At 39.3% G+C, this 144179-nt stretch overlaps 6 protein-coding genes across 23 annotated transcripts in view; 4 read left to right on the plus strand and 2 right to left on the minus strand.

The window, feature by feature from the left end:
• Window positions 1-2862: 2862 nt before the first annotated feature.
• Window positions 2863-17866, minus strand: LOC128691855 (uncharacterized). The gene is made up of 10 exons (XM_070100845.1): window positions 17682-17866; window positions 13353-13557; window positions 11872-11964; window positions 11494-11553; window positions 10578-10711; window positions 10238-10364; window positions 7734-7867; window positions 7363-7501; window positions 3767-3944; window positions 2863-3617 (listed from the first exon to the last, which is right to left on the minus strand). Exons 1-10 carry the CDS (start codon window positions 17728-17730, stop codon window positions 3453-3455), a joined length of 1284 nt encoding a protein of 427 aa, XP_069956946.1. The 5' UTR covers window positions 17731-17866; the 3' UTR covers window positions 2863-3452.
• A 2684-nt stretch (window positions 17867-20550) lies between these two features.
• Window positions 20551-34894, plus strand: LOC128691856 (RNA transcription, translation and transport factor protein). Its single transcript, XM_053780784.2, has 5 exons — window positions 20551-20752; window positions 22771-22995; window positions 30187-30303; window positions 32678-32817; window positions 34007-34894. Exons 1-5 carry the CDS (start codon window positions 20692-20694, stop codon window positions 34208-34210), a joined length of 747 nt encoding a protein of 248 aa, XP_053636759.2. The 5' UTR covers window positions 20551-20691; the 3' UTR covers window positions 34211-34894.
• Window positions 34890-42157, minus strand: LOC128705589 (uncharacterized). 10 transcript variants are annotated; one of them, XR_011394099.1, is made up of 3 exons: window positions 41942-41960; window positions 36951-37157; window positions 34890-35048 (listed from the first exon to the last, which is right to left on the minus strand). XR_011394099.1 is itself a non-coding variant. In XM_070100846.1 (3 exons), exons 1-3 carry the CDS (start codon window positions 42152-42154, stop codon window positions 34972-34974), a joined length of 306 nt encoding a protein of 101 aa, XP_069956947.1. In that variant the 5' UTR covers window positions 42155-42157; the 3' UTR covers window positions 34890-34971. The 10 variants fall into 10 exon arrangements, 1 of the variants encoding a protein (XP_069956947.1); XR_011394100.1 differs by lacking the exon at window positions 41942-41960 and adding an exon at window positions 41240-41258; XR_008409735.2 differs by lacking the exon at window positions 41942-41960 and adding an exon at window positions 40971-40989.
• A 1119-nt stretch (window positions 42158-43276) lies between these two features.
• bai (Transmembrane emp24 domain-containing protein bai) lies at window positions 43277-68042 on the plus strand. Its single transcript, XM_053780785.2, has 5 exons — window positions 43277-43578; window positions 48307-48427; window positions 53072-53142; window positions 63111-63237; window positions 65973-68042. The coding sequence occupies exons 1-5, from the start codon at window positions 43381-43383 to the stop codon at window positions 66092-66094; spliced, it is 639 nt and encodes a 212-aa protein (XP_053636760.1). The 5' UTR covers window positions 43277-43380; the 3' UTR covers window positions 66095-68042.
• Window positions 68043-71336: 3294 nt separating this feature from the next.
• LOC128691859 (guanine deaminase) lies at window positions 71337-122493 on the plus strand. Of its 4 annotated transcripts, XM_070100848.1 has the most exons (17): window positions 77202-77386; window positions 80977-81259; window positions 82049-82327; window positions 82850-83110; window positions 83678-83767; window positions 85888-86039; window positions 86672-86975; window positions 88318-88425; window positions 90053-90141; window positions 94218-94389; window positions 96091-96312; window positions 99158-99373; window positions 109790-109955; window positions 111201-111350; window positions 111893-111999; window positions 114500-114643; window positions 122021-122493. In XM_070100848.1, the coding sequence occupies exons 2-16, from the start codon at window positions 80984-80986 to the stop codon at window positions 114614-114616; spliced, it is 2709 nt and encodes a 902-aa protein (XP_069956949.1). In that variant the 5' UTR covers window positions 77202-77386; window positions 80977-80983; the 3' UTR covers window positions 114617-114643; window positions 122021-122493. The 4 variants fall into 4 exon arrangements, with proteins under 4 accessions (XP_053636761.1, XP_053636762.1, XP_069956949.1 ...); XM_053780786.2 differs by lacking the exons at window positions 77202-77386; window positions 122021-122493 and adding an exon at window positions 71337-71529 and having other exon boundaries at window positions 114500-115594; XM_053780788.2 differs by lacking the exon at window positions 122021-122493 and having other exon boundaries at window positions 77203-77386; window positions 114500-115594.
• Window positions 122494-128416: 5923 nt separating this feature from the next.
• LOC128691860 (monocarboxylate transporter 13-like) overlaps window positions 128417-144179 on the plus strand; it is a 52358-nt gene continuing 36595 nt past the window's right edge. For 2 of the 6 annotated variants that reach the window (XM_070100850.1, XM_070100854.1), the window contains exon 1: window positions 128417-128806. The gene's annotated coding sequence lies outside the window, so the exon portion shown is untranslated. Of the gene's footprint in view, window positions 128807-142646; window positions 142777-144179 lie in introns of those variants that run through there. The other 4 variants (XM_070100851.1, XM_053780789.2, XM_070100853.1 and 1 more) reach the window with 3 other exon arrangements.

Genomic DNA, 144179 nt, shown 5'->3' on the forward strand with positions numbered 1-144179 from the left:
ACCTGATAGGATTACCAGATGACACACTTACCTGTCCACCCCACACATGGTCCACCTTCATGGTACACTCACATGGTTCACCTTCATGGTACACTCACATGGTCCACCCTCACGGTATTCACATGGTACACCCTCCCAGTACACTCATGGTCCACCTTCCCGGTTCATTCACATGGTCCACTTATATGTGTCACACACATGGACCAACATCAGAGATCTCAGCGTACATAAGGAATATAAAATAAACGCAAATACAAAAGTAATTATATTGATATGCTTCATTAGTCTTTTGTTGGTATTTTTGGTTGTTAATGGTTTTTACAGCTTTTCACCTATACCAGGCTCAATAATACTTCATGTAACCCCCTCACCTACACCAGGCTCAATAATACTCCATGTAACCCCCTCACCTACACCAGGCTCAATTATACTCCATGTAACCCCCTCACCTACACCAGGCTCAATTATACTCCATGTAACCCCCTCACCTACACCAGGCTCAATTATACTCCATGTAACCCCCTCACCTACACCAGGCTCAATTATACTCCATGTAACCCCCTCACCTACATGAGGCTCAATAATACTCCATGTAACCCTCTCACCTACACCAGGCTCAATAATACTCCATGCAACTCTCTCACCTACATGAGGCTCAATAATACTCCATGTAACCCTCTCACCTACACCAGGCTCAATTATACTCCATGTAACCCCCTCACCTACACGAGGCTCAATTATACTCCATGTAACCCCCTCACCTACACCAGGCTCAATTATACTCCATGTAACCCCCTCACCTACACGAGGCTCAATTATACTCCATGTAACCCCCTCACCTACACCAGGCTCAATTATACTCCATGTAACTCCCTCACCTACACCAGGCTCAATTATACTCCATGTAACCCCCTCACCTACACCAGGCTCAATTATACTCCATGTAACCCCCTCACCTACACCAGGCTCAATAATACTCCACGTAACCACCTCACCTACACCAGGCTCAATTATACTCCATGTAACCCTCTCACCTACACAAGGCTCAATAATACTCCATGTAACTCTCTCACCTACACCAGGCTCAATTATACTCCATGTAACCCTCTCACCTACACCAGGCTCAATTATACTCCATGTAACCCCCTCACCTACACCAGGCTCAATTATACTCCATGTAACCCCCTCACCTACACCAGGCTCAATATACTCAATGTAACTCCCTCACCTACACCAGGCTCAATTATACTCCATGTAACCCCCTCACCTACACCAGGCTCAATTATACTCCATGTAACCCCCTCACCTACACCAGGCTCAATTATACTCCATGTAACCCCCTCACCTACACCAGGCTCAATTATACTCCATGTAACCCCCTCACCTACACCAGGCTCAATTATACTCCATGTAACCCCCTCACCTACACCAGGCTCAATTATACTCCATGTAACCCCCTCACCTACACCAGGCTCAATTATACTCCATGTAACCCCCTCACCTACACCAGGCTCAATTATACTCCATGTAACCCCCTCACCTACACCAGGCTCAATTATACTCCATGTAACCCCCTCACCTACACCAGGCTCAATTATACTCCATGTAACCCCCTCACCTACACCAGGCTCAATTATACTCCATGTAACCCCCTCACCTACACCAGGCTCAATTATACTCCATGTAACCCCCTCACCTACACCAGGCTCAATTATACTCCATGTAACCCCCTCACCTACACCAGGCTCAATTATACTCCATGTAACCCCCTCACCTACACCAGGCTCAATAATACTCAATGTAACACGCTCACCTACACCAGGCTCAATTATACTCCATGTAACCCCCTCACCTACACCAGGCACAATGATACTCCATGTAACCCCCTCACCTACACCAGGCTCAATTATACTCCATGTAACCCCCTCACCTACACCAGGCTCAATTATACTCCATGTAACCCCCTCACCTACACCAGGCTCAATTATACTCCATGTAACCCCCTCACCTACACCAGGCTCAATTATACTCCATGTAACCCCCTCACCTACACCAGGCTCAATATACTCAATGTAACTCTCTATCACAAAACAGTACATTTTTCATCCAAAAAACAGGAATTAAAGTCAACTCTTAGTGTATGTGTGGGCAAGACAGGTCACAGGGGCTGGAAATCTTTAGCTCAAGCACTTTCACACTTTTCCGTGCATCATCAGGAGCTGTGCAAAGTAGCAACTGTAGGTATCACTCACGCTATCATACTCTGAGAAAACTTCCCCTCATTTCTCCTCTTGCTACCTTTGCAACATTGCACAGCTACTGATGACGCATTGAGAAGTGTGAAAGTATTTGAGCTAAAGATTTCCACTCCTCGTGCCTTGTCTTGCATTATTAAGATCGCCTGGCTGCGACTGCTTCCACATTTATATATATACGTTGGGAGACACACCTCTCGGTGTATATATCCTGTGCATTTTATTTATTACACAAAAAATTGCTCTTAAAATACATTACAAAATGTAGTGAAAATAATGATACAACATAATGAGGATGTATTCTATAACCACGACTCCATATTAATACTAATTTTGTGAGAATGTACGTTTAATACTTAAATATATATATATATATTATATATATATATATATATATATATATATATAGATAGATAGATAGATATATAGATAGATAGACAGATAGATAGTACAATGTATACTTGTCATTAACGGCAACAGAGAAGCCCACTTGCAGACATAAACCTGAAAGGAAAACATGGAACGTTGTGTATTTTGACCTCTATTTCAACTCCTTCAGTAGATCTGCCGAAAGGGACCTCAATTAGGGGTCAAAATATACATCCTCTTTTCATCTACTGTTTCATTATGTCTACAATGAGGTTATTTTGTTCCTATATCGTTTTTACAGTGTTCAGATAAACGTAAAGCCTAACAAGCCTCTAACTTACTGCCTATGTTATTATCAAAGCCGAATACGGATGAACTTAATATAAACTGGACAGGTTACTGCATTTTTTATCCTATTTTTTAACAGGTAACCCCAAATTTGCATGTATTTGAAACTTAGAAGTAACCTCTTCTAACCCTAGCTGTTTCCTAAGCTCTTCTAACCCTGGCTGTCTCCTAACCTTTTCCAACCCTGCTTGTCTCATCTCTTCTAACCATGGCTGTCTCCCCACTTCTTCTAACTGGCCGTCTCCTCACCTCTCCTAACCCTGGCTGTCTCCTAACGTCTTCTAACTCTGGCTGTCTCCTCACCTCTTGTAACCCTGGCTGTCTCTTCTTCACCCGACCTGACTTCTGCCTTACTTCCCTTTTCTCTTTCACTCGCAGTTTGATAATGACTCAGAAATAATCGAAACCTCATGTAAGTTTCCACTTCAAGTTGCGGATTAGCTGTAAATGTTGTAGCCAAGGTATTGTGGTTGTTATTGTTCATAATGTACTGTGCTGCTGGCTGTCAGCGGCACCCCGGCGATCCCCTGAACAACAGTTCAAGCCTTCTTTACTGAAGGATGGTTTGCTTGGGTGGCATACTGAGTAGTACACTATTTGAAGAACTATTCCCATCATAAGTATGACCAACAAGAACCATGATGCCTGAGGACATAAAGAAGAGATGTATTAGAGAAGCAATATGCTTGATGCATGTTGAAAATGGTTTATATTATCGACAAGGTGAAAAGAAAGACACGTTTGCAACATCTGGAAAGTTTTATTATTGAGTGTGTGTGTAATGGTTGATTTACCTTATAAGCGAAGAAGTCCCCGGAGCCAGCCATGGCTGTGTTCCAGAGATAGCCACACACAACAGTCTCGAAGAATGCCATCATATAGTAGAGTATGAACCTGCCTAGCTGCCGTCCACCTTGCTCGTTAGTGAGGGCGATCAGCCACACACCACCAACCACCAATGATGACAATGACCTGTCGGTGAAGATTATTTTTAATGCACTAGTCTACCGCTGAGGTAAGGCGATTCACAAAAAGGAAATACAATCACCGTCATTCAGTCAATTGCTTTCTTGCTAGAAGCTTATTGACATGACAGTTCAGGTGGCCCTCACCCTTGATCAGTCAATAGGCTTTAAACCTAATCAACTAACCAAGCACCCCTATTATTGTACATAACTGGTAAGAAGGTTGTAACTGAAGGTCCAGTAATAGTGTAACTCAAGTCTTGATAACAGTGTGTAATTAAAGTCCGAGTAAATCCTGATAATAGTAATTAGTCCATTACCTTTTTTATTCGTCGGAGACAGAACAAGTAAGTAAGTTTATTCAGGTATACACAAATGCAGTTACACATATTATCATGCATAGCAGCATATGTGTAAAGTACCTAGGATAACTCAAAAAAGTCAGAGTAACTTATTCCCATTGGGGTGCCTCAGTCAGATAACCTGTCGTTAAAAATGTAGATATTAGTCCTAGCAACAGTGTGTAACTTAAGACTTAGTATGTAACTAAAGTCCTAATATTATGTAATGATATCCCAGTAATAGTGTGAAACTACTTACATCACAGTAATATTCTTCCTTTACCCAAATTTGTTTCTGTATACCTGGAGAATGGAGAATACCTGGTCACAGATCTGGCCCCCGCGGCCAGATCTGTGACTAGGCCTCATGGTGGATCAGGGCCTGATCAACCAGGCTGTTACTACTGGCCGCACACAACCCGACGTACGAACCACAGCCCGGCTGGTCAGGTACTGACTTTAGCAAATAATAGAGCCTACTAGACTGGAGAATACACTAGACCTCATCTTCACTAACAATGATGATCTGATAAGAAATGTCACCATATCAAAAACAATATACTCAGATCACAACATAATTGAGGTTCAGACATGTATGCGTGGAGCCCCAGACCGACAAAATGAGACTAGTCACGAGGGAGCATTCACCAAATTCAACTTCAATAGCAAAAACATAAAGTGGGACCAAGTAAACCAAGTCCTAACCGATATAAGCTGGGAAGATATACTAAGCAACACAGACCCCAACTTACGCCTAGAACTCGGTGGCACTCGATGTATGCACAAGGCTTATTCCTCTAAGAAAAAGGAGGAGTAGATGTAAAATAGAAAGAGACAGGCGCTCCCTTTACAGGCGACGGAAAAGAATAACAGAGCGGCTAAAAGAGGTCAATATATCTGAAATGAGTAGGGAGACACTGGTCAGAGAAATAGCAAGCATCGAACTTAAGCTAAAGGAATCTTATAGGAGTCAGGAATCGCGGGAAGAACTAAAAGCCATAAACGAAATCGAAAGAAACCCAAAGTATTTCTTCTCCTATGCCAAATCAAAGTCGAGAACAACGTCCAGTATTGGGCCCCTACTTAAACAAGATGGGTCCTACACAGATGACAGCAAGGAAATGAGTGAGCTACTCAAGTCCCAATATGACTCAGTTTTAAGCAAGCCGCTAACCAGACTGAGAGTCGAAGATCAAAATTATTTTTTTATGAGAGAGCCACAGAATTTGGTTAACACAAGCCTATCCGATGTTATCCTGACGCCAAATGACTTCGAACAGGCGATAAACGACATGCCCCAGGGCCAGACTCATGGAACTCCGTGTTCATCAAGAACTGCAAGAAGCCCCTATCACGAGCCTTTTCCATCCTATGGAGAGGGAGCATGGACACAGGGGTCGTCCCACAGTTACTAAAAACAACAGACATAGCCCCACTCCACAAAGGGGGCAGTAAAGCAACACCAAAGAACTACAGACCGATAGCACTAACATCCCATATAAAAATCTTTGAAAGGGTCCTAAGAAGCAAGATCACCACCCATCTAGAAACCCATCAGTTACACAACCCAGGGCAACATGGGTTTAGAACAGGTCGCTCCTGTCTGTCTCAACTATTAGATCACTACGACAAGGTCCTAGATGCACTAGAAGACAAAAAGAATGCAGATGTAATATATACAGACTTTGCAAAAGCCTTCGACAAGTGTGGCCATGGCGTAATAGCGCACAAAATGCGTGCTAAAGGAATAACAGGAAAAGTCGGTCGATGGATCTATAATTTCCTCACTAACAGAACACAGAGAGTAGTCGTCAACAGAGTAAAGTCCGAGGCAGCTACGGTGAAAAGCTCTGTTCCACAAGGCACAGTACTCGCTCCCATCTTGTTCCTCATCCTCATATCCGACATAGACAAGGATGTCAGCCACAGCACCGTGTCTTCCTTTGCAGATGACACCCGAATCTGCATGACAGTGTCTTCCATTACAGACACTGCAAGGCTCCAGGCGGACATCAACCAAATCTTTCAGTGGGCTGCAGAAAACAATATGAAGTTCAACGATGAGAAATTTCAATTACTCAGATATGGTAAACACGAGGAAATTAAATCTTCATCAGAGTACAAAACAAATTCTGGCCACAAAATAGAGCGAAACACCAACGTCAAAGACCTGGGAGTGATCATGTCGGAGGATCTCACCTTCAAGGACCATAACATTGTATCAATCGCATCTGCTAGAAAAATGACAGGATGGATAATGAGAACCTTCAAAACTAGGGAGGCCAAGCCCATGATGACACTCTTCAGGTCACTTGTTCTATCTAGGCTGGAATATTGCTGCACACTAACAGCACCTTTCAAGGCAGGTGAAATTGCTGACCTAGAAAATGTACAGAGAACATTCACGCCGCGCATAACGGAGATAAAACACCTCAATTACTGGGAGCGCTTGAGGTTCCTAAACCTGTATTCCCTGGAATGCAGGCAGGAGAGATACATGATTATATACACCTGGAAAATCCTAGAGGGACTAGTACCGAACTTGCACACGAAAATCACTCACTACGAAAGCAAAAGACTTGGCAGACGATGCAACATCCCCCCAATGAAAAGCAGGGGTGTCACTAGCACGTTAAGAGACCATACAATAAGTGTCAGGGGCCCCGAGACTGTTCAACTGCCTTCCAGCATACATAAGGGGGATTACCAATAGACCCCTGGCAGTCTTCAAGCTGGCACTGGACAAGCACCTAAAGTCGGTTCCTGACCAGCCGGGCTGTGGCTCGTACGTTGGTTTGCGTGCAGCCAGCAGTAACAGCCTGGTTGATCAGGCTCTGATCCACCGGGAGGCCTGGTCACAGACCGGGCCGCGGGGGCGTTGACCCCCGGAACTCTCTCCAGGTAAACTCCAGGTGCCTGTCCAGTGCCTTCTTGAAGACAGCCAGGGGTCTATTGGTAATCCCCCATATGTATGCTGGTAGGCAATTGAACAGTCTTGGGCCCCTGACACTTATTGTGTTGTCTCTTATCTTGCTAGTTACGAGTATATATGTCTTTTGTAGTAGTCATAATGGTGAGACATACCTGGCAGGAGTAAGGCCATTGCTACTGACTACGGAGACGAGGTGCCAACATGTGTTGACAAGCCAGTGAGCACCAATAATAAAATACACCCAAGCTCCACATGCTGTCCCCACCATGCTGTATCCAGTCACACGCGAACCTGCAGAACTTATTAACCTGTATTTTGCATTTTATTTGTGAGAAGAAATATCAAAGTCTCATGACGCGAGTTTTAGTCACAAAATGGCTCGTTCAGACTTATCAATAGTGAGGCAGATACAAAGATTTACTGATAAAGAGGTTTGCTTGCTATTTAGACTAATTATGAAGAAATGACCCTGACACAAAGATTTACCGATAACAAATAAATGAGCCAGATAAAACAAACTTACCGATAAAGAAGAAGTGAGCAGCGTAGAGTATGAGAGTAGCGAAGAAATTGAGTCTGCCCTGCCGGGAGTTACTATTGCTGAGGTGGTGAAAGTACTCAGGCTGCTGTAGGTGTTGCAATCGCTTCACTATCACCCTGCAGGAGTTACCACTGTCACTTTCCTCATTCTCAGGGAAAGGTTTAATTACCTATGTACCTATCTGCGAGAGTACTAGTCATTAACTGCTGACCCAGCGTGTATGAGGCGAGTACAACACCCCTCAAACAATTATAAAAAATTTAACCAGAACTCTTTGCGCACCATGGGTTTGTAATAGGCCTTAATGTTGTCCCAGATAGCTTCCTGCAAATCTGTGTTTGTTCATAATACTTCATTACGACTGTGACCAGATATAAACATGTAAATAGTTAATTACCACTGTACCTTGTTCAGCTCTCAAAATTTTGCGGCCCAATCCCAGGACCCATTATGTACCTCTGTAATGTTCGAGTTACAGTCCCTGGACCCATTATGTGCCTCTGTAATGTTCGAGATACAGTCCCTGGACCCATTATGTGCCTCTGTAATGTTCGAGATACAGTCCCTAGACCCATTATGTGCCCCTGTAATCTTTTGGCTACCACCCACAGGATGGGTGTGGGATGCATAATAAAATATATTAAACTAACTGTTCATAAGACCCTACTGTTTTTTTAGTCATGTAGAATCATATCAGTTGGGCATATCACAATTCTAAGACTCGGAGTTCTGATTAGATTTGTGTTAACATAAGTGGTGAAGGAGTGACACGTTACCAGTCAGTGGGAAGGGTTCTCCTTAGGTATTATTTTACCATGGACGGTAGAGAGGCGCTGTTTGACACATGCCAGAGGTGTTAGTAGTTCATGGCTTATTAAATTCTTCATTGATCAGTTTCTTATCTTAATGATATATTTCAGTAGTGTAGGTTTGTGATCAGTGAAGTTACAATGTAGTCTACTGTCATTACTAACTGGATCAAAATGGTGTACTGGGAACAACAAAGAAGAAATGACAGGTTTCAGAACAGGTTGTTACCGGAACAATGGTCCACTCTGTGTACACCCCCCTCAAGGAAGGTTCCTTGATGTTGGTGAGGGGCTCTTGATTTAGGGAATTGGATCTGTGCTCCAGTTCCCCGAATTAAGCCTGAATGCCTTCCACATCCCCCCCAGGCGTTGTATAATCCTCCGGGTTTAGCGCTTCCCCTTGATTATAATAATAATAATAATAATAATAATCTGTGTACACCTTTCTCAAGTCATTACTTATAAAGTTCGCTCAATATGGAAAATAGTTGCTCAGTGGAACTCGGGCATTACTTTCTTGTACATTACGTACAACCTATGTACACCACAGTATACTTTTGTGTGTGTAAATTATTACTTTGGAAGATATTAACAAAAATAATACATTTATTTTGGTACATGCAACACGTCACGGCCAATCAGTGGCTGATCACAACTAACGTTAACAAAGACGCAGGAGATACAAAGATGCGCCAGTTGTATATCATCAATATGAGTAAGGTGAAGTTGCAACCTCCGACTAGGTTATATTAGGCAAGTTACGTCAGGTTATTTTGGATTAGGTTTCTTTAGGTCAGATTACATTTCTTATCATTTCCACAAAATAAAATTATCTCTCTCACAAAAGAAACTTAATATTGTACACTTTAAACCATAAATTAACACTAAGTCGAGCAGCTGTTCCCCACACTGACCTATAACAACACAGAGGGAAATGTCTTAATAAAAGTTTAGCTCAATATTGAGTTTAGCCGCTTGATTTCTGACCATGTAAAACATACAGCGTTAAATGGCTTGTTCAGAGGAATTAAAACTGTATTTTGCTAACCAAACGTATGCCAACCTAACTTAGAATTACTCATAGCTTTGGTTAAATTCGGTTATGATAAGTTTGATTACCAAAAAAATAACATTTTTTCCCACAGGCCTAAAATATAAATGTTTCCACTGCACAACTCACTTTATGTTGGAGAATTTACATAATAACCCACATTAAAGCGTAATGTGAGCAGCTAAATTCAGTATTGGCCAAAGTTTGATCTACACCTTTTTTTTTTATTCTTTATTTCTATCCGGTGGATGCAGCATATTCTTCTCTCGGAAGTCTGTCCACCTGGTTACACTCCAGTTTTTTGCACTTCTTTTCACCATAAAATTTATATCGTGGCCTTTTTCTCTAGTGCTGACTTCAAAATACATTTCTTACTTGGTTTCTTACTTCTTTCATAACTTATGTGGGTCATCAACTCTCTTATTTTCAAAAGAAACATTTCCAAAACTTAATTTTACAGTTCATGTTTTTGTGTACCAAATTAAAAGTCTGCTGTCTGCTTTACCCACGCACTTCTCTTTGTTCTTCTCAGGCAGAGAGCAGCACTCTCTCCTCTCTGTTTCTCTCTCCCTACTTCTTTCCCCTCCCTCCCTTTCTCCATCCCTCCCTTCCTGAGCTCTACTCACAGGTAGAAGGTGACACACTGGGCCATCTTGGAGAGAAGGAAGATCATTCTGAATATAGTCCAAAACTCAATGGGATTTTGAGGCTGCAGGTTACACTGAGGTCCACACCGGAGTATGTCTTGAGGACCTGCATATTAATGGTTGTCAGCAAACAAGTGTTTGCAGGTGTTTAAGGAGCTATCATTTACTGTGCCCCAGATAATGTACATAAAGTACATAACATATAAATTACTTTTACAATGGGTACATAAAAATTACGTTATATTGAGAATATCCCATTTAAGTGTAATATCTCAAGAGAAGGTACTATCAGTGAGTAGCATGACTTTTACATACATACCTTGGACATATTCCTTCCAGTCAACTGAGCGTCCCCACACATCATCACGCAGGAGGAGACAAATAGTAGGACCGTCGCCCAAGAACACTTCAAACAGTCTCAGCACTCCTACAGTCACCATCTCATCCACATACCTGCGTACACACTATTGTTTGTATATCATGTTTCAAGGAGCGTCGGTGTCGTGATGCAAGGGAAGGGGAGTCGTAATGTAAGTGAAGGGGTATCGTGATGCAGGTGAAGGTTTGTCGTGATACAAGTGAAGGGGTCGTGATGCAAGTGGTGTCGTGATGCAAGTGAAGGGGAACAGCGAGCTTGCTACCATCTGCAGCTCATAAGACTGCCATCCCCACGAGCCCCTTTGAGGCGGGGTAGATGGCAGACCAGAGGCCTAGCTTCTCCCTACGAGCCCCGTGAGGGCGGGGAATGTGGCTAGGCCTGGGGACACTTGGTCCCAAAGATGAGGAGGTACTGTACCTCCTCCCATGGGAGACTTAAGTCTCGAGACACTCCCCAGATAGGGAGCCAAGGCCGGGTCACCACTACTTGGAAAAGACCCGGGCCGGGAGAATACCGGCGAATAAAAAAAAAAAAAAAAGTGAAGGGGTATCGTGATGCAGGTGAAGGTTTGTCGTGATGCAAGTGAAGGGGTCGAAATATGAAGAATCTAAGGTGAGACACTAATGAACCCTGATTATAAACTTATTTTAGTAAAATATAAAATGAATAAACAAATAAAGAAATCTTTATTCTTCAAAGATACATAATGAGGTAATCAGTCTCCCAGCTGAGGGACGGACTAATTACCTCAAACTCCTGATCTTCAACCAGTCTTCTCGGTATTGGAGTACGGAAGCCACTGGTTAGCGAAACGTTTCCAACACTTGGTTTTCTGAACCATTTATCTATAGCTTACCTGATACCGTCCTCCCAGTTGTCCTTCTCTCCAATACCAAACTTCCAGGCTCGAGCAAATCTGTGGGACAAACAAGTGTTTCTCATTATCATTATTATTATTCATAGGGTAGCGCTAAACCTGTAGGGGTCATATGGCACCTGAGGAATGAGTAATCAAATTTAACCCAAGGAAAGAGAGTAGCTCCAATTCCTTGGATCATGACACCTTTACCAGCATTAAGACCTTCTTGGATCATGACACCTTTCCCAGCATTAAGACCTTCCCCATGGAATGGTCTTCAGAGCACAGCCTGTGGTCGAAGAACTTAACAAATATTCCTCATTCTTCAAAATTTCAACGTTGTTACCCAAACGGGTTTAAATGTATGTGATATACCTTATGAGGGGGCTGAAGGGGAGGAAGAGAATGGTGATGATCCATTCCTTAGCTCCATCTTCACCTTCCTCTTCTCTAGCTTCGCGGTAGTGGCTGCAGAAAGAAATGACAGCAGTGCTATTAAGTAAAATCTAATGGTTATACTAATAACAATAATTTTTAAAGGGGTTTAGGGGTAAGCCAGGGAAGGCCTCGGTTAGATAACCAGAAGCTTCAGCTGCAGGTCATAATATGATTAAGACCCTCGCCAGGAAACACTTGTCTTGTTTCATGACCAACATTACCTAACCAGTGCTATTATGGTGCTTCCCTCACCTGACTACTACACCTCACTGTTCAAGGTAGATGAGATACGGGTTACCGTGATGCTGCTGAACGGTTCTTGATCTAAGGAAGTTGTTCTACCTTTCCCTTCCTTGAATTTAGCCTATTACCTCTCATTTTCCAGACGCTGTATGGCCTCTTACCGATTTAGTGCTTCCCCGTGAATATAATCATTGCATTACACAACCCAGGACAACATGACTTTAGAACAGGAGTCTTGTCACAATTAGTAGACATTATGGTGATGTAACAGAGGCACTGGAACAAAATATACGGAGACGTGTTACATCTGGATTTTGTAAATGAATTTGACATACGACTAACGAATTATTGTCCATAAAAAGGCAAAGAACATAGCTGGAAAATGAAAGCAGTATTCAAATTTCTAACAAACCACAACACTGGTAATTCCTGTTGATTTTCTCCGAGGCGCCATAGACTTATGCTTCCTCAGTGAAAGAATGATAGCAGATGTATTGACTAGTGTTAGTTAGTGGCCAGCAGGCGGGGCAGTGTTATAATTTACTCCTTCCTTGTTGACAGATGACCTTGCATTATTATTATAATCAAGGGGAAGCGCTAAACCCGGAGGATTATACAGCGCCTAGGGGGGGATGTGGAAGGCATTCAGGCTTAATTCGGGGAACTGGAGCACAGATCCAATTCCCTAAATCAAGAGCCCCTCACCAACATCAAGGAACCTTCCTTGGGGGGAGATGACCTTGCAGCTTATCAGTTTCATCATGCCTTTGACGACCATCGTCCGAGGGTGTCCAAAGACGGTGAACGTTGATCCCATTTATTGGAAAAAAATTACTAACAAAATGTGTCAAGGTTATACACATGGATACATTCGAGGTTAAGTTGCTTAGAGAATTAATTCAATTTGAAGGTTAGAAGCTCAAGTAGGGGCCAAATTGCTGTCCTCCACAAGGACGGCACTATTATATCTGATTTAAGCTAACAGATTTCATTAATCATGTATACAACGAATTCTGTGTGATAAAGTATGACAGGAAAATAAGCTAGATGTTCGCCGAGTCCTGTGGGTCACATTCTGGAATTTATTAATAACAGTAACTATATACTTCAGACATAGGTGGACTTTGAAATGAAGTGAAATTGGGTAATAGCTTATAATATAGTAGAATACTTACTACTGAAGATTCTTGAGCCCCGCTGCAAGGTGTGGCAGGAGGAAGAAGACGAGGTAGAGGCTACAATTATCGGGAGGTTCCTCCTGAGTATACTTGTCAACTACGATGCTGATCTGGATAGCGTATCCCAGCAGGTAGGACAGAGACACCACCACCATCCACACCATCTCTAGCCATGTGAACTGTACTGAGGTCACTGACGCCCCTGTCAACACATGTATATATCTACTTAGGCCTCGTGAACACAAATAGCGACAACAAGGGTCTCAATAACGAATGGGGCAGTTACTCTAGTAGTGGAAAATTCACCTTTAATTGGAAGAAATTACCTTAGATATTAAAACAGCTGTGTATATTATACTTTGTCATAATTTTATTATGAACCAGGATGATAATAAAATTAAAATTGTAAATACTACACCGCAAAGATTAATCAAATACACTTTTACACGACAGAAAAATTAATCGTTGTGTATGCGCTTTCCCTTGATTATAATAATAATGATAATAATAATAATAATAATTTTAGTATACCTCATTATAACATTACTTCCTCAAATTTTCGCTATTGTTCCCCTCTCCATCGGTTTCATTACTATCAATGTCATTAAGTAGGGCTTTGAGATGTTCATCAGTGACATCTTATGTGCTGACATTGTAGCCTGGCACAAGTAGTTTAATATCTTAATTATGCACCCCTTACTCATCCTGTAGGCGGATAATAATAATAATAATAATCATTGCTTAGTTAATCTTAAGTTAATTTTAAGCCAGCCCGTAATGCTATGCATAGTATAAGTGGCTTTGGCATACTGCTCTTATCTGTATTTTTTTTTTGTACCTCTGTATGTGTGCACAAATTGGAAATAAATAAATAAATAAATAAATACCCATCCTGTGGGTGGTAGTCACCCCATACCCATCCTGTGGGCGGTAGTTACCCCATACTCATCCTGTGGGTGGTAGTTACCCCATACCCATCCTGTGGGTGGTAGTCACACCATACCCATCCTGTGGGCGGTAGTCACCCCATACCCATCCTGTGGATGGTAGTCACCTCATACCCATCCTGTGGGTGGTAGTTACCCAATACCCATCTTGTGGGTGGTAGTCACCTCATACCCATCCTGTGGGTGGTAGTTACGCAATACCCATCCTGTGGGCGTTAGTCACCCCATACCCATCCTGTGGGCGGTACTCACCCCATACCTATCCTGTGGGCGGTAGTCACCCCATACCCATCCTGTGGGCGGTAGTTACCCAATACCCATCCTGTGGGCGGTAGTCAGAGGATTACAGAGCAAGCTATTAACTTTTGAGAGATTTAGATATTTTAGCTGACCATCAGGTCAGAGCTATCATTCAACTCCCCCTGGGGTTATTTTGCGGGACAATGTCATGGGGTCGAATCCTGGCCTGCCGCAGTCGGGTAAATGATTCAAAACCACTTGTTTCGTGGTTCCATACATATATACATATACATATATATATATATATATATATATATATATATATATATATATATATATATATATATATATATATATATATATATATATATATATATATATATATATATATATATATATATATATATATATATATATATATATATATATATATATATATATATATATATATATATATATATATATATATATATATATATATATATATATATATATATATATATATATATATATATATATTTCTGCTCAAACACAGCCTTGTGGAAACACCAAGAATTAACTCTGTATCTTAAAAAAATATATTTTTTCCTACTGTTGTAAAATTAGGACAGATAACCCCAATACTTAGTATCTTGCTACCGTACGCGTGTACTCATCTATTTGTGGTTGCAGGGGTCGATTCATAGCTCCTGGCCCTGTGTGTGTGTGTGTGTGTGTGTGTGTGTGTGTGTGTCATTATCAGCAAGCAACCATGTGATTGATCTGGATTATTATTACTGTTATTAATATTATTATTATTTTTATGGGGAAGCGGTAAACCCGTAGTCTTCATACAGCAGCGCGTGGGGAATGGAAAGCAATCAAGTTTGATCTGAGGAAGTGTTGGGTAGATCCAGTTCCATGGATCAAGAACCCATTCACTTAACTGATCCAGACATTGTGATGCAACATTTGACTAGTATACAAAATAATAGTAACAGTTATATTGTTAATAATAACAGTTATATTGTTAATACAGATGGTAATCATTATTCCATTATGTTACTGACTAAAGTTAGGTTTATGTGCTTTGTTAGCCACTCAGTTATCCTGAGTGGCTAACACTCACGGATAAAATTCTCAACAAAATCATATCTTATCATATATAAACGTCGATAATGCAACGTTACTGATATACTGTGGAAGTGACTTCAAAAGTAACCTATAATTTGGAAATGAGTTTAGATGTTTCGGTCAGTCCTGGGCCATTATCAAGTCGCTACAGATCGAAACATCTAGTTTCACCTCTAAACTGTTGGTTAATTATTGTACTAACCACGCTGTTGCGACAACATGAAAACTAATTTCGTACCTGGACAACCCATGCTGGTATAGTGCCCCTTTATTTGTGAATACGATAACAATAATATAAAAAATTTTGGCTCAACGAGATCTTTATAATCTTGTCGTTGCTTCATTCTTATCAATATAACCTCATTTTCATGGTGACTACGTTTGGCTGCCATCATTCTCATATCTACTGACCTCAAATTTGCCCAGACTAGCATTTGTTTTAATTTTCTGTATTTGTAGAGAAATCATGGCCATTATATTCAAAGAACCAACACTGTATAACAGGTCGTAGCCTTCAAATTCATCTGTGTAAAAAAGTATATAAGAACAAAAGATTATTACAGGAATATCACACAAAGTAACGAAAAATCCATATGCTACACTGGCTAACACAGCATTCAGATACATTAGATGAAAATTGAAGTTTGCAACAGCAGTGTAGTATCTGCATATAAATAAACGTGGATAAAACGAAAAGTTCCAAAGATATGCTACAAAAAAATGTTGTCAATTATTAAATATGAATTAAGAAAGACTGGAAACTACTAACAATGCCTTCGTTAGTTGATAGGAAGGAAAGATGAAACATGATAACATGTTATTAGTAAGTTTATTTAGGTACAGGTACACATAAGTACAATTATCACACCTAGTAACGTGTCAAATTACCCACCAGGATAACCCAAGAAAGGTCATACAAAGGACACTTCTCAAATAATTAAATATTTCTTGGCACCATTAAGTGAGAACACAAGTTTTTAGTTATAAACTGAGACGAAAGGGAACAAAGAGAAGGTAGAAAGTATTACATCCATGGAAAGCTCTTAAGAAAAAAACAAAATATGATAAACACTGAAGACGTAAACTCCGATATAAATAAGAAATACCTAACCGGCCCTACCAAGATTCCTGCCTTTGAACATGATTAATGTGTTTATGATTCATTACCTTTGCAATTATTCATGAGTGTGACCAGCTCAACCTGGAGCTCATTACCTTTGTAACTTGATCATGATTATGACCAGATCTAGTTCATTACCTTTGTAACTTGCTCAGCTATCAAAACTTTGGAGTCCAGTCCCTGGACCAATTATGTACCTCTGTAATCTTTTGACTACCGCCCACAGAATGGGTATGGGGTGCATAATAAACATATTAAACTAAAACTGAACAACTAACGTCTACCCATGATCTCCCATTTGTTCCTATGACAGTGTATGCCTCCGAGGTAACATTACATTCATTAAATAAAAATTATTATAATCATAACCAATGGCCAAAAGTTCCAGCGGCGCGTTAACATATGACTGTTATGCAGAACATTTCAGGCAAATTATGTCAATTTTGTCCCGGGATGCGACCCATACCAGTCGACTAACACCCAGGTACCCGTTTTAAGACCCGCGTCAGGAAACACTTGTTCTGTTTCCTGACAAATTTTACCTCACCTAGCTCCTAGGTACTCGCCTTAGTTTCTGGGGCCGATTCACAACTGGTTCAGCCTATTCGCTTGAATATAGACTAACAATTCCTGGCTCAGCCTATTCTTCGCTTAATATACCGACTAACAACTGGTTCAGCCTATTCTTCGCTTGAGACTTGAGAGCATAATTTAATTTCAAAGCCAAGTAATATCGTAAGTATCTCAATCGCATTTCGTACTGATACGATCCACAGTACCTATTATTGCTGTCACAAGGTGATAGGAAAGTTGCCTTTACATATTGATCCGACGTGACATGAAACCAGAAGTACTTTTGGGTAAAAATCGAAGGCTTTACTACAGAGCTGCAAGCCACACACTTACCAGTCTGGGGTCTGCAGTAGATGTCATCCTTGCGTCTAAAAGGGAACATGGCTGTCCGTCTCTGCTGCTGCTGCTTCTGTTCACTTTTGTAGCTCTATGATGCTACTGTTGCTACTCGCTCTCTTGTAGCTCAGTGATGCTGCTCGCTCTCTTGTAGCTCAGTGATGCTGCTCGCTCTCTTGTAGCTCAGTGATGCTGCTCGCTCTCTTGTAGCTCAGTGATGCTACTGTTGCTACTCGCTCTCTTGTAGCTCAGTGATGCTACTGTTACTACTCGCTCTCTTGTAGTTGTCACCACGCAAGTCTGTTGATCTGTTATCCTGCTAAAGAAAATTATGCATGGGTTAGCTCCAAGGATCAAGAGACCAATGGAAATAAGTCACTTTGACTTTTCTAGGTTATTAATAAGTAATTTATACATGTTACTATGTATGAATAATTTGTGTAACTATTAATATGTACCTGTACAAGGGTACAAGATCAGTGGTAGCGAGATGGAGCCAAGACGAACATCTTCGGAATGGACACATTCAACAAGTTCCAAAACACCCAGCTAAGATGTTTTGGGATAGTTTTATTGTTAACGGCCCTGGGTAGCTTGTTACTGTTAATGGAATGATGAACAGTGACAAATACAAAGCAGTCCTCGTTTGCTTCACACTAGATAGAGACTTTCCTGATGGAGAAGGTATTTTCCAACAGGATCTTGCTTCATGCCACACCACCAGAAAAATGCTCACATTCCTCAGAGAGAGTGGGATAAGTGTTCTAAATTGGCCTAGAAACTCTCCTAACCTCAATCTAATTGAGAATCTATGGGCAATAACCAAATACAGGATCACGAACAGGACTTCAACTGTGGAGAAGCTAATTGCTGCTGTTATTAGGACCTGGAACCACGACAAAGAACTTGTAAAAATGTGTTCAACATTGGTCAATTCTATGATATATATATATATATATATATATATATATATATATATATATATATATATATATATATATATATATATATATATATATATATATATATACATATAAACTGAAAGTGTTTGAGTGAACCCGAGACAGGTTATAGATAGATGTTAAAGATATGGGAAGAAATCAAACTTCTTTCAAATTCAAATTCAAAGTTTATTCTCTATAAGGATTACAATGCTCAGTATGATTGGCTAAGTGGTGGAAGCAGAGCTCATAACTATTTTAAATGTAGTGTTGATAGGGTTCAAAAGACTAGGAATAATGTGTGGCAGTTCTTGAGTATTTGAGAAACTGGACCAGGAGCTTAGATTCGACCCCCTTCCCCTGCAGCGCAGCTACAAATGAATAAATACAGTCAGGTAAAACCATCACACAAATATAAACTCAGTCTTAATACACACCGAGCTTGAGGAGATGTACAACACATGGAAGAGGAAGGAACAGTCTTCCATTACTGAGCCAACACTGACACACAAGCTTCAGCAGAGGATAAGATAAGGCCCATCAGTGTTGGTATCAGGAATAACGTTAACAGAAGCATAAACAAGTTAATAGATCACATGAAACTAAAACTACCCGTCCACAGATGACTGTCATCACTAGAACAGTCCCAAGTTATTTAATTTATGAAAAAAGAATTCCCCATAATAAACAGTAATGTTATATATGGTAACATCCTGGCTGTGGAATTTATTTTAAGGTATAAGAGCAAGGTTCCTCCCTATAACTCTTCCTTCCACTCGTATCCATAAAGCCAGAAGTGTGACATAAATAAGCTGATTTAGGTACAACTGTAAATTAACCACCAGGATAACCCAAAAAAAAGCCAGAGAAAGTTGCTTATTTACATTGGGGTCCTTCTAATATCTTTATATATAACCTAAAAAGAAAACCAAAAGTTTTCATATTCAGATTTAGTAATTTATACAGAAGGGGTTACTAGCCCCTTGTTCCCGGCATTTTAGTCGCCTCTTAAGACACGCATGGCTTACGGAGGAAGAATTCTTTTCCACTTCCCCATGGAGATAAGAGGAAATAAACAACAAGAACTATTAAGAATAGAGAATACACTCCAGATGAGTGTGTATATATATATATATATATATATATATATATATATATATATATATATATATATATATATATATATATATATATATATATATATATATATATATATATAATATATATATATGTATATATATATATATATATATATATATATATATATATATATATATATATATATATATATATATATATATATATACGTGTACATGTATGTGTAATGTGACCTAAGTGTAAGTAGAAGTAGCAAGATATAACTCTCATCCCACGTGTTAATGAGACAAAAAGTCACCAGCAATCCTACCATTATGAAAAAAAATTACAGGTTTCTCTTTCACAGTCACTTGGCAGGACGGTAGTACCTCCCTGGGTGGTAAATATTATTGCACAAAAGCAGTATATTATCTTATTGTTCTCAGAATTGTTTTGTGTGAGTAAATAGGTGTCCAGGTGAAGTGATAAATAGGTGGAACTAAAAATATGTTACAGAATATAAATAGTATTATTAATTTGTACAATGGTTGTGACAGCACATAGGTGTTTCAGACATGTAATAACGATACATTATGTATATATAAGGTAGTGATTATATTTAATTACAGGTACACATAAGCACAAGTACTCTAGGATAACCCGAAAAAGGCAGATAAAATGACTTATTTCGACTGGGGTCCTTTATTTGACCTTTTTTTAGGTTATCCTATGCTATTTACACAATGTATGATAATTGTACTTATGTGTGCCTGTACCTAAATCAAGTTACTTATGAGTATTATGGTAATAATAAAGTTAATAATGTAGGCGTGACAGATAAGTGAGTATTCCGGCTGCTGCTGCTGCTGCTGCTGCTGTTGCTGGTGGTGGGGACTGACGCTGCACACAGCTGCTGTTGCTGCTGCTGCCATCATTATAATCTCTCGTATATTATAATCTCACCAATATTATAGTCTCCTACACACATCATGTTCCGCAGGAAGCTGACAGCACTGGATTACATGAACCCTGAGAGCTTTAGTGTTAATGGTAAGCTGTGACTGTGAGGTGAACAACATACTTGAAACATTACATGTGGCTCAACGCACATATAACTCACACAGTCGTAACTACGTATCTTAACTCACTGCTTGAATGTCTACCTTTGTTCCTTTGTCACTATAATGATTAATTGAAGTTTGATAGCTCTTCAAGGAAGTTCATTAGTTCCCAGCAGCTACGTTGTCACTGAAGAAACTTGTATATTTTCACGTCAGCAATTATTAGTGTTACACCTCATATAAGTCACTTATATTTATATATGTATCTTACTATACCATTTACATCATAGTCAAGTGTCGAAGAGAAATGCTATGATGACTTAACCTAGAATATCCAAAATTCTTCAAACGAATTTATTTTAATCTTGGATTGTATTATTGGTTTAACACCTTTATGTGGGAATGTTTAAATTCAGACTGTAAGTTAGTTTATTTAGGTACAGGTACACATAAGTACAATTATAATACTTAGTGTAAATTACCAAGGATAACCAAAAAAATGTCAGTGATTTATTTCCATTGGGGCCAGTTCAGTTGTGTCCACACTTTTTTCAAGGCAGCTGTTGAATGTAGTATTGTGGGGTTTAGTGCTGTTATTGGTTTTGCAATGTTATGAGTGAGGATATTGCACTTCATACTGTCCAGTTGAATTGTGTCCACACAATTTTTTTTTACAAGGCAGCTATTGAATGAAGTATTATGACTCCATTTGTTTCTTTGGGGTCACTCTACTTTGGTGAGAGTTAGCCACTGGGAAAAAGAAATCTACAATATGTACCATCTCATTTAAGCACACATTGTACTGTATGTAAATGTTAATCATCATGCAACATCCCCCCAATGAAAAGCAGGGGTGTCACTAGCACGTTAAGAGACCATACAATAAGTGTCAGGGGCCCAAGACTGTTCAACTGCCTCCCAGCATACATAGGGGGGATTACCAACAGACCCCTGGCAGTCTTCAAGCTGGCACTGGACAAGCACCTAAAGTCGGTTCCTGACCAGCCAGGCTGTGGCTCGTACGTTGGTTTGCGTGCAGCCTGCAGTAATAGCCTGGTTGATCAGGCTCTGATCCACCAGGAAGCCTGGTCACAGACTGGGCCGCGGGGGCGTTGACACCCCGGAACTCTCTCCAGGTAAACTCCAGATGTGCATGTTGAGAAGGATGTTTGTGCCTGGGCCTCATCTTGCCGTGGAAATTGTCATTTTCAGAGTTCTCAGTTGATTGAGGGTAGGATACACTTGACTCGCCCATAGGCCATAGTTACTTTCATGACAGAGGCTCTTTTTAGCTGATCTAATGGTTATAATCTTAATCATAATTTTTAAAGAGGTAAGCCAGTGGAAGGTCATGGTCATATGACCAAAAGCTCCAGCTGCAGGTCATTGTATAACTAAGACCAGTGGCAGGAAATGCTTGTCCTGTTTTCTGACATACCTACCTTTAACGGACTATGGTATGGGTGGGGATTGAAAAAAGCGGCAAGTAGGTCGTAAAACTCCAGGCCAGTGTGTATTTTCACGGCCGCTATTATTAGTGTTACACCTCTGGTTACAATAAGATTCATCCAGCTAGGTATTTTTTTAGGTATATTTATACCTAGTACATACATACATACAGTAGCTTGTAAAATAACATGGTAAGAATTTCATCTGTATTCCCATAATACCCTTCAGTTTTAGTTTTAAAGGTTACATAGGAAATGTTAATTTTGTTGTATATGTATTGTAAAGAATAATAGCTTGGATCACCCTAATGTCCACCCTTGCCCCCCTCCCTAAGGAAAATGGTTAATGTTATGCAAGTTTTTGATATAGGAATTTTAAATTTTCCATCAAAACTAACCTAGTAACCAAACCCTATCAATCAAAGTTTATGTAATATTAATTTGCTTAATTTCCCTGTTTTTTTAAAAATTGATTATAGTAATTAGTAAACTTGGGATGAAAGTAAACTAATTTTTTGATGATCCCATTGGTATATTAATTAATGTTAATTTCTTGCAGATGATAAGAGTTTTCGTGACCTTATAGTTTGGCTCGAAGATCAGAAAATCAGGCATTACAAGATTGAGGACCGTGGTGACCTAAAAGCTATCGATTCCAATGACTGGCCCATAGCATACAAACGTTATCTTGGAGGCCTGAACTGTCCAACCAACCCCAATGATCGACCTGCTGTAGTAGATTGGTTACTGGGACTTGCTGTACGCTTTGAGTATGGTGATAATGGTATGTCATTAATTTATTGGCCTAAATGTTATTTAAAATATGCTTCCAGGTATCATCCATTTTAAATACAGGGCACAGCTTAAGTCACTGTAATGAGAATAATTTCCTGTTCTTCCTGCAACCCTGTAACACAAAAAATGGGGTAACCACAATACAGAATGGAATTTGTACTACTACTATAAACTAAAAATATTAATCAACTTACTACTGTATCCAGCATATTAAAGTACCATTGCTGTTGTAAAATTAGTACAGTCAAATAAAAAAAATCTTAGCAAAGCAATTTATGCTGCACCTTGTACAGGAATACTTCAAATGATGTTAAGATTTGTTTGGATTTTTAACCCAAAGGGTTAGCCACCTAGGATAACTCAAAGTAGTATGTCATTGGGGACTCTGTCTTATTTTAAGTTATGCCCTCCAGGATGCAATCCACATTCATCGACTAACACCTAGGTATCTACTTTCTGCAAGGTGAACAGGGGCAGTAGGTGTAAGGAAACATGCCCAGTTTTTCCACGCACACTCAATGTGCAAGACAAGAATGTACCCAACCTTCTGATTGCAGAATGGTGATTAGATCACAGTATATTTTTTAACACCAGCTGTCTCTCACTGAGTTAAGGTGACTAAAGAAAAAAAGGAAAACTTTCACTTTTTTAACTTGCTATATATTAATAACAAAGTACATGTGTAATGTGGGTTTTATAAACGGGCATTGCCAGAAAATGTAGTTATATTGCTCTGAATATACTGTGAGGGTTCTTGAAATAGCATAACAGGAGGAATGAGGCAATCGGTGAGTGAGAAATGCTTTAGCAAATAACAGTGAATTAACAAAAAATTAAAAAAAGTTTTAGGAGGTAGGGATTCTAGGTGTGTTAAGCTGGCAGCTGTACCTTGGTGATCCAGGGGTCACCCTGGAACACCAAAGTACACAAAGGCAGTGACCTGCCTTTGTGGCCCAGTCCATGACAAGGCCTTATAATGGGCTATATTATGGATATTTAATGATTAGCAGCTCTGTCATAGTTGGTAAAAGGACCATGCAGTGAGGTTGTGGAAAATACTGTATATATTTTCCGGAAATATGGTAATTTATAGGTAAATAGATGCCCTATATTGTATTTTTAAAAGAAGTATGTTATCGAAAATGGGAAACCTGTGGCTGGGGAGGTCAGTCACCATTGTTAATTTGAATTGGATACAACGTTAGTGTAATGGGAGGGAATTTTCGTGCTCTAGAGGTTAAAATTGGGCTGACACCTCTCAAATAGGAGGCGAAATTGTTGGATGTGCATTCCTGCATAACTTGAGATATCAGGCGATTGGACAAGACAGCTCCAGGAACCTCGGATAAGTCTGTTATGTTATAACTCTGGCCAGTTGTTATTTTCATGTATAGACAGAGGTTTTCTGAGTATGATACACCTTGATTTCCAGTCAAATTGGTGAGTGATATTAAGATATTTTCCTTCTGTTATATAAATGTGTGTATATATAATCCTTTTTTTTTTAATTTTAATACACAGTCCACAAATTTATATATTTACCAGTATTCCTGGAGATGTATAATTCATTTAATTAATAGGTCCAGAGCAACTTGTGGATATGACAGTGGTAGGTATCGAAGGGGGACATTTTTTTGCGACCATGGTGTCCCAAATTCCTACTTGTCTAACTGATAAATAATAATTATCTATGTTCATTTACTGTTATGTATATAATGATACATTCAGCTAAATGCAGTTTTCCACAGAGGTCTTTAACCCTTTGACTGTCGTGGCCGTATATATATGTCGTACGAGGTACCGTATTTGACGTATATATACTCATAAATTCTAGCGGCTTCAAATCAAGCAGGAGAAAGCTGGTAGGCCCACATGAGAGAGAATGGGTCTGTGTGGTCAGTGTGCACCATATAAAAAAAATCCTGGAGCACGCAGTGCATAATGAGAAAAAAAAAACTCCGACCGTTTTTTTTTAATTAAAATGCCGACTTTGTGGTCTATTTTCGTATAGTATTTATGGTTGTATTCTCGTTTTCGTGGTCTCATTTGATAGAATGGAAAACATATTATAGAAATAGAGGTGATTTTGATTGATTTTACTATAAAAATAACCTAGAAATGGAGCTCAAAGTAGGGGAAATGTTTGATTTTTGCCAATGTTCAAAAGTGAACAAATGATGCCATTGTCCAATAAATGTCCAACTAGCCATTCTAATATGCAGTCATGAATGGGTTGATGTTATTTATACAATTATTACAGTATTGCAGTAGTCTGCATAATAGTAAATCTATTTTTTGTTTGAATAAAAATTCAAAATAGAAAGCAAGAGTAATATCAGAGGGGCCTGGAGACATAACTGATGAACAAAGAAAATGTTATTTTAGAGCCAGGAATGTCTGCATTGTTCATTCTGGACCTTATTTTGAAATTGTCGTATTTTTTAGTTTTCGTGAAATTGGCCAAATTGCAAATTTCTGACCACATTATTAGGTAGTTGAAATCGGTAAATGGGCAGTTTCTTGTACTCAATCGATAGAAAAAATGGAATTCTAAAGAAATAGCTATGAGTTTGGGCGACTGGAACAAGGGAATTAGCCGAAAATAGGACTCAAAGTGGGCGAAATCGCCGATTTGTCGAGGTCGCTAAATTTGCAAGAGCATAATTCCGTCAGTTTTCCATCAAATTTCGTTTTTTTGGTGTCATTACAATCGGGAAAAGATTCTCTATCATTTCATAAGAAAAACATTTTTTTTTTTTTTTTTTAAATTTTGCGACACCAGGAGACACCTCAGGATTGGGGGTTGCGACAGTCAAAGGGTTAATAGTACATTTCACCCACAAGTATGCTTTAGGAAAAAAAATTTATAGTAGTGTGATCCTTGACTGATTACATTTTGCCCACACAGTTAGGCTTTATCAGATCACAAATATTATTTGTGCATACTTTTCCATCATAGCCTTTATCACATACTGTACTTGGTAAAGCTCACTTGTGGTTGACTCACAAAATCGAAATAAGACAATTGCAAACAAACCACAGTATGGGTAGGGCTCAAACTCATGGCAGGTCATGATGACGACTTTGAGGGGACATGAGCTAGAGATTCTCATGGCCATGCTTGTGGGAGATCCATCTGTAAAAACTTGCATTTGTGGTCACAGTGGGGCCCCATGCTAACACCTCTATAGTGCATAAATATACCTAGTTGGATGAATCTTAACCCTTTCAGGGTCCGTCCCGTAGATCTACGGCTTTACGGTGAGTGTCCAAACCGTAGATCTACGCCATGAGCTCAGCTCACTCTGATAAACTGTGAGTGGTACATTTGGGCCTAGATATGAGAGAATACATCTATGTGGTATGTGTGCACCACATAAAACAGATCCTGCAGCACACTGTGTATAATGAGAGAAAAAAACTGAAATCATGATTTTTCGATTAAAACAGCAACTTTGCAGTGTTTTTTCGTATGTTTTTTATAGTTGTATTTGCGATTTCTTGGTCTCATTTGATAGAATGGAAGACATATTACAGAAATAGAGATGATTTTGATTGGTTTTAGCACTGGAAATGGCTTGAAACTGAGCTCAAAGTAGCGGAAATGTTAAATTTTTGCCGATATTCAAGAGTAAACAAACGACCTCACACATCTAATACACGCCAGCTGGTGGGTCTAATATACATTCACAAATATGGTGATGATATTTATACAATTATTACAGTATTGCATAACAGTAAATCTTCTATTTTTTGGTGTGAATAAAAATTCATTATGTGAATAAAAAATCAAAATGGAATTTATTTGTAAAGCCTCAAAACATAACTAATGAACAGAGGAAATGTTAGTTTAGTGCCAGGAATGCCTACATTGTTTATTCTGGACCCTATTTAGAAATTGGAATATTTTGAACTTTGTGTTAAATTGGCCAAATTAACAATTTCCGATCACTTTATTTTGTAGTTGAAACAGTTGACTTGGCGATTTCTTGTGCTCAATCGATAGAATAGAAGTAATACTAGTGAAATAGCTAAGAATTTGGTTGATTGGAATAATGTAATTGGCCTAAAATAGGAGTCAAAGTCGGCAAAATCGCCGATTCGTAAATATCGCTGACACATCAAAATTCGCGAGAGCATAATTTCGTCAATTTTCCACCAAATTTCGTACTTTTTGTTTTATTACCTTCACAAAAAGATTCTCTACAATTTCATAAGAAAAAATAACAAATTTTTTTTTTTTAAATTCTTGGACACTGGTGCGTGACTCCAGATTTGGGCCTTGGACCCTGAAAGGGTTAATGTAGGCAACTGACCCAGTGGCTTACTCACTAGCCTGGAGTTTTACAACTCCCTTACCATGAATTTGAGCCCCACCCATACAGTGTTTTTTTTAATTTTTTTTACTTGTGGGTGAAACATTAAACCATTAAAAACTTCAGTAAGTGTGTTTTTCCTTTTGAGTGTATGTATATATATATATTTTTTTTACAACAAACTGGACATGCCCCACCGAGGCAGGGTGACCTAAAAAGAAAAATGAAAATTTTTCTTATTAAATTTAGTATGTACGTATACAGGAGAAGGGGTTACTAACCCCTTGCTCCCGGCATTTTAGTCGTCTCTTACGGCACACATGGCTTACAGAGGAAGAATTCTGTTACACTTCCCCATGGAGATTGAGTATGTATATCATGATTATTTACCAGTTACCAGCTTTATCATGGTTATATAAGGGTTAAGAGCTCCTCTCGGGGGAGGGGGGTTGCCTTGATGCCAGTGAGAGGCTCTTGATCGAAGGAATTGAACATCCTTCATTTCCTTGGATTGAACCAGATTTTCTCCCATTCCCCAGGTGCTGTATGATCCCTATGGGTTTAGCACTCCCCACATTTGAAAAAAAAAAGTTATTGTCTAAATCATGGTTATTTAATGTTGTCCTGATAGAACTTAAATGTATGATATCATCTTCAATATTTTAGATCTGAGCCAAATAAATGGGCACTTACTAACCCAATTCTCATCTAACCTATCAATTTTCACCACTCCTGTCATTGCTTAAGAAACATACCTTAGGTAATCCTTTAAATTAACTGTACTTTCTTTTATTTTCTGCAGTTCAAAGTATTTCTTGTTTCTAAGATATTGGTTGATTAATAATTTGAGACTGGAGAGTTTGGCAAGGATTCATTTGGTTCACACGGAAACTAGAATTTCGGCTCCTGGAGTTTATATTCTTATGACTCTTACTGCATAGATATATTCAGTTATGAAGTGAAACATGATACTGGAATGAGATGGTGTACTTTGAATATTTTATGGTAGACATTTTCTACAAATCGCAGTACTGTACAGTACAGTGGACCCCCGGTTAACGATTTTAATCCGTGCAAGAGGGGTAATTGTTATGCGAAATAATCGCTATGTGAATGAATTTTCCCCATAAGAAATAATGGAAATCAAATTAATCCGTGCAAGACACCCAAAAGTATGAAAAAAAAAATTTTACCACATGAAATATACATTTTCCCACACACAAAGAGAAGGATACATGCACAATAGTAGAGTAGTACATGCACAGTATATATTGTGCATGTACTAGTCTTCTAAATGAAGAATAAATGACACTTACCTTTATTGAAGATGCAGCAATGACTGATGAGACACTGTGTCCTGGGAGTGCCTTTTCCTCCTGAGTACTGTAGGTCCTGTTTGGCATTTTCTTCCAGAACAGGCCTTATCACACTGTGTATGCCACTACGATTCTTAAATCTCTCAAACCAACCTTTGCTGGCTTTAAATTCACCAATATGAGCACTAGTTCCAGGCATTTTTCCCTGTTCACCTGGGTGTTAGTCGACTTGTGTGGGTTGCATCCTGGGAGACAAGATTAAGGACCCCAATGGAAATAAGTTAGACAGTCTTCGATGACACTGACTTTTTTGGGTTATCCTGGGTGGCAAATCCTCTGGGGTTAATTGTTTCTTGGTATTCTCAATAAGCCACACCAACAACGGTGCTACAGCAGCAGCAGCAGCTGACAGTGCAGCAGCAGCAGCAGCTGACAGTGCAGCAGCAGCAGCAGCTGTACCACCAATAGTAGCGATGGTTGATTGGGGTTTATTATACAACCTGGCCAGCTCGGAGACATGCACTCCACTTTCATACTTATCAATGATCTTTTTCTTCATCTCTATTGTAATTCTCACCCTTATTGCTGTAGGGTTGGCACTAGAAGCTTTCTTGGGGCCCATGGTCACTTATTTTCCAGAAAAAGCACCGAAAACACTGTAATAATACGAAATATTCCGATTGTATGCTTGGATGTTACCGCGGAGGCTGGCTGGTAAACAATGCCACCGGCGGAACATGTGAGCGCGTCTCGGACGAAAATCGGTAAGCGGGTTTTTAAGCGGTATGTGAGGCAAAATTTTTGCAATTAAAGTAAGCGGTATGCGAAATAATCGCTATGTGATGCCATCGTTATGCGGGGGTCCACTGTATATGAATACAGTGGACCCCCGCATAACGATTACCTCCGAATGCGACCAATTATGTAAGTGTATTTATGTAAGTGCGTTTGTACGTGTATGTTTTAGGGTCTGAAATGGACTAATCTACTTCTCAATATTCCTTATGGGAATAAATTCGGTCAGTACTGGCACCTGAACATACTTATGGAGTGAAAAAATATCGTTAACCGGGGGTCCACTGTACTGTAATAATAATTATCTTGAACTAATTTCAATAAGCATTGATTAGGAGAGTAAAAATTAACAAAGGGTAACCTTAGGAAGAAGAGTAAGGTGATTTGAGAAACTTTGTGAAAAAAAAGGTAAATTGGGTAGTTCTTGTTATTAATGCAGGCATTATTATTCTGGTCAAGACTGACTTATTACACGAGTTCGTTTTCCTTTTTAGCCCTTAAGTTCATTTGTCACACTACAATGTTTCACTAATAGCATCCTTCAGCCTTGGAACACTATTGACCCATATGAATTTGACACACTTTGTGGTGATAATAATAAGGATTTAGCTTGGGGATTTCTTTTTTTTTTCTCTCAAATTTTGCTTGATCACATTAGACAATTGGATAATGGTAGATGCCTGAAAAATGGATCGCAGGATAGTGAACAGATTTACAATACACTGTAACTACAAATTGTTTTCTTTGTTGCAGCGGATAAATATAAATCCGAGACTGGCGAGAATGTACGCAACCGACAACAGAGTGCCCCAAAAGTTGTCAACACCAACCCTCTGGATGCATTAGACTTTCAAAGCCCAGACTTTAGAGGTAAGTACAGCAATCATAAATATTTTTGTATATGTATGTGACTAAGTAGATAAATAACATGAGTTATTTTTTAGTAACTATTATTCATGTTTAGAATAAGGGATAATCACATGGCTCATTTATAATATCTTTATTTCTACAAGTACATGTACACGGTATACAAGCCTATCTGACATCAATGGCATACTACTCTATAGAAAGCCCCTTGTTATACAAATTAGGTCAATTTTATCCTATGATGTGACCCACACCAGTCAACTAACACTCAGGCACCTATTTTACTGATGAGTGAACTTGGACAGCAGGTGTCTTCTGGAAACACGTTCTAATATTTTCCAGCCGTACCGAGGGATCGATTCCCAGACCTCAGTGTGTGAGCTGAGTGCACTATCGATTGAGCTATGGGACACCGTACTTTCATTTTTTCTTATTGTATATTTTTACATCTTTTGTTGCAAATAATATAAGGATCAATCTTACCTGTTTTCTATAACTGATACTGTGTTCATTCTAGGAGCAAAGCCCTGTGTAAAATTTTCTTGGCAATTTAGAGTACAGTTTTATTTGTCTAGAGAATTTCAAGGTATGCTTTAAACTTGCCCATTTGGCTATTATTTAAAGGAAGTAGCTTGGGCAGCCACTTCATCACAATGGTGCTGTGGGTCATACTGACTTGGGTTATGAATACCAAAGGTGCCATGGCTGTGAAGAAATGTGGCCCTCATGCACTTACTGTGCATAAAGACCACTCCCACCCCTCCCCGGAAAGTTAGGTACGCTTTAGAGTTGCAGCCTTTTCGTGAGCATTCTGATTTGGTGGTAGAATTGGTGTAAAAGGAAAGGTTTAGTAATGTCCCTGCTAAATTATTCTTAATTATCTGAAGTTGAATATCTTTTAGTGTTGATCGTGGTTCTTCTATGGGGGCAGTTGGAGTTTTAGATGTTATTATTGTGCTTTTTGCAAATATTTGGCTGTGTGTATCTGTATTGTGATATCTTGCATTGAGTTATAGAGATCAGGATATAGTATTGTAATTTTCATGTTTATTAGACTGCTTTAAGGAAACAGTTACATTCCTGTTACAGTTAAGTTGATCCTCTGATTATTAATATAAGCTAGGTTTTATTTTGTTCCTCTACCTGTTTCTTTTCATTGTAATCCATGTCTTCCTGCAACTGTTCTTTAGCCTGGTTCATATCCTCTGAATAGTTTCTCTTTTTCATCTTGAATGTTTTAAGCTCTTTCTGTCCCACACTATTTGCAAACTGTTAAGCATATTCCATAACTTAAGAAAAAATTCTTCAGTTTTTTATGATTAACAAGCCAGTTAAATGCTTCAGGCAGACAATGGCAAAAGCCAACAATTAAAATAAAGCTACTGGTGACAGAGAATCCTTGTAATACAAAGTTTTGTCCAAAACTGGGCTTTATCAAATATACAGAAATGAGCAAATTCACAACCTTATAAAGCAAATGGGCCTTCATTCCCACATTATAGACTGAGGAAGAACACATATGTTACACCTTGAAAATGACAGGGCCAGACAGTTTTGGAAACAACAGTGAACCATCTCTCCAGTACAGTTGAGCAAAAGTGTGATGTTCATGTTGGCTGAACCTGTTGTGCACATTGTCCATAATTCATATTATAAACAACAGTCCTGTTGGACATTGAGTGATGTGAATATGCAGAGAAGTCAGAGCAAAGAAATGAAAATGCAATATGGGTGACCAGAGGCTGAGGAGGGATTGAGGTGGTTTGAGCATGTGGAGAGGGATATGGTGACAGGGTGTATAAATCTAGGGTGGAAGGTAGGAGAAGAGGGATCATCCCAGGAATGGTTGGAGGGGCTTAAGCTTCCAGCAGGCTTGTGTGAGCATGTTAAGAGGAGTGCATGGAGGCAGATGTTATTTAACGGTCTTGCTGTTGGAGTGTGAGCATGGTTTCTTCTATGAAGGTATTCAGGGGAAACCAGTTAGCCAGACTTAAGAGTCCTGGAGGTGGGAAGGGCAGTGCCTGCACTCTGGAGGTGGGGTGGGGGTGTTAAAGTCAGACGGGTAATCTGATTGTGATGTCAGCACATTTCTGGAAAGACAGCAAATGAGTGAACATGTTATCATTGGGTCACCCTGCCTTGGCTGGAGACAACTGTTAAGTTAAAATGAAAAAGTCGTCCCCCTCCTTTTACTCTCACCAGTATATGACCTCTCCTATACTTGATCTCACATTTTCCTGACCTCATAGATGACCCGTCTTTCTCAAGAGCCTGACCTCATGGTGCTTGTTTGCCTTATAAGGCAGTGTATTTCTTCATTTCTTTATTCTTAATGATGTCCATCCTTGAACATTACAAGATTTATTTTTCTTTACAGATGGAATAAACCGACTGGCAAAGCAGCTAAACATAACGCAGCACCCTGACCACCTCATAACTCTGAAGGCTCTAAGTAAACTTGTTAGCACAAGACTGTCAGCAGAAGCCATACAGAACCCTGGTGAAGTAATCCATCAAGTATGTTATCTGACTGATTTTTAACAATGTTGTATAACAAGAATTATTAATTTATTTCTAACTTGCCTTGCCAAATTTCAAAAATATTACCAAAATGAGTGCGTGCAAGAGAAAATGCCAAATGTGGGTGAGTATTTTTGAAATCTAGGTGATAATAGAATAAGATTAATCAAGTTTTTGAGACATACATTTATATGGATTCTGGTTTTTATGTAAGCAGCTTCCACAGCTGACTAAGCATTCTGAAATTTGTAAGTGCTTCAGTAAAACCTTTTTCAAATTGAGCATGGAAACTTGTTACATTTGTTTTTACTAAGGCTAAGTATTTTTTTTCATTGCATGGTGTCTTGGATTTTTTTTAACTTGCATTAAAAAAAAAAAGGTGAAATTATGCAAATGGTCATTATTATTATTAGATGTAGGGGCTACATTTAAAGATGCCATATTTTTGATGAACAGTGTCATTTTTTAAAATATTATTATAATAAAAAAGAAGCGCTAAGCCACAAGGGCTATACAGCGTCATTTTTTAAAGGATTTATTATGAAAATAAATGGTATAAAATACCGACACACTGGAAACATAAACACATATGCAGTTTAATGTGATCCTTTATTGACAACGTTTCGCCCACACAGTGGGCTTTTTCAAGTCATGTATGACTTGAAAAAGTCATGTATGACTTGAAAAAGCCCACTGCGTGGGCGAAACGTTGTCAATAAAGGATCACATTAAACTGCATATGTGTTTATGTTTCCAGGATTTATTATCTATTCAAATGGGGCCTGCATGGATTTGTATTTTTGTTAATTTCCTAGAATGCTGAAATTAACCAAGTCTGAAAATTACTAAGTTCACAAGAAGTGTGTTGACTGACTGAGCAGTTAACTTTTTTACATAGTTATTGCATTTAGTAATCCCAATTTCCTTTTACACTAATAATGTAATTAGGTTCTAATTAAGTGTAAAAAAAATTCAAGTACAGTACAACCATAGCCACACTTTGTTGTAAAATGCCATCTTTCTCATTAAATATTCAGTAAAATGTCATACACTGAACTATCAAGTTTATGGTAGTGACTCTTAAATCCAAGAATGAATTGACATGTACCATTCATATTATTCTGGTTTCTTCATCATAAACTCAGTGTTATGTATTTATTGGTAAACAAATCTTAACTCTTTACAGGGCAAATCTTACCCCATCTTTGAAGCCGACTTGGGCTTTGAAACTGGAGATTACGTCCTTAATAATGCTGGAAAAGCATTAAGGTTAATTTACATTCACGATCTTCGAGAACTTCAAACAAAAATAAATGAATGCATAGTTTCCGTACAGACCATAACTGCAAATCCGAAGACTGATACAAAGCTGGGTAAAGTGGGGCGTTAATGCTCACACTCCTAAACATTTGGCCAGACTATAACTGAATAACGTTACACTAATTGATATTCACTTCCCATGTCAGAAGAGAGTTTTTACTAAGATATATTCATAGATATAATGTAGAGAAATGGGGCACATCCCTATACAGTTTGACAAGTGACCCGATACTACGTTGAACAAGACAGAGAAACCCTTGACAGAGCAGTTATCTTAAAGGTAAAAAATATATTTGACCAGATGTGCTTGATGGCATTCCGTAGTTGTTACGTGCGCCTTGTGTTGCTACATCTAATTTATGTTTACTATTGACATAATGGTTAGTGATATAAACTCATGCCAAATATATGTAATAAACACCCTTCAGCTAATTTTGGGGTTTAACATGACAACTTCCAGTGTTAGAACATTTAATAATGTTTTAACATTAGTAAATGCTCAAATTTTGTAAATTATAGTTGTTTAAAATTGTGCGTGCACACCACCATTTTGAACAATATAACCAAGCTTAAACTTTTTCCAATATATTCTGTATACTCCTGTGATAAAAGTAGATCCTGAAAATGTGATTCAGAATTGTTCAGTGAAGTATCTCTTATGTAGTCACCCTAATGTTATGAATAAAATGTCTGTGCCTGCCTCATTGTTTATGCAGTAATTAATAAGGACTTGAAAAATAAAACATATCCAATATTGTTTCATTTATTTATACATATTTTCAACACTTGTATACAATAAGCTGTTCACTTGCTCTTTCCAATTCATCTTAGTTATGACTGATGTTTCCACTTACTCTTATCAAATGGTGGAAGTCTCAATAACCTTGTTATGCCCACTCCAGCAAGTGCTGAAATATAAGATTAGATTTGCTTATTCAAAACTTTTCAATACAGGTTCTCAAAGCAAGCCAATATTACATTGTAAACATCAATACAAATAGCCTGTTACATGAAAAAAAATTCTATCTCAAAGAGCTGATCTACATATTCAGTAAAACTTGGCTAGGAGACCCTTCAAGGGTAATTCCTTAGAGCTGGCAAGGGGTCTGGATCTATGAAACTGGGCATACCCTGTCCTTAGATCGAACCTAAATGTACCCATTCACCCAGGAGCTGTATACGAGGTGATCAGTCTTTTAGCCTTTAAAAATATAAATTGAGGTGGTGATACATGTTCATCACCATAGCCTCTATCATTGGTCCATAGCCACAACCAATGATCAAGGCTATAGAGCTGAACACTAATCAAAGCTGAGGGACTGATCACCTCATTAACCTCTTCATTATGGCTGTCTCCATTATTAGTCACTTCTGTATATGACTGAAGAAGCCTGGTGAGCAGGCAAAACATTTTGACAATATACTCGACTGTTGCACAATTGTTTTAATCTACTTGTCGGTACTACATGTATATATATATATACATGTATATTTTTTGTTTTTTAACACTGGCTGGGTGAGGCAGGGTGACCCGAAAAAAAGAAACTAAATTTTTTTTTCAACAAACCAGCCATATCCCACCAAGGCAGGGTAACTAAATTTTCTTTTTAAATTTAGTAATTTATACAGAAGGGGTTACCAGCAATTTATACAGGAAAAGGGGATACTATCCCCTTGCTACTGGCATTTAAGTCGCCTCTTATGACACGCATGGCTTAAAGAGGAAAGATTCTTTTCCACTTTCCTGTGGAGGACTATATGTACATATACCATTATTATAAAAATATTCTTGGGTTAATTGTACAGTAGTACAAAAAAAAAATTTCAAATATGAACTTGCACAAAAGCTATACCCTTCAAGGGAGGTTCCTTGATGCTGGCGAGGGGCTCTTGATCTAGTCAATTGGATCTGTGCTCCAGTTTCCTGAATTGAGCCTGAATACCTTCTATCCCCCTCCCCCCACATGCACTGTATAACCCTATGGGTTTAGTGCTCCCCCATGATTATAATTATTATAATAAAAGCTATAGGATGCTTTAGTTCTCAGGAGCAAAAGCCATGAAAACATAATAGATGGAATTTGTAGCAGGTCGTGGTAGACTGTGCTGAGCAAACCTTTATTTACAGACTATGCTTTGTTGTATTTTACAGCAAAAGTTGTTACAGTGGAAATTAATCTATAAATAGAGGCTTACTTTACAGACAACATCTTCCTGCCATACTTGTATTATGTGAACTGAATAGCCAGTAGTAACAGCCTGGTTTATCAGGCCTTGATCCACCAAGGAGCCAGGTCTGGAATAGGGGGCATTGACCCCTAACAGCACTCTTCAGGTATCCTCCAGGAATCCTTCAGGCAAGTCTTGTCTCTCAAAAGATTTTTTGTGGCAGGTTGGATGAATTATTACATTAACAAGACAACTAATATGTTCTGTGTTATTTCCACTTTTACCATCAGCCGTGTAAATCTATTTCACAATCATAATAATAAATTCTGTATACCCTTAACTATTACTGAAGTAATTTTATAAATATCTTCATTCAGCTGGTTATTTATTCTCACTTTACACATTAATCATTGAAATCTTGTACATGTACTTGTAAATTTTTCCATGCATGCCAAAGATGCCATTTCCTATGCCACTTTGCCCATCTTTCATTCAATTGTATATTACCTGGAGAGTGTTCAGTGACCAGCACCCTCATGCCCTGGTCCCAGACCAAGTACCTGGCTACAAAACAAGTTACATTAACACACTGATGCTATTGTGTTACATGAGGTTTATAGTACCAAGTGCAAAATAATCACCTGCACCAAGTAAAAAGGTGAGCGATCTCCCAATGAGATTTGTATTCCTTGATCCATGATACGCCACATAGAGAGAAGCTCCAAGGCAACCACCGCCACCAACCAGCCGACAAGCCAAACAATCTTCGGACACCTGTGACACTTCCTTGTCTGTAAATTTTCTGCCAACCGTCATACCAACAGATGTAGATCTCAAAATATTTAGATCTGAAAAAAAGTTGAATTACAAAATTATCATACTGTATTATATAATTATAACAGTACAATATCATATATGTAAAATTTCACTATAATCAGTAATGTATTCGACAGCATAGGCCATCATTGCTTTTTTTTTTTAAACAAGTTGAGAAATGCAGCCTTTTGGTACATATATGATAAGAGAAGCTTTCCAAATATAATAATTCTTGAGAATTCTTATTTAAATTAACATTATGGAGATATGGGGCCTGTTTTACTGATGGGAACAAACAAAAAGAGGAGGAAGAAAGAACAAACAAAAATGTAGAAAAATAATGAAAATGGCATAATTGGAGAAGGAAGCTAAGAGATAACATTATATAAAAATTAATAAAGGATAAAGATAGATTCCTGGGGTTACCAGAAAAAAGGTAGAGTTTGCATCAAGTGTGCTGGTACACAATATTGGTTTCTCATTATGTTAGTGGGCCCGGTGGCCTGGTGGCTAAAGCTCCCGCTTCACACACGGAGGGCCTGGGTTCGATTCCCGGCGGGTGGAAACATTTGACACGTTTCCTTACACTGGGTGTTAGTCGACTGGTGTGGGTCGCATCCTGGGGGACAAGATTAAGGACCCCAATGGAAATAAGTTAGACAGTCCTCGATGACGCACTGACTTTCTTGGGTTATCCTGGGTGGCTAACCCTCCGGGGTTAAAAATCCGAACGAAATCTTATCTTATCTTATCTCTTCAGTCTTGAGATCCCTTGCACCTCTTTTTAAGTTCATTTTCGAATATTTTGATACGTTTTAGTTCCGGGTGTTAGTATGTAATGGCTTGTTTCTTCTTTTTCAGGTCACCCTGCCTTGGTGGGAGACAGTCAATGTGCTAAAAACAAATTAATGAAGTGTCATATTAAAAATGTGATAAAGTTTAAGACTGGCATTAGTGAGGGTATACAGCGGGCACGATGGAATATAGTGGTCAGTGGTAGTCACAGGGAAAGCTAAAGCCCCCCGAGATGCCAATAGTTTATTGTTCAATTATTGGCTAATTTTCGCTGGATTACATTGACTAGTGGCCATGAAAGCATAATAGTTCAAGAAATTTCATATTCATATTGAAAATCACATTTTTAATGATGATTTCTTTGATTTTGTAGCTGTATAGCCCTTGTGGCTTAGCACTTCTTTTTGATTATAATAATTTGATTTTGTAAACAAAATAGATCTGTTTGTGACTTGAAAAAGCCCACTGTGTGGGCGAAACGTCAATAAAGGATCACATTAAACTGCATAAGTGTTTATGTTTCCATCTGATTGTTAAGTCCCCCTCTCAGATTGAAATATTACTGAGTTAGCCCTCCAGATTGAAATCCTGGTTAGCTTTAGTAGGAGAGTGTTGTTAGTGTACAGTACTTGTGTATTAATTTCTCAGATAATTTGACAGTACTGGAAGATTTGAGACTGGTTTGTAATTACATATACACATCAGTTGAATCACCACCTATGTGGGTGGGTGTTAACTGGGCTCACTGAGAGCACCTAGAAAGGTTTGTTCCTTAAATAATTTGGTGAAGAGTATTACTATGGCTGAAGATGGTGTATGACCCTCATGGGTTTAGCATATGGTTATGATTATAATAATATAGCTGGATATAATACTTATGTAGCTTTTTTCTGTTGATTTTTTGGGTATTTCATTTACAATACTACCTGTATCTGTATTTTTAAGTGATTTTATTGTTGAGTTATTTCTGCAGGGATAGTAGGTCCAAATAAAGGCAATTAGGATAAATGTCTGTTGGACAGCTACTGACGATGGCTTAATTATTATTTTTATGATCTGATCTGAGCATCAAACTCACAGAGGTGATACAGCACTGCAGGGTAGGATGATGGCTTGAGCTTCAAGAATGTTGCTTATGATCAGATTTTTGTTCAGATTTTTAACCCTAGAGGGTTAGCCAACCAAGAAAGGCAGGGCATCATCAAGGGACTGTCTTGTTTTATTTCCACTTAAGTCCTCAATCTTGTCCCCCTGGATTCGACCACACCAGTCGACTAACACTCAGGTACCTACTTGCTTGCTAGGTGAAGAGGACAACAGGTGTAAGGAAACATGCCCAATGTTTCCACCCTTGCCAGGGATCGACCCATGGACATTCAGCGTGAAGTGAGAATTTTGCCTACCAGGCCATGGGGCACCGCAAGATTAATTCCAACTGTACCAAGAAGATAAGTTTGTATACAGTTTTAATAACTGAGAGGAAGGAGAGGGTTCATTTGCCTTAAAAAGGGCTATATAGTTCATGGAATTTAAAAGTTTTTCTACTCCAGAATCTGCATTCTGATTATTATTCATCTTCCATTCCCAGTTACAGTAGAATGTTAAATGACACCACTGGATTTATTTGAAGCATCATTATGGAGCTGAAAAGCAATTTTTTTTTTTGTTTTGTCTCTGTGGAACTTGACACCATGGTAGGAGTAACTGAGGTTGTTACCATGGTAGTGGTGGCTGAGGTTACCATGGTAGTGGTGACTGAGGTTGTTACCATGGTAGTGGTGGCTGAGGTTGTTACCATGGTAGTGGTGGCTGAGGTTGTGTTCACCATGGTAGTGGTGGCTGAGGTTGTGTTCACCATGGTAGCAGTGGCTGAGGTTGTTACCATGGTAGTGGTGGCTGAGGTTGTTACCATGGTAGTGGTGGCTGAGGTTGTTACCATGGTAGTGGTGGCTGAGGTTGTGTTCACCATGGTAGTGGTGGCTGAGGTTGTGTTCACCATGGTAGCAGTGGCTGAGGTTGTTACCATGGTAGTGGTGGCTGAGGTTGTTACCATGGTAGTGGTGGCTGAGGTTACCATGGTAGTGGTGGCTGAGGTTACCATGGTAGTGGTGGCTGAGGTTGTTACCATGGTAGTGGTGGCTGAGGTTGTTACCATGGTAGTGGTGGCTGAGGTTGTTACCATGGTAGTGGTGGCTGAGGTTGTGTTCACCATAGTAGTGGTGGCTGAGGTTGTGTTTACTATGGTGGCAGCAGATGAGGTTGTTCACCATGGTAATAGTGGCTGAGGTTGTTCACCATGATAATAGTGGCTGAGGTTGTTCACCATGGTAATGGTGGCTGAGGTTGTTCACCATGGTAATGGTGACTGAGGTTGTTCACCATGGTAATGGTGACTGAGGTTGTTCACCATGGTAATAGTGGCTGAGGTTGTTCACCATGGTAATGGTGACTGAGGTTGTTCACCATGGTAATGGTGACTGAGGTTGTTCACCATGGTAATGGTGACTGAGGTTGTTCACCATGGTAATGGTGACTGAGGTTGTTCACCATGGTAATGGTGACTGAGGTTGTTCACCATGGTAATGGTGACTGAGGTTGTTCACCATGGTAATAGTGGCTGAGGTTGTTCACCATGGTAATAGTGGCTGAGGTTGTTCACCATGAAGTTGAACTCTTCTCCAGGTTTATGGACTGATTACATCAATTCTTCACTGCTACACTGACTGACTGTATTTGACTGAAGAAGCCTACTGTGTAGGCGTAAAGTTTCATCAATAAAAGCTGCTGAACATGTGTATTAATCATCAAATTTCTTACTTAACACTGCTAGTTGTTGTGGCCTGGGAAGTGTTCTAGTTATATTTGCTGGATTATGTGACTTTATTTATGACTCTACACTTATTTTATGTTATTATTGGTATCCACTTACTAGTAGTATATTTAGTCCACTGTTACACCATGGTATATCTTAAATAATATTAAAAATTGAGAAAGTAGTGTGCTGTGCCCGTCGTATGATCACTCTTATGGTAGAAAACTGTTCAGCTTACTGTAGTGAAGGCAGGAACTAGCTTATTTGTGGTTGCAGGGGTTGAGTCACAGCTCCTGGCCCCCGCCTCTTAGCAGTGTTGTATGACCCTTGTGAGTTTAGCGCCTAGTTTTGATTATAATTCCCTGGACCCATTATGTACCCCCAAGGACCCCAATGGAAATAAGTCACTTTGACTTATTTTTGTTATCCCAGTTTCTCTACACATATGTTGCTATGTATGATAATCTGTATAACCTTATTTGTGTATACCTGAATAAACTTACATACCTCTGACAGGTGTGGAGGTGTAAATGGTTCATTACCTTTATAACTTGTTTAGTTATCAGAACTCTGGTGCCCAGTACCCATTATGTACCTCTGTAATCTTTTTGACTGCCACCCACAAGATGGGTATATGGTGTGTATAATAAAAATATTAAATTTAATTCACTAGTCGCTACTAGATCAATTCTGCCCTTGGTCCAAGAGCTTTATCCTGCCTCTTCTTAATGTTATACATGGATCCTGCCTCCAAATCAGCAGTTTGTACCACAAGACACAATGTAAGTTTATTTAGGTACAGCCACACAGTTACACATGTACAGTAATATATGTGTAAATTACCCACCAGGATGATCCAGTCAGTGACTGGATCAGTACACGTCTCATTATGGCTAGGTTAGTTAGTTTAATATGTTTATTATGCACCCCATACCCATCCTGTGGGCGGTAGTCACCCCATACCCATCCTGTGGGCGGTAGTCACCCCATACCCATCCTGTGGGCGGTAGTCACCCCATACCCATCCTGTGGGCGGTAGTCACCCCATACCCATCCTGTGGGCGGTAGTCACCCCATACCCATCCTGTGGGCGGTAGTCAAAAGATTACAGAGGTACATAATTGGTCCAGGGACTGGACTCCAAAGTTTTGATAGCTGAGCAAGTTACAAAGGTAATGAACTCACAATTTACAAAGGTAATGAACTCACAATTTACAAAGGTAATGAACTCCAGGTAGGTCTGGTCACAATCATGACAAGTTACAAAGGTATTTACAGATTACAGAGGTACGTAATGGGTCCAGGGACTGGACTCCAAAGTTTTGATAGCTGAACTAGGTACAAAGGTAATGAACTCACAAGTTACAAAGGTAATGAATACTGTAAGAATGGTTACTTACGTTTATACATGGCTACAATCATGAACAAATTATAGTGTAATGAGCAATTTACACTTCCACACCTGGTCACAACTGTAGTGAGTTATTGGTGCAAATATTGATATATGGCTCGGTAATGTGAAAAAAAACACGTATACAGTTCAGGACATTAATTAAAGGAAACGTTTGGACATTAGTAGCTTCTTCAATAAGTTTATTTAGGTACAGGTACACATAAGTATAATTATCATATATAATGTAAATTACCCACCAGGATAACCAAAAAAAAAAGTCAGTGACTTATTTCCATTGGTGTCCTTTTACCTTATTATTATAATATAAAGGTGATAATATCTTATTATTATTCTATAATGGAGATAACATCTTATTATCAAACTATTAGGACTGAAGAATCCACTGGTAGCTTAACGTTACCTCTAATAAATGTCCTCAACCGTACATAAATGTCGTTTTCCAGTCATCATACCATTTTTTCATGATAGATGAGGTTTATTACAAAAAAAAGATAAGTGTTTTCTGACGTGGGTCTTAGTCTTATGATAACCACAGCTGGAGCTTTTGGTCATCTGACCGAGACCTTCCACTGGCTTATCTCTCTACCCTTTGAAAAATTATGGTTATAATTATAACCATTAGATAATGTGTAACCGGGTATGGCCACTATTATACCCAAGACCCCAATGGAAATAAGTCACTTTCTCTGACTTTTTTTTTGGGTTATCCTGCTTGGTAATTTATATTATGTATGATAATTGTAGTTATATATACCTGTGCCTAAATAAATTTATATACTAATTAACTGCATGAAATACACTATATACAGTGAGTTTCTTTTATGACTTAACAATATCTATTACATATAAACTACATTACATGTATACTGCAGAAAATAATAAATATATTATTGTTATTATTATTATTATCATTATTAGTATTATTATTATAATAATAATTAAGAAGACGCTTCTCAACACTTTCTTGTCTCCACAAAACTGGACAAACTTTAACATAAAAAAATCCTCCTATGAATCCTATTGTAATTACAAAGATTTATAATATACCAAAAAATATGTGTGGTTTATACATATTTTTATTTTATAATTTAATTTTTATTACATATGAGGTTCGAGAGTGTTACAAGTGTTACAAGTGTTACTGTAGTGGGAAGTGTTACGTGGAGGTGACGACACAACACTTGTACTCTCCTCCTCCTCTTATCTGAGGTTGTTAGGTTGTGGTGGGGTATTAATGGTGGTGAAGAGTAGTATGGCAGTGATGGTGATGATGGTGGTGGTGTTGGTGATGGTCACTAGTGGTGTTAATGGTGTTATGTTCCACTTACAACCTAACACACAGAAGTGTCTCAGGGAGGAGATACATAAAAATGTCCTCGTGTCTGGCGAGTACGAGATCCAGGAGTCTCCAGGACAGAAGGTGGATATACAGGTAACTGCTGCACCAGCTGGCACCCCCAGTCTCACCTCACAGCTGGTTCTTCAGTGGTAGAACCAGTGGTGCTTATACACCTTAAGGAAGGTTCTTTGATGCTGGTGAGAGGCTCTTGATCTAGGGAGTTGGATCTGTGCTCCAGTTCCCTGAATTAAGCCTGAATACCTTCCATTCCCCCCCACATGCGCTGTATAATCCTACGGGTTTAGCGCTCCTCAGTTATTATAATGGTGCTTATAATTATAACCATAAGTTTTAAAGTGGTAAGCCAGTGGAAGGTCTCAGTCAGATGACCAAAAGTTCCAACTGTGGGCCATCATATAACTAACACACGCATCAGGGAACGCTTGTCCTGTTTCCTGACAAACCTGACCTGACCTAATCTTACCTGACCTGACCTAACCTAACCTGACCTAATCTTACCTGACCTGACCTAATCTTACCTGACCTGACCTAATCTTACCTGACCTGACCTAATCTTACGTGACCTGACCTAACCTAACCTGACCTGACCTAACCTGACCTGACATAATCTAACCTGACCTGACCTAATCTTACCTGACCTGACCTAACCTGACCTGACCTGACCTGACCTAATCTTACCTGACCTGACCTAACCTGACCTGACCTAATCTTACCTGACCTGACCTAATCTTACCTGACCTGACCTAATCTTACCTGACCTGACCTAACCTAACCTGACCTGACATAACCTAATCTTACCTGACCTGACCTAACCTAACCTGACCTAATCTTACCTGACCTGACCTAACCTGACCTGACCTGACCTGACCTAACCTAACCTAACCTGACCTGACCTAATCTAACCTGACCTAACCTGACCTGCTTCTTCATCCAGACTCAGAGTTTATTTCCACATTATACATTGTTTATACAGTAATGGGAGACACTTGAATATATGTTGAAAGTCCGTGGATATGCAGAGCATTTTGGGCAAGATTAAGACTACGAGGGCAGTAAACGTTGCATATATGATTGAGTGTTACATGTATGTGTATAAGGATGTTAAATTTAAGTAAGATTATCTAGGTACAGGTACACATAAGTACATTTTTTTTTTTTTTTATTGAGAGCATATCTTGTACAGACAAACATAATACATGTATATGTATGTATGTATGTATGTATGTATATATATATATATATATATATATATATATATATATATATATATATATATATATATATATATATATATATATATATATATATATATATATATATATATATATATATATATATATATATATATATATATATATATATATATATATATATATATATATATATATATATATATATATATATATATATATATATATATATATATTATATATATATATATATATATATTATATATATATATATATATATATATATATATATATATATATATATATATATATATATATATATATATATATATATATATATATATATATATATATATATATATATATATATATATATATATATATATATATATATATATATATATATATATATATATATATATATATATATATATATATATATATATATATATATATATATATATATATATATATATATATATATATATATATATATATATATATATATATATATATATATATATATATAAATAGACATACTGAGAACAGTAAGTACATAAAGAAAATATCACACACACACACACACGTTGTACACAGGAGAAGAAACCCGACACAGAAAAACAATAAAATTTACAAGCACACTACACACTCGAGCAACCTGTCAGGATATATATATGAAAACCACTTAACATTGTCATGTCTCACTTCAACATAAGTGTGACGTGCAGCGAACCAAAACAACAGTATTCGTGTAGAGTTAAGTAAAGAAGACATCACACATATTTATTAATGTAACAAGAAAAACACATTCCTAATAACTACCCCTATCCTGGGGTTAAATCATACAGAAGTATCTGTATCCGCCGGAGCTACACACACCTCCGCCAGACACACTAGCCAGTTACTGAATGAATACGTCGTTGTACACATGCAATTGATATATCATATAAGATTAAATGTGCTACACATAAATACAATTATGCTGTAAATTACCCACCAGGATCCCCCCCCCACACACACACACAAAAAGAAAGTCAGTGACTTATTTCCATTGGGATCCTTGTAATATCTTATTATTTAAACCTTAAAAGTTAAAGCAGCTGTGTGAAAATCAATTACAATAAAATGAGAGATGCTAGGGAATAAGGTAACCCGAGTTATATACGTACCTGGAGAGCCATATACAATTACATGTATAGGTACATGAATATTAACTGCAAGATATCACTTTCTTTCCATTCTGTATCATTCATTGGGTACCTTTTAGTGCTCTTCCTGAACTAGCTCATGTTAATATATAATGAATGTATATGTAAGTAGATTACATACATCATTGTACGTACATGATTATCAAGAAATTATTTGGGTTGTTGTAGGATTTATCAGACTTTTTATTCTTGTATTGGATTGCTAAAACCACTTGAGTGAAACCTCTCACTAATGAATGTAGACATACACATGACCTGTACAAGTTTAGCACTACATTAACATGCACAAATTCACCCACACTGCCATTTTCCATTTTCAAAGGAAGGAAGGTGTCTTAATGCCAGTGAAAGACCCAAGCCAAGTAATTATGACTGACTGAAGGTTGCTCCTTCTGCAGAAATAGAGCATTATTTTATTTTATGATATGTACCAGCTATCTACACTATGGGATAAATAGTTACCATATGCAAATTGTTATTTTGGGAGATCCTACGATAATGCCTTTTAATTTTGTATGAATGCCACATCAGGGCCAGTCAGCTGTTAGTATGAGTCAGTCAGTGTACCTGGCCAATCACATTGAGCATAAAGATGTCTGATATTTCTGTCAATAATAGAATAAGTTAAGTTGTTGCATTAGGTTATACTAAGTTATGTTGGTCTGTTAGATTGTGCTAAGTTATTTTCCTGCTTGCACAACATAAAATTATGTCCATGGCAAAACCCACTTAACCCTTAAACGGTCCAAATGTATATATACGTTCACTCGCGTAGCGCCCCAAATTTTTTGAGGAAAAAAATTTTTTCTTTTAAAAGGAAAAAAGAGCATATGGTACCCAGGCATCCCCAGTGATTTTAATATGGAACACAGTGAGTGCACACACCCATTCTCTCATGTCTAGGTGACTCAGGCTTATTGTGGCAATGTTGAATGAATGACAAAGAAAACGTATATATACATTTGGGGCGCTACGTGCGTGAACGTATATATGTGTTTGGACCGTTTAAGGGTTAATACTGCACATCTTATCCTATATTTTATTGTCAAAAAAAATGTCAGTGACTGATATTCACTTATTACCAAAATTAAATTTAGTCTTGTGATCATCCTTCATTCGGTCCTATTTCCCAGGGACTTTTTAACTCATAGGGGTCTAGCATTTTCCCATGAATGTATAAATGTGCCTCCTTCCTCTTATTGTCTCGGTTATTGCTTACACTTGATAACCAATTGGAAATTATGTTTAAATTAAGATGATAATGTATATGATGTGACAAACATTAGAAATTAGACATTTCTACATGAAGATAATTCTGGGTCACCACTTCCATGTTACCACACTAAATTATTGTTACAGAAATTAGTGTCGACTATGTGATGCAGTTTTCCCAGTGTAATACTGTACTGCATTAATGTTTAATCTGCATTAATGTCCATCTGCAAATAAATACACTTGTATGTCCCCATTCAAATTGTCATTACACTATGTACATGGCCTAAAATTTTAATATTAAAGCTAGAGTATACAATAATATTTTCACATATATTAGCATTACTTTTCCCAATATGCTATATATTCTGCAGGACTTTGTACAAAATTCCATACCAGAGTGTAGTGATAGCAGCACTTTTTTTTATATGGGTGTGAGGGCTAGAGGCAGTGGAGATACTATGTTTTAGAGCAGTGTGTGGTGTGAATGTTATCCAGAGTAGTATTTTGAACATAGAAATTGAAAGGTTATATGGATGCTTGTGGCTCAGATGATAGTGTGCTTAGCTGACACACTGAGGGGTCGGGTAATCAATCCCTGGCATGGATGAAACGGATATGTTTCTTTACATTTGCCATCCCAGTTCACCTAACAATAAGTAGATACCTACTTGTGGTTTAGTAGACTGTTGTGGTTGGTACTCTGGGGAAGACTCAAGGACCAGCAATGGAAATAAGACTTGATAGTATCCAGTGATGTATGGATTTTGTTTGGTTACCCTGGGTGGTTAACTCTGGGTTAAAATTTTGAATAAAATGTTATCTTGTCTAATTGGAGTGTGTTCAGAGTGTCAACGCCCTCGTGACATTGACACATTCAGGCCTCCCGGTAGATCATCTAAGGCTCTAAGCTGTTGGTGCCAGCTACATGCAGCTCAGTGTATGCACCATAACCTGACTGATCAGGACCTGACTTGAGGTTATAAAGTTCCCTCTTGAAGACAGCCAGGAGTCTGTTGGTTATGCCTCGTATGCATGATGAGAGTTTGTTGAAATGTCTTTGACTTCATATACTTATTATCACTTAAGAAATATTTAATAAACACATCAACACACTTAACATTTATTTTAATATACACAGCAATGTATTATAGTAATAAGTGTAATAGTAATAATAATACATTTTGCAGGTTACAGACTCTAAAGGTCATCATTTGTATTTAAAAGAAGAAGCTGAGACTGGCAAGTTTATATTCAATACTGAAGACTATGATGTGTATGAAATCTGTTTTATCTCCAGGGTTCCTCCAAGTAAGTTTGACATTCATTTGTTTCCAATGTAACATGAAACTAAGTGGGGGTGATCCCATTTTATTTAAGAAAGGCTTACTTATTTATCCTTGTTATAATTTTTCTTTATTTGGTGACAGATTATTCTTAATCTCAATATTTCTCATATTTGTACATCCTTTGTCTAGAGCGTTTGTCTATTAATGTAACATGTATTGCACAAAGCTGAAGGGGGTAGGGGAGTTTCGGTGGGGGGGAATAAATGGGATTAAATCTGGAGTATCTGAGAGAGTTAGAGCTAAGGAAGGGGTAACAGAAATGTTGAAGGATCAGTTATGGAAGGAGAAAAGAGAATATGAATGTGTAAATTCAAGGATTATGTGGATTAAAGTAAAGGTTGGATGCAAAAAGTGGGTCATAATAAGTGTGTATGCACCTGGAGAAGAGAGGAATGTAGAGAGAGAGAGATTTTGGGAGATGTTAAGTGAATGTATAGGAACCTTTGAATCAAGTGAGAGAGTAATTGTGGTAGGGGACCTGAATGCTAAAGTAGGAGAAACTTTTAGAGAGGGTGTGGTAGGTAAGTTTGGGGTGCCAGGTGTAAATGATAATGGGAGCCCTTTGATTGAACTTTGTATAGAAAGGGGTTTAGTTATAGGTAATACATATTTTAAGAAAAAGAGGATAAATAAGTATACAAGATATGATGCAGGGCGAAATGACAGTAGTTTGTTGGATTATGTATTGGTAGATAAAAGACTGTTGAGTAGACTTCAGGATGTACATGTTTATAGAGGGGCCACAGATATATCAGATCACTTTTTAGTTGTAGCTACACTGAGTAAAAGGTAGACGGGATACAAGGAGAATAGAAGCATCAGGGAAGAGAGAGGTGAAGGTTTATAAACTAAGAGGAGGCAGTTAGGGTAAGATATAAACAGCTATTGGAGGAGAGATGGGCTAATGAGAGCATAGGCAATGGGGTCAAAGAGGTATGGGGTAGGTTTAAAAATGTAGTGTTAGTGTGTTCAGCAGAAGTTTGTGGTTACAGGAAAGTGGGTGCGGGAGGGAAGAGGAGCAATTGGTGGAATGATGATGTAAAGAGAGTAGTAAGGGAGAAAAAGTTAGCATATGAGAAAGTTTTACAAAGTAGAAGTGATGCAAGGAGGGAAGAGTATATGGAGAAAAAGAGAGAGGTTAAGAGAGTGGTGAAACAATGTAAAAAGAGAGCAAATGAGAGTGGGTGAGATGTTATCAACAAATTTTGTTGAAAATAAGAAAAAGTTTTGGAGTGAGATTAACAAGTTAAGGAAGCCTAGAGAACAAGTGGATTTGTCAGTTAAAAATAGGACAGGAGAGTTATTAAATGAAGAGTTAGAGGTATTGGGAAGATGGAGGGAATATTTTGAGGAATTGTTAAATGTTGATGAAGATAGGGAAGCTGTGATTTCGTGTATAAGGCAAGGAGGAATAACATCTTGTAGGAATGAGGAAGAGCCAGTTGTGAGTGTGGGGGAAGTTCGTGAGGCAGTAGGTAAAATGAAAAGGGGTAAGGCAGCCGGGATTGATGGGATAAAGATAGAAATGTTAAAAGCAGGTGAGGATATAGTTTTGGAGTGGTTGGTGCAATTATTTAATAAATGTTTGGAAGAGGGTAAGGTACCTAGGGATTGGCAGAGAGCATGCATAGTTCCTTTGTATAAAGGCAAAGGGAACAAAAGAGAGTGCAAAAATTATAGGGGGATAAGTCTGTTGAGTATACCTGGTAAAGTGTATGGTAGAGTTATTGTTGAAAGAATTAAGAGTAAGATGGAGAATAGGATAGCAGATGAACAAGGAGGCTTTAGGAAAGGTAGGGAGTGTGTGTGGACCAGGTGTTTACAGTGAAACATATAAGTGAACAGTATTTAGATAAGGCTAAAGAGGTTTTTGTGGTATTTATGGATTTGGAAAAGGCGTATGACAGGGTGGATAGGGGGGCAATGTGGCAGATGTTGCAGGTGTATGGTGTAGGAGGTAGGTTACTGAAAGCAGTGAAGAGTTTTTACGAGGATAGTGAGGCTCAAGTTAGAGTATGTAGGAAAGAGGGAGATTATTTCCCAGTAAAAGTAGGCCTTAGACAAGGATGTGTGATGTCACCGTAGTTGTTTAATATATTTATAGATGGGGTTGTAAGAGAAGTAAATGCGAGGGTCTTGGCAAGAGGCGTGGAGTTAAAAGATAAAGAATCACACATAAAGTGGGAGTTGTCACAGTTGCTCTTTGCTGATGACACTGTGCTCTTGGGAGATTCTGAAGAGAAGTTGCAGAGGTTGGTGGATGAATTTGGTAAGGTATGCAAAAGAAGAAAATTGAAAGTGAATACAGGAAAGAGTAAGGTTATGAGGATACCAAAAAGATTAGGTGATGAAAGATTGGATATCAGATTGGAGGGAGAGAGTATGGAGGAGGTGAATGTATTCAGATATTTGGGAGTGGACGTGTCACCGGATGGGTCTGTGAAAGATGAGGTGAATCGTAGAATTGATGAGGGGCAAAGGGTGAGCAGTGCACTTAGGAGTCTGTGGAGACAAAGAACTTTGTCCTTGGAGGCAAAGAGGGGAATGTATGAGAGTATAGTTTTACCAACGCTCTTATATGGGTGTGAAACATGGGTGATGAATGTTGCAGCAAGGAGAAGGCTGGAGGCAGTGGAGATGTCATGTCTGAGGGCAATGTGTGATGTGAATATAATGCAGAGAATTCGTAGTTTCAAAGTTAGGAGGAGGTGCGGGATTGCCAAAACTGTTGTCCAGAGGGCTGAAGAAGGGTTGTTGAGGTGGTTCGGACATGTAGAGAGAATGGAGTGAAACAGAATTACTTCAAGAGTGTATCAGTCTGTAGTGGAAGGAAGGCGGGGTAGGGGTCGGCCTAGGAAAGGTTGGAGGGAGAGGGTAAAGGAGGTTTTGTGCGCAAGGGGCTTGGACTTCCAGCAGGCATGCGTGAGCGTGTTTGATAGGAGTAAATGGAGACAAATGGTTTTTAATACTTGACGTGCTGTTGGAGTGTGAGCAAAGTAACATTTATGAAGGGGTTCAGGGAAACCGGCAGGCCGGACTTGAGTCCTGGAGATGGGAAGTACAGTGCCTACACTCTGAAGGAGGGGTGTTAATGTTGCAGTTTAAAAACTGTAATGTAAAGCACCCTTCTGGCAAGACAGTGATGGAGTGAATGATGGTGAAAGTTTTTCTTTTTCAGGCCACCCTGCCTTGGTGGGAATCAGCCAGTGTGATAATAAAAAACAAAGTATTGCACAAGACCCCGTCTGCTTGACTTTATTGGGTATCTTAGTTCAGTTCTGCAAAATTTACTGTTGTACATAAAGCCATTGTCAAAGTTTAAAATTATGAATGATGTGTAAACAGAAACTTACAATGTGCGTGTTAAGTATAACATGTGATATTTCATCTTTTGCAGATAACATAACCTTTGTTATATCTCCTCCAGATCCTGGCATTCTCAATGGCAGTAACTGTTTGGAGATTAGAAGGTGTAGAGTTACGAAAAGTATTATCCATAGGGTTGAGGAGGGGTTGTCGTAAGCTTCTCTCTTTTATGTGCGGGTTATTTGTGTATTGTCGAAGTGGTTTGGACATTTAAGAGGATGGAGAAAATAGGAAGACTTGGAGGGTGTGTAAATCTGTAATGGAGGGAAGGCAGGGTAAGGGTCATCCTAGGAAAGGTTGGAGGGGGTTAAGGAGGTTTTTTATGCGAGGGGTTTCGGCATCTTTCTAACAGGCCTGTGTATGTATGTTAGATAGTGAGTGGAGGCAAGTTGCAGTTTTATGTAACTACGTGCTGTTGGAGCTTGAGCATGGTAACAATTATTGAGGATATCAGGGAAACTGGTTATATGGGCTTGAGTCCTGGGGCTGGAAATACAGTGCATGTACTCTAAAGGAGGGGTGTGATATTGCAGCTTGGAGTGGCATATGAACTATAGTATCAGTGTGCTTCTGGCAAAACTTATAGTGAAAGTGTTTTTTTTTTTTTTTTGGGTCACCCTACCTTGGTGGGAGACAGCTGGTGTGTTAAAAAAATTGTTTGAATATTTGCAATGAATGTAATTGCAGATCAGCATGCATAAGTCACTAAATAGTTCCAAGGTACCCTGATCGTAAGTGCAGAATATTACAGATCAGAACATCTGAAGTCTGGCTCTGTTGTATAAATACAGCCTCTCCTCACTTAACTATGGAGTTCCATTCCTAGGACCATGTTGGTAAACAAATTCGTCACTAAGCAAGGAGTATACTATAGTGGTAGTGGGTTTGTGTCTACCATCTTTCATAATGTTTTAATGTTACCTTTGCACCATTTGTAACATTTATGATATATTTTTAAATGTTTATACAGTAGTGTACTGTATATTGTAATAAACAGAATAGAGGAAATCAGCTCTAATATACATTATTTAGGTATGCATACTGTTCAGAGAGCCAGTCGTAAATCCGAGTCGTCGGTAAACAAGTGTGTCACTAAGTGAGGAGAGGCTGTACTGTATTTACATTACTATTTTACCCTTCTAGCTTGCAACGATAGTTATTATACAATTGTTTCTAACATTAACTAGGTAATTATTCTAAAGCCTTTTTATTATTATTATTATTATTTTTTTTTTCTCAGCTCAACGAGGTATCCAGCAGGAGGTTACTCTCAAAACTAAGCATGGGGTGGAAGCCAAGACATATGAATCAGTAAGTTTATTTCACTTTTACTTGTATATTGGAGTCCATGGTTATTATTTATTGACGATTAAAGATCACAATTTTTTTTTTGGGGGGGGGAGGGGGAGAATGTGCATGGAATTTGTATCCAGCTATTCTAAATGCTGCTTTTGTTAAAAATCACTTCACATAGAAAAATTCTTTTTCCTATCATGCAGAGCAGAATTTTTTAATATGCATACTGTGTACGCTTGCCACACAGACCCATTCTCTCGTATCTAAGACAAAATTTACCACTCGGTTTATGAGTGAGCTGAGCGCACTTGAGGGACCCTCAAGTGAGGGTTAAGGATTTCTTGATAAATTCTAATATGAGCGTATTAGAGAGGAATGAATGGAAACGAATGGTTTTTGGGACTTAACAATCTGTTGAAGTGTGAGCAGGGTAATATTTTGTGAAGGGATTCAGGGAACCTGGTTAGCCAAACTTGAGTCCTGGAGGTGGGAAGTACAGTGCCTGCACTTAAAAGGCCGGGTTTGGGATATTGGCTGTTTGTAATAACATCTGAACTGTTGTATCTGGGTGCCTCTGCAAAGACAGTGATTGTGTGTGAATGATGGGTGAAAGTGTTCTTTTTTTTGGGGTCACCCTGCCTTGTTGGGAGACAGCCAATGTGTTAAAAAAAAAATAGTTGTTATTGGCTACCTACCAATTATCTTTGCCTCTATTGTATTTTCCTGCCCTCCCATGGTATCTTACCCCTTTTTGTACTTTCTACAGAAATTTTCCATACATTCTATAGAAATTTTCCAGTGTACACTTCTCTTCAGCCATACTTAGAGATTCACTTGTCATGTCTATGTTAAGCCATGCTTATTTTCATCCTTAACATTCTCCCAGCTGTTACTATTACTGTAACATAAATATAGGAGATGCCCAACTTGTGTATGAATTACATTCCTGGTGTTTCAACTTGCAAACAAGATGTTTGTAAATGTGAACCTGTTATCCTGTAGGTAATGATAGTACAAAGGATATTTGTGTTGCACATGCTTGTACTGCAGATTGGCATTGGGAAAGCAATTATTTTCTGAATATTACGCCTACTGAGCCTCGCTCATAAATGTGGATCATCATCTTAACTCGGTTATTCATTCGTAACCCCCTACACCTTTCATGTGGCTTATTTCAGCAGCACTGTTTCATATCTATGTTCTGTTTGTTGTGTTAGATAAGTTATAGTGTTTTTTTCTCTAAGTGTTATTGTAATTATAAACTTGAATCCACACATCTTCATTTTGCATATTTTCCTCTGTCCCCTTGAAAATGTGTAGTTCACAGCCCCTTTTAAATTCATTTCTTGTTAGTTCATTATTACATTCACTAAGAATTCTTTATAGTAGTTTTAAATTATGTAATATTTTAAGACTTTAAATACTGTACCTAATTGCAGACTCGATTCATTTTATATTTACAGGTGAATTTAACCTAACTTTTGTTTTCTTTTCCACACGTCGATATACATTTTCTACAGCAGATGTTTGTAAGTTAAAAGTTTGCATAATTGTGTGGCACATCCCAATACTAGTTGATTATTGATTCACTAACCTGTTGTTACCACTCATCATCATCACGAAGCTTCTAGCTTTGTGTTTTAATTTGCAAAAACGAGTGTGGTGTGTGCTTTTAAACTTTTATAAATAATCTAGATGAGTTTCTGGCTTACAAACAGTTTTTGTATACATTTTGTAAATTTGATGGCTGGAAAAATGTTTAAACTAATAACTTTAACAATACAAATGATTTACTTTGTTTAAGGGTGAAGCTCTTTAGATCTTTAGAATGTTTAATATTAAGGTATAGATTGTGTATAAAAATAATGTGAATTGCTGTTATTTACTGTAGGTGGGGTGAGTGCATTTCTTAAGTTTCTCCAGTTTGTTTGACTTAAAGAACTGATCAGCAAGCTGTGTAATAATAATAATTAATAATGAATAGATTAACATTCTTTTTTTTTGTTGTCAATGATTTTAATATATCTGATATAGAATAGTAAATACATGAAATATACCTTAGTTTTCCAAATTATACTGTAGCTAAGAACTGCTCAGTGAACAACATATACCTATATGGGATCAAATCTGATTGAATCTTATTTCATAGGTACTGTATGATCCTTCAGGGTTTAGTGCTCACCAGGGAATGTAATAAAAATATTAGTAGTAATAAAAGTTGTAGACATGGGGAAGAAAAAAAAAATCCTATCAAATCAGTTTATAGCATCCTTCAGCCACACTGAGCGATCAAGGATTGATCCCAGCATGGGTAAACCCTTGGGCATGTTTTCGTACACCTGTTGCCCCTATTCACCTAGCAGTAAATAGATATCTGGGTGTTAGTGGACTGTATCCTGGAAGAGAAGATTAAAGAATCCAAGTGGAAATAACACCAAAATCTCCAATAACATTCAGATTTTATTGCATTTTTCTGGGTGGTTAACTCTCTGGGTTATCTTTTATGTTCCTGGCCATCTTCTTTCCATTGTTGTCGTGTGGGGGGGAGGGGTAACTACACTTGAGCGATTATAAATTGGACACGCTCCTTGCATATGAATACCTCTGCAAGGACTCCCAGGTCACACTGTCAGGTCACCATATATTAAACTGTTCTGTCAGAGAGCACACACAATCCACTTCTGACATCTACAACATCTATACACTTACTCTGCCTTCCTTTTTTATTTAGTTATTATTAATTTGGACATGATACATAGATGTACAAAGAAATACAGTGGTTAAGTGTACATGCCAAAAGCCCCTTGTATGCAGAACATTATGGGCAGGCTTAAAATTAACTGAAGCTTAACTAAGCAATGATATATTCAGTGGTAAAAATGACAGTAAACAAGTAACAATTTAGCACAAATGTGTATTTCAAAGACAGATCTTATGATCATTTGATGAGTTACTGTGCATTCAAGAGAATGCAGTATTCTATTAGGTAATGTAATAAAAAAAACAAAGTTTGAAAGGGTCACAGGTTATAATTTATAAGATACAGTTATGCAGTATTTATTTAGTTGTGGCCTCTTCAAGGGGGGCTCCTTGGCGTGGTGAAGAGGCTCTTGGTCTGAGGAATTAGACCTATCGGTCTTCTTCCTCAGACCGAACCTAATTACCCCCCAATCTCCCCTCCCCTATCCCATCCTCCCCATCCTCCCCTTTTTCCTTTCCTCCTCCTCCTCCCCACTCCTCCCTTTTGCCCTTCCTCTTTTTGTCCTTTGGGATTTCTCCCACAGGCGCGCTAGTTCCTGGGTAGGAGAAAGGATACCGGGGTCCATCCCATTCCGTTGAGGTTCTTAGCGGTGGCGTAGTTTGCCGTGGAATCTGGATCGCCTGGGGATGTCCCGATCCCTCTCCGGTATCCCGGAGTAGCTTTGGGTGTCTTTCGGGCGACGAGTGTATCTCTGGAAGCCACCTTTCGGATTCCGGGGGTGGTGGCCGAAGGAGGTATGCTTTGTGGCGGATATCCGGCCGCCCTCTCTTTTGTCCACCGAGGTAGCTCGGCAGATGTGAGGTTGCTATCCCGGATTGTTAGTTTACTAGCATGATGGGTAGGGTATGGCACGGGTTCCATGCTGCATCTGCGCTACTTGCGGTGCTGAGGTCCTCTTGGGCGCGGAGGGTGATTTCTGGCCCTTTCATTCCTCCTAGGACCTATCCCTCCCCGGTCCCCCCTTTTTTTTTCTTTTTTTTATTTTTATTTTCTTTTCTTCTTTCTTTTTTTTTTCTTAAAAACAAAAAGAAAGAAGTAACCTAACCATGGCAGCCCTAGTCCATGAACCTGGTACCCCCGGGCCCCTTCTTGATACCGCACCCCGTTCTGACCCCGCCTCGTCTTTGGACCACTCTTCAGACATTCCTCATGCCTCTGTACCTATTGCCGGTGCTGTTTCCTCACCCGCTTCAGGTACTGAGGCCTCGACTGACTCCTTCGATTTATCAGACCTTCGCTCTCCTCTGACTATGCTTCCGGCCTCTCCCTCTACGGTGCGGCAATTTTCAAATCGCCGACCCGTTCCACGTCGGACCAACTCTGGTCCCACGCCTAAACGTCAACGACTATTACCTGCTGATGATACTTCTCCACCTTCACCTCGTTCTTCTCAGAAACGATCGACACGTCCTTCACTACCTTTCCACGCTCGGTTTCAGACTGAACAGTGGACTAAATTCTTCACTTTACGACCAACTTCCTCTACTGCCTATCTTTCTGACCATAGTATTGGCAAGGCACTCCTACGCCATGTTGGTAAAGATATTTCTTTTCATGCTCTTAAGAGCGGTACGCGCATCATTACCGTACAGAATGCTACCCAGGCTCGTGAGCTCTCTCGTCTTTCCCATATACATACTGTTCCTGTCACCCTTGAAAAACATCATTCCCTCAATTCTTGTAGTGGTACCGTCATTCTGCCCCATACCATAGTTCAACAAAATTTCCAGACATGTGGCACCGACATTCTAGAACAGCTGGAACTCCAAGATCTCCCAATCCTCAAGGTAGACACTTACGTTCTTCCTGCCCGTGGGCGGAGACGATACCCTAGCAATGTGGCTCGTTTAACTTTTGACAGCCGAGAACTCCCATCCTCAGTTTATATAGCAGGACATCGGTTACAAGTTCAAAAGGTGATCCCTACACCACAACAGTGTAGAAATTGCTGGCGATTTGGCCATCCAGCGAAATATTGCAGATCTATCGCCGAATGCCCAGTCTGTGGTGCCGATGACCATTCTAATACGTCTTGCAATCGATCTCCCTCTTGCCTTAACTGTCATGAGGCTCACCCTTCGTACTCTTGCCGTTGTCAGGTCTATTTAAACGAGCGGGAAATCCGTTACCTCAAAGAGACAGAAGGTCTCCCTTATGCCATGGCAGTTTCTCATCTCCGCCTCCAAGGGAGACTCCCACGTGTTTCTTATTCCCGTGTTTCAAAACGTCCCCCCACTTCTGGTATCCCATCTTCTACACCCACCTCTGTGGTTACCTCTCCCATAATCACTCCTGTATCTAATCCTTTTGCTGTCCTCGGCTCAGACGTCCCTACTTCAACGCCTCAGTCTAATCTCGCTTCTTCGAGTTCTCTCTTACAAGCCTCAGTATCGACGAGACCTCGTACGACACCTCTTCCCAATCGTCCCTCTACTTCTCAAAAGTCAAAAAAAGGTCCGGTAACACCTCCTACCCATCTTCCACCTCCTCATTTTACCCTCCCTGTCTCTGTCCCTAGTTCTTCCCCTCTCACTGGCTCAGTTACAAATGCAGAGGTTCACCCTCCTCCTCGTAATGTACCTTCCTCCCCTGTTCCCTCCCAAGTTTCTTCCTCTTCTGCCACCTCCCAGGTTCCTGTCTCTTCTGTCCCCTGCCACGCTTCTCCAGTTCCCTCCACCCTTTCGCCCCCCCCTACCTTGGTACAGTCCAATACAGTTCCAATCTTTACTCATCCTCCCCCTACCATTCCCAATATTGTCTCCCATACGACATCTCTGAATTCCGAAACACTTGAAGCAATCTCTGAATATATTGCAGAGACCAAACCATCAATGGACACTGATCCACCTTCCGCTCTTTCTCTCTCCTCTGCTCCATCTGCGCAACTCCTTTCTTCACAGCGCACCGTTCCTTCGCTGCTTGAACATTTTCCACTGCCTCCGCATGTGGACTTTTCTAACCCTTCTAGTCCGTAGGAACCCTTACCTGCGGATTTCAAGTATCTTTATCATTGCCAATCATGGCCTTTTTACAGTGGAATATACGCGGCCTCAGGGGTAATCGGGGTGAGCTTCAGATGTTACTCTCCCAGTTTGCCCCTGTTGGTGTTTGCTTACAGGAACCAAAATTACACTCTGCTGTTATTTCTCACATCTCAGGCTATAATTTATTGTATTCTTCAGATCCTTTTCCTGATGGGACCTTTAATGAAAGTGCCCTTCTTCTCCGCACTGATATTCCGTACCATCAGCTATTTGTTCATACTTCGCTGCATTACACAGCAGCCCGTATCCACTTACATAGGTGGTATACGCTCTGTTCTTTATATCTCTCTCCTTCTCGGGCATTATCTATTCCGGATTTTGCCTTCCTTGTTTCGTCATTACCGCCACCGATTCTGTTACTTGGTGATTTTAATGCCCACCATTTCCTCTGGGGGGGGTCTCACTGTGATTCCCGTGGAATTCAGTTAGAGGCTTTTCTTGCCACCCACCCCCTCCATGTTTTAAATACAGGTACTCACACCCATTTTGATCCTCGGACTCGTACTCTCTCTTGCATCGATCTCTCAGTTTGCTCTTCCTCCGCCGCATTAGACTTCACTTGGTCTGTTCTCCCGGACTTACATGACAGTGATCATTTCCCAATCATTCTTACTTCCCCTTCATATTCGCCACCTCTTCGCACCCCACGCTGGCAATTTAATCGGGCAAATTGGAACCTTTACTCACACCTGACTGTTTTTAAAGAGGTTCCTTCTTCGTCCTCCATCGATGAGCTTTTACACCTCTTCTCGTCCTCCGTTTTCACCGCAGCTTCTCATTCTATACCCCAAACTTCGGGCAGGCATTCTCAGAAATGCGTGCCTTGGTGGTCTCCTGCTTGTGCTCGTGCAGTACGTTTGAAACGCGCTGCATGGGGCAGGTACCGGTACAATAGAACCACAGAGCGACTCCTTGATTTTAAACAGAAGCGTGCGATCGCTCGCCGTGTCATCCGTGACGCTAAACGCACTTGCTGGCGAGATTATGTCTCCACCATCACCTCTGCTTCCTCTATGAGTGCAGTCTGGAAAAAAGTACGAAAACTGAGTGGTAAATATTCTCCTGACCCGGCTCCTGTTCTGCGGGTTGCCGGTGTTGATATAGCAAACCCACTAGATGTTGCCAATGAAATTGGCAATCATCTGGTCCGTATTTCTCAGGGACTCCATCTATGCCCCTCATTTCTTTCCTCAAAGTCTGCCAGAGAGTTAGCACCCTTGGACTTTTCTTCTCTCAGAGAAGAACAGTATAATGTGCCTTTTACACTTCAAGAACTGGAGGCAACACTCTCAGCTTGTCGATCATCGGCAGCTGGGCCCGACGACATTCATATTCGTATGCTACAACATTTACATCAGTCAGCCCTTGCAGTCCTATTACGCCTTTACAATCTTATTTGGTCACAAGGAGTTCTTCCACAGCTGTGGAAATCCGCCATTGTTCTCCCTTTCCGCAAACCAGGCACTACGGGACATGAAACCTCCCACTATCGTCCCATCGCTCTTACCAGTGCAGTTTGCAAAGTAATGGAACGTCTAGTAAATAGACGTTTAGTGTGGTATTTAGAGACACACAACAGTCTCTCCACTCGTCAATATGGCTTTCGTAAGGGACGTTCTACCATAGACCCCTTACTGCGCTTGGATACGTATGTTCGTAATGCCTTTGCGAATAACCACTCAGTTATTGCCATATTTTTTGACCTTGAGAAGGCATATGACACAACTTGGAGGTATAATATTTTAGCCCAAGCCCACTCCTTAGGCCTTCGAGGCAATCTACCATCATTCCTTAAGAACTTTTTAACTGACAGGCATTTCCGTGTTCGGGTTAATAATGTGCTCTCCCCGGACTTTATCCAAGCTGAAGGTGTCCCCCAGGGATGTGTTTTGAGCACAACACTTTTTCTCCTTGCTATTAATGATTTGGCCTCTAGTCTTCCATCAAATATTTGGTCATCACTCTATGTTGATGACTTCGCTATTGCCTGTGCAGGCGCTGACTGTCACCTCCTTACAGTTTCTCTCCAGCGTGCAGTCGACCGTGTTTCCAATTGGGCCACCACGCATGGGTTTAAATTTTCCAGCACTAAAACCCACCAAATCACTTTCACTAGACGCTCTGTCATCTCCGATCATCCTTTGTACCTCTATGGCTCCCGTATCCCTGAACGTGATACAGTCAAGTTTCTGGGCCTCCTCTTTGATCGTAGGTTATCCTGGAAACCTCACATTACCTCTCTGAAGGCAACTTGTCACAGCCGGCTGAACCTTCTTAAAACCCTTGCTCATCTTTCGTGGGGAGCTGATCGTCGAACCCTCCTTCACCTACATTCCACCCTTATTTTATCGAAACTTGATTATGGTGACCAGATCTATTCAGCGGCATCTCCTGCTACTCTCTCTAGCCTTAACCCCATTCATCACCAAGGATTACGTTTATGCCTTGGTGCTTTTCGCTCTTCCCCTGTCGAAAGCCTCTATGCAGAAGCGAACGTTCCATCCTTATCCGATCGCCGTGATGCCCATTGCCTGCGCTACTATGTACGCTCTCATGATCTCCGCAATCCTTCCATTTATAGAATGGTCACTGATATTAGTAGACATTCTTTATTTGTTCGCCGCCCCTGCTTACTCCGTCCCTTCTCTCTTCGCCTTCATTCGCTCTTGTCTTCTCTTCAACTACCACCTTTCTATGTACATGTAGCATCTCACTTTTCCCTACCCCCCTGGGAAGTTCCAGCTGTTCGAGTCTGTTCTTTCTCCCTCCCTTGTTCGAAAGCCCAACTGTCTACGGTCGCTTCCCGCTCTCTTTTTCTTGACCACTTTCACTCTCATTCTCATGCCTTTGCTGTGTACACAGATGGCTCTAAGTCTTCTGACGGCGTAGGATTCGCAGCAGTGTTTCCGGACAGCGTCGTACAAGGGCATTTACTATCTTCGGCTAGTATTTTTACTGCTGAATTATATGCCATCCTTACAGCACTTATCCGTATTGCATCTATGCCTGTGTCATCATTTGTGGTTGTCTCAGACTCCCTTAGTGCTTTACAGGCTATACAAAAATTTGATACACCTCACCCCTTAGTCCTCCGTATCCAACTTTGGCTACGCCGCATCTTTACCAAGCATAAAGATATTGTTTTTTGTTGGGTCCCTGGTCATGTTGACGTACAGGGCAATGAACAGGCAGACACTGCTGCGCGGTCAGCAGTACATGACCTACCAGTTTCTTATAGAGGTATTCCATGTACGGACTATTTTGCTGTAATATCTTCCCACCTTCACACCCGTTGGCAACAACGTTGGTCTACTATGCTCGGCAACAAACTTCAGTCTATTAAACTGAGTATAGGTTACTGACCGTCTTCTTATCACCAGTGTCGAGGTTGGGAGACTACTCTCTCCCGTCTTCGCATTGGCCATACTCGTCTTACTCATGGATATCTCATGGAGAGGCGTCTTGCTCCTCTCTGTGAGAATTGCCAAGCTCCATTATCAGTCAGCCACATTCTGTTGGACTGCCCACTTTATCAACGAGCACGCAGAATTTACCTCTGTCGTCGTCTTCGCCCCGCTGCTCTCTCTTTACCTTCCCTTCTCGCTGATGGACCCACCTTTCATCCGGACTCTCTCATTGACTTTTTGACAACAACTGACTTACTTCACAAATTCTGATACTTTCAGCCCTTTCTACTTGAATCTCTTGCTACCCTCTACCCCCGTACTATCCCCTGCCCCGCTGTTTTCTGTAACCTGCTGATCATCCCCCCTCCCTTCTGCCATCCAATTCCCTTGCTTCCTTCCCTACCCTGCAGCGCTGTATAGCCCTTGTGGCTTAGCGCTTCTTTTTGATTATAATAATAATAATATTTAGTTGTGGGTGAGTAAGTGGTTTTTAAGAAGAGACTTGAATTTATAAACAGACAGTGTTTCTTTTATGTTCCTTGCTGAACATCCAGCCTTTATGCAGACTTTTTGCTGTATGTTTCTAACAAAAACTAACCTATGGTACTAATTAGGACTGGTTTTTATATAATAGTAGTAATTTAAATTTAAAGTAGAGGGTAATTAATAAATTGTGGTGGCAGTGGTGATATAAGATTTTATGGAACTTTTTTCCATAATTTTATATGCCACTATTAATTAATTTTGACTTATTGTTTTCTCAACATACAGTTGGGCGAAGCAGCCAAGCTAAAACCTCTTGAGGTTGAACTGAAACGTCTGGAAGATCTTAGTGAGAGCATTGTACAAGACTTCTCATACATGCGTCAACGTGAAGAGGACATGAGGGACACCAACGGTAAGATGGAAACAACATAGAGTTATTTAACCAATCTTTATTTAGATGACTCCCAAGAAACCAAATTTTTGCTGCTTATCTTTGATTTAATGCCTCTGGCATTCTCAGCATAGATGTCATGCATTGTTTGGATTTATTCTGAAACTAAATTATTTTTAATGTAATAAAGAATAAAAAAACATTTGTTTGGCATTTCTGGAGGTCTCAGGAATGTAACCTATTTTTCATACATGTTCTTCAACTTGGTTAATACATTTTTCTGCAGAAGGAACCTGTTTTTAGGGACATAACTTATGTCTTGTTCAACGTCAACTGTATTCCCCAAGCTTTTCTCTGGTACTTGTAAATTAATACATTCTGTCTAATTATTGTTCTAGATTGCAGTTCCGCCTCCCTGTTAATCAGGTCATGAACAATGTATGGTGCTGTACTCAGCTGAGAGTAGTATTGTGTTTCAGTCAGGTATCTGGATATAAGTCACTTTGTCTGCTTTTTTCCCCTCCCAACATGCTGGCCATCTCCCACCATGGCAGGGTGACCCCCCCCCCCCATCCAGAAAAAAAAAAAAACACATTCACCATCATTCACACATAATCACTGTCTTTGAAGAGGTGCTCAGATATGATGGTTTAGATGTCACTCCAAACAGTCAGTATTCCAAACCCCTCCTTTACATTGCAGGCATTGTATTATTCACCTCCAGGACTTGAGTCTGGCTAACCAGTTTTCCTGAATCCCTTCACAAAATATTACCCTACTCACACTCCAACAGCTTGTCAGGTCCCCAAAACCATTAGTCTCCATTCACTCCTATCTAATACGCTCACGCACACTTGCTGGAAGTCCAAGCCCCTCACCCACATAACCTCCTTTACCCCCTCCCTCCAACCTTTTTGAGGACAACCCTTACCCCGCCTTCCTTTCCCTACAGATTTATATGCTCTCCAAGTCATTCTACTTTGTTACATTCTCACGAAATGACCAAGGCAGCTCAGAGGGACATCTAAACTGTCGTGTCTGAGCACCTCAGTAAAGACAGTGATTACCTGGAGTTTACCTGGAGAGAGTTCTGGGGATCAACGCCCCCGCGGCCCGGTCTGTGATGATGAAAGTGTTGAATGATGAAAGCTTTTTTTCTTTCTTTTTGGGTCACTCTGCCTCTGTGGGAAACAGCTGACGTGTTAAAAAAAAATGTATATAAAATACAGTGGACCCTCGACCAGCGATATTAATCCGTTCCTGAGAACTCATCGTTAATCGAAATTATCGTTAGTCGAGTTAATTTTCCCCATAAGAAATAATGGAAATCAAATTAATCCGTGCAAGACACCCAAAAGTATTGAAAAAAAAATTTTACCACATGAAATGTTAATTTTAATACACACAAACTGAAGAAGACATGCACAGTTACATGACACTTACCTTTATTGAAGATCTGGTGATGACTGATGGGATGGGAGGAGGGGAGAGTGTTGATGGTGTTAGTGTTTAGAAGGGGAATCCCCTTCCATTAAGACTTGAGGTGGCAAGTCCTTTTTCGGGGTTACTTCCCTTCTTCTTTTAATGCCACTAGGACCAGCTTGAGTCACTGGACCTCTGTTGCACAACATATCTCTCCATAGAGGCCTGTACCTCCCGTTTCTTTATGACATTCCTAAAGTGTTTCACAACATTGTCAGTGTCACAATTAAACACTTGTTCAGGTTTCAATTCTTCACTGTCTATGTACTCCTTGAATTCCTGCACATATTTTTCAGCTGCTTTTTGGTCCAAACTGGCAGCCTCACCATGCCTCTCTCAAACCAACCTTTGCTGGCCTTAAATTCACTCACATCACCACTAGTTGCTGGCATTTTTCTAATTAAATCCTCATGCAACTTCCTAGCCTTTTCACATATGATCGCTTGAGAGATGCTATCTCCTGCTATCTGTTTTTCGTTTATCCACACCAGTAACAGTCTCTCAACATCTTCTATCACTTGCGATCTCAGTTTCGAAAACATATTTGCATCTTTGGCAAAACAGCTTCCTTGATTGCTGTTTTCTTGGCCACAGTAGTAGCGATGGTTGATTGGGGTTTTGTGTACAACCTGGCCAGCTCGGAGACACGCACTCCACTTTCATACTTAGCAATGATCTCTTTCTTCATATCCATAGTAATTCTCACCCTTTTTCCTGTAGGGTTGGCACTAGAAGCTTTCTTGGGGCCCATGGTGACTTATTTTGCAGGTGCAATCACTAAAAAGGCTGTGATAATATGAATGTTCCGATTGTATGCTTGGAAGCGACCGCAGTGGCTGGCTGGCTTGTAAACACTGGCCAGAAGTGGACGCGTCTAAGACGGAACGATTAGTGTTGGTTGAGTTTTTTAGCACTAGTCGAGGCAAAATTTTTGCGTTAAAATGTATCGCTGGTCGGATTTATCGTTAATCGATGCCATCGTTGGTCGAGGGTCCACTGTATGCAATAACTTTAAAACACTTGAAATTTTGGAAAGTTTCCAGACATAATGGAGAGACGCAGATTTTGTGGAGGACGTAAACAAACAGTGACACACGAAGACTGAATTAGTGAGTCAGATTGGGGGGAAGGCTGTATAACGAATTTTGGTCATAATTTGAAATGTCTGTATTACCGAAACGCCTTAAAGCTGGGCCCTCCTGTACTTGTGCCTATATATGTACATCTTTACTACTTATATGTGAGCAGTTTCAGAATAATATTTACTTTTTCAGAGTCCACTAACTCCCGAGTGTTGTACTTGTCTCTGTTTTCACTGTGCTGCCTCATTGGTCTGGCAACCTGGCAGGTTCTCTACCTCCGCAAGTTCTTCAAAGCCAAGAAACTCATAGAGTGAAAAAAGAATCTCTGGAAAGGATATCATATATCAAGGTGTTTCAATATTGGGAAGCACCTCTTTGAATGCCATTAAAATTCAAAAAAAAAAAAACTAGATTTTTTGTCCTTTCATTTTATAATTAAAGAGTGGCATGGTTTTTAATTAAATATGGTCTATTATTTTATATAATATACCTTCTGGCAAATTTCAGATATCTTTCTTTGTTAAATAAGCAACTAATGACAATGTTTTACTCAGCTTTGAAGTAATTGAAAGGCAGTTTCGAATATTAATATAGATTACGATTTATAAATTTATCTTAGTCAGGTTTTATCATGTTAACTCGAGTGGTTAAAAAAATCTCAATTGGCAAATTATTGCTACAATTGTTTCATACTTTTTCTCCAGGGAAAAGGTGAACCAAGTATATTTTCACTTTAAAAATTCTGCAAGTGTTTTTTATTACAAAACTTGAATAGATGACTACAGAGTTCTTAATTTACCAAGAAAGGACTAATACACAATTTAAATTAACACTTTCATCTTGCATCATTTTATAATTTGGCAAAAGTATTATGGCAAGATTAAGAACAAAATAGGTAGTGCACACAAACATGGAATGGTTGAAGAGTTTCACTTAGTTTCATAAGTACAGCGGTATAAATGGTTACTTGAACCTAGGATCCAATACCACGATTATGAGGAAGGAAACGTAAAAGTTTTTACTTCCTTTTAATGCACAGTGATCATTTTTGGTAAGAAGTGCACAAGTTTTATTTAAACGTTATGTATATACGTACAGTATAATGTATGTAGACAGTATTTCATATAAAATCTGGAATATGACCTATGCTATCTTGACTGGCTATATACTGTAACACCATTACTTTATTCCAACACAAAGTATAATAAATACTGGCCAGTGGTACAAGCAGGCTCACATGGAGAAAAATGGAAGGTAAGAAATACAGTGTATATATTGGTCTCGCTCTTTTACCTTGTTTTAATTTCTTCATGTGAGTTTATCATTGCTTATGTTATTGTACAGTCATTGTCTTCAAAAGGTTAATTTGACAAGAAGATAGATGTACATTATTATTTGTTTTCTTTTTAAAATGTGTGTGTTCTTTTAACTGCAAGCTAACATAACAATATTAGAAATGAGCACATTATCCAGGAATTAATTTTTAGTTATAGAGGTCTATACAATTAGTTGTAATACCTGGTGGAAGATTAGCACATAAAGGATTCATATTTAAAACAAATTTTTAATAATGTAGCTGGTTAGATTTTCTAAGGGAAAAGGAGAATGTTTTGCAGGTATCAAATGAGGTTTAATTTTGTACAAAAAGCTTTGCTTTGCTTTTCCACTGTGATGTTTAATGGGTATGTTGTGGATTTGTTTGGCATGGGTTTTTACAGTAATACATTACATGTAAAATAGTTAACAAATTTAAATACTCTGAATAATTTTCAATGATATGACTTTTTTTGTGCTAGAGGGTTCATACAAAATATACTTCTCAAATTAAATTCTGAATTTTTTTTTATAGAAATGAATAGAACAATTAAAAATGTGTAATAATATTTGATTACAAAAGAGCATTTACCTAAAATGGTAAAATATTTGAAATTGGTGCTAAATTTTTAGATTAAAATATTTGCATGTAATCTATGTACTTCAATAAATCATAAGTTTATAAACTACTACTCGTCAACTGGTAATTAATCAAGAGGTGAAATTGTTTTGTGAAATTCAATATTTTGTACATGTACTTCATTGTATTAATGAGGGTCTAATATATTTTGTTGGCACAGTTTGTCCATATATTTATATTGAACCATGTAGATTGCTTCATTTCACATGACTTGTATAAGATTATTAGATGATCTGGTATGATTGTGGATGAATCTTGAGTGTCATTGTCCATTAAAATTTCTGATCTTGAATAAAGAATTATTTGTATTTTATGTTTTTACTTATTGTACCAACATTAATTTCCTCCTTTCGCACATGAACTCGTCCTTTACAGTTTTATCCTGATATCAGCACTCCTTTTCCACGTAGAGCATGCTAACCTATATTTAAAGATGGGGTTATAAAAGAGGTAAATGCTTGGGTATTGGGGAGTGGGGTGGGATTATGAAAAATCAAATGCAAAAATGGGAGTTGACAGTTACTTTTTGCCAATGATACTGTGCTTTTGGGAGATTCTAAAGAGAAGTTGCAAAGGTTGGTGGATGAGTTTGGGATGCTGTGTAAAGGAAGAAAGCTGAAAGTGAACAAAGATAAGAGTAAGGTGATGAGGGTATCAAATGAGTTAGGTAAAGAAAAACTGGATATCACATTAGAGGAAGGGAATATGGAAGAAGCGAGTGTTTTCACATATTTGGGAGTTGACTTGTCAGCAGATGGGTTTATGAAGGATGAGGTTAACCATAGAATTGATGAAGGAAAAAAGGCGAGTGGTGCATTGAGGTGTTTGTGGAGACAAAAAATGTTATCCATGGAGGCAAAGAAGGGAATGTACAAGAGTACAGTGGTACCAAAACACTTACGGGTGTGAAGCATGGGTTGTAAATGCTGAAGCGAGGAGGCAGCTGGAGGCAGTGGGGATGTCCTGTCTAAGGGCAGTGTGTGGTGTAAATATTATGCAGAGAATTCATAGTGTGGAAATTAGGATGAGGTGTGGAGTTACTAAAAGTATTAATCAGAGGACTGAAGAGGGGCCGTTGAGGTGGGTTGGTCATATATAGAGAATGGAACAAAGTAGAGTGACTTGGAGAGCATATAAATCTGTAGGGGAAGGAAGGAAGGGTAGGGGTCATCCCTGAAAAGGTTGGATTAAGGGGGGGCTTGGACTTCCAGCAAGCTTGTGTGAGCATGTTAAATAGGAGTGACTGGAGACAAATGGTTTTTGGGACCTGATGAGCTGTTGGAGTGTGAGCATTATTATTATTATAATCAAGGGGAAGCGCTAAACCCGGAGGATTATACAGCGCATGGGGGGGGGATGTGGAAGGCATTCAGGCTTAATTCGGGGAACGAGCACAGATCCAATTTCCTAAATCAAGAGCCCCTCACCAACATCAAGGAACCTTCCTTGAGGGGAGGTGGAGTGTGAGCAGGGTAATATTTTGTGAAGGGATTCAGGGAAACCGGTTAGCTGGACTTTAGTCCTGGAAATGGGAAGTACAATGCCTGCACTTTAAAGGAGGGATTTGGGATATTGGCAGTTTGGAGGGATGTCTAAGCTGTCATATCTGAGTGCCTCTGCAAAGACAGTGATTATGTATGAGTGATGGTGAAAGTGTTTAATGATGAAAGTTTTTTCTTTTCCTTTGGGTCACACTGCCTCGGTGGGAAACGGCTGATATGTTAAAAAAGAAAAATGTGAGGATTTATACCAGCAGTTTTTGCTATGTTAATTTTGTCTTCATTTTCTTGTTTCTATTCCTTGCCTGCCTGGGAGAGTTTGTATATAATGTATGCCAATTTGTTTATTATTGCCAAGAGGATAGAACAATATATATGGTTAAAATGCTCTTCAAATATTAAAACTACTGATTTGTGCCATTCACTGTGATAACCCCTATAGGTTTAGTACTTTCCTCCTTAATATAATAATGTATGACCTTTACAAGTTAATTGCTTCCCACTAAATACTACAACATATCCTTCAAGATGGGATGCCTTGAGAAGCTATTAAGAGTTGGAACTATCCTCCCCTCCCTTGGATCAGATAATTACCTCCCATTCCTAAGTTGCTGTGACCCTTACAGGTTTAGTGCTCAGAATTGTACAGCAATTCACACCAGTGCTGTATGACCCAGGTGGGTTTAGTGCTTAGTTTTGATTTAATAATAATACACACAGATTTAGTGCTTTTTGAATAATTTATACTACGTATATACGATTTTTATAGGTTGCTATATTATAATATTTTGATGCCAATTAAGGCTCTTGATCCAAAAGTTTGAGCTTGACCTCGCTGTATAGCCCTTGTGGCTTAGCGCTTCTTTTTAATTATAATAATAATAATTGAGCTGGACCTAAACCCGAATGAGGATCAAACTGATTGGGAACACAAGGGGATGAGGGGTAACAAGGGTTGATCAGAGGAAGAGGAGGGTACCTCCAGTTACTTTCCTCACGTGCCCTAACGCTGCAAGTGGTGGGGGTTGTCTTGATGCCAAAAGGCTCTTGATCCAAGGAGTTACTGTCATCCTTACATCGCACCTATTCCTCTGGTACTGTACGACCCCTGCAAGGTCAGTGCTTTTCTGTGAGTGTAGTAGTAATTAGTACTAGTAGTAGTATTAGCAGGTAGCAATAATACTAATAGTAATAGCTGTAGTAACACTAGTAGTGGTAGTAGCACTATTAGTGGTAGTAGCACTATTAGTGGTAGTAGTAACACTATTAGTGGTAGTAGTAGCACTATTAGTGGTAGTAGTAACACTAGAACCGGTAGTAACACTAGTAGTGGTGGTAGTAGCAGAACTGGTAGTGGTAGTAGCAATAGTAGTAGTAGTATTACTACTACTATTAATAATATCACTAACTACTACTAATAATATCAAATTAGGCGAAAAGGTTATACAGCAGCAGCAGCATAGTATAGTCTTAGCAGTAGCACTAATAGTAGTAATAGTAGTAAAATTCAACATAAAATTATTTAAACTAGGTATTTATTTTTAAGGTTTCATACTAAAGTTATTTCACTTGTGTAAATAAATAACTCCGTGAACGTGATCTTTGAATTACTTCCCATCATGAATGAACCATCATTCATTGTCATTACGATCACAACCTTATTAAAACACATGATTAAGCATAGTGAAAAAAAGTAAATCAATAATAAGGTAGAGGAAATCAGCGATATTAAGCTCCCCTTCAAGGGGGGAAGTACCTTGATGCTGGTGTAAGTTTATTTAGGCACAGCTATACAGAAGTACAATCATCATACATAATGTAAATTACTCAGGATAACCTAAAAAATCAAAGTTACTTATTTCCATTGGGGTCCTGATCCGAGTAATTGTAACTGCTCTCCCCTTCCTCATATCAAACCAGATTGCCTGCTAGTGCCCCCCCCCCCTTCCCGAGGCGCGGTATGGCCCTTACGGATTTAGCGCTTGTCCACTACTAACACTAATAGTAATAGTAATAATAGTAGTAATAAGTTAGGTGTGTTGTAGTGTTAACCAATGAGGCAGCGAGGTGGGCGTGGCCAGTGATCAGCTGTGTTGACTAGCATGTGTTTAGTGTGTATCTGACAGTTGTGGGGGATGTATGTGTTACACTCTCTCTCTCTCCTAGACTTGTTTAAGTTCCAGCATCTCCCTTCATCATTTAAAAAGGAAATAGTGATAGATGGTGTAAGAGAATCGTGTTGGAGAGGAGAGTTCCACTGTACCATCCCTCTTGTATAGTGGGATTTATGGTACACGTGAGTGTTGTTTGATTTATTGTGAGATAAACTTATAATGGTCAGTATATTAAACATAATAATAATAACCAGACTTGCTTAGCGATCCAAGAGAAGTCATATAATTCACTGTATGAAGACTAACACAAGAGGACTAGTAGCTGCATCTAAACCCTTAATTATAGTTGCAGCTCACCTCCATTAAGAGGCCTACCAGCTATAACGCAACCTTCGAAATTATATTAAACTTTTTAGGTGCAAGCTGCATAGCCTTTGTGGCTTAGCGCTTCTTTTTTATTATAATAATTTTTAGGTGCAAATTTTATTTTTTTTCAGAATGTGCCATTTTTTTTGGTACATTAATTTGCTTGTCCTGAACAGACCCCAGTGGAAATAGTAACTTAGACTCGGCCGGGCCACCACTTGGAAAAGGCCCGGGCCGGGAGAATACCGGCTAATATTTAATAATAATAAAGTAACTTAGACTCTTTGGGTTATCCTAGGTAATGTACACTATGTATGATAATTGTACTTAAGTGTACCTGTACCTAAATTATCTTATTTACCAACCTTTGCACTTTTGAGAAGTCAAGCTGAGGTACTAGACTACTTTAGTACCTCAAAAGAGTCTTGGACTTGTCGATATCCACCTCAGTGGCTGTGCCTTGAGTCAGGTGGGGAGCTCTTGATCCAAGGAAGTGAACTTATTCTTTCTTGAATCTACCCAACTTTCCTCCTGCTCCCCATGCTCTACATGATCCCTATGGGTTTAGTTCTTCCCAATAATTATTGTAATATCCTTCCAAAGTGGTCCAGGAGCTGGATATCGACAATTTCAAGAGGCCCATGAGTTTTAGATGAACATTAAAAAAAATCTAGCACCTCTAGTAATATTTCGATCGTTCCTCATCATAGAATATACCTGTGATGCAAATTTGAAGCCTTGGAGGAAGAAAAAACATGAAAGAATTCTGATTGGGGGATACTGTAATTAAATAGGGCTATTTAGTGTGTTGAGCTAAAGTTCGTAAGACTAGAAATTGCTTATCATTGGGTTATTGACCTCTCAGAAGTGTGGCAGAGCAATATCTCTAGGTGAACTTGGACCTGTGCTCCCATTCATTGAATCAAACCTATTTGCCTTCCTTTTCCCCAGGCGCTGTAACGTCCTACGGATTTAGCTCTCCCCCATGATTGTAAGAAAAGCTCTTAGGTTTCTTGAGGAAGTCAAGCTGCCGCTCTGCTTCTGGAAGATTTAAGCGCAGTGGCACAGTTAGGATTTTATTCTGAGGGAGGCTTAAGACAGGATTTCAATCTGGTAGGAACTAAAAAAAAATATGATGCTGAAAAATTAAAACCAATCGTTTTTAAAAACTTTTTCAGTATGTTTACCTGGAGAGAGTTTCGGGGGTCAACGCCCCCGCGGCCCGGTCTGTGACCAGGCCTCCTGGTGGATCAGCGCCTGATCAACCAGGCTGTTGCTGCTGGCTGCACGCAAACCAACGTACGAGCCACAGCCCGGCTGATCAGGAACTGACTTTAGGTGCTTGTCCAGTGCCAGCTTGAAGACTGCCAGGGGTCTGTTGGTAATCCCCCTTATGTGTGCTGGGAGGCAGTTGAACAGTCTCGGGCCCCTGACACTTAAATATAACTTAAAATAACTTAACCTATTTTGCTTTCGTGGTTGCTGGTCAATATAATAAAAGGAAAATTAGCCATTAACTGGAAAAAATAAAGAAAGAGTATTATCATCTGGGGGGCTTTACCCCCCCCTCCCTTGGCTGCACCAGTAAGTAAGTAAGTAAGTTATATGCCTCTTGCTTATATTGAGGTACAAGGATTATGGGATGTGGGGAATACCTTTCTGATAGCACAGCGATCAAATCTTGCCTCGTAATATTTATACTCGTCCTTACAGCAACGCTGTTTTATCGCAAATGCAAAAAATGCTAGGTTGGAAAACTAGAATTTTCAAAGATGCTACGGCGGTGACCATACTCTCAAGGTTACTCAATTTCTCTAGGCTGGAACATTGCTTGTGATTTCGTTGGTAGTCCTCGGCTCTCACTGAGGAAGCAGGATTAATCCCTAGCACAGGTGTAATGGGCATATTTCCTTACACCTGTTGCTCCTAGTCACCTAGTAGTAAATAGGTACCTGGATGTTAGCCGACTTTTGTGGGTCGCATCCTGAGGGATGAGATTAAATTACCTCCAATAGAAATAAGACATAGTCTCCGATGACTCACTGGCTTTATTGGATGGTTAACCCTCCGGGTTAAAAATCCGAACTAAATTTTATATCGTACTAATGCCCCCCTCCTCTTCAAGGCGGGCGAAGTAATATCTTTATTTCTACGGATACATGTACAAAGGTATACAGGCCTAGCTTGACGTCAATGACATACGACTATATCGAAAGTTGCTTGTTATACTGAGCATTTCCCGTTAATTAGGTTAGTTTTTTCATCAGGATGCGACCTACATCAGCCGACTGAACACTCAGGTACCTATTTTATACTGATGGGTGAACATGGACGACAGGTGTCTTAAGGAAACACGTACCGGGGATTCGATCTCCGGACCTCAGTGTGTGAGCTGAGTGCCCTAGCGGTCGAGCTACGGGAGAATGCACAGAGAGCTTTCAAGGCTCATATAAACTGAGTCAAGCACTTCAGTTACTGGAATCATTTGAAAGTCCCTCAAATTGTACTCCTTAGAACGTATACGAGAAAGATGCATCATAATCTGCACATGGAAGATTCTAAAGGAATTTGTCCCAAACCTGCTCACGAAATCACTACATTTGAAAGCAAGAGGCTTTTCCAGACGGCACGGGATACATCCTTTGAGGAGCAGAAGCTTGATAAATAATGTGAATAACTTAAGAAGTGTAAAAGAACCACAACTTTTCGATACCCTTTCTTCTTGCAGAACGGGGAATTACCAACAAACCCCTAACTGTCTTCAAGGAGGAGCTCAGTAAGTAATCTGGTGGCTTGGTGGCTAACGCTCTCACTTCATACGGCGAGGGCCTGAATTCGATTCCCAGCCAGAGTAGAAACATTGGGCGTGTTACTTTCCACCTGTTGTCTGTGTTCCCCATTAGTAAAATGGGTACCTGGGTGTTAGTGGACTGGTGTGGGTCGCATCCTGGGACACTGACCTAATTTGCCCGAAATGCTGAGCATAACAAGGGACTTTCTATATGACTTAAGAAATCGTAATGACACGATTGCAAACAAACCATACCCCCGGCTGGGATTGAACCGCGGTCATAGAGTCTCAAAACTCCAGCCCGTCGCGTTAGCCACTTATTGTGGCTAGCTGGTCTAGTGGCTAACGCGACGGGCTGGAGTTTTGAGACTATGACCGCGGGTTCAATCCCAGCCGGGGGTATGGTTTGATTTTCTATATAGTAGTATGTCACTGATGTCACCTATGGTCTGTATACATGTAGTAAATTAAGATATTATTATTATTACACGTTTAAATGAAACATGCATTCCAAATTAAATGCGGAAAAATGTGTGAGATTCTTTAAAAAAAAAATTTTTATTTCTTTGCTAAGGTTACAATGTGTGTTTACATATCATGACTGGAACAAAGAAAGCCACTATCATGCCGGAAGCTGTGCTTTGTACAGACTCAATCTTATGGCTTTTGTTTATATTTTTGTTTATATTTTTTATAAGCTCACTTATAGCTTATTGTATTTATTTGCTGCCTATTATTTATAGGCTTACTTGCTAACCTGTATTTATAGATTTGTTTTCTAGTCTGTTTATAACCTCACACACTAGCTTATATTAGAGACTTACGTCGTAGCCTTTGCGAGGCTGGTATTATATTTATCGGGGAAACGCTAAACTCTTAGGTGTCATACAACGTCTTGGGAATGGGAAACTGTCTTGATCTGAAGGGAAAAATGGCTCCAAAACTTTAAATCGAAATTCCTTTACCATCGAGACACCTTCCCTGAAAGGTGTTGGGAAGTTATTAGGTTTGTCCCAAGAGGATAGCTCCAGTTCCTCGGATCAAAAGCCTTTCACTGGGATCAAGGCACTCCCTTGAATGGTAACTTGTATTCAGCATCCTGCTACACTACAGAAGTAAGGCAATTATTTTACCACTTATATTCTAGAATAATTTTATTAGAACGAGGTTGTGGTAAAAAAGGTAAATTATTTGACAGTATATAGGAGTGCTGAGCAAAGTAAAGTATGTTGAAATTTAAAACTTTTGTGTCGTAAAACTTCAGATTGTAATAATTCATCCACTTAACAAGTAACGTATTTTCTGTAGGAGCATTAAGAACCAGAAAAGTGAATATATCCTTGATAAAAGCTATTGTAATAATACAGGTGTGGACGCGGTACATGAATGAGACAGATGTTGATGTAGTACATGTGGGAAGTACAGATGTGGGCGTGGTATAGGCTGAATGGTACAGGTGTGGGCCTGGTACAGGCTGGGTATACCTGGAGGACGTTTTGGGGATCAATGTCCCTGCGTCCTGGTCCGTGACCAGGCCTCGCGGTGGATCAGGGTCTGATCAACCAGGGTGTTAGTGCTGGCCGCACATAATCCAATGGACGAACCACAGCCCGGCTGGTCAGGTACTAACTTTAGGTCCCCGTCCAACTCCCTTTTGAAGGCAGCTAGCTAGGGATCTATTAGTAATCCTCTTTATGTATGCTGGGAGGCAGTTGAACGGTCTTGGGCCCCTGACACTTATTGTGTTATCTTTTAATATATTCATGGCACCCCTGCTTTTCATGGGGGGGGGGGATGTTGCACCACCTGCCGAATCTTTTGCTTTCGTAGGGAGTGATTTCCGTGTACAGATTTGGGACTAGTCCTACTAATGTAAATTATGATACACCTTTCTCACCTGCATTCCAAGAAGTACAAGTCAAGGGACTTCAAACGTTCCTAGTAATTAAGGTGCTTTATTGTATTTATACGTGCCGTGAAAGTTCTCTGTATATTCTTCAGATCTGCAATTTCGCCTGCCTTGAAAGAGGTCGTTATTGTATAGCAGTACTCCAGCCTAGAGAGAACTAGTGATTTAAAGAGGATCATTGGCTTGGCATCCCTTGTTTTGAAGATTCTCATTATTCATCCTATCATTTTCCTAGCAGACATGAGACATTGTTGTGATCTTTATAAGTGAGATTCTCTGATATTATCACACCAAGGTCCTACACAGTAGTTTTTCGCTCTTTTGTGTAGTTAGAATTTGTTTCATGCTCCTGTCCAGTTTATATTTCAAGTTTTCCATAGCGGAGTAATTGAAATTTGTCCTCATTGAACTTATTGTTTTCTGAAGCCCATTTGAAGACTTGGTTTATATCCGCTTGGAGATTTGCAGTGTTCTCGTTGGATGACTGGCATGCAAATTCTGGCATTGTCAGCAAAAGGAGATACGGATGGGTGGTACATGTGTGGGCGTGGTACGAGCTGGACAGGTGTGGGCGTGGTGGTATATATGGGTGGTACAAGTGTGGGCGTGGTGGTGCTTATATGTGGTAGTTGTGGGCGTTGCGGGAAAAGGTTGATACAGGCTTGAGCGTGGTAGGACAAGGGTGAGACAGATGTGGGCGTAATGTATATGGGTGGTCAGGTGTAGCCATGGAGGTACAGGTGTGGTCATAGTATATATGTGGAAATGTGGGCGTGACAACATCATGGGACTTGTGGAGGACAAGTGCGGGCGTGCGGGCGGAAGAGGGCGTAGTGGTGAGGCAGGGGCGGGCGGGAGGCAGCTAGTCTGTGCTGCTGCTGCTGCTGCTCCTCAGCTTGCCTCTACCACCACTACCATCACCACCACTACACCATCACTATCATCTCCACCATCACCACCACTACACGCAGCCGTGAGTAGTCTCCACCTCCAGCACGTGTCTCTCTCCCGCCACGCTCCCGCTCTTTTCCCGGGTATCAATACGAATGTTACATATTATAGTGAAAAATAAGTGAAAAGCAAAAGGACGTAGTGATCAGCGCGAGCCGGGCTTCACCGTCTCTTATTTTGATGTTTTTTTCTAATTTTATGAGTTACCAGGCCATAGAAAAGCCGGAATTACTTAGTGTCATTTGTAGAGATTTGGTTGGAGTCGGAACCACTATCAAATATACCGCAGAATTTGTATAATTTTAGTTTTTCTTCATTTGACATTCTCAATTCCTATCGTCCCAGTGTCTCTTAGCTTCAGTCGGCAGGGCGGCCGATCCAATATGGCTGCCGTCCGAAGCCTTGAAGAGATGGCAGCTGCTTCAAGCTTATTCTCTCTACCTCTCTCTCGCCTCTTTATCGCACAAGACGCCCAATTATTCTTACCAAAATGTACACACTTGCATCATAGAATGGTGTAATATAGCTAAGTAGTTTAAGTTTATCCCAGATTATTTCTTATATCTTCATTCCCTTTGTTTCGATCTGCTTGCTTCTGTACGAAATGAACAGATTTTACCTCCGTGTGAGTATTGATGATAACTGAAAACCTCCACTACTTCCCACTCTAGCGTAAGTTTTCATTCATACTCCTGACTACTTTTTGAAAATTGTCACATAATTTCGTCTCGTTTTAATAAATATTGTAGTTTTGCTAGAAACATTAAAATCTGTAGTATTCCTTGTAGTGTATTAGCTGGGAGAATGGGAGGGATAAGAGTGGGGGAGGAGAGGGAGAAATTAGGGAGAGGTAGAAGGGAGGGGTGTTGGAGAGGCAGCTCAGAAGGACCCCCCAAATATTCGGTGCGAGATACAGACAGACGCTGCATCCCATTCCTATACGATGACTTTAGTAAGTTTGTTTAGGTACAGGTACACGTAAGTACAGTTATCATACATGGTGTAAATTACCTAGGATAACCTGAAAATGTTAGTGACTTACTTACATTGGGCCTTTGACTTTGACCCCAATGTCACTGGCTTTTTTTTTTTTTTTTTGATATCCTAGGTAATTTACACTATGATAAATGTACTTATGTGTACCTGTGCCTAAATAAACTTACTTATTACCTTTTAAATAGTAAGAAATAGTAGGTCACTTTTGTTCATTTGTGACATATACAGGTGTAGTTAAAATACCCATAAGTAAATGTATTTTGAATTGCGTATAATCGCAGATGCACGAAAGTGACATTTTATGATTACCAAAATATTCTGTCTCATAATTGTAATTTTTTTCTGTTAAGTTTATTTAGATACACAAGTTTAGGTGATTACCGTTATCCTACAAAGTAACGTACTATATGTAAATTACCTAGGATAACCCAGAAAAGCCTTAAATATTGTTATTAATGTCAGATCTACATTATTTTATTGTCCGAAATGCCTAGGCATTTCAATATGTACATTTTAAAGTTATTATTATTATTATTATTTGTCATCGACCAACAAATTTGTTATATAGAAGCCCAGTTGAATAATGGCTAAGATTCTTGCATATAAATGTTAGATAACGAGGAAGTGAGCAAGTAAAAAAGTATTCTCATCATAGGCATGTACCTTATAAAACAACTACAATATGAAGAACAAGTCTGGGTCAGCAGCAGAACACAGTCCTTGGGACAACTGGCAGCGGGTAGACTCAGGGACAGTAGTAACCACCTCTCAAATTTTGTCCTAATATTTTTTGACTTAAAAACTAATATTCCTGCCTGTGGAATATTTTTTGTTTAATATACGTATCGTTAATATTACTCTCCTTTAATAAATAGTTTTGGATAATGTGATTCGGAGTACGGGGGAAAAATGGTAAGGTATGAGAGGTTTGCCTGGGGCTGTAGCTGCCGCCTGGGCTTCAACACAATACACACGAAGCAATAGAAAACTGCTCCACATCATATGAAAATACAACACAACTGCGTGTTCTCATACTCGCGCCTGACGCTTCATTTTTCATCTTTTATGGGATAAAACGTTATATAAATTCTTAATTAAAGCTGTGAAATAGATTATTAATTGTAAAGCAATGAGTTACATATTTCAGACTGGGGTGAGTTTTTTTTTTATACAAATTATCAGTAATAAACTTTTGGACAAACACAAGATTCTGTGATATCAGGGACGAGGCATTTACTTGCCAGAAATGCTGTTTATATAATTTTTTAATTATCAAATTAGATGCACTTTGTATGGTTACCCTGATCTGTATTATACCAGGAGAGAGTTCCGGGGTTCAACGCCCCCGCGGCCCGGTCTGTGACCAGGCCTCATGGAGGATCAGGGCCTGATCAACCAGGCTGTTACTGCTGGCTGCACGCAATCCAGCATACGAACCACGAAATGAGAATAAATGAGAACAAACATAACGAAATGAGAATAGCAAATAATAATAATAATAATTTTTATTTTAAAATCATTATACAACAATACACAATAATTTGAAAGCTCAAAGGATGTATAGAATTTCGGGCAAACATAAGAGCAAAGGTATATATTTTTTAATGGACTCTAGTATAAAATATTGGTTAAAATACATAATTAATATGATAAAAGTTAAAAGAGACAAGATTATTCATTAACAAGGTAAAAAATTGTAATTGACAAGTTATAAAAAGTTCAAGTGGTATTAGTTTTATGAAATTAAGATAGAATAATAGAACGCAATGTAATCTGACCTAAAATTATCAAGTACATTCACTATTCTAAGTAATTTGTTTTATTGAAACAACGGTGTGAAAATGAAGGGAAAAGAATATGATAGGAAGACTGGCATGGTTTCCAAGTGACGCTCTTCTCCACTCAGCTACAAATGCCACATGAACTGGGCAGCCTGGTTTAATGCAATGGTATTAAAATAAATACTGCTCACCTCTCATCCTACATTATTAAGACTACAAATATTTTAAGGTAATTAATGAATGTTCTGTTTTTTATGCGTTTAAAAGTGAAAAAAAGGGTGATTTGCTTTATGGCTCGCTTTACGGCAGTAGCCTGGAACCTCACCTGCCGTATAAGCATGGCCCTGCTACATACTCAATTTACATGTTTTACCTTACCCTGTATTGGGTTGATGAAGCTCCTAGTGAAATGTTTCCAAAATAAGTTTCCATACATTGTGCAAGTGTCTCATAGTTCATCTTTATTGAGGAGGTTATGACTGAATGCATCTGAGAACTACTTAAGTTAAAATCCCCGGTACTGTGTAAGATGACCTTTAATGATATTTGATTCTTTAAACACACCTACGAACTCACACTTTTATGTGCAATTAGTGAAAGAGGTTACATCCTATAGACTACTTATGGAATCTGTGTAGAAGTTCGATACGTGAAATTTAGCTCCAGTAGAGTTTTCTTTATGCTGTAGTACTGTACTAATACTCTATACTTTTATTATTATCATGCTAATGAATTTAAGAAATATTTAAGCAGCTAATTATAGGTAATTTGTGTAATATGTTGAGCACCACATATTTTCTGAAGCAGTTATTTTTTCAATTTTGTTTAATTTCAGGGACATAATGTCTTCAAATGGCGAGCCACCCACGTCTCAGGCATTTACACCTTTTTGGATTGCTGGGCCAGGCTCCCCATCTGCCCCAGTGGTCGGTAATCCTGTTGCCAATCCTGTTCCCAGTAGTGACCTGGGAACTCTAGGACCTGCAGGTGTGGCCAGCACAGTGCAACCCACTATGTCACAAGATATCACAACTATGGCCAATGCCGTCCCTCACGATGACTTCACAAATGGGCTGCCAGAGGCACAGCCACCACCACCACAGCCTCAACAACCAGGGGTCATTATCTCTATCCATATGGGTAATGTTTGTAAAAAAAAAAAGATGAGTTTACTGAATGGCATTTTTTCCAGCTGTTTATAAAATGGCTTTCCATCATCAAAGTTCAGAAAGTTTTGTTAGTTATTACACTGTGCTAAAGGGATGTATACATAAATAAGGTATGAACAGAAGTAATGGCTAACAATAAAAGTACTAATGTAAGACTAAATGGATAGTCAGGATACCATACTGTAATTACCAATCTTTCTAAAGTAATTTTATGTAATTTTTGTTGTATTTTATAGATGCTATGATGTAGTGAAATATGTTCGACTAAAAGCAACAATGCACTCATTGAATTATACTGTATTGTTCATCCTATACCTAATAAAAATTCACAGGTTTCACTAAAATTGGATACTCCTTTGATATACCTTTGAAAGGCTTCAAGAGATTTCCTACTTCTGCAGCTTGTCTGGGCCAGGCCCGTAGAAAAACATTCTCTACCATTTTAGCAGATTTTTTTAAATGTGCAACACTGATGGGACTTAATTTCAGGTGCTGTGACAATAAAAGGGCTAATTCATGTGTTGCAACAGTGAAAAGGTTAAGGTGAATTATTTTTCTGTAACACATTATGTCAGCTATTAGTACACTCATTTATAAACTTGCACAATTTCCTGTATTTGTGTTTGCTCCTATAACTACTCATAAACATGCAGTCAAAGGAAAATGATTAGGATATGTTTTTTAACTTGATAAACACATTTTGTTTTAACTAGTTACCTTTATTGGTGATTTTTTCAGCCTCCAGATCCTCAGCCCCTAGTTGAAGCACCTCAGTCAGAGCCCACACTAGAAGCTCCTCAGGTGCAGCCTACCCCCACTGAAGTCTCAGTTGATGGCAACCCTCCAGCTTGTTCTAGTGGTGCCCCAACCAAGTTCTTCCACACAAATGTTGAGGATGAAGAGGAGAACATCATGGACAAGAAAAAGAAGTGCAAAGTACAGCGTAGAAGACTTTCCCCATCCCATAGAGAAATGATTATTGACCTTGTATTTAATGAAAAGAAAACATCTAGAGAGGTTTGTGAATTTGGGATGTGAACCAAGTTATGTTAAGCTCATGCACTAAGAGGATTGTAATGTTCATTGGGTTCAGATTCATTATCTGTTGATGTACAGGAGGGCCCCACTCTACAGTGCTTCACTGTACAGCAGTTTTCAATTATACCTATTCTTCATTTATTCAGGACTTCCTACAGTAAATATACTCACTATAAGCTAAGAACAAAAATATTTTAAGTAATGTGTGTACTCTATGTGCATTTTTTAGGCCTAGCTCTATTGCTCGCTTAATATATGATAGTGTAAACATGTTACAGGCTTTTATGTGCATTTGAAAATGAAAAAAGGCTTATGTCTCACTTTACAGCAATTTTCACTTTACAGCAGTAGCCTGAAGCCTAACCTGTTGTATATTTTCATTTGCAATTGATCAGACAATGACCTCTTAAGCAGTGCAAAGTTATATCCTATTATATACTTTTGTATATAAAATATTGTTCATGTGAAATAAGTACAGAACAACACATTGCATGTTTCCAGGTTGCACGCTACATGGGATTGCCACAATCAACAGTTATGTCTGTAGTACAAGTTTTTAAGAAGGAGCACCGAATACACAAGAAGACAGCTACAGGCCGCAAGCGTCGCCTTACAACTGCCCAAGAATTCCATCTGTTTGAAATGTCTCAAGAAAGAGACAACATATCAGTCGATGAAATTCGCACACGCTTCTTGCAGTCTTTTCCAGAATTTGGCCACATATCAAAAACTACTATCTATCGAACATTAGAGAGAGGAAAGGTATGTTTAATTTCTCTCAAAATAATGATCTGCTCAGGATATTTCAGATATAAAATTTTAAGAAATCTAGATAAAAAAATGTAATCAAAAGTTTATTTAACTATATCACCTTTTTATTAGTAACAAACATGACATACTTTTGAGTAGCATGAAGTGTTCAACTGTCAGTCAGTTTCTGAAAAACCTGGAAATTGTAGAAAATTTAGGTTTGGTGTAATTATTTACCTAAAAAGTGGTTAGACTGTGCCAAATATTCAATTTAAATAAATTTTTGAGCCCAGTAAGCTTAATACTTCGTCAGACTGCTGGTTGGTAATTATAACAGTACAATATGTTGGAAAGGTAGATCACAAGTGACCCCATCTTTTGTGTCTAGGCTATCTGCTGAGAAAAACAAGTTACATTCTATTAACCTGGATAGCTGAAAACATGTGCACATGTTGCTTTAAGGAGGATTTCAAGGGCTCAGTGAGCATGTAAGCAGATCACTTGTTACCCAGTATTTTTTATTTTGACCTATTGCCCTGAGTACTGAAACTGTTTAACAGCTTACATTTTGAGTTTCAGAAAGGGTTAATAGGAATGGACCCCCCTCCTGAGCGGTATCTAGAACCTATTGAGCGTTACTGGGGACCCAAAAAGAGAGGAAAGGCTAGGGTAAGTGTCTTTCTAGGGTGTTATAGAACTCCTCAGGAACTCCATTATCTTGTCTGAATACAACACAGATAACCCACACAGAAGAGAGAAGATTACAATGACATTTTGCTTTGTCTTGGACTATTTGTGTTTTGTTCCAGCCAAGGTATTGTGCTTTTTGTTCATTATCTTGTCTGCAACAGCTCTCTTGTCATCTTTGTGTGAAATTATCATCTACTTGGCTCTGTCTCAGAAAAGTGTTCTCAGTTGCCTCTTCTCACTATATCCAAGGAATTGGAGCTTTTTTTTTCTTTCAACAAGTCGGCCGTCCCCCACCGAGGCAGGGCGACCCAAAGAGAAAGAAAATCCCCAAAAAGAAAATACTTTCATCATCATTCAACACTTTCACCTCACTCACACATAATCACTGTTTTTGCAGAGGTGCCCAGAATACAACAGTTTAGAAGTATATACAAATAAAAATACACAATATATCTCTCCAAACTGCCAATATCCCAAACCCCTCCTTTAGAGTGCAGGCATTGTACTTCCCATTTGCAGGACTCAAGTCCGGTTATATAAAATAACCGGTTTCCCTGAATCCCTTCACTAAATATTACCCTGCTCACACTCCAACAGATCGTCAGGTCCCAAATACCATTTGTCTCCATTCACTCCTATCTAACACGCTCACGCACGCTTGCTGGAAGTCCAAACCCCTCGCCCACAACACTTCCTTTACCCCCTCCCTACAGTACTCATTTTTCCTCAGATGAACCCTGATGACCTTCCACTCCCCAGGTGCTTCCCTGCTGCTACATTTTCAACGCTCCTGCTGTCTCCCACCAACGTAGAGTGACCTGAAAAGGAGGAAACACTTTTGCCATCATTCATGTGATCACTGTTTTACCATGAGTGTGCTGACATCACAATTCAGATGACTCTGAACTGCAACAGAGTGCAGGCACTATACTTACCACCTCCAGGACTCAAGTTTAGCTTACCAGTTTCCTTGACTCTCTTCATGTTATCTTTGCTCAAATTATCATTGCCCAAATAAGGCATCATTTTGGCTTTGCTTTCATATTTATCCTAGACTCTCTCCATAGATTAATTCACCATCTGCTGTGTACTTATACCAGATTCAGGACAGTAGAGCACCAACTGCAACTAGTAATCTGCACATTAAATGAATGTGCTTCAAAACATTACAGCAATAAAGGTGCTCAACTGTTGCACAAGAATTGCACTTACACTCCAGTGCTTCTTGTCACAACAAGTTTAGGCAAATTAAGCTTAGGGTTTGAGCTGAGTCTGGCATTTATTTTTCATTGCACCACTTCAACATGATCCTGACCCATCTTGGGTTGAATTACACATGTCTAATTTATAGGCACCTGAGAGTTGCTGTTTTGTTTTGTTATCCATATTTTGATAGCTGGTGGTAGGTTTTCTAGCCCTGGTAAATCTCTCTTGGTGTCTTCTGTTATTTTCACTCTCCATGCTCTTCTGAGTGTGTCTTCTTTTCTACCAACTGTATTACATTAACTGTCTGCTATGGTCATTTCAAATGAAATGCGAATTTGTCCTTCTTTCAGTTGCAGTCTGTTGCCTGGTGGTGGTGGGATGTGTTAGCAATGGAAATAATTTTGGAACAGTCTGGTGTCTGCAGCTATATAGTTAAACTTAATTTATTATATTGTTGCATCATGAATAGTAAATGTTGATAAAGCCATTTAAATCATTATGCTCATTGTATATTGTTGATATATTGTTTCAGTAATAGTCAAATAGACATAGGGTGTTGGCAACCTTGTAATTAGTCTGCCCTTGTTTGGTTTATTACCTCAATTGCAGTGTGAGATTGGTGAAGGAAAATGTTTTGAAGATTGGGTTTTCTTTTAGCAAATAATAACCATCCTCATTTTTACGAACATGATTTGCCTGGTAATGCTAATTGAGGTCTCCCAAATACAAATTCTTGTTCCAAAAACTTGTTTCTACTTTCAGAATAAAATCTTTTCTTTGTTCACATAGTCTGCAAACATTGTCCATCGAAGTACAGTCGTACGTATTTCTAAAATAAAGTTGCCATTAAGATTCCATGTGCTTTATGGATATTATGAGGTGCTTTCTTCCAGACAGGGACAGGGCCAGAATCAACCAATCACAGTTTACTTGAACCAAATGTCAGTATAATGGAGGAAACGGGACCCATTGAAACTACTTCGGACAAGGATATCAGCAGACAGAGACGTTCGCTCTCTATTGCAGAGAGAGAGATGATCATTAGGTGAGGTTATGGTATACAATTTGTTAGTAACTGTTACCAAGGTTTATAACATATCACTCTTGTATTATGCCATGAAAAGAAACTTGAATCACATTTGTAGATCATGATATAATTTACAGTACACTGTAGACAAGTATACTAAAAGTAGGGTAAACAGTGAGTAATTTAAATTTCAGATTATTGCTTTGTATCATATACTTAAATGATTTCCATTTGTTTCTTGGGGATTATCAGATTCACCAACTAACCACTTCAAAAATAAGTCACTAGTTACTTGTATGTAGTTCAATGATAAGAGCATATGATTCACAACCAAAAGGACTAGGTTTTAATTTCTGGACAGGAAGTTGTATGGGTATCCTTACACCTGCTGCCCAAGTTCACTTAGTAAATAGGTACAATACCTATGGATTAGCTAGTTGGGGATTGCAGGGTCAGTGAATAAATATTATAATACCTGTGGAGAAACTTACCTCCAACAAAGGAGGAGGAGTAAGGGGGCCATGACCCGTCCCTCTCCCACAGTAGAAGAGGGGCGGGGATGCCTCTGGGTATGAGCTGAAGGTGTTCTTATTTATGCAATATAGTGAGGCTTCAAGTCAATGTATAATAATATATTTTTTCTTTTTCAGTCTTTTCTTCAATGAAAATAGAACAATTAGAGAAGTAGCAGACTTCATGCACTTAGCTAAATCAACAGTATCATCAGTTGTTCAGGTTTTCAAAAAGGAGCACAGAATTCAAAGAAAGACCTCAACAGGTCGAAAAAAAAAGCTATCCGATGACCACGAACAAATGATTATGGATATCCTCTCCCAAAAAGAAGACATTACTATAGAAGAAACAAGAAATAGATTCCTTTCTCTTAATCCTGAAGTTCCTAATATCAGCAAGAGTACAATATATAGAATAATGGAAAACTGTCAGTCAAAGTTGGTAAGCACTACATAGTAATATTTTTCAGTACATTAGTCTTAAATGATACCTTCCCAATATGAAAGATTTATAAAACAATGGAGAGAATAACATTAGGCTTAATATCTCAAAAAGATTAAGGCAGTGCTAAGTTGTGTATTAAATCAAATTTACAGGAAACAAAGAAGATAAACCTAGATTTAACACTACTGTTAGTCCAAAATTTAAAAAGAAAATAAGAACATAAAGATATGCAACATTCACTGATAAAGAAAAAAATTAAATAGATTGAATTAATAAAACAGGAATACTGCATGCTCTATAAGGATGTTAAGTATTAGCATGGATTCACAGCAGAACTATACAATAATAATAGGAAGATATTGGCAGTTTGGAGGGATATGTTGTGTATCTTTATATGTGTATGCTTCTAAACTGTTGTATTCTGAGCACCTCTGCGAAAGCAGTGATAATGTGCGAGTGTGGTGAAAGTGTTGAATGATGATGAAAGTATTTTCTTTTTGGGGATTTTCTTTCTTTTTTGGGTCACCCTGCCTCGGTGGGAGACGGTCGACTTGTTAAAAAAAAAAAAAAATAGGAAGTATAGTAATAATGATACCAGTACTAATAATAATAGTTAACATATACAGTGATGAAATTTGACTGGACTTTCATTTTTATGAGATCTATTGTATGCAAAGTATTTGTGGTAGAACCACTCTTCCAGAAAAGTACCATGATGCTGATGAAGAGCTTTGATTCAATGAATTAGAGCTACCCTTCTCTTGGCTCAAGTCATATTACCTTCCATTATTCCATTGGCACTGTATGACCCTTATAAGTTTAGTGCTTTTCTATTGAGGGAGGAAGGGCAGCACCTGCACACTGAAGGAGGGGCAAGGAAGTTACACTTGGTGGGTAATCTGATGGTGATGTTAGTACACTTCTGGAAAGACTGCAGTTGAATGAACAGTGGTGAATGTGTTGTCTTCTTTGGGTCTCCCTGCCTTGGCGGGAGATGGCCATTAAGTTCAATTATTATTATTATAATCAAGGGGGAAGTGCTAAACCCATAGGATTATACAGCGCCTGTGGGGGGATGTGGAAGGTATTCAGGCTTAATTCAGGGAACTGGAGCACAGATCCAATTCCCAGAATCAAGAGCCCCTCACCAGCATCAAGGAGCCTTCCTTGAGGGGCATTGAGTTCAAAATAATAATGATAATATAGAACTAGAACTAACATGCATGTACCTGAAAATGTTTGCAAAATAGACAAAAACTTACGCTTTTAATTAATTAATTAACACCTTACCCAGATCAAAAGATATTTGTGATCTGTAATCTGGATATTGTACTTGCAGAGAGCCAGATCTGATATGGAAGTATTTGTTGGTACCTTTGTTCATTCCACTGAGGAAAGCCCCATGGTTATTCTCACTGACATGGTTATGGGTGTTCTCAATACCAAGGTAAGATTCTTTCTATTTGTTATGTTATCCTTGACTTTTCTAGATTTTTTTTTTCAATAAACCTGTCGTATCCTACCAAGGCAGGGTGGCCCCAAAAGAAAAACAAAACTCTCTTTTTACATTTAGTAATATATACAGGAGCAGGGGTTACTAGCCCCTTGCTCCTGCCATTTTAGTCACCTCTGATAACACGCATGGCTTATGGAGGAAGAATTCTGTTCCACTTCCCCATGGAGGTAAGAGGAAATAAACAAGAACAAGAACTAGTAAGAAAATAGAAGAAAACCCAGAAGGGTGTGTATATATATGCTTGTACATGTTTGGGATATTGGCAGTTTGGAGGGATACGTTGTGTATCTTTATACGTATATGCTTCTAAACTGTTGTATTCTGGGCACCTCTGCAAAAGCAGTGATAATGTGTGAGTGTGGTGAAAGTGTTGAATGATGATGAAAGTATTTTCTTTTTGGGGATTTTCTTTCTTTTTTGGGTCACCCTGCCTCGGTGGGAGACGACCGACTTGTTGAAAAAAAAAAAAAAAACATGTATGTGTACTGTGACCTAAGTGTAAGTAGAAGTAGCAAGACGTACCTGAAATCTTGCATGTTTATGAGACAGAAAAATGGACACCAGCAGTCCTACCATCATGCAAAACAATTACAGGCTTTCATTTTACACTCACTTGGCAGGACGGTAGTACCTCCCTGGGCGGTTGCTGTCTGCCAACCTACTACCTAGAACTTTTCTAAAATATTATCTTGTAAACTTTAAAAACACTGGAGATTGAGCACTAGGGGCATGTGTCTGCTGCTGTAATTACAAATACGTAATGATTGACACACAGGTAGAAAGTGGAGAGAGAGGCATTTCTTTTGCAAGATTGCTGTATTGTGAGGCATACTGGGCTAAGATATTTGGGATACATTCCTGGAGGTGGGAAGTACAGTGCCTGCACTCTGAAGGATGGGTGGAGATATGTTGCAGGTCTTGAACTGTAGTACGTATTGGTATGCCTCTGGCAAGACAGTGATGGAGTGAGTGATGAATGTCTTTCTTCTCTTTTGGGTCACCCTGCCTTAGTGAGAATCAGCTGATGTGTTTAAAAAAATTATCCTTCTCTGTTCATGTTAATATTACATTGAGTTTGTCCACGTATTTGAAACTAACTGTTTGCCCTTATGTGTTTGCTCTAAATATGTTAATTTATTTAACTAATAATTGGACTAGGATACTTAAAAAAAACTCAGCTTTGCTTTAATAATCTTTGTACAACATCCTTTTAAACTTCTTTATTGTCAGGACCCCCAAAATTAAAAGTTCTGACAATGTTGGAATTTAAGATAATCTTTTTCTGAAGGTAATAACACCAAAAATACAAATTTTGATGGAAAATGTCCAGAATTACATAGGTGCAAAGTTAACAGTCTGGCTACAATTTACACATTGGCAATTTTGCCAACTTTGAGTCCTATTTAAAGCTAAATTCATTGTTCAATTTGCCCAAATTTTTAGCTATTTCACTATTATCCCTTCCTTTCTATCAATTGAGCAGGAAAAAAACACCCTTTCCACTCTCAGAACTACCCCATAAAGTGCATAGAAAATTATTATTTGGCAAACTTTTCAGATTGAATTTATGGAAAGTTTGGAGGAATTGGACCATCTTAAGGCAGAGTATGGCTTCACAGACTCCAACATTCACTATATGACTCCAAGGTGAGTTCTTTCAACCTGTCTTCCTAAGTATGTATATGGATTTAAGCCAGTTTTTCTTCATTACATAGGTTTATGTAAATCAACTGAATTGAACTAACTATAACAACAAATGCAAAACTGCTTAAATTATTTATTATTTTATTATCACACTGGCCGATTCCCACCAAGGCAGGGTGGCCCGAAAAAGAAAAACTTTCACCATCATTCACTCCATCACTGTCTTGCCAGAAGGGTGCTTTACACTACAGTTTTTAAACTGCAACATTAACACCCCTCCTTCAGAGTGCAGGCACTGTACTTCCCATCTCCAGTATATTATGTTGATGTACAGGTATTAGAAAATGGGGGAATTAGTCGTACATGGCAAAACCAGTCTTAATGTCACTTTTTTCTAATCCTGCAGTGCTGTATGATTATAATAATAATAGTTTTTAATACACCACCAGTGTTCTTTTAGGGTCGTTTGCCATCATTATATTCATCCTTAAATACTGTTTAGCAAAGTTGAATTTCTGTATTGTCAAACTTAAAATATTTCTACACCAGGGCACTGACTTACGAAGTTTTGAACTTTTGATATTGGCATTTTTGAACCATACACTGATACACGTTAATCAGCGGGTGTGCATACACTGACACGCTGATCAATGCGTGTGCACACAGTGATACACGTTGATCAACGTGTGTGCATACAGTGACACGTTGATCAATGGGTGTGCATACACTAACAGACTGGTCAACGGGTGTGCATACAATGACACATGTTGATCAACGGGTGTGCATACACTGACACACATGTTGATCAACATTTAAATTCTAGCTCTCTCAAAATGGCCATGATCACAAATGTTAGACATACATGAGATAAAGTAGACCTGCATCTTTGGTATGCTCACTAACAAAAAATTCCTTCACCATATTGGGCAAAATTGTGTCTTGCATAATTAATTTTATTTAGATTCAAATTTAAATTGTTTTATTTCTTCTTTGTAGCTTACATGTAATAAAATATTGTTATGCACAAAAGAAAGCCACTAGTATACAATTCATTTTAGGTTCATTTGCTGTTTTAGAGGTCATATCTTCTTAAATTTTGCCCTAATCTGATTAATATTAACATTAAAAGAGAAGACTGACCAGCAAGAAAGCAATTTAAGACAGGAAAAACCCTTTGATTGAAGGTTTGAATGAAACCCCATGGTTTGTTTTCAGTTTAGGATGGAACCTCACAAATTGGGGGACTAGTAGTACTAACCTATTTTTGTTTAGGTATAAAGACACATATTTTAAGAAAAAGAGGATAAATAAGTATACAAGATATGATGTAGGGCAAAATGACAGTAGTTTGTTGGATTATGTATTGGTAGATAAAAGACTGTTGAGTAGACTTTAGGATGTACATGTTTATAGAGGGGCCACAGATATATCAGATCACTTTCTAGTTGTAGCTACACTGAGAGTAAAAGGTAGATGGGATACAAGGAGAATAGTAGCATCAGGGAAGAGAGAGGTGAAGGTTTATAAACTAAAAGAGGAGGCAGTTAGGGTAAGATATAAACAGCTATTAGAGGAGAGATGGGCTAATGAGAGCATAGGCAATGGGGTCAAAGAGGTATGGGGTAGGTTTAAAAATGTAGTGTTAGAGTGTTCAGCAGAAGTTTGTGGTTACAGGAAAGTGGGTGCGGGAGGGAAGAGGAGCGATTGGTGGAATGATGATGTAAAGAGAGTAGTAAGGGAGAAAAAGTTAGCATATGAGAAGTTTTTACAAAGTAGAAGTGATGCAAGGAGGGAAGAGTATATGGAGAAAAAGAGAGAGGTTAAGAGAGTGGTGAAGCAATGTAAAAAGAGAGCAAATGAGAGAGTGGGTGAGATGTTATCAACTAATTTTGTTGAAAATAAGAAAAAGTTTTGGAGTGAGATTAACAAGTTAAGGAAGCCTAGAGAACAAATGGATTTGTCAGTTAAAAATAGGAGAGGAGAGTTATTAAATGGAGAGTTAGAGGTATTGGGAAGATGGAGGGAATATTTTGAGGAATTGTTAAATGTTGATGAAGATAGGGAAGCTGTGATTTTGTGTATAGGGCAAGGAGGAATAACATCTTGTAGGAGTGAGGAAGAGCCAGTTGTGAGTGTGGGGGAAGTTCGTGAGGCAGTAGGTAAAATGAAAGGGGGTAAGGCAGCTGGGATTGATGGGATAAAGATAGAAATGTTAAAAGCAGGTGGGGATATAGTTTTGGAGTGGTTGGTGCAATTATTTAATTAATGTATGGAAGAGGGTAAGGTACCTAGGGATTGGCAGAGAGCATGCATAGTTCCTTTGTATAAAGGCAAAGGGGACAAAAGAGAGTGCAAAAATTATAGGGGGATAAGTCTGTTGAGTATACCTGGTAAAGTGTATGGTAGAGTTATTATTGAAAGAATTAAGAGTAAGACGGAGAATAGGATAGCAGATGAACCAAGAGGCTTTAGGAAAGGTAGGGGGTGTGTGGACCAGGTGTTTACAGTGAAACATATAAGTGAACAGTATTTAGATAAGGCTAAAGAGGTCTTTGTGGCATTTATGGATTTGGAAAAGGCGTATGACAGGATGGATAGGGGGGCAATGTGGCAGATGTTGCAGGTGTATGGTGTAGGAGGTAGGTTACTGAAAGCAGTGAAGAGTTTTTACGAGGATAGTGAGGCTCAAGTTAGAGTATGTAGGAAAGAGGGAAATTATTTCCCAGTAAAAGTAGGCCTTAGACAAGGATGTGTGATGTCACCGTGGTTGTTTAATATATTTATAGATGGGGTTGTAAGAGAAGTAAATGCGAGGGTCTTGGCAAGAGGCATGGAGTTAAAAGATAAAGAATCACACATAAAGTGGGAGTTGTCACAGTTGCTCTTTGCTGATGACACTGTGCTCTTGGGAGATTCTGAAGAGAAGTTGCAGAGATTGGTGGATGAATTTGGTAGGGTGTGCGAAAGAAGAAAATTAAAAGTGAATACAGGAAAGAGTAAGGTTATGAGGATAACAATAAGATTAGGTGATGAAAGATTGGATATCAGATTGGAGGGAGAGAGTATGGAGGAGGTGAATGTATTCAGATATTTGGGAGTGGACGTGTCAGCGGATGGGTCTATGAAAGATGAGGTGAATCATAGAATTGATGAGGGGAAAAGGGTGAGCAGTGCACTTAGGAGTCTGTGGAGACAAAGAACTTTGTCCTTGGAGGCAAAGAGGGGAATGTATGAGAGTATAGTTTTACCAACGCTCTTATATGGGTGTGAAGCATGGGTGATGAATGTTGCAGCGAGGAGAAGGCTGGAGGCAGTGGAGATGTCATGTCTGAGGGCAATGTGTGGTGTGAATATAATGCAGAGAATTCGTAGTTTCGAAGTTAGGAGGAGGTGCGGGATTACCAAAACTGTTGTCCAGAGGGCTGAGGAAGAGTTGTTGAGGTGGTTCAGACATGTAGAGAGAATGGAGCGAAACAGTGACTTCAAGAGTGTATCAGTCTGTAGTGGAAGGAAGGCGGGGTAGGGGTCGGCCTAGGAAAGGTTGGAGGGAGGGGGTAAAGGAGGTTTTGTGTGCGAGGGGCTTGGACTTCCAGCAGGCATGCGTGAGCGTGTTTGATAGGAGTGAATGGAGACAAATGGTTTTTAATACTTGACGTGCTGTTGGAGTGTGAGCAAAGTAACATTTATGAAGGGGTTCAGGGAAACCGGCAGGCCGGACTTGAGTCCTGGAGATGGGAAGTACAGTGCCTGCACTCTGAAGGAGGGGTGTTAATGTTGCAGTTTAAAAACTGTAGTGTAAAGCACCCTTCTGGCAAGACAGTGATGGAGTGAATGATGGTGAAAGTTTTTCTTTTTCGGGCCACCCTGCCTTGGTGGGAATCAGCCAGTGTGATAATAAAAAATAAAATATAAAAAAGACACAGGTTGTTGATTGTGAAGGGAAGTAAGAAATGTGTTTCTTCCTCATCACTGTGAGGGAAGAAAGTTTCTTTACTCGTGATGTACATACGTATATAGGATAATGCAACTGTTGGCAGTAATGTTAGTTTAAAGTTAATATGGCTTCTTTCCCACAACAGTCAGTTCATGATGCCAGGAATGATAGACACACACATCCATGCCTCACAGTTCCCCAACAACGGTGTAGCTATGGACCTGCCACTACTAGAGTGGCTGCAAACGTACACATTCCCAACGGAAGCTAACTTTTCCGACACTCTTTTTGCCAGAGAAGTGTATAGTAAAGTAGTGGTGAGTATTGCATGTTGTATCCTCTTACACTGATGAATGACATACTTCTGAAGAAGGATGATATAGACTGCCACTGGAACACCTGTTTATTACTATATCTTATTGAAGCATTTTTTGTTAGTAAAACTTATTGGAACACTGTTGTTAGTAGCATAACTTATTGGAACACTGTTGTTAGTAGCATAACTTATTGGAACACTGTTGTTAGTAGCATAACTTATTGGATCACTGTTGTTAGTAGCATAACTTATTGGATCACTGTTGTTAGTAGCATAACTTATTGGAACACTGTTGTTAGTAGCATAACTTATTGGAACACTGTTGTTAGTAGCATAACTTATTGGATCACTGTTGTTAGTAGCATAACTTATTGGAACACTGTTGTTAGTAGCATAACTTATTGGATCACTGTTGTTAGTAGCATAACTTATTGGATCACTGTTGTTAGTAGCATAACTTATTGGAACACTGTTGTTAGTAGCATAACTTATTGGATCACTGTTGTTAGTAGCATAACTTATTGGATCACTGTTGTTAGTAGCATAACTTATTGGAACACTGTTGTTAGTAGCATAACTTATTGGAACACTGTTGTTAGTAGCATAACTTATTGGAACACTGTTGTTAGTAGCATAACTTATTGGATCACTGTTGTTAGTAGCATAACTTATTGGATCACTGTTGTTAGTAGCAAACTTATTGGATCACTGTTGCTAGTAGCATAACTTATTGGATCACTGTTGTTAGTAGCATAACTTATTGGATCACTGTTGTTAGTAGCAAACTTATTGGATCACTGTTGTTAGTAGCATAACTTATTGGATCACTGTTGTTAGTAGCATAACTTATTGGATCACTGTTGTTAGTAGCAAACTTATTGGATCACTGTTGTTAGTAGCATAACTTATTGGATCACTGTTGTTAGTAGCAAACTTATTGGAACACTGTTGTTAGTAGCATAACTTATTGGATCACTGTTGTTAGTAGCATAACTTATTGGATCACTGTTGTTAGTAGCAAACTTATTGGATCACTGTTGTTAGTAGCATAACTTATTGGATCACTGTTGTTAGTAGCATAACTTATTGGATCACTGTTGTTAGTAGTATAACTTATTGGATCACTGTTGTTAGTAGCATAACTTATTGGATCATTGTTGTTAGTAGCATAACTTATTGGATCACTGTTGTTAGTAGCATAACTTATTGGATCACTGTTGTTAGTAGCATAACTTATTGGATCACTGTTGTTAGTAGCATAACTTATTTGAACACTGTTGTTAGTAGCATAACTTATTGGATCACTGTTGTTAGTAGCATAACTTATTGGATCACTGGCTATTATTAGTACTGTACAATTGGAAATTTGCTACTGTACAATTTATTTGAATACTGTTGCTAAAGTAAAACTCTGCGAAACACTGAAAATATGGGAAGCGGAAAATTAGAAGCGGAAAAGTGACTATGGAAAAGATTTTGAGAGAAACAGTTTGGATTATGAATACAGGAAGTACAGTATTTTTAATAATAAAGTTGTGACAGTTAATGATGATGTGAATTTCTTGTAACAAGTGAATACAGATAGTATTGAGCTGTGTAGAATGATCTGTTTCATATAACAGAGTAACATTTTGCATAGTATAACGACTAAGTTTGTGTTTTATAAGTACAAATTAATGCTAACTTGTTTTCGTTACTTAAGGAACGATTGTTGCGCAATGGGACAACAACTGCTGCATACTTTGGAACTATCCACCTTGAGGGTTCCAAAATTCTGGCTGATGTAGTACACGACAAAGGTCAGCGTGCTCTTATTGGTAAAGTGAATATGATGCGCAATTGTCCCGAATATTACCGTGAGCTGAGTGTGCAGGAGTCTATCAGAGACACAGAAGAGTTCATCCGTTATATTAGAAGTATTCAGGTAAGGTTTTCTTTGAGGATTAAATGTAGTTTAGTTTCTCAAGAAATTCACCACTTGAAGCTCCTGATATTCCACACAGTCATTGTGCATGCCACATTTGTTTACCAAATGCATGTTGGTAATGTAGTCAATGACTAAGTGGTTTCACAGTAGGTTCATCTGTTTGCTAGTCAATTCTACTTTCCTTCATCTGATGCCTGAGTACAGTTTCATCATGCCATCAAAATTTCATCATGTAACTGGTATGAAATACCTGCACTTCATTGGTATCCAAGGCTGTTTCCTCTCACTGTCCCCACACAATCTGTATTGTTCACCTTGAAGAAATCACAAAGAGTAGGGCTTGTGTGTCTGTTATCTATGAATAGGGTATGCCCCTTACCTAGATATGACTGGTATTTTCACTGGCATTGGTACTGCTTGTCATTTTCTGATACCATTGAAAACACCATCAATGTCACTATCACAATCTCCTTCAACAGTATCATGCTTCCTAGATGTCTTAACAAAGAACAGTAAAATGCATACGAGTGAGAGCCAAACATTGGACACACAGACATCACTTGTGTACTAGTACGTTGGACGTAGTTTAAGGGTTAATTAATAGATGTGATAAAATTAGGTGTTTTGAACATACCAGTCAATACAGGCAGTGTTTTCATATCCTTAGCATTGTCAGGGCTAAAATGAAAGGATACCTCGATATAATGTTTATGTAGAAACTGAGTGAGACTCCACCTAGATTTATATATCCTTTGCTTTGCATAATCAGGGTTAAAATGAGAGGAAATTGTATATAAGTTGCATACAGTACATTCTGCATATAAACTGTACATCAGTTTAGTTGATGAATTTGTATTTGTGATAAACCATTACATGTGGGAGGGTGCCCTTACTGTCAGCAGTGCTCAGTCTGCTCTTTCTCTCCTCTCTGTTCCCTCCCATACACATTCCTATCATTGAATATGTGAGGAAAAGGATACTGTTTTAATTAAATTGTTTATTTAATTTTTTTTCAACAAACTGGCCATATCCTACCAAGGCAGGGCGAGCTAAAAAAGAAAAATGAAAGTTTCTCTTTTTAAATTTAGTGATGTATACAGAAGAACGGGTTACTAGCCCTTTGCTCATGGCATTTTAGTCGCCTCTTACGACACACACGGCTTACGAAGGAAGTATTCTGTTCCACTTTCCCATGGAGATAAGAAGAAATATACAAGAGCAAGAACTAGTAATAAAATAGAAGAAACCCCAGAGGGGTGTGAATATATGTATGCTTGCACATGCATGTGTAGTGTGACCTAAGTGTAAATAGAAGTAGCAAGACGTACCTGAAATCTTACATGTTTATAAGACAGAAAAAAGGCACCAGCAATCCTACCATCATATAAAACAATTACACATCAAGTAAAAATTATTAACATTAATTAAATTGTTTATATTCACAACAGTATTCTGGTAGTTAATCTCATAGTAATGAGATAGACTTTAAGCCCTTGGGCCATCACAGCCCTTGAAACCAACAACAACAGGGCATGATGATAGCTGGGGATTTTTTTTATATTTTGTTATATTTTGAGCATATTAATTTAGTAAAAAATTTGTCGTATGGCTGGTAATATACCATATTTTTACTGATGTTGGCAGGTGATGGTGGTAGCAGGTGATAGTTGTGGTACTGCCTGTCACAAATGTTAACAGGTATTGTACTGGGTCACATCTACCTTCTCCACTCATTTCCAGATCAACAAATGACAACTATAATGTAAGGAATGGAAAACTTTTTGTCAAAGATAATAGTCATTTTTGGGGATTCGAGGAACATAACTCTGGTTTTTCTATACATGCTTCAGCTCATTTTACATTTTTTTTTATTTACACTCCATTATCATGAATATAACTTTAGCGTTAACCTTTAAACTGTCCAAACGTAGATCTACGTTCACGTGCATAGTGCTCCGACCTTTATTTTCTCCATTTGAAAGCATGTAAAAAAGAAACGTAGATCTACGTTCGGAGAGCTATGCATGTGAACGTAGATCTATGTTTGGACAGTTTAAGGATTAAATGAGAGGTCAACCATACTATAATTTCACCATGTTTATACATTCTCCCCTATTAGAAGATGTCTTGACGATGGTGAAGTGCTTTTGATTCAAGGCTTTGGAGCTACACTCCACTTCATGGATTAAACCTGATCACTTCCCATTCCCCGGATAATGTATGACCTCTTAGTGCTTCCTTCATGAAAATAAATATACCTGTTTTTCTGTACTCCTTATGAATAAACACGCATCTTGACACACCCAAAATACTGTTCATTATGGTCATATTTTTTATAATATTAATTAGGAAACCCAACTGAGTAGGGAAAAGTGATGGCTAAAGTGTAGGAGTCATACAGTGTCTGGAAAATTGGAGGTAATCAGGATTGATCCAAGAAAAAAAGGTAGCTCCAGTTTCTTGAATAAAGAACCCTTCATTGTCATCAGAGAAATTAACTAGAAAATCAAGTAGTGAAACAAGAAATACAAACTGTCTCCCACTGAGGTGGTGTCCCCCCCCTCCACCCCCCCCTCTAAAAACAAGACATGCATTAACCATGATTCAGAAGTGTGGATAAATGAAAATTCAAATGACCTCTAAACATCATCCTTACTTCCTCGTAGTGATTTTCAGAGAGATAATTAAATATTGCATAGAAATTTTAGTTTCATTAAATGCTAGTTGATGTGACAATAAAACTGATGTTTTTATCTTATTTTAAGTAAATTAATAAAGTGGGTGAAGTATTTTGATATGCTTAGTTTCAAGCTTTACTAGTGTCAGTGTCTTCTCTTTACAGTCTCCACTAGTGCAACCAATTGTCACACCTCGGTTTGCCCCCACCTGCCCAGAGGATCAACTAGCATCATTAGGTCAACTTGCAAACAAATATGGTTGTCATATTCAGAGCCACTTATGTGAGACCCAACCTGAGTGTAACTGGGTTAAAGAACTTTTTCCATGGGCCAAGTCCTACACAGATGTATATGACAGTATGAGACTTCTCAGTGAGAAGGTAAATACCACTTTGATTTACATTTTCTCTTATGTGGATTATACTATATTTCTTATCCTTACAGTTTATTACAAAAAAAGTTATTTTTAAAGATGGTAGGTTTACTCATTTTGTAATAAAGAGTTCGGTATACATAAATACAACATTAAAATCAAATAATCTTTAATATAATATAAAAACAACTATCTTTGGTCTAGAGGTATTTGAACTAATAAACATCTGATCATATATACAAGTTACAATAATAAATTATAATTAGCATTTTACTAAAATAATAAATAATTCGTAACCCTACACAAGGTACAACTTCCTTGACACTCCTGTCTCACTATATATATATCTATGCTAAAATAATAAATTATAAATAACATTTGTATAATAATAAATTATGATCAACTCCGTGTCTTACATGACACTTATAATGACGCTCTGTGTCCCACACGACACTTATTCGAGTTGTGACGCTCCTTCTCCACCGTGTCACTCGACACCCTTTTCGCCGTGTGATGACGCTCCTTCACAACCGTGTCCCTTGACACCCTTTTCTCTGTGTCACCAGACACTCCAGCTCTCCGTGTCACACGACACTTTTCTCTGTGTCATCCATACCCTTTCTCGACTGTGTTACACTTGACACCCTTGTCTCTGCGACACACTCACTATCGACGTAGCGTCTTTTGAGAGGCCAGTCACATGATACTATTCAATGTACACTACAACCAGGCCATCTTCAGTGTCACAAGACACCCTTTTCTTCCCAGTGTTCCACTACGGTCCTGTAGCATATCTCAGTGTTCCACTCCATCATACTTGCTTAAGTGTCACACTACGGTCCTAGCCCAGTTCAGTGTAACACTCCAACCTTTTCTTCATGTAATGTCCCACTAAAACAGCATCAGATGACTCCAGCCCACAGTTGACCAGGGTAGGCGGTGAGTCTGCAGACATCACCGGTAGTCCTGTAAATACTCTAAGGCCGGTAGAAGTACACCGTAAGATGGTCTGGTGAGTACTATCTACCGCCTTTAAGACCAATTGACACACCGCAAGGTGGTCCGATGAATTACTAGCAGAACACCGTGCTGCAAGCTCACTGAGTGCGGCCGTCAAGTAACTGAGGCCATCAGACTCAGTGAGCTGCGGTGAGTGGTTCTTCTAAAATCAGTAGAAGCCAGTAGAATACTCTCTACTGCCAGTAGATGTGTACCATTAGGTGTTCTGGTAACTACTGCTTAGATGTGTACCGTGAGGTGTTCAGGTACTTCTTCTAAAGCCAGTAGTTGTGTACCATGAGATGTTCAGGTACCTACTGCTTCTAAAGCCAGTAGATGTGTACCGTGAGGTGTTCAGGTACTTACTGCTTCTAAAGCCAGTACATATGTACTGTGAGGTGTTCAGGTACCTACTGCTTCTAAAGCCAGTAGATGTGTACCGTGAGGTGTTCAGGTACCTACTGCTTACATGCATACCGTGAGGTGTTCAGGTACTTGCTGCTAAGGCCGGCTCAGCAGTCCCCACATTGAGTTTGATGACGTACCCAGTGGTACTGCCGGCCGGCAGGTTAACCATTTTACCGCTAGTTTGGTAGGGGGCCGCAACACAGTTCAAATATATATTTTTTTTTTTTTTTTTTTATTATCACACTGGCCGATTCCCACCAAGGCAGGGTGGCCCGAAAAAGAAAAACTTTCACCATCATTCACTCCATCACTGTCTTGCCAGAAGGGTGCTTTACACTACAGTTTTTAAACTGCAACATTAACACCCCTCCTTCAGAGTGCAGGCACTGTACTTCCCATCTCCAGGACTCAAGTCCGGCCTGCCGGTTTCCCTGAATCCCTTCATAAATGTTACTTTGCTCACACTCCAACAGCACGTCAAGTATTAAAAACCATTTGTCTCCATTCACTCCTATCAAACACGCTCACGCATGCCTGCTGGAAGTCCAAGCCCCTCGCACACAAAACCTCCTTTACCCCCTCCCTCCAACCCTTCCTAGGCCGACCCCTACCCCGCCTTCCTTCCACTACAGACTGATACACTCTTGAAGTCATTCTGTTTCGCTCCATTCTCTCTACATGTCCGAACCACCTCAACAACCCTTCCTCAGCCCTCTGGACAACAGTTTTGGTAATCCCGCACCTCCTCCTAACTTCCAAACTACGAATTCTCTGCATTATATTCACACCACACATTGCCCTCAGACATGACATCTCCACTGCCTCCAGCCTTCTCCTCGCTGCAACATTCATCACCCACGCTTCACACCCATATAAGAGCGTTGGTAAAACTATACTCTCATACATTCCCCTCTTTGCCTCCAAGGACAAAGTTCTTTGTCTCCACAGACTCCTAAGTGCACCACTCACTCTTTTTCCCTCATCAATTCTATGATTCACCTCATCTTTCATAGACCCATCCGCTGACACGTCCACTCCCAAATATCTGAATACGTTCACCTCCTCCATACTCTCTCCCTCCAATCTGATATTCAATCTTTCATCACCTAATCTTTTTGTTATCCTCATAACCTTACTCTTTCCTGTATTCACCTTTAATTTTCTTCTTTTGCACACCCTACCAAATTCATCCACCAATCTCTGCAACTTCTCTTCAGAATCTCCCAAGAGCACAGTGTCATCAGCGAAGAGCAGCTGTGACAACTCCCACTTTGTGTGTGATTCTTTATCTTTTAACTCCACGCCTCTTGCCAAGACCCTCGCATTTACTTCTCTTACAACCCCATCTATAAATATATTAAACAACCACGGTGACATCACACATCCTTGTCTAAGGCCTACTTTTACTGGGAAAAAAATTCCCTCTTTCCTACATACTCTAACTTGAGCCTCACTATCCTCGTAAAAACTCTTCACTGCTTTCAGTAACCTACCTCCTACACCATACACTTGCAACATCTGCCACATTGCCCCCCTATCCACCCTGTCATACGCCTTTTCCAAATCCATAAATGCCACAAAGACCTCTTTAGCCTTATCTAAATACTGTTCACTTATATGTTTCACTGTAAACACCTGGTCCACACACCCCCTACCTTTCCTAAAGCCTCCTTGTTCATCTACTATCCTATTCTCCGTCTTACTCTTAATTCTTTCAATTATAACTCTACCATACACTTTACCAGGTACACTCAACGGACTTATCCCCCTATAATTTTTGCACTCTCTTTTATCCCCTTTGCCTTTATACAAAGGAACTATGCATGCTCTCTGCCAATCCCTAGGTACCTTACCCTCTTCCATACATTTATTAAATAATTGCACCAACCACTCCAAAACTATATCCCCACCTGCTTTTAACATTTCTATCTTTATCCCATCAATCCCAGCTGCCTTACCCCCTTTCATTTTACCTACTGCCTCACGAACTTCCCCCACACTCACAACTGGCTCTTCCTCACTCCTACAAGATGTTATTCCTCCTTGCCCTATACACGAAATCACAGCTTCCCTATCTTCATCAACATTTAACAATTCCTCAAAATATTCCCTCCATCTTCCCAATACCTCTAACTCTCCATTTAATAACTCTCCTCTCCTATTTTTAACTGACAAATCCATTTGTTCTCTAGGCTTTCTTAACTTGTTAATCTCACTCCAAAACTTTTTCTTATTTTCAACAAAATTTGTTGATAACATCTCACCCACTCTCTCATTTGCTCTCTTTTTACATTGCTTCACCACTCTCTTAACTTCTCTCTTTTTCTCCATATACTCTTCCCTCCTTGCATCACTTCTACTTTGTAAAAACTTCTCATATGCTAACTTTTTCTCCCTTACTACTCTCTTTACATCATCATTCCACCAATCGCTCCTCTTCCCTCCTGCACCCACTTTCCTGTAACCACAAACTTCTGCTGAACACTCTAACACTACATTTTTAAACCTACCCCATACCTCTTCGACCCCATTGCCTATGCTCTCATTAGCCCATCTATCCTCCAATAGCTGTTTATATCTTACCCTAACTGCCTCCTCTTTTAGTTTATAAACCTTCACCTCTCTCTTCCCTGATGCTTCTATTCTCCTTGTATCCCATCTACCTTTTACTCTCAGTGTAGCTACAACTAGAAAGTGATCTGATATATCTGTGGCCCCTCTATAAACATGTACATCCTGAAGTCTACTCAACAGTCTTTTATCTACCAATACATAATCCAACAAACTACTGTCATTTCGCCCTACATCATATCGTGTATACTTATTTATCCTCTTTTTCTTAAAATATGTATTACCTATAACCAAACCCCTTTTTATACAAAGTTCAATCAAAGGGCTCCCATTATCATTTACACCTGGCACCCCAAACTTACCTACCACACCCTCTCTAAAAGTTTCTCCTACTTTAGCATTCAAGTCCCCTACCACAATTACTCTCTCACTTGGTTCAAAGGCTCCTATACATTCACTTAACATCTCCCAAAATCTCTCTCTCTCCTCTGCATTCCTCTCTTCTCCAGGTGCATACACGCTTATTATGACCCACTTCTCGCATCCAACCTTTACTTTAATCCACATAATTCTTGAATTTACACATTCATATTCTCTTTTCTCCTTCCATAACTGATCATTTAACATTACTGCTACCCCTTCCTTTGCTCTAACTCTCTCAGATACTCCAGATTTAATCCCATTTATTTCCCCCCACTGAAACTCTCCTACCCCCTTCAGCTTTGTTTCGCTTAGGGCCAGGACATCCAACTTCTTTTCATTCATAACATCAGCAATCATCTGTTTCTTGTCATCCGCACTACATCCACGCACATTTAAGCAACTCAGTTTTATAAAGTTTTTCTTCTTCTCTTTTTTAGTAATTGTATACAGGAGAAGGGGTTACTAGCCCATTGCTCCCGGCATTTTAGTCGCCTCATACGACACGCATGGCTTACGGAGGAAAGATTCTTTTCCACCTCCCCATGGACAATAGAAGAAATAAAAAAGAACAAGAGCTATTTAGAAAAAGGAGAAAAACCTAGATGTATGTATATATATATATGCATGTGCGTGTCTGTGAAGTGTGACCAAAGTGTAAGTAGGAGTAGCAAGATATCCCTGTTATCTTAGCGTGTTTATGAGACAGAAAAAGAAACCAGCAATCCTACCATCATGCAAATATATATATATATATATTTTTATGGTAGTAGGTTGGTAGACAACAACCACCCAGGGAGGTACTACCGTCCTGCCAAGTGAGTGTAAAACGAAAGCCTGTAATTGTTTTACATGATGGTAGGATTGCTGGTGTCTTTTGTCTGTCTCAAATATGCAAGATTACAGGCATGTCTTGCTACTTCTACTTACACTTAGGTCACACTACACATACATGTACACGTTTATTTATACACACTCATCGGAGTTTTCTTTGATTTTATCTTAATAGTTCTTGGTCTTATTACTTTTCCTTTTATATCCATGGGGAAGTGGAATAAGAATCTTTCCTCCATAAGCCATGCGTGTTGTAAAAGTCAACTAAAATGCCGGGAACAATGGGCTAGTAACCCCTTTTCCTGTAAAGATTACTAAAAAGAATAAGAAGAAGAAAATTGTCAAAGTGGGAAGTCTGAATGTGCGTGGATGTTGTGCAAATGATAAGAAAGAGATGATTGTGGATGTTATGAATGAGAAGAAACTGGATGTCCTGGCTTTAAGTGAAACAAAGCTGAAGGGGGTGGGAGAGTTTCAATGGAGAGGAATAAATGGGATTAGGTCAGGGGTTTCAAATAGAGTTAGAGCTAAAGAAGGAGTAGCAATAATGTTGAAGGATAAGCTATGGCAGGAAAAGAGGGACTGCAAATGTATAAATTCAAGGATTATGTAGAGTAAAATAAAGATTGGATGTGAAAAGTGGGTTATAGTAAGTGTGTATGCACCTGGAGAAGAGAGAAGTGTAGAGGAGAGAGAGGGATTCTGGGAAATGTTGAGTGAATGCGTGGGGAGTTTTGAATCAAGTGTGAGAGTAATGGTGGTTGGGGATTTCAATGCTAAAGTGGGTAAAAATGTTATGCAGGGAGTAGTAGGTAAATTTGGGGTGCCAGGGGTAAATGTAAATGGGGAGCCTTTAATTGAGCTATGTGTAGAAAGAAATTTGGTAATAAGTAATACATATTTTATGAAAAAGAGGATAAATAAATATACAAGGTATGATGTAGCACGTAATGAATGTAGTTTGTTAGATTATGTATTGGTGGATAAAAGGTTGATGGGTAGGCTCCAGGATGTACATGTTTATAGAGGGGCAACTGATATATCGGATCATTATTTAGTTGTAGCTACAGTTAGAGTAAGAGGTAGATGGGAAAAGAGGAAGGTGGCAACAACAAGTAAGAGGGAGGTGAAAGTGTATAAACTAAGGGAGGAGGAAGTTCGGGTGAGATATAAGCGACTATTGGCAGAAAGGTGGGCTAGTGCAAAGATGAGTAGTGAGGGGGTTGAAGAGGGTTGGAATAGTTTTAAAAATGCAGTATTAAAATGTGGGGCAGAAGTTTGTGGTTATAGGAGGGTGGTGGCAGGAGGAAAGAGGAGTGACTGGTGGAATGATGAAGTAAAGGGTGTGATAAAAGAGAAAAAGGTAGCTTATGAGAGGTTTTTACAAAGCAGAAGTGTTATAAGAAGAGCAGAGTATATGGAGAGTAAAAGAAAGGTAAAGAGAGTGCAAAAGGAGAGCAGATGATAGAGTGGGAGAGGCACTGTCAAGAAATTTTAATGAAAATAAGAAAAAATTTTGGAGTGAGTTAAACAAGTTAAGAAAGCCTAGGGAAAGTATGGATTTGTCAGTTAAAAACAGAGTAGGGGAATTAGTAGATGGGGAAAGGGAGGTATTAGGTAGATGGCGAGAATATTTTGAGGAACTTTTAAATGTTGAGGAAGAAAGGGAGGTGGTAATTTCATGCACTGGCCAGGGAGGTATACCATCTTTTAGGAGTGAAGAAGAGCAGAATGTAAGTGTGGTGGAGGTACGTGAGGCATTACGTAGAATGAAAGGGGGTAAAGCAGCTGGAACTGATGGGATCATGACAGGAATGTTAAAAGCAGGGGGGATATAGTGTTGGAGTGGTTGCTACTTTTGTTTAATAAATGTACGAAAGAGGGGAAGGTACCTAGGGATTGGCGGAGAGCATGTATAGTCCCTTTATATAAAGGGAAAGGGGACAAAAGAGATTGTAAAAATTATAGAGGAATAAGTTTACTGAGTATGCCAGGAAAAGTATACGGTAGGGTTATAATTGAAAGAATTAAGGTAAGACAGAATGTAGGATTGCAGATGAGCAGGGAGGCTTCAGAGTGGGTAGGGGATGTGTAGATCAAGTGTTTACATTGAAGCATATATGTGAACAGTATTTAGATAAAGGTAGGGAAGTTTCTATTGCATTTATGGATGTAGAAAAGGCATATGATAGAGTGGATAGAGGAGCAATGTGGCAGATGTTGCAAGTATATGGAATAGGTGGTAAGTTACTAAATGCTGTTAAGAGTTTTTATGAGGATAGTGAGGCTCAGGTTAGGGTGTGTAGAAGAGGGAAAATACTTCCCGGTAAAAGTAGGTCTTAGACAGGGATGTGTAATGTCACCATGGTTGTTTAATATATTTATAGATGGGGTTGTAAAAGAAGTAAATGCTAGGGTGTTCGGGAGAGGGGTGGGGTTAAATTATGGGGAATCAAATTCAAAATGGGAATTGACACAGTTACTTTTTGCTGATGATACTGTGCTTATGGGAGATTCTAAAGAAAAATTGCAAAGGTTAGTGGATGAGTTTGAGAATGTGTGTAAAGGTAGAAAGTTGAAAGTGAACATAGAAAAGAGTAAGGTGATGAGGGTATCAAATGATTTAGATAAAGAAAAATTGGATATCAAATTGGGGAGGAGGAGTATGGAAGAAGTGAATGTTTTCAGATACTTGGGAGTTGACGTGTCGGCGGATGGATTTATGAAGGATGAGGTTAATCATAGAATTGATGAGGGAAAAAAGGTGAGTGGTGTGTTGAGGTATATGTGGAGTCGAAAAACGTTATCTATGGAGGCACAGAAGGGAATGTATGAAAGTATAGTAGTACCAACACTCTCATATGGATGTGAAGCTTGGGTGGTAAATGCAGCAGCGAGGAGACGGTTGGAGACAGTGGAGATGTCCTGTCTAAGGGCAATGTGTGGTGTAAATATTATGCAGAAAATTCGGAGTGTGGAAATTAGGAGAAGGTGTGGAGTTAATAAAAGCATTAGTCAGAGGGCAGAAGAGGGGTTGTTGAGGTGGTTTGGTCATTTAGAGAGAATGGATCAAAGTAGAATGACATGGAAAGCATATAAATCTATAGGGGAAGGAAGGAGGGGTAGGGGTCGTCCTCGAAAGGGTTGGAAAGAGGGGGTAAAGGAGGTTTTGTGGGCGAGGGGCTTGGACTTCCAGCAAGCGTGCATGAGCGTGTTAGATAGGAGTGAATGGAGACGAATGATACTTGGGACCTGACGATCTGTTGGAGTGTGAGCAAGGTAATATTTAGTGAAGGAATTCAGGGAAACCGGTTATTTTCATATAGTCGGACTTGAGTCCTGGAAATGGGAAGTACAATGCCTGCACTTTAAAGGAGGGGTTTGGGATATTGGCAGTTTGGAGGGATATGTTGTGTATCTTTATACGTATATGCTTCTAAACTGTTGTATTCTGAGCACCTCTGCAAAAACAGTGATAATGTGTAAGTGTGGTGAAAGTGTTCAATGATGATGAAAGTATTTTCTTTTTGGGGATTTTCTTTCTTTTTTGGGTCACCCTGCCTCGGTGGGAGACGGCCGACTTGTTGGGGGGAAAAAAAATTTTTTAACATTGGCTGTTTCCCACCGAGGCAGGGTGACCCAAAAAGAAAGAAAAAACTTTCGTTATCATTCAACACTTTCACCATCACTCACACATAATCACTGCCAATATCCCAAACCCCACCTTTAAAGTGCAGGCATTGTACTTCCCATTTCCAGGACTCAAGTCTGGCTAACCAGTTTCCCTGAATCCCTTTACAAAACATTACCCTGCTCACACTCCAACAGCTTGTCAGGTCCCAAAAACCACTCCTCTCCATTCACTCTTATCTAACACTCTTGCTGGAAGTCCAAGCCCATTGCCCACAAAATCTCCTTTACCCCCTCCTTCTAACCTTTTTGGGGACAACCCCTACCCCGCCTTCCTTGTCCTACAGATTTATACGCTCTCCAAGTCATACCTCCTATTTTCCACACTTTGAATTCTCTGCATAATATTTACACCACACATTGCCCTAAGACATAACATTTTCAATGCTTCCAGCCACCCCCTTGCTGCAGCATTTACAACCCGTGCTTCACGCCCATATAATTCTATATTCTCGTACATTCCCTTCTTTGCCTCCATGGATAACGTTCTTTATCTCCACAGATATCTCAACACACCACTCACTTTTTTTCCTTCATCAATTTTATGGTTAACCTCATCCATCATAAACCCATCTGCTGACAAGTCTACTCTCAAATATCTGAAAACATTCACTTCTTCTATACTCCCTCCCTCCAGTGTGATATCCAATTTTTCTTTATCTAAATCGTTTGATACCCTCATCACTCTACTCTTATCTATGTTCACTTTCAAATTTCTATCTTTATACATATACGGTGCTTTTATTTTTTCAACACACTGGCTGTTTCGCACCAAGGCAGGGTGACCTAAAAAGAAAAATGAAAGTTTTTTCTTATACATGTAGTAATTTATACAGAAGGGGTTACTAGCCCCTTGCTATATGGTGTTACTTTCATGTATTTAACAAGTAAACACCTATTAGCTCAGTGGTAGGTTTCTGAAACTACTGTAGATTAACTTTTAATGACTGGCCATCAGTGGCATAAGTTATATTAGTGGTAAAACCAGAGCCTTTCAAGTTGTTGCAACATCTAATTTGTCTTAATCACTATTTTACAGTATTCTATACACTGTATGTATTTTGCTTCATTATCAGTTTGTAGCATTTTAGGTGTCTTTAGTTTTATATTAATAAAAATATTTTTTTTAACATGCCACTCACTGGAATTAGGATTTCAATCCATACCATATTCCTGCTAAACCAAAATCTTAATTGATGGGTTTGATGGTGTAGTGGTAGAGGACATCATGTATTTAAGTTTTAACCTAGCTGGGATATTATGGTATGGGTTTAAGCCCATTCCAGCATGAGGTATGGTAGCGAGTTTGTAAAATTACTCTGTCGTGTTTAAGCTTATAAATTTTTTTTATGAGGCTCTTTGTAATCAGAAAGTAAGATCAGAAATACAAGATTTTTTCGGTTAAATATATTTTTACTACATTATTTTTCTGATAAAATTTGCAAATTTCTGACAGTGCCATACTTAATGTTTTCTAAAATAAAGAATTATTTGTCAACAGTCGGTAATGGCCCATTGTATATGGTTAGCTGATGAAGAGATCTACACTCTTCGTGAACGAGGAGTTGGTATTGCCCATTGTCCAAATTCAAATATATCTATCCGTTCTGGCCTTTGTGACATACGTCGCCTGTTAAATCATGGGCTTAAGGTTGGCCTTGGTACAGGTAAGTTTTCAGTTCCATATAGCTGAGTGTTCAGTAAACCACACTACATGGACAATACTTTTGAAATAATTTAGAAGCAAAAAAGGCAGCTGGACATGTTAAATAATTCACATAATTAGAAATTCAACATAGAGAAAAGATGAAGAAAGGGCTTCTTAAAGAGTACTGTTGAGGTAAAAAAAAAATAAAAAAGTTTAACTTTTTCTTTATAATGATGACCATTTCTAACCGGGTCACCATCTGGAAAAGACCTGGGCTAGGACAAGACCAGTGAACCTACTACAGTACAGTACACGTAAAGCAACTTAATGAATGAAACACTCGCCCACACTCATTCTCTAGTTACAGGATATCAGCTATAATGTAAAGAAATAAAATGTAAATTAAATAGAAAAATGCTGGCTGAGAAAATTATGAATATTTGTGATTTGATAATCCATGAATATTAGCTTAACCCTTTACCCCGTGTCTCGCATACTAGTACGGGAGGGCCCCACTGCATGGAGCTACGCTTTACGGTGATTCACTAATGTGGACATTTCAAATTACAACCAAAAATTTGCTTATATGGCTTCCTGATTCACTATTACAGCATCCGTGCGCTACTCTGTTTACATCCTCCATGAGCTCTGCGCCTATTGATTATGTCTGGAAAATGAGAAACAGAAAATCACATATTAGTGCAATAATTGTAAAATGCAAACATCGGTTTTGTTTAAATGTCGCTGTTGCTGATTAGTGAATAATTTTTCAAACACGCTATAAAATCTTAAGTTTTTATCAGTTTTCACTCGTTTTAGTCTTATTAGATTCAGAAAAATGAACTCTTATCGATTTGTCAGGAAAAAAAAAAATCAAACTCTTCCCACACACGCAGGAATTCTTTTACCAGGGTCTCCCTCAGTTAAAAAGTTTAAAAGTGAAGTGTAGAAATCTTGTAAAGGGAAGTAATCAAGTTTGACCCAAGGAAGGGAAGGGAAGCTTCATTTCCATGGCTCGAGAGCTCTTCACCGGTATTTAGGACACAGCATAAGAGCACACACACGTGCATTTAAGTAAAAGTAATTCTGGTATATAGTGGGTGATACACTGGTCGTTAGTTGATGAATCTAAACAAATAAACTTAGTAATGCTAGAAGCCCATCTTAAAATTATTTTTATTCATAATTATACTTTCCTGTATTAATGTTCAGAAATTTCCTGTATTTTATTATTCTAAAACCCTGCAAAAATTATTGTCCACAGACTGTTCTGGTGGGTACAGTTCCTCTGTGTTAGATGCTCTTCGTCAAGCACTGCAAGTTTCCAATGTGCTCGCACTAGAGCGTGATCAAGATTACCAGAGACTCACCTTTAAGGAGGCATTCCGTATGGCAACGTTGGGAGGTGCCAAAGGTATTGCTGTTTTTTTTTTAATTCACAGGGAAGTGCTAAACCCATGAGGGTCATACAGTGTCTGGGAATGGAAAGTTCCAATTCCTTGGAATAAGTCCTTCAATATCAAGACATCCCCCCCCCCTCTCCCTTTCCTCCATCTGAGGTGGTTTCTTTTTATGGCTAAGGTTTAAGTATCAGATCTTGTATATTCAGTATGTCATAAGCAGGAATGAGGAAAGTTAAGCATTCACTAGTAAATTCTCATATTAGAATCGTATTTTACCTTGGACATTATATGATTTTACCAAATCTCAGAATAATAATGCTCATAGGCATCCATTGTAAAAGTTGAGATATAATCCATGGAAATTTTTTACTTAAAACTCAAGAGCAAAAAGAAAAAAATATTAGTTTAAATACTGTATGTACCAAGAGTCCACAATAACGTAAAATTTTAGGAGAACTCTAGCTCTTTGTCCTTCCTCTGAAGTATTGTTTGTGATGAGCTTAAACATGAGTTTGAAACACTATTTTATCTAATTCTTGTTTAATTTTTTTAGTGCTAAACATGGAGGACCGTATTGGGAACTTTGAAATTGACAAGGAGTTTGATGCTTTACTAATTGACGTATCTGCACCTGGGTCAGCAGTTGATATTTTTAGTAAGGTAATACATAATTGTTGGTTGTGTTTTCACTTTGTCTTCACATAGTTAAATTTGTATTGTTGGTAGAATAACCAATGTTAACAAAGAACCAGTTAACAGAAAGGGCAGAATTTGAGTTTATGGTAAGCTAGTCCTAAATCTAGTAGGCCAGTGCTTTAGATTGGTATATATTCAAATCCTGCCTGTTCTGTAAGTTATTGACAATTGTATTACATGTAATACAAATTTGTGAATCAAAAAGACTGATGCAGTATCATTTATGCCACTTTACATGGCCTCTTCAAGCCATTCCAGCTGAAGACATTGAGTAACCTAGCATAATAATGGTTCTGTCAGTAATTTTTTACAAATTATTTTCATTTTTTTTTTTTTTTTATTATCACACCGGCCGATTCCCACCAAGGCAGGGTGGCCCGAAAAAGAAAAACTTTCACCATCATTCACTCCATCACTGTCTTGCCAGAAGGGTGCTTTACACTACAGTTTTTAAACTGCAACATTAACACCCCTCCTTCAGAGTGCAGGCACTGTACTTCCCATCTCCAGGACTCAAGTCCGGCCTGCCGGTTTCCCTGAATCCCTTCATAAATGTTACTTTGCTCACACTCCAACAGCACGTCAAGTATTAAAAACCATTTGTCTCCATTCACTCCTATCAAACACGCTCACGCATGTCATTGTGAAATTATCAGGTTGTACACTGTTGTTACATGTTATGTTTTCTAGTATCTCTTCAAACAGAGAAGTTGGTGTGTATGTTCTAAAATATTGTAGGAGGTTCATGGCTGACAGGTCTGAGTTATTAATTGGTTCCATCAGTTAAATTTTTTTTTATTTGAAAAGGAATTTTGACATTTCATTTAACACACACGAGAGGTTTAGAAAGGCAATACACTTCTGTACCTTACTTTGAGAAACAATAGGGCACATACATTTGTTTTATTTCTACAATTACTAGTTTATAATTTTATGGAGTGAAAATAAAATATGACACATTTAGTTACTGCCAGGTATGGTGGTTGAACATTTATCCATAAGTCAATTCCTTAGTTGAATTTTCTAGTTTTTAATTGACACTGCAGTGGAATTTAGAATAGTATTGGAAGGTTTAGGGATTATCCTAGGTTAATCAACTATATTTTTTTTAATGTGGATGTGTTAGAGTAATACCATACTATGTATAAACATTAATGAATCATGATTCAATTAGATTGTCTGCAGCATGTTCGTAGTGCACTCCAAATTGACAAGTACAGTACTGTGCTAGTACTGAAAACTCAAGACACATGTTAAGATAAAAAAACAGATCAAATAATGTGTGCATTATGTTCAGTAACTGTACATAGCAGTGAGGACATTATTTTTTATTTTATTTATTATCACACCGGCCGATTCCCACCAAGGCAGGATGGCCCGAAAAAGAAAAACTTTCACCATCATTCACTCCATCACTGTCTTGCCAGAAGGGTGCTTTACACTACAGTATTTAAACTGCAACATTAACACCCCTCCTTCAGAGTGCAGGCACTGTACTTCCCATCTCCAGGACTCAAGTCCGGCCTTCCGGTTTCCCTGAACCCCTTCATAAATGTTACTTTGCTCACACTCCAACAGCACGTCAAGTATTAAAAACCATTTGTCTCCATTCACTCCTATCAAACACGCTCATGCATGCCTGCTGGAAGTCCAAGCCCCTTGCACACAAAACCTCCTTTACCCCCTTCCTCCAACCTTTCCTAGGCCGACCCCTACCCCGCCTTCCTTCCACTACAGACTGATACACTCTTGAAGTCATTCTGTTTCGCTCCATTCTCTACATGTCTGAACCACCTCAACAACTCTTCCTCAGCCCTCTGGACAACAGTTTTGGTAATCCCGCACCTCCTCCTAACTTCGAAACTACGAATTCTCTGCATTATATTCACACCACACATTGCCCTCAGACATGACATCTCCACTGCCTCCAGCCTTCTCCTCGCAGCAACATTCATCACCGCTTCACACCCATATAAGAGCGTTGGTAAAACTATACTCTCATACATTCCCCTCTTTGCCTCCAAGGACAAAGTTCTTTGTCTCCACAGACTCCTAAGTGCACCACTCACCCTTTTCCCCCTCATCAATTCTATGATTCACCTCATCTTTCATAGACCCATCCGCTGACACGTCCACTCCCAAATATCTTAATACATTCACCTCCTCCATACTCTCTCCCTCCAATCTGATATCCAGTCTTTCATCACCTAATCTTTTTGTTATCCTGTTGTGTATAGTTTCCAAATATAAAGCCATTATACTCAGTAACTATACATAACAGTGAAGGCATCATATTTATCCATGAAGAGGCAGAAAATATAAATTTTTTTTTATTCCTAATGGGTAAATTACAAATTTGAGAAAAAATTTAAATGGAAATTTTGAATTCAAGAGAATTTGACTGTGAGAGAAATTACTTTATTAGTTTTATTCATATACTGTAGTTCGCTGTACACTTTTTCAGGATACAATAGAAGATAAAATTCAGAAGTTCCTGTACACTGGTGACGATCGTAACATTGCTCGTGTCTATGTGGCGGGCCACAGAATTTTGGATCTACACAACAAGAACCTTCACTAATTCCTTCAAAAGTCTTTAAGTATGATGGTAATATTTACATGTTCATGCATTGAAGAAATCATATTTATTCGGTATGCCTTATATATGTGGATCTATTGAGTAGAACCAGTCATTCTGCCTCATCCCAGGTTCCTAATGCAAAAACCTTAAAAAGAACACTATTTAAGTGTTCTGATATACTGTCCAGCAAGTATGCTCTTAGGTGCCATATCTATATAAATGAAAGTTAATACTATTTTACATTATAATAATTATTGAAAAGTATTGTATATAGCTCAGACAGTTTTCTGGAAATAGCTTTTACAAAAATACATTACTATAGGACTTTTTAAAAATATAAGACATCCTACTACTTAACGAGGATTAATGTGTACCGGTATTGTATGGTATGTGGTATGAAAAGCTATTTTAGAAAATATTTATTTTTAAACAAACATTTAAATTAATAAATGTTAATGAAATTGTCAGAAAATTACATTTCAAAATACCCTCCAAAAAATAAAAATATTGGCAAAAGCTTTTTTTCATTCACTAAGGATGTTTTATTAGTTCTATGGGGTAATAACAGGAAAACTATGCAATAATCAACCTTAAACCAAAGTTGGAGGTTTTACACATTCAGCGTTGGCCTATGTTAAGTGTAATTCTTCCATATATTTCCATGCCACTGGTGAAGTATTCTTAGTGATTGAAAGAAGCTTTTTTTTTTTCCACCAGTTTTCCAATTTCTATAGGGTGTTATGATGTACGTACGTACGTGTGTGTGTGTGTGTGTGTGTGTGCAAAAAGCACTTTTCATCAAGAGGTCAATACCCATATTTAGACAGAAATGAAGTGATTGGTTGTCTGTATATTTTGACCTTGAACTGAGATCCTCTTTAGCAGATATGAATGTGAGAGAGAATATATAAGGGGTGATAAAAAAAAAAAAAAAAGTGGGATAGATCAAGTGTACAATCTGTCTTAGAGAAAGTTGAAGGGACATGGAGCAGGTCATTAAGAGCTACTTGTAGTAAAGAATCAGTCTGGTATCTTCAAGAAGAGATGCTAACTTGGTAGTAGTAATAACTTGCATGTTGGCATTACATTTTATACTTTGTGCTAAAAAGAATAAAAAGGCACAATACTGTGAATGGAATACACAATGGTTCAAGTCAATCAGAAACATCATCATAAGTTTTTCTCATATGTGCGGGTTATTTCTATATTGTGCTAGACTTTTTTAAGTAAATTTTGAGGTCACATCTGTTTCCGTTGCCCTTTTACAATATTATTAACGTTTAGTAAAATGTTAGTGGAGGCCTGCTTCTTTTGTTTTTTGCGTGATGACTTTTTTTTTATCCTTCATGTTGATGTGACTTGAAATTTTTACTTGTTTAAACAGTAGTATTTTCCTGGCTATAGCTGGTGACTGCTATTCCATTACATTAGTTTCCAAACCATGGCCTGTCTACCCTACAAAAAAAGTTTTCATAGAGGATTGACACACACCAGATGTTTCTCACTTAATTGATTGCTTGTGGTAATTTGAGAAATAGATCTCAAGTTTGTTCGGATAAGAATACACATCAGTGACATTTTTCTTTTCTCAGAATTGTCTTGATATGATGAGATGACTAGTTTAGCTACCCTTAAAGAATTTACTACAACTAGCTAGTCATTCCATCTTATCAAGGCATCATGAGAAGTACAAGAATGTCACTGAAGTTGTGTTTTCTTACTCCAATAAACTTGGAACTGCTTTTCTAAGACCCATATGGTGGTGTATACCAACTCCCATGTAACAGCTTTAAGTTATATACATAGGGCAGACAGGCTGCACCTTGGAAACTTGTGTAACAAAAAAAATAAAAGCTATTATTTATGGCCAAAACTGCTGCTTTTCAACATGTAAAAACTTTGAGCTACATCAACATGGAAAGAAGCCATCACACACAAAATGGAATTACCACTTGCTGACACCCAATTTAATTACATGAAAACAACAATGGAAAGCAGATGCAACATTAAAATTTGCCTTGCAGAAACATTTTAGCAGTGTCAACAACAACAAAAACAGGCAAGTCATTTCTACTACCGAGATATCCAACTGACTCTGCTACAAGTAGCTCATGATAGCCCTGCCCCCAAAATTTAAAGCTTGCCAAAATACACAGCTCAAAATATAGACAAACCTATCATTCTTATCTCTGTCTTAATGAGCACTGACCTCTATATACATTCATGGGCTTGCTCTCTCTCTCTCTCTCTCACTGCATTTAGATATCTGGGAGTGAACCTGTCAGCAGTTGAATCAGTGAAAGACCAGGTGAATCATATAATAGATGAGGGTAAAAAGGTGGGTGATGTAGTAAGGCATCTATGGAAAGAAGTAAATCTGTAGATGCAAAAAAAGGAAATGTACTACCCACCTTTTTCACTTTATTCATTCATTTTATCATAGACCCATGTGCTGACATGTCCACTCTTAAATACTTAAATATATCCACCTCTTCCATACTCCTACTTTGTATCAGATCTGGTATCCTTTAATCCCATACCCCTTCACAACACCCTGAGCATTCACTTTACAACCCCACCTATGCACATGTTAAACAACCACTGTGACATCCCATATCCCTGTAAGTTCTACTTTCACTGGGAAAGTGCCCCCCTCTCTCCTACATGCCATAACCTGAGCCTCACTGTGCATAAAAACTCAATCTTATTGATCCCACTCTAAAACAGTTTCATACTCTAAGCAAAATTTTCTGATACACACTTTCATTCTCCCATTGTTTCTTGTTTTGCACCCTACCCTCCACCTCCTCTACTTCCTCTTTATTTCCTGCACTTAGCTCACCTTTTCCTCAATAGTTGCTGATGTAAGTAATGTGAGGGAGATGGGAGAACTACACAGATTATGAAAAGATAGCAAAGTTAGATCACACACCTTGCCTTGAAGACAGCAACCTGCTGAAGAGGGTTTCTGATGTAAATCAAAATATAGAGTTTTTTTTTTTTTTTTTTTAATCTTTTTTTTTCTGTCCAAGTTGTTTCTCACCTCTAATGGGAAATAAAATAATTGTAGTATAGTTTAGCACTAAAACATGCTAATAATCTACAGGTGTGTGTGTCATCTGTAAATGGCTGAAATGTATGAGATGTTGCCATTTACTCTCACTCAGCTTGGGGCCATAAATTTTAACTGGAAATGTTCCCTATGGTGAATATCAGTGTAGTATACAACAGTGATACTATATACTGTTCAGTATACTGTATTTTTTAATATTAATCATCATTTATAATAAATGAATGCAGATAGACTTGAAACAATAATCAAAGAATGTTAAAGATGTAAATAATTTTTTCAGGGATGATACTAATAATAAATACAGCCTGGTTATCCAGGCTAGCACCATACGAGCCTGGCCTATGGCTGGGCTTCTGGGAGTAGAATGACTCTCAAAACTCATCAAATGTATTGTGCACGGACACTGCAACATGATACAGTGGTGTGTAGGTACATATGTATCTGGTACACTGTAGTGATGTGTAGTACACTACAGTACAGTGCATTGGTGTGTGTGGTACACTTAATGGTACGTTGGAACATGATGCACTGGTGTGTGAGGTGTACATGTAATAAACAACAACACTGGTGTGTTTGGTATACAAGTATGTGTTACACTGGAGTACCTGTGTGAGGCACATTCATGTGGTACACTGCAACACTTTAGTGAGGTACACATGGATGTAGTACATTGAATTTTTAGACCAGGTTGTTCATGTTAGATAATTATATATACAATGGTTTAAGTATCAGTAATGAGGCATAAAGTGTTCCAGTATGAAACTATTTTAAAAAAAAGTAATTGGTATCAAAACTCAGTTTGACAGTCTTGAGATTACCAGTTCAGTATGCTATCTGTTAGGCTTCAGAAGAGCATAAAGGATAAGGGGTAATCTTGCTGGTAGTCTCTGGATGGTCAGACTGAGTTTGAATCCTGATCACTTAAAGAGTATTTTACATTGATTCATGATGCATTTCTCAGTACATGCAAATCTATACAGGGCAGCTATCCCACGGCCACTGTGGACAAACATTATGATGCCAAATAAATAAACAAGGTTGAGTTTCCTGATACCAGCTTGCAGCTGTCATATTTATACACGGCCTTGGTACCAAATTTAAGATTTTTATTTTATGCACTGAGTACTGCCAATGATATAGTTTAAAGACCTTGAAACACATTGTTACAAAATACATTTTTGTTCTTTTTTTTTATCAGTCAGGCACTGCCACCCATTAATGTACTTGCCTATTTGTGGTTGCAGGGGTCAAGTCTCAGATCCTGGCCCTACCTCATAACTTGCCACTCTTTAGATTCACTCCCTCTTAGCCTCATGGGACCTATCTTATCTGCTCTAAAACTATGTAAGGAACCTATCTCCACCACTTCCTCACCAAGATCATTTCAAATTTGTACCACTCTGAGACTGAAGAAATACTTCTCAACAACCTTTTGGCTCATCTGTGACTTTAACTTCCAACAGTGTCCCCGAGTTCCCATTTCTCGCCTCTCCCTGTTTACCTTATCAGTTCCCCAAAGTATTTTGTTATCATGTCTTCCCTGATTTTTCTGTCCTCCAATGCTGTTAGGTTCAATTCCATTAGCTTCTTGTAGCTCAGGAATAAGTCTAGTTGCATACTTTTGCACAGGTGCAGGTTCCATACTGGTGCTGTATACTTCAAAATGGACCTTGTCATATATTGTATAAAGGGTCCTGGAATGACTTTGTTGAGATTCCTGAAGGCTATGCTTAGATTTGCCCAACAGGTATTGGCTACAGAGGTTATTTGGCTGATGTTAGCCACTAGCATTATACTGGCACTTTGCTTACTCCAGATTTTTCTCTTTGAATAAAGTCTGCAGCCTCTGTCCCTCTAGTGTCTTCCCAGTTTCAGGATTCTTACCCTTTACCTGACCATTCTTGCAATTTGTCCAGATACCTTTGGAGCCTTTTCTTGTCATCTTGTTTTTATTCTCCTTAGGTTTACATCTTCAGGAAACAGATATATATCTGAATCAGTCACATCTGATATGTCATTCACATAAATCAGAAACAGTACTGGTCTTAATATGGATCATTGCAGAACCCCGCTAGTTACCCTTTTTTTTTTTTCCAACATATCGGCTGTTTCCCACCGAGGCAGGGTGAACTAAAAAAGAAAAAAAAGTTTTTTTTTTAAATTTAGTAATTTATACAGGCCTTAGACAGGGATGTGTAATGTCACCATAGTTGTTTAACATATTTATAGATGGGGTTGTAAAAGTAGTAAATGCTAGGGTGTTTGGGAGAGAGGCAAGATTAAATTATGGGGAGTCAAATACAAAATGGGAGTTGACACAGTTACTTTTTGCTGATGATACTGTACATTTGGAACATTCTAAAGAGAAGTTGCAAGGGTTAGTGGACGAGTTTGGGAGGCCGGGTAAAGGAAGAAAGTTGAAAGTGAACATAGGTAAGAGTAAGGTGATGAGGGTATCAAACGAGTTAGGTAAAGAAAATTTGGATATCACATTGGAGGGAGGAAGTGTATCTATTAGTTATTTTCCATAGGGAAGTAGAGAAGAAGCTTTCCTCCATAAGCTATGCATGACATAAGAACATAAGAAAGGAGGAACACTGCAGTATGCCTGTTGGCCCATACTAGACAGGTCCTTCACAATCCATCCCACTAACAGAATATTTACCCAACCCAATTTTCAATTCTACCAAAGCAATAAGTTTGGATAATTCTATTAACTTATGTGCAAGTACCACTCAAATCCAAGCCCTCTCTCTGTATTTATCCAACCTAAATTTGAAACTACCCAAGGTTTTAACCTCAATAACCCTACTAGGCAGACTGTTCCACTCGTCAACTACCCTATTTTCAAACCAATACTTTCCTATATCCTTTCGAAATCTAAACTTCTCTAATTTGAATCCATTACTGCGAGTTCTCTCTTGGAGAGAGATCCTCAAAACCTTATTTATATCCCCTTTATTAATACCCATCTTCCACTTATACACTTCGATCATGCCTCCCCTCATTCTTCATTAACAAGTGAATGCAATTTAAGGGTCTTCAATCTTTCTTCACAAGGAAGATTTCTTCTTCTTTCTTTCAACGCACCAGCCATATCCCACTGAGGTGGGGTGGCCCAAAAAGAAAAGCAAAAGTTTCTCGTTTTAAATTTAGTAATAGTATATATAGGAAAAGGGGTTACTAGCCCCTTGCTCCCGGCATTTTAGTCGCTTCTTACAACATGCATAGCTTACGGAGGAAGAATTCTGTTCCACTTCCCCATGGAGATAAGAGGAAATAAAAAAGAACAAGAACTAGAAAGAAAATAGAAGAAAACCCAGAGGGGTGTGTATATATATGCTTGTACATGTATGTGTAGTGTGACCTAAGTGTAAGTAAAAGTAGCAAGACATACCTGAAATCTTGCATGTTTATGAGACAGACAAAAAACACCAGCAATCTTACCATCATGTAAAACAATTACAGGTTTTCATTTTACACTCACTTGGCAGGACGGTAGTACCTCCCTGGGCGGTTGCTGTCTACCAACCTACTACCTAGGGGGAAGATTTCTAATGCTATGTATTAATTTAGTCATTCTAAGCTGAATGTTTTCTAAAGAATTTATGTCCATTCTGTAATATGGAGACCAGAACTGAGCTGTGTAATCTAGGCGAGGCCTTACTAATGATGTATAAAGCTGTAATATAATCACTGAACTAATGTTGCTTACACTTCTTGATATAAATCCCAGTAATCTGTTTGCCTTATTACGTACGCTTAGGCATTGCTGTCTTGGTTTAAGGTTACTGCTTATCATAACCCCCGAAGTCCTTTTCACAATCTGTATGGCTAAGTTCTACATTATTTAACCGATAAGTGCTAGGGTTATGGACACTCCCGAGCTTCAGAACCTTGCATTTATCTACATTTAACTGCATCTGCCACTTTTCTTACCAGGTATTGAGTTTGTCTAAATCCTCCTGAAGTTCCCTGACATCTACATTTGAATCAATTATCCTACCTATCTGTGTCATCGGCAAATTTGCTCATTTCACTAGTAATTCCCTCAAGATCATTGATATAAACAACAATGGGCCCAAGACTGATCCCTGTGGAATGCCACTTGTTATAGATCCCCAATGCCAGGAGCAAGGGGCCAGTAACCCCTTCTCCTGTATAAAAGAAGAAAAACTTTGTTTCTTCTTTTTTTGGGCTACTCTTGCCTTGATGGGAGACAGCTGTTGTGTTAATATATATATACATACACACATGCTTACATGCACATGCGCACGCACACACATTAAATTATGAACTGTATTAAGATTTTATTTTGCTTCACCCCCAAGGGAGTGATTTGATGGTGATGAAGGGCTCTGGATCCAAAGAATTGAAGATAGCCATTCCTTCCTTGGATCAAACCTGTTTACTCCCATTCCTCAGTGCTTCCCATGAGTATTATGATTAATAATAATATTGCTCCACATTAAAAATTTCACTTTTTAAGATATATTATTTAATTGATAATTTCAAATGTAATTTAAAAAATACTGATAAATTATTTAATTTTTAATTAAAATTACTATCGGTCTTAGTTATGTGCAAATTTGTTTCAGAATATATATTACTCCAGAAATATTCCTAATGTACAGTTTTTCTTAAATTTTGATATTAAATGTTTAGAAGTTACTGTATAGACAGATTATTCAATAGAATTTGTATATAACTGTTTATTGACTTATCATGTGTAATGTTGATAAACTTAATATTATAATCTAAAATAATGATGAAAAGGATTGATACATACTTAATATACATATTTTTCAACTGTTTTGAATTTTACTTAAAATATCCATAAATTTGACATTTACCTCAACATTTATTACTTAAAGTGATAATTTAAAAAGTATGGAGTATATGGTAGATGCATGTTGCTTAAGTTATTTAGATCCTTCTGGTCAAGTATTTGACCACCCCAAAACAATAACACCCAGTGAGTATGAGGTGGTTTGATTACATGTCTCATTCTGCCCAGAATTCCAACTTAAGGACCTTTAAGTTCCAAGCTTCTTGCCTTGGATTCTATAATTTTAACACCAGAGGTGCCACGCTCATGAGAATGTTGTTTTTCCAATTACAAAAACAAATGGTCTAATGATCCAGGGCTGGGCCGAGGGAGTAGGTAAACTCTCAAAACCCATCCAAGGTACAGTGAGGTACTTATGAAACTATTTTATGCTTTAATTTACATCTAGCATTTTTTTTTTTTCAACAAGTTGGTCGTCTCCCGAGGCAGGGTGACCCAAAAAAGAAAGAAAATCCCCTAAAAGAAAATACTTTCATCATCATTCAACACTTTCACCACACTCACACATTATCACTGCTTTTGCAGAGGTGCTCAGAATACAACAGTTTAGAAGCATATACGTATAAAGATACACAACATATCCCTCCAAACTGCCAATATCCCAAACCCCTCCTTTAAAGTGCAGGCATTGTACTTCCCATTTCCAGGACTCAAGTCTGACTATAAGAAAATATTATTATACATTATTATAATTAAAATCAAAACCAAGCGCTAAACCCACGAGGATCATACATACATGTAGTATTGAAATCATAATCCTTAGTTCACTAAACATTTGTATTTAACAAAAATTAAATTCACATCACATTGTAAATTTACTAAGCATTTATAGTTTCATATTCTTCTTGACAGAAACTGAAATCATATGCAGAAAGATAATATTTTTAACAAGCTTGAGTTCAACATGCTGAAATTTATCAGCATCAAGCTTAATGTAAAGTTACATATTTCTCCAGTGACAATATGGATGATGCAATAAAATGTTCATAACTGTTATGTATAAAAACACCATCAAATATAGAAGAAATCACAATAAAATGCATAATTGCAAATATGTAAAAATACCACAGTGAAAATTTAAAATGAAACCCAAGTGGTTTCATGTGTTCACATTTCTGAAGATGTGTGTAAGCACATGAAAGCACTCAGGTTTTATTTCATATTTTAACTGTGGTATTTTTACATCTTCAAATACAATGGTACCCCGGGATACAAACTTAATTCGTTCCAGAAGGTCGTTCGTGTTTTGATACCAAACGAATTTGTTCCCATAAGGAATAATGTAAATTAGATTAATCCGTTTCAGACCCCCAAAAATACACTTAACAAAAGCACTTACATAAATACACTTACATAACTGTTCGAGTTTTGAGCTGTTCATATCCCGAGGTACCACTGTATATGGATGATGTAATGCTAGGAAAGCAATCTACAACTTAAGTTAGACCAAAATTGTAATATGAAGTGAATGGTGGTGGTGTGTGATCTATTGTCAACCATCCCTCACAAGGTGTGCAAAACCTGCAGACAGGAAAGGGGCCAAAAAATGATGCGACAGTCTATTACTGGTGTTATATAGACTAAGTTTTTAATGGAAATAATAAAATAAATAATGAAGCTTCTGGAGACAAGGGGTCTTTGTCAAAACAAAATACAGAGTACAGTATCAAGGATGGCAACAAAATCTCCAAACTGTAGGAGAAAATGTGAGATATTAATTATGAAATGTTCAGTCCCTGGAGCAGTAATAATATTAATCCATCCTGTGACCATTCTCCTTTCCTAAACTTCGGCAAAGAAAATCCCACACATCCTTGTTGGTGTCCCATTTTCTTTTGGGACTGCATGATCAGATGTTTGAAGAAGAGAGAGTGAGTTTATCATATCAAGTTGTAATCCAACTACGCTATTAAAAAAATACCATGTTGCTCTTACTCTGGCTTTCCCTGGTAATCTATTTAACACTCGTTAATAGCCTCTACTACAGTTACTAGCATGTAACCATTACAATGGTCTCGCCCTATGTTTCTGCCTCTTCACTTGCAGTCATATTTACTATTTCCTGGCCTATGTCTCCATCTGTTCCTCTGGCATCTGTGCAACAACCCCAAAAACTATGATATCCATATCAATAACACGCACCCCAGTTCCTTCCCCTACCATACCCAGATGAAGTAATTCTGTTTTGTCGTCACAGATCCTTTGATTTTTTGACACTATCTTAAATGAGGAAAATTCACAGGACCCTCAACCAAAACAAAATGCACCAATGTATTACTGAGATTCTCGCCATACATTACCTTCATTAGCAATCATGTGTCATACTTTCAATAACCCCTGTAATTCACAACCACCACCTTCTAACACAATCAAACAATCAACATCTCTTAATTTACTACCCCAACTCTTATACATCCACATGTGTCATTTTTCCCTTACCTACTTGGAAAGTTATGATTTAATGTTGCTTTTCCCTTCTTTCCATGGCTGAATGCTCATATGTCCTGCCAAGTGAGTGTAAAACGAGACCCTGTAATTGTTTTACATGATGGTAGGATTGCTGGTGTCTTGTCTGTCTCAAACATACAAGATTGCAGGTACGCCTTGCTACTTCTACTTACACTTAGGTCACATTACACATACATGCTGAAAAAAAAAAATTATTGGCCTGCCTGAGGAGGCCAATAAGTATAATGGCCTGCCCTATAAAGAGGTTAACCTCTAACTACTACTGACTTCAACTTGGCTGAAGTGTGTCAGCTTCAACTATTCCTCGTTCAGACCACCCATGAACTACAGGCAGAAGTTTGGCTTAGCAATGAGATCACCTTTCAGTGGTAGTTTAGCCAACACTTCCTTTAGCACTTAAGTATTGCTTACAATACTTCAAGGAGCATCCAAACCAGGCAAAGCCTTCTGTGCATTTCACTCTGGAGAAGTTAACATGCTGCCCTTCCTGGACATAAGGCTCACAAGGTAAGGAGACCTACTTAAGCTTACTGTATACTGAAAACCAACAAAAACAACCTTGCTCCCTCCCACTCCCATCAAGATTCACTTGAGATCCACAGTGGTGACTTATTGCAAGATGAGTAAGATAACATAAAAAACACAATCCAACCTCGAATTCCCTCACCGAGTGTTTTATTCACTTCAAGCAAAGAGCTCATGATATCAGTGACAGGAACCAGAACAAAATTTAACAAAAATGCATATTACTTACCCTCACCACAGCCAACACAGTGACCCCTTTACTAACCACAGAACTAGTGGGAGTTAGAATCCATGGCAAGCGAGTCAAAGCTCCAGGCCAGTGTGTAAGCCATTCAGCCAGCTGGCTAAAATAAGATTCATGCTAATCTCTATGGTGTATAAATATATCTAGTTGGATGAATTTTATTGTAGCCAGCTGGCCCAGTGGCTTATGCACTGGCCTGGAGTTTTACTACTTGCTCACCATGGGTTCTAACCCCACCCATTCTGTGGTTTATTTACAATCATGTTATTACAATTTCATGAGCCATGATGACCCTTATACTAAGCAAATCCAACATCGATATTGCTGTGCTTACTACCAAAATCATCCAAGACATAATTAGAACCTCCACACACTACACTGGACCAAAGGTTGCAGGAGTTTATAGCATCTCCTGAAGACATTGCTAAGAGTCATCCCATCTGCTCAAAAGAACACAAGTGTGAATGTAGAATGGAACGTGTCAACAAAGCATGTATTCAACACATTCCCACATCATGGCACAGGACATTATTATAATCATAACTAAGCACTAAACCCACAAGGGTCAGGCATGGGATAGATCCAGGCTGTTTGGAGTCCTACAATCAAACTAGCACCATAAAGCAAAATTATGGTATATTCACATAGATTCCCATAACACCTCATCTTGGAACAAAGGAAACCAGGTGTGGATCAGAAGGCTTATAACAGCACGCTACTTAGCTTTTACACTTAACCACCCACCATGGACACTACGTAAACTTCAGTTTTTTTTTCATTGTGCTAAGTACTTTATATTATTATACTCATAACCAAACTTTAAACCCACAAGGGACATACAGCACTGCAGGGTAGGGTGTGCTTGCCTAATTCGAGACTATTGAGGGTGGAGAGGATAACAAAGGGTAAAGTTAGAAAGGGCTGTGAGGAGTGCTAAAGAAAGTACCAAAGTTGCTGTCTATGTGCTTGATAAAGTCTATATTAGTATGTTTCATCCACAAGCAAACTTCACTGAATTAAGTGTATTTACAACAAATTATATTAATTTTGCACCTGCACTAATTAGCCCTAACACACCCAAACTGCAGTGCTGGATGACCCACATGGTTTAGTGCTTTTTTTAAATACTAAACTAAAAATGAATCTCCAGGTTGTTTTTACAGAAGAGAATATTGTAGACTTTATGCTGGAGGACTCTCTGATCTAAGTAACTGGAGCTACCCTCCCCTTCCTTGGATCAAACCTGACTATATCCCATTCTTTAGGTGCTGAGAGATCCTTAGAGATTTAGAATTTTCCCATAAATTAATAATAATTTACATAAAGTAAATTTGATTGTAATCAAAATCAAGTGCTAAACCTATAAGGCAGAGAACCCTCATCAAGGCTAGATAATATTTCACAACGGGTTTTTGAAGTGTGCACAACTGAGCTATCCTTTACTTAATTTTTTTTTTTTTTTTTTTGGGGGGGGGGGGGGGTTGAAGAGAGAATTCGCTACAAGTAAAAATACAAATCTATTTGAAAACCTTCAATAATCTGAAGGCCACAGGAAAATGGCAAATGTACTGATGTTCAAAAAAAGATAACAGGTCTGTTGATTATTAAGTGATAGGCTTATAAATTAAAGGGTGATATTGGAATAGTTTGAAGGATAGGCCTATAACTGAACAACACTTCTAAGACAAGGAAACTCACTGTTCACCTAACAGTAAGTGTTAGTCGACTGGTGAGTGGCATCCTGGGAGGACAATATTTAGGGACCACAATGGAAACAAGACAGTCCTGGATGATGCAATGACTTGATTGGGTTATCCTGGGTGGATAAGCCTTCCTACCCCAGGTTAAAAAATCAGAACAACTCTTATAGCCTAACATCACTAGAAGGGCATGTCTAGGGGAGATATTATTATGGCATACAATATACTCAGGGAATTATTGAATATAGGGACTGGCTAAGATGCCATGATTGATATTAGGCTGCAGGGTAAGCCAGGAAGCAAGACGAGAGATAAAAATGTAAACGAGACATAAGGACTTTTATGAAGTACTTTTTCAGGTGTCAGGTTGCTGAGTATGTGGAAGATACTATTGCAGACACAGTTTCAAGAGTAGGTATGACCATACTGTAGATGCCAAGAAATATGGTAAGTTTAAAGGCAGGGCCAGGAGCTATGAAGCGACCAATGCAAGCACTATTAGACAGGTAGACAGTGAACAGTACTGGTACATGATTGACAACACCAGGACTGTCTTGTTAATGGGACGGGGAAGGCACCTTGTTGGTGGCGAAAGGCTCTTCATCCAAGGAATTGAAACTACTCTCCCCTTCCTTGGATCAAATCTGATTACATCCCATTCCCTAGATATATAACCACTAAGTTTATTGCTACTCCATCAATATTATTATTATAATGGCGACCAAATGTTTATAAACTATTGCAAACAATTGATGTTATGTAGACAATCTAAAAAAAAAATTTAACTTAGATACAAGGTGATGATGGGGAGCGCTAAACCCGTAGGATTATACAGCGCATGTGGGAGAGAATGGAAGGTATTCAGGCTTAATTCCAGGGAACCCTAGATCAAGAGCCCCTCACCAGCGTCAAGGAAGCTCCGGTGAGGGGCTGATACAGAGTGTACAAGTGTAGTGTGTGAAGGTCAGGAGGGAGAGATGTGTCACAGCTGCTCTCACTACCAGCCACTGACTCTCTGATACTCACACTCTACCTCACTGTTAGTTTCACTTATATCTGGTATCTTTTACACCAAGACATATGGGTAAGTCTCCTAACACGAGCTGTCCCTATTACCTAGCAGGAAATAGGTACCCAAGAGTTATATCAGCTCTTGGGGAGGCTAAAAATGATACAAATGGAAATATGTTACACAGCTTGGACTGCTAACTCTCCCGGGTCTCTAAACCCAATATATATTTTTCAATGTTACACTGGTAATATATTACAACATCCCAGTGGTGAGGTACCTATCTACACAGCTTATCATCAGCCCAACAACTACAACCCAGTAAGTATATAATACCTCGAATTTAGGTTTCACTATGATCCACGTTGTTTGGCTTATGTTCTTGTGACCCCACCGTGTTCACACGCTACATGACCCCATCGTGTTCACACGCTATATGACCCCACCGTGTTCACACGCTATATGACCCCATCGTGTTCACACGCTATATGACCCCATCGTGTTCACACGCTACATGACCCCATCGTGTTCACACGCTACATGACCCCATCGTGTTCACACGCTATATGACCCCACCGTGTTCACACGCTATATGACCCCATCGTGTTCACACGCTATATGACCCCATCGTGTTCACACGCTACATGACCCCATCGTGTTCACACGCTACATGACCCCATCGTGTTCACACGCTACATGACCCCATCGTGTTCACACGCTACATGACCCCATCGTGTTCACACGCTATATGACCCCATCGTGTTCACACGCTATATGACCCCATCGTGTTCACACGCTATATGACCCCATCGTGTTCACACGCTATATGACCCCATCGTGTTCACACGCTATATGACCCCACCGTGTTCACACGCTATATGACCCCACCGTGTTCACACGCTATATGACCCCACCGTGTTCACACGCTATATGACCCCACCGTGTTCACACGCTATATGACCCCACCGTGTCCACACGCTATATGACCCCACCGTGTCCACACGCTATATGACCCCATCGTGTCCACACGCTATATGACCCCATCGTGTTCACAAGCTATATGACCCCATCGTGTTCACACGCTATATGACCCCATCGTGTTCACAATCTATATGACCCCATCGTGTTCACACGCTATATGACCCCATCGTGTTCACACGCTATATGACCCCATCGTGTTCACAAGCTATATGACCCCATCGTGTTCACACGCTATATGACCCCCTCGTGTTCACAAGCTATATGACCCCATCGTGTTCACACGCTATATGACCCCATCGTGTTCACACGCTATATGACCCCATCGTGTTCACAAGCTATATGACCCCATCGTGTTCACACGCTATATGACCCCATCGTGTTCACAAGCTTTATGACCCCATCGTGTTCACACGCTATATGACCCCATCGTGTTCACACGCTATATGACCCCATCGTGTTCACAAGCTATATGACCCCATCGTGTTCACAAGCTATATGACCCCATCGTGTTCACACGCTATATGACCCCATCGTGTTCACACGCTATATGACCCCATCGTGTTCACACGCTATATGACCCAAACATATTCACACGCTATATGACCCCTTACATGTTCACACGCTATATGACCCCTTACGTATTCACACGCTATATAACCCCTATGCATTCACACGCTATATAACCCCTATGCATTCACACGCTATATAACCCCTATGTATTCACACGCTATATGACCCCTTACGTCTTCACACGCTATATGACCCCTTACGTCTTCACACGCTATATGACCCCTTACGTCTTCACACGCTATATGACCCCTTACGTCTTCACACGCTACATGACCCCTTACGTCTTCACACGCTACATGACCCCTTACGTCTTCACACGCTATACCCCAACGTGTTCACACGCAATATGTAATAAGGGGGGAGACAGTTGTGTTCAGCAGCTTAGCGGTAAATATAGTAGGTGGGCTCCCGCCTGTGTACTCGACTATAATTACATTTAAGAAACACGTTAAACCAGACTTGTGTGTTGTACTGATCAAGTCAATATACACAGTGGTAAAGCTAATATACACAGTGGTAAAGCCAATATACACAGTGATAAAGCTAATATACACAGTGATAAAGCTAATATACACAGTGGTAAAGCCAATATACACAGTGATAAAGCTAATATACACAGTGGTAAAGCCAATATACACAGTGGTAAAGCTAATATACACAGTGGTAAAGCCAATATACACAGTGATAAAGCTAATATACACAGTGATAAAGCTAATATACACAGTGGTAAAGCTAATATACACAGTGGTAAAGCCACTGGGTGGCGAAACGTCTACAGAATAAAGATTCACATGTTACACGTGTCTAATTTATCTTAGTAAGTTTATTCAGGTATACACAAATACACATGGATTATCATACATAGCAGCATACACATACATAGATCATCATACATAGCAGCATACACGTACATAGATCATCATACATAGCAGCATACACGTACATAGATCATCATACATAGCAGCATACACTTACATAGATCATCATACATAGCAGCATACACTTACATAGATCATACATAGCAACATACACGTACATAGATCATCATACATAGCAGCATACACTTACATAGATCATCATACATAGCAGCATACACTTACATAGATCATACATAGCAACATACACTTACATAGATCATACATAGCAACATACACTTACATAGATCAGCATACATAACAGCATACACTTGCATAGATCATACATACCTGGAGTTTACCTGGAGAGAGTTCCGGGGGTCAACGCCCCCGCGGCCCGGTCTGTGACCAGGCCTCCTTAGGTCAGTGTCCCAGGATGCGACCCACACCAGTCGACTAATACCCAGGTACCCATTTTACTGATGGGGAACATAGACAACAGGTGGAAAGAAACACGTCCAATGTTTCTACTCTGGCTGGGAATCGAACCCAGGCCCTCACCGTGTGAAGCGAGAGCGTTAACCACCAGGCCACCATAGCAGTATACACTTACATAGATCATCATACATAGCAGCATACACTTACATAGATCATCATACATAGCAGCATACACTTACATAGATCATACATAGCAGCATACACTTGCATAGATCATACATAGCAGCATACACTTGCATAGATCATACATAGCAGCATACACTTGCATAGATCATACATAGCAGCATACACTTACATAGATCATACATAGCAGCATACACTTACATAGATCATACATAGCAGCATACACTTGCATAGATCATACATAGCAGCATACACTTGCATAGATCATACATAGCAGCATACACTTGCATAGATCATACACTTGCATAGATCATACATAGCAGCATACACTTACATAGATCATACATAGCAGCATACACTTACATAGATCATACATAGCAGCATACACTTGCATAGATCATACATAGCAGCATACACTTACATAGATCATACATAGCAGCATACACTTACATGGATCATACATAGCAGCATACACTTGCATAGATCATACATAGCAGCATACACTTGCATAGATCATACATAGCAGCATACACTTGCATAGATCATACATAGCAGCATACACTTACATAGATCATACATAGCAGCATACACTTGCATAGATCATACATAGCAGCATACACTTGCATAGATCATACATAGCAGCATACACTTACATGGATCATACATAGCAGCATAGGGAGGCCAAGCCCATGATGACACTCTTCAGGTCACTTGTTCTATCTAGGCTGGAATATTGCTGCACACTAACAGCACCTTTCAAGGCAGGTGAAATTGCCGACCTAGAAAATGTACAGAGAACTTTCACGGCGCGCATAACGGAGATAAAACACCTCAATTATTGGGAGCGCTTGAGGTTCCTAAACCTGTATTCCCTGGAACGCAGGAGGGAGAGATACATGATTATATACACCTGGAAAATCCTAGAGGAACTAGTACCGAACTTGCACACGAAAATCACTCACTACGAAAGCAAAAGACTTGGCAGACGATGCACCATCCCCCCAATGAAAAGCAGGGGTGTCACTAGCACGTTAAGAGACCATACAATAAGTGTCAGGGGCCCGAGACTGTTCAACTGCCTCCCAGCACACATAAGGGGGATTACCAACAGACCCCTGGCAGTCTTCAAGCTGGCACTGGACAAGCACCTAAAGTCAGTTCCTGATCAGCCGGGCTGTGGCTCGTACGTTGGTTTGCGTGCAGCCAGCAGCAACAGCCTGGTTGATCAGGCTCTGATCCACCAGGAGGCCTGGTCACAGACCGGGCCGCGGGGGCGTTGACCCCCGGAACTCTCTCCAGGTAAACTCCAGGTAATACACTTACATAGATCATCATACATAGCAGCATACACTTACATAGATCATCATACATAGCAGCATACACTTGCATAGATCATACATAGCAGCATACACTTACATAGATCATCATACATAGCAGCATACACTTACATAGATCATCATACATAGCAGCATACACTTACATGGATCATACATAGCAGCATACACTTACATAGATCATCATACATAGCAGCATACACTTACATAGATCATACATAGCAGCATACACTTACATGGATCATACATAGCAGCATACACTTACATAGATCATCATACATAGCAGCATACACTTACATAGATCATCATACATAGCAACATACACTTACATAGATCATACATAGCAGCATACACTTACATAGATCATCATACATAGCAACATACACTTACATAGATCATACATAGCAGCATACACTTGCATAGATCATACATAGCAGCATACACTTACATGGATCATACATAGTAGCATACACTTACATAGATCATACATAGCAGCATACACTTACATAGATCATCATACATAGCAGCATACACTTACATAGATTATCATACATAGCAGCATACACTTACATAGATCATCATACATAGCAGCATACACTTGCATAGATCATACATAGCAGTATACACTTACATAGATGGTATAAACCTTGGTAATAAATACCGACAAGTTGGTTTAGAAAGACACGTAAGCAAACACTAACATATTAGAAAACGTTTCGGTCCTGGGACCTTGATCACTTCTAACATACAGAAGCAAAGCAAAGCAAACAAGTTTAGGTAAGATCCCAATGGGATGAGCGTGGAAGACGGGACAGATGAAGAATAGCTCTGGAGAGGAGTGTTCTTAGTAAGAGAAATAGAGCCAGGGCTTAACCCAGCAGCTAAGGCGATCGTGGGGCAGACTTGAGAACAGGAATAGCAGGGACTGTTGCATTGAACTTGTGGTAGTTGAAGTCTTGAATCTTGAGTAGCTGGCAGCAGGCTAGGTCACATCAGAGGGTAGAACACATATGGGAGTTATAGGAGTAAATGGTATGAGTGTCTTTTTCCACAGTTATAGGAGTAACTGAGGAGGCAGGTTAGCAATGGAGCCATTTTCGAACTTTTTGAAGCTGCTTCTAGATAGGTGGTATAATTTAGCCTTGTTGCTGAAGGTGAAACGTAGAGGCTTGATGAACTCAAGAACTTGGGTGAGTGTGAAGTGAAGCGGTGATTCACATGCATACTTGACTGTTCCAGCACCGAGGCTTTTGTAGAGTTCAGTACAGGTCATGGTGTCAGTATTTGAAGAAGTGTAGAAGGTAAGGTTTTCCCATGAGAGTTTACTGGAGTCGTCGTTATCTTCCTCTTCTGGAGTGGATTCACTGGGAGAATCTACAATGGTGGTAACAGGTGACTGAGGGTCGACAGGAGCAGCTGTGAGGTGTAATGGTTGTGTAACAGCAGGCTGGGAGAGGTGGGAGACGGTGGTTGAGGCAACTTGATCAACGTTGTCAGCGGTGGAAGTGGTTATAGAAGTTACAGGAGCAGTTGCTTGGGCAGGAGACAGGTCTGCAGGTGCAGTAAAGTTCAGGACGTTGGGAAGGATCTTGAGGATGTCTGCTGAAGGTGTGGAGTCCGGAAAATTGAAGGCAGGCATGTTGTTCAGACGGAATAGTTCGTTAATAGTGGTGTTGAAAGTGCCGGGGTTTGCTGCGTTTGCAAGGTGTGCATACACCATGCAGTACAGCACCTTGGAGGGAGCACCGTCGGGGAGTGGAGAGAGGGAGTTGCTGAGCGATGGTGCCTGTAGATTAGCGTGCAGAGTCTTGATGGTGTCGGTTTGTGGTTTGGTTATTGCAGCGTATGTCGGTGAATTGAAGGTGTTCTTCAGAACTTTAGTTTTCTTCAATATGATTTCTTTCCTGAGTGGGCACTTAGCTGCAAGGGTGATGATTACCCTTGCAGTTAAGACATGTTGGTGCTGTAGTAATGGTGCAGGATCTGAAATCGTGTCCATCATTCCCACATTTTGAACAAAACTTCTTATTCTTGATGGGGCAGTCCTTGGTGGTGTGATTATAGGAGTAGCAGGTCAAGCAGTGGGAGATGTATGTGAAACGTTCTTGTTCTATATGACTTGGGTGAATGTGGTAATATGAGATGGCCAGACCGTCAGAGAGAGCTTGGGCAGCCATGGAGATGTCTGAGAATGTAATCTTTAGCATAGATGAGGCGTTGGGGATCTTGTAGATGCTGTCTACCGAGGCCCAGGTGTTTTGTTCCTCAATAGATGTCTTCAGAGCTTCAGTAGAGAGAGAGGTGACGATATTGTCCAGTCTTTTCACAAAGACTGAACGTTTCGACTTCAAGAATGGAGACGGGGATAGAGTGAATTGTTGTGTTTGTAGGGTCCTGATTGAAGAGTCGTCCATTAGTTTTAGTGCTTCCGTGTCGTCTGTGCAGACGACAATGAAGGAGTCTTTCAGAGAGTGGGTTGCCGTAAATTTGACCTGCAGGCAGGTCCTAACGACGGTAGCTAAAGCTAACTTCGAGGAGTCATTTATTGCACCATTCACAGGCTTGATTTCCACACGATTCGACAGCATTGTGAAAAGGATATCACGTTTGTAGAATATAAATTCTACACCCCGACGGGGTCGAAGAGAGGCTTCTTGCGGTGTAGAGCAACTGAGCCTTGAGTCTGCAATCTCGGATGAAGAAAGATGGGAACTGAAGACGGGTAAAGGCTTGTGTTATGTAAGTGCATTCTTCTTCTAGAAAACAAGGGCTGGAGATGCGAAGAGCTCTCAAGAAGAAGCCAATGAGGACTCCTCTCTTAGTGCGGGTGTCTTGGTGTGAATAAAAGTGTATAAGATCGTCCTTGTTGGTAGGTTTTCTATACACTTTGAAGAGAAGTTTGTCACTGTCGGGAGATCTGCACAGTAGAACGTCGAGGAAAGGAAGTTTGCCATCATTTTCGAGTTCAAGTGTAAACTTTATTGATGGTTCAACTGCATTGATCTTGTTGAGAAGGGCCTGGATATTGAGACGTCTCGGATAGAAAACCAATATATCATCAACGTATCTTAGCCAGGTAACGGTGTTGGGAATGAGGGTGCTGAATTTCTCTGTCTCCAGGTTTTCCATGAAGAGGTTGGCAAGCACAGCACTGAGCGGGCTGCCCATTGCCATCCCAAAGCATTGTTTGTAACAATTGTCCTGATACTTGAAGAAGTTGAAATTAACACAAAGTTCCACTAGATTGATGAAATCTAGAAGAGGTAAAGGGAGGTCGTGGTTTTCAGTGAGCCTCTGTCTCAGAATGTTGATTGCAGCGTCAGTAGGAACGTTGGTAAAGAGGGCTGTGACATCGAAGGAAGCCATGCTTTTGTTTTTGACATTCAGGTTGGAAATTCGGGAGAGAAGGTCACCTGAGTGTTTGAGGTGGGCTTGACTGATGGTGCCCAGAAGCGCTGAAAGGTATTTGGAAAGGTGGCCGGCTAGTCTGTGTGGTGCACTCCCTATGCCCGAAGTGATAGGCCGTAGTGGGATGCCAGGTTTGTGTGTCTTAGGAAGGCCATACAGACGTGCTGGTTTCGGTTGACCTGGTAAAAGTTTAAGTAGTTTCTTGCCTTGTTCTGATTTTCGTAAGATGCTACGAGCCTTTTGAAGGAAAGTCTGGGTACTTTGAAGTAGCACTGATTCTGATACAGGCTGGTATGTGTTGGCATCGTTGAGAAGATTTAAGACTATTGTTGTAGTCGACAGTGTTGAGTAACACCACACCACCTCCTTTGTCAGCGGTTGTAATGACGATATCATCGTTGTTGGCCAAGTTCCTGAGTGCTTGGATATATCTTCTGGGAATGACCGGTCTTGAAGGCTCAGTAGCTGCAGCAGTGATAAGTCATACATAGCAGCATACACTTACATAGATCATACACAGCAGCATACACTTACATAGATCATACATAGCAGTATACACTTACATAGATCATACATAGCAGCATACACTTACATAGATCATACATGGCAGCATACACTTACATAGATCATACATAGCAGCATACACTTACATAGATCATACATAGCAGCATACACTTACATAGATCATACATAGCAGCATACACTTACATAGATCATACATGGCAGCATACACTTACATAGATCATACATAGCAGCATACACTTACATAGATCATACACCTACATAGATCATACATAGCAGCATACACTTACATAGATCATCATACATAGCAGCATACACTTATATATTATTATTATAATCAAAAAGAAGCGCTAAGCCACAAGGGCTATACAGCATACACTTATATAGATCATACATAGCAGCATACACTTATATAGATCATACATAGCAGCATACACTTATATAGATCATACATAGCAGCATACACTTATATAGATCATACATAGCAGCATACACTTATATAGATCATACATAGCAGCATACACTTATATAGATCATACATAGCAGCATACACTTACATAGATCATACACAGCAGCATACACATACATAGATCATACACTTACATAGATCATACATAGCAGCATACACTTACATAGATCATACATAGCAGCATACACTTACATAGATCATACACAGCAGCATACACATACATAGATCATACACTTATATAGATCATACATAGCAGCATACACTTACATAGATCATACATAGCAGCACTTATATAGATCATACATAGCAGCATACACTTACATAGATCATACATAGCAGCACTTACATAGATCATACATAGCAGCATACACTTACATAGATCATACATAGCAGCATACACTTATATAGATCATTCATAGCAGCATACACTTATATAGATCATTCATAGCAGCATACACTTATATAGATCATACATAGCAGCATACACTTATATAGATCATACATAGCAGCATACACTTACATAGATCATACATAGCAGCATACACTTACATAGATCATTCATAGCAGCATACACTTATATAGATCATACATAGCAGCATACACTTATATAGATCATACATAGCAGCATACACTTACATAGATCATACATAGCAGCATACTTACATAGATCATACATAGCAGCATACTTACATAGATCATACATAGCAGCATGGAACCTAGGATAACCCAAAACGGCCAAAGTGACTTATTCAGTGTTAAGACTGGAAGAATGAAAGAATTTTAGGCTTGATCCAAGGAAATGGAGCACAGGTCCCCCCCATTCATCAGCTGTACTGGCCTATATGTGGTTGCTGGGGTCCAATCCTACCTCCTGCCTTGATGCTGGTGAAGGGCTCTTGATCCAAGAAATTGACGTTATCTTTCACTTCCATGGCAGCGCTGTATGACCTTGGTGGTTTAGCGCTTACTTCTGATTATAATAATAATTCACTTCCATGGATCAAACTAGATTACTTTCCAGCCCACAGACGTAAGCCCCGCAGGTTTAGCACCTCCCATGAATGTAATACGCAAGGGATTACACAATGTAATACGCAGGCGATTACATAATGTAATACGCAGGCGATTACATAAGGTAATACGCAGGCGATTACATAATGTAATACGCAGGCGATTACATAATGTAATACGCAGGCGATTACATAATGTAATACGCAGGCGATTACATAATGTAATACGCAGGCGATTACATAATGTAATGCGCAGGCGATTACATAATGTAATACGCAGGAGATTACATAATGTAATACGCAGGAGATTACATAATATAATACGCAGATTACATAATGTAATACGCAGGAGATTACATAATATAATACGCAGGAATTACATAATGTAATACGCAGGAGATTACATAATATAATACGCAAATCACATAATGTAATACGCAGGAGATTACATAATGTAATACGCAGGAGATTACATAATATAATACGCAGGAGATCACATAATGTAATACGCAGGAGATTACATAATATAATACGCAGGAGATCACATAATGTAATACGCAATCAATTAGATAATGAGGTATGAGAGTTGAGTTGTGTGAGGCAGCAACAAGTCAGGTGTGATCTTGACCATTATCTGATAAGTTATTAGCACTAATGCCACGCTAAGATAACAGGGATATCTTGCTACTCCTACTTACACTTTGGTCACACTTCATAGACACGCACATGCATATATATATATATACATACATCTAGGTTTTTCTCCTTTTTCTAAATAGCTCTTGTTCTTTTTATTTCTTCTATTGTCCATGGGGAAGTGGAAAAGAATCTTTCCTCCGTAAGCCATGCGTGTCGTATGAGGCGACTAAAATGCCGGGAGCAATGGGCTAGTAACCCCTTCTCCTGTATACAATTACTAAAAAAGAGAAGAAGAAAAACTTTATAAAACTGGGTTGCTTAAATGTGCGTGGATGTAGTGCGGATGACAAGAAACAGATGATTGCTGATGTTATGAATGAAAAGAAGTTGGATGTCCTGGCCCTAAGCGAAACAAAGCTGAAGGGGGTAGGAGAGTTTCAGTGGGGGGAAATAAATGGGATTAAATCTGGAGTATCTGAGAGAGTTAGAGCAAAGGAAGGGGTAGCAGTAATGTTAAATGATCAGTTATGGAAGGAGAAAAGAGAATATGAATGTGTAAATTCAAGAATTATGTGGATTAAAGTAAAGGTTGGATGCGAGAAGTGGGTCATAATAAGCGTGTATGCACCTGGAGAAGAGAGGAATGCAGAGGAGAGAGAGAGATTTTGGGAGATGTTAAGTGAATGTATAGGAGCCTTTGAACCAAGTGAGAGAGTAATTGTGGTAGGGGACTTGAATGCTAAAGTAGGAGAAACTTTTAGAGAGGGTGTGGTAGGTAAGTTTGGGGTGCCAGGTGTAAATGATAATGGGAGCCCTTTGATTGAACTTTGTATAGAAAGGGGTTTAGTTATAGGTAATACATATTTTAAGAAAAAGAGGATAAATAAGTATACACGATATGATGTAGGGCGAAATGACAGTAGTTTGTTGGATTATGTATTGGTAGATAAAAGACTGTTGAGTAGACTTCAGGATGTACATGTTTATAGAGGGGCCACAGATATATCAGATCACTTTCTAGTTGTAGCTACACTGAGAGTAAAAGGTAGATGGGATACAAGGAGAATAGAAGCATCAGGGAAGAGAGAGGTAAAGGTTTATAAACTAAAAGAGGAGGCAGTTAGGGTAAGATATAAACAGCTATTGGAGGATAGATGGGCTAATGAGAGCATAGGCAATGGGGTCGAAGAGGTATGGGGTAGGTTTAAAAATGTAGTGTTAGAGTGTTCAGCAGAAGTTTGTGGTTACAGGAAAGTGGGTGCAGGAGGGAAGAGGAGCGATTGGTGGAATGATGATGTAAAGAGAGTAGTAAGGGAGAAAAAGTTAGCATATGAGAAGTTTTTACAAAGTAGAAGTGATGCAAGGAGGGAAGAGTATATGGAGAAAAAGAGAGAAGTTAAGAGAGTGGTGAAGCAATGTAAAAAGAGAGCAAATGAGAGAGTGGGTGAGATGTTATCAACAAATTTTGTTGAAAATAAGAAAAAGTTTTGGAGTGAGATTAACAAGTTAAGAAAGCCTAGAGAACAAATGGATTTGTCAGTTAAAAATAGGAGAGGAGAGTTATTAAATGGAGAGTTAGAGGTATTGGGAAGATGGAAGGAATATTTTGAGGAATTGTTAAATGTTGATGAAGATAGGGAAGCTGTGATTTCGTGTATAGGGCAAGGAGGAATAACATCTTGTAGGAGTGAGGAAGAGTCAGTTGTGAGTGTGGGGGAAGTTCGTGAGGCAGTAGGTAAAATGAAAGGGGGTAAGGCAGCCGGGATTGATGGGATAAAGATAGAAATGTTAAAAGCAGGTGGGGATATAGTTTTGGAGTGGTTGGTGCAATTATTTAATAAATGTATGGAAGAGGGTAAGGTACCTAGGGATTGGCAGAGAGCATGCATAGTTCCTTTGTATAAAGGCAAAGGGGATAAAAGAGAGTGCAAAAATTATAGGGGGATAAGTCTGTTGAGTGTACCTGGTAAAGTGTATGGTAGAGTTATAATTGAAAGAATTAAGAGTAAGACGGAGAATAGGATAGCAGATGAACAAGGAGGCTTTAGGAAAGGTAGGGGGTGTGTGGACCAGGTGTTTACAGTGAAACATATAAGTGAACAGTATTTAGATAAGGCTAAAGAGGTCTTTGTGGCATTTATGGATTTGGAGAAGGCGTATGACAGGGTGGATAGGGGGGCAATGTGGCAGATGTTGCAAGTGTATGGTGTAGGAGGTAGGTTACTGAAAGCAGTGAAGAGTTTTTACGAGGATAGTGAGGCTCAAGTTAGAGTATGTAGGAAAGAGGGGAATTTTTTCCCAGTAAAAGTAGGCCTTAGACAAGGATGTGTGATGTCACCGTGGTTGTTTAATATATTTATAGATGGGGTTGTAAGAGAAGTAAATGCGAGGGTCTTGGCAAGAGGCGTGGAGTTAAAAGATAAAGAATCACACACAAAGTGGGAGTTGTCACAGCTGCTCTTTGCTGATGACACTGTGCTCTTGGGAGATTCTGAAGAGAAGTTGCAGAGATTGGTGGATGAATTTGGTAGGGTGTGCAAAAGAAGAAAATTAAAGGTGAATACAGGAAAGAGTAAGGTTATGAGGATAACAAAAAGATTAGGTGATGAAAGATTGAATATCAGATTGGAGGGAGAGAGTATGGAGGAGGTGAACGTATTCAGATATTTGGGAGTGGACGTGTCAGCGGATGGGTCTATGAAAGATGAGGTGAATCATAGAATTGATGAGGGAAAAAGAGTGAGTGGTGCACTTAGGAGTCTGTGGAGACAAAGAACTTTGTCCTTGGAGGCAAAGAGGGGAATGTATGAGAGTATAGTTTTACCAACGCTCTTATATGGGTGTGAAGCGTGGGTGATGAATGTTGCAGCGAGGAGAAGGCTGGAGGCAGTGGAGATGTCATGTCTGAGGGCAATGTGTGGTGTGAATATAATGCAGAGAATTCGTAGTTTGGAAGTTAGGAGGAGGTGCGGGATTACCAAAACTGTTGTCCAGAGGGCTGAGGAAGGGTTGTTGAGGTGGTTCGGACATGTAGAGAGAATGGAGCGAAACAGAATGACTTCAAGAGTGTATCAGTCTGTAGTGGAAGGAAGGCGGGGTAGGGGTCGGCCTAGGAAGGGTTGGAGGGAGGGGGTAAAGGAGGTTTTGTGTGCGAGGGGCTTGGACTTCCAGCAGGCATGCGTGAGCGTGTTTGATAGGAGTGAATGGAGACAAATGGTTTTTAATACTTGACGTGCTGTTGGAGTGTGAGCAAAGTAACATTTATGAAGGGATTCAGGGAAACCGGCAGGCCGGACTTGAGTCCTGGAGATGGGAAGTACAGTGCCTGCACTCTGAAGGAGGGGTGTTAATGTTGCAGTTTAAAAACTGTAGTGTAAAGCACCCTTCTGGCAAGACAGTGATGGAGTGAATGATGGTGAAAGTTTTTCTTTTTCGGGCCACCCTGCCTTGGTGGGAATCGGCCGGTGTGATAATAAAAAAAAATTCAGGGGAAAGCGCTAAACAAGCATGGGGTCATAGAATGCCTGGGGCATTGGGAAGTAATGAGGTTAGATCCAAGGAACAGGATGCATGCACCAATTTCTGTGATCTGAGAGTCAGTCACCAGCATTAACGGACCTACATGAAGAGCACTAGTGTCTTCTTAATTTAGGAAGCTTGGCCAGATAATGAGCCCCGGGGCTATCACCTCCCCCCCTCCCTCTCTCTCACACACACTAGCACCTCCCTCCCCACCCTCTCTCCCTCTCTCTCACACACACACTAGTAATACAACTGGCCTAGTGTCTAATCGACTTGTGCCTAGGACAAAATGGTAACTAACTAGTGACCAGTGAAGAGGCAGGGCCAGGAGTTATGAATCGACCCCTGCAACCACAATCAGGTGAGTACACACAAACACAGGCACGAGAGAGAGAGAGAGAGGGGGTGTTCTTTCTGGTTGTTGGGTCAGGCACCAAGGCACAAACTTCAGACACCAGCTAGTGGTGCTGGGTCAGGCACCAAGGCACAAACTTCAGACACCAGCTAGTGGTGTTGGGTCAGGCACCAAGACACAAACTTCAGACACCAGCTAGTGGTGTTGGGTCAGGCACCAAGGCACAAACTTCAGACACCAGCTAGTGGTGTTGGGTCAGGCACCAAGACACAAACTTCAGACACCAGCTAGTGGTGTTGGGTCAGGCACCAAGACACAAACTTCAGACACCAGCTAGTGGTGTTGGGTCAGGCACCAAGACACAAACTTCAGACACCAGCTAGTGGTGTTGGGTCAGGCACCAAGACACAAACTTCAGACACCAGCTAGTGGTGTTGGGTCAGGCACCAAGACACAAACTTCAGACACCAGCTAGTGGTGTTGGGTCAGGCACCAAGACACAAACTTCAGACACCAGCTAGTGGTGTTGGGTCAGGCACCAAGACACAAACTTCAGACACCAGCTAGTGGTGTTGGGTCAGGCACCAAGACACAAACTTCAGACACCAGCTAGTGGTGTTGGGTCAGGCACCAAGACACAAACTTCAGACACCAGCTAGTGGTGTTGGGTCAGGCACCAAGACACAAACTTCAGACACCAGCTAGTGGTGTTGGGTCAGGCACCAAGACACAAACTTCAGACACCAGCTAGTGGTGTTGGGTCAGGCACCAAGACACAAACTTCAGACACCAGCTAGTGGTGTTGGGTCAGGCACCAAGACACAAACTTCAGACACCAGCTAGTGGTGCTGGGTCAGGCACCAAGGCACAAACTTCAGACACCAGCTAGTGGTGTTGGGTCAGGCACCAAGACACAAACTTCAGACACCAGCTAGTGGTGCTGGGTCAGGCACCAAGGCACAAACTTCAGACACCAGCTAGTGGTATTGGGTCAGGCACCAAGACACAAACTTCAGACACCAGCTAGTGGTGTTGGGTCAGGCACCAAGACACAAACTTCAGACACCAGCTAGTGGTGTTGGGTCAGGCACCAAGACACAAACTTCAGACACCAGCTAGTGGTGTTGGGTCAGGCACCAAGACACAAACTTCAGACACCAGCTAGTGGTGCTGGGTCAGGCACCAAGGCACAAACTTCAGACACCAGCTAGTGGTGTTGGGTCAGGCACCAAGACACAAACTTCAGACACCAGCTAGTGGTGTTGGGTCAGGCACCAAGACACAAACTTCAGACACCAGCTAGTGGTGTTGGGTCAGGCACCAAGACACAAACTTCAGACACCAGCTAGTGGTGTTGGGTCAGGCACCAAGACACAAACTTCAGACACCAGCTAGTGGTGCTGGGTCAG

The sequence above is a fragment of the Cherax quadricarinatus genome, chromosome 75 (genome assembly GCF_038502225.1).
Source record: "Cherax quadricarinatus isolate ZL_2023a chromosome 75, ASM3850222v1, whole genome shotgun sequence".
Taxonomy (NCBI): domain Eukaryota; kingdom Metazoa; phylum Arthropoda; class Malacostraca; order Decapoda; family Parastacidae; genus Cherax; species Cherax quadricarinatus.

Excerpts from the sequence above, each read along its gene's own strand:
- LOC128691855 (XM_070100845.1), bottom strand. The coding sequence starts at position 17,730 with ATGTTCCCTTTTAGACGCAAGGATGACATCTACTGCAGACCCCAGACT. Across the intron at positions 7,868-10,237 it reads CAGTGTGTCACCTTCTACCT|GGTGATAGTGAAGCGATTGC; the intron begins GTGAGTAGAGCT and ends TAACTCCTGCAG. Across the intron at positions 3,618-3,766 it reads GGGACTTCTTCGCTTATAAG|GCATCATGGTTCTTGTTGGT; the intron begins GTAAATCAACCA and ends TTATGTCCTCAG.
- LOC128691856 (XM_053780784.2), top strand. The coding sequence starts at position 20,692 with ATGTTCCGCAGGAAGCTGACAGCACTGGATTACATGAACCCTGAGAGC. Across the intron at positions 20,753-22,770 it reads TGAGAGCTTTAGTGTTAATG|ATGATAAGAGTTTTCGTGAC; the intron begins GTAAGCTGTGAC and ends AATTTCTTGCAG. Across the intron at positions 22,996-30,186 it reads CTTTGAGTATGGTGATAATG|CGGATAAATATAAATCCGAG; the intron begins GTATGTCATTAA and ends TCTTTGTTGCAG.
- LOC128705589 (XM_070100846.1), bottom strand. The coding sequence starts at position 42,154 with ATGATTGTAGCCATGTATAAAC. Across the intron at positions 37,158-42,132 it reads GATTGTAGCCATGTATAAAC|ATCTAAATATTTTGAGATCT; the intron begins GTAAGTAACCAT and ends ACTTTTTTTCAG. Across the intron at positions 35,049-36,950 it reads CACCTTTTTACTTGGTGCAG|CACTTGCTGGAGTGGGCATA; the intron begins GTGATTATTTTG and ends CTTATATTTCAG.
- bai (XM_053780785.2), top strand. The coding sequence starts at position 43,381 with ATGGTGGTGAAGAGTAGTATGGCAGTGATGGTGATGATGGTGGTGGTG. Across the intron at positions 53,143-63,110 it reads AAGCCAAGACATATGAATCA|TTGGGCGAAGCAGCCAAGCT; the intron begins GTAAGTTTATTT and ends CTCAACATACAG. Across the intron at positions 63,238-65,972 it reads GGACATGAGGGACACCAACG|AGTCCACTAACTCCCGAGTG; the intron begins GTAAGATGGAAA and ends TTACTTTTTCAG.
- LOC128691859 (XM_053780786.2), top strand. The coding sequence starts at position 80,984 with ATGTCTTCAAATGGCGAGCCACCCACGTCTCAGGCATTTACACCTTTT. Across the intron at positions 82,328-82,849 it reads AAAAGAAAACATCTAGAGAG|GTTGCACGCTACATGGGATT; the intron begins GTTTGTGAATTT and ends GCATGTTTCCAG. Across the intron at positions 83,111-83,677 it reads GAACATTAGAGAGAGGAAAG|AAAGGGTTAATAGGAATGGA; the intron begins GTATGTTTAATT and ends TTTGAGTTTCAG.